The following is a 135741-nucleotide window of genomic DNA, read 5'->3' as shown; positions in this document are numbered from 1 at the left end:
CAGTTTTGGGGTGTGTTTTTCAAACATAAAGCAAAGCGTCAACACTTTAAGGTCTCCATTTTAAGGTGCCGGTGCAATTTGCTCTTAATATTATTAGAAAAATGTAACTAATTTTACTATCCCATCTCTCTACAATTGTTTTTATTTTATTTAATTATCCCTTTAAATTTGAATTCTATTAAGAGAATCAAAGGTAATTTTGGGACCAATATCAAATGACAAGGAAATGGACTAGATAAACTTTTATTTACATACACCTGTAAGTTGAAACCGGGCCTCGCCGTGTCTAACATGAAGCTTGGTTTGACCCAATTTCTTGATCCATGGTTACAATCTCTCAGCCCAATGGGCTTCTGGGCGCGGGCTTTTAGGGCATAATCTCTCCAAAACTTCAGCAGCCTAGATTCCTTTCTCAAAATTTTTAATGAGAAACCTCAAATTTTCATTTTCTTCCCAATTTGTTGGTAGAGGAAGATAAGGAGTCTCAATCCTCTACAGCTATCTCTCATATTTTTTTCACTACAAATTAAGAGAAGATTAGGGTCCATTGGAAGGCCCACCTCTGATAAACTTTAAAATTTGATTTATCTTCTTAATTTGTTTGGTAGAGCAAGATAAGGAGTGAAGTCTTGATCTTCTAATGTTCTCTTTCATATCTTTTTCAATACGTATTAAGAATGGGGTCTATTGAAATGCTCACTTCTAATTTTTTTTACCAAAATTTAAAGGTAAGCCTTCCTCTTAATGTATGATAAAAGATATAAGAAGAGCACAAACCTCTACTCTGATAAACAAATGATCCAACTTAAAGATAAGATGGTGACAGCTTATTACTTCATTAATTGAAATCACAAACTAGAAGAAAATTGCAAAAAACAAGGGGAAAAAAGGACAAAACCTTATGCACTATTTACCAAAAAAAAAGGACTATCAATTAATGTTTGGTACTTTCGCCGACAAACATAATCAAGTTGTGGTAGAAAAAAAGAGAGTCAAGGTTGGTACCATGCAGACCAAATTCACCTAATCACGAATGAATAAATATAATAAAAATATGAATTAGATATACACCTCTTAAATTTGCAAATTAAGATATTAACAATCTTTGGGATTTATTTTATAATGTTTTATATACTCAATTACAATGTTATTATTAGAGTAACAAGGTTAAGTGATGATTTAGCATTTACTATACTTTTAAAACTCCCAAGTTACAATCCTTTACCCTCATGCAGGCTTCTAATTTCAATGAAAAAGAGAAGGAAAAAAAATTAAAAAGAAAAATGAAAGAAGAAAGGGTAGTGAACAACTATGATTGATTTTTAGTTTTTTTTTTTTTTTTCAACTTTTATTTTGCAGTATGAAGAAAATTTAGCAAGAGTTAAGTATGTCTTTTTATATTTTAAAATTAATAATACTTGGCACATGGGCATTATAATATAATAAATCTAGATGATATAAACTTTGATATTTTACAAATCCAAAAAAGGTATGTGTAATTTGCTTCAAAACAAAATGAACAATAGTCGGATACTCATTTTGAGACTCCTACTCATGTTTTTTACCTTGGCCTTCCATCTTCCATTAAGAGAATTAAGAGACAAACATTCGCCTATATCTCTAATAGGCTCAAGTCCAAACTCAAAGGATGGAAAGCCTAGCTTATCTCACTTGTAGACAAAGAAATCCTAATCAAGATTGTGGCTTTAGCCCTCCCAATCTACCCTAATGTCCTGCTTTCTTTCGCTTGTGGGTCTATGTCATCAACTTGAATAAATCATTAGAAATTTCTTGTCTAAAAATACTGAGGGTAGAGGTATACATTGGGTTAATTGGAGCACTCTTTGTACGAGGAAGTATGATGGGTGTCTAGGTTTCAAAGGCCTTCAATGTTTTAACAAAGTTCTTCTTGCCAAGCAAAGTTGGAGGCTTCTCATTGAGCAAGATTGTCTTTGGTCAAGGGTAATGTCAAGGAAGTATCTTAGACACAACCCTTCTTTGAGATGGAGCCTTTTAGAAGTTGTTGTTAACCCTATGATCCTAACCCAAAAATCCATATTATAGGTCCAAAAACCTGGAGAGCAAGTATAATGTAAATGTGAGCTATCTAGATAGAGATCATTGGATTGAAACCTGAACCAATGGAAGTGGATGGTGAAGATAATATAACTAGAGAGTTATTGAAGTTTGGAAGAAGGTTTTACTCAAACACTGATGGATATGGAAGATGGATCAAAAATTCAATGGCTGCACATTTGGAAGGTCCCAGAGGTCAGGTAAGCACTCCCATTAGTGTGGTTTAAGTGTTGGAGAAGAGCCAAGGGAAGAACCACCCCCGAAACTGCTCTTAAAGCAATTTCAGGGGTCAAGGACGATTCGGGTATGGGTCTCCTGGGGCGACCCCTACCTCTTGCTCGTGAGTAAAAAGGGTAGTTGGGTATTTTGACGTTTTAAACCCCTATTTAATGATTTCTTCGACCTAAAATGTGTTATTTTACTCACAAGCAGTCAAAGAACTCATGGCAAAGAAAGAGAACATTGCGGAGATCTTCTAGAAAGCTTTCCATCCACCAATTGAAATTTCCTAAGGTTAATATATCATTTCTTCTTCAAGTTACCTTTTTTCGATTCTTCACCATTGGAGGATCCTTGTGGAGAGATCCTTAGTTTAAAAGAGACCTAAACCCTATCTCTATCTTGGCTTTACAATGATCATACAATCACTCTATTCCACCTTTCTTTCAAGGTAGATTTCAAAAAAGACATTTTTGTGATTCGTTAGGTTTTCAATTTGATTTGAGTTTTTGAATGATTCCTATTGCTTACAAATTGTTCTTAGATGTTTTTAGAGTTTTTTACTTTCTTTGGAAGAGTTTTAGAATCAAATCCTATAGCTATTTAACTGTCGGAGTGATTTCTATCTCTACTCGGACATGGGTCTCTTCGGGTGACCCCTACCCCTCAATGGTCTCCCATAGGGGTCTTCCCAATCAACCCCTACCATACACTATTCATGGAACCCAAACCCCCTAGGTTGATTGACCATAGATCTCCCCAAGCAACCCATACTCGATTGACCAAGGGTCTCCCCGACTAACCTGTACAGCTACTATTCATGCGACCCCTACCCCCCAGGTTGATTGGTCAGGGTCTCCCCAGGCAACCCTACCTATTACTGTTCGTGAGAGCCCTACTTGCTAGTTTTGGTGTTCGTTCCTATGTTGGTTTGGGATTTCTAGGATTGTTTCTAACCATTAACTATCATTTAAATAAGTTTAATTGGGATGTGATAAAGCACTTTTTTGGTTTCTTTTAAAGAAGTACAACTCACTTGCAAGGTGAGGGAATTCATTACCTATGATTGTCTTTAATTCTTAATGTGATGTTTGACTTGTACATTCACTTACAAGTTGCTATTTGGAGATGGTAACATTCTTGTAATGCTCTGAAATTCTAAATTATGATTGTTTACATGAATTATTGGCAAGCCAGGCCGGTCGGCGCACCGCGACATGCGCAGTCGCCGACGAAGGGCGGAATCGCCCCCGGGAGCGACTGAGACATGACCAATTTGAGCCATAAACACTTGGGGGTTTTGCCTAAAACATCCTTACCGTTTATTTGGCCTGTCCACTTTGCGGCCGGTTTGGAATTCTTACTTGTTTGCGGCCTCCGTGTTGTCTGTTTACATTCTTTCCTTGTTGGTTGGTCTGCTTCCTTTGTTGCCCTCGGCCGCTCCCGTGCGGTCCGGCCCCCGGGGTGTGGCCCCCCTTTGGGCCCTCTCCTTTGGCGCGCTCCCCGGCTTTTTGGCGTGGTGTTTCGCCTTTTCGGTCGTTCGCTTCGCCCCGGGCGTTGTCGCCCTTTGGGTTCGTGTCGCGGGGGTCGTGTCGCCCCCCGCTGGCGCCCGTGTGCGTTGTCGCCCCTGCTTGTTTGGTGCCTTGTTGACTTAGAATAAAAGTGGACTTGATCCTAGGTTCTCTTAGAAGAAACATATAGATTAGGGAATATCTCTAGGTGGTCTAGATGAAACATGGTTAGACACCATGTCATGCCATTCCCCTATCAGCAAGAGTATTGAGGTTGAGTGACTCGTGGCAACAGTGTGGGGTGGTGGGCGCTCAAGACCGGTAACCAACCTGTGAGAGCACACAACCACATTGTAGGGGTCATTCATTAGTAGGGTTGCATATAATAAGCTTGGGCTCATGGGCGCTCAAGATCGATGAGACTTTGTGAGAGGACATGAGAGCTTCCTACCCATTTGATGCGTCCAAAATCTGCTCAGCCCTTAGATCTCCTCGTGATGACCTGCAAAACGAAAGCGTCAAATGTGGCCCGACCGCGGGGGTCGGGAGTCCACCTCCGAAGGCTAAGTCAGTTGATGAACTTAATCACAAACGGCTCTGCTAGAAGCATAGAGCTAAGGAATAAAGAACTAGAAAAGGTGATCTAGATCGTAAGCCGCTGATAGTTTACGTCTATCAGTATGTATCTGAATCTGAGTCTCAGATTGTGTGTTTTTGATCCATCCCCTCACCTCGTATGGTGGTGAGGTTTATATAGAGTGTACCTTCGAATCTCCTTCGTTGGATGCACTTGAGCCTTCTTCGGGTAGTCGTTGGATCTTAACAGTTAGATCTGTTGAACAATAGACTACTACTAGTTTGGACTAGTAGAGGACTCCTGAGATAACCTTTCGGTTATGTGATGATTATCCCTTCGATAATGATTAGCCGCAGCCGTCAATTCGAGTCTGCCATCATTAGGGTAATTAACCTAATCTATAAGTAGGATTAGGGCGTGCTTGTAGCTGAATAAGTTTTCTTCCTCAGCAAGCCATCTTCTGGATCCGGTTCGCTCGGGAGCGAGTCGGTTCCCTCTGTCTCGACCGAGGTCGAGGGTCGAACCAGGTATGAACCCGGTCTGATCATAATTTCTCCATATCACCATTATATGTGGATGACCAATAGGGTTAAGAGAGGGCGTAGTTCCGAATTGGTTGGATCCATATGATACGTTGACTTTAGATAAGGAATGATACTGAACCAAAAAGGCGAGAAGCATAAGGGGAGGTATCTAAACCTAGAATGAAGTGACTAATTAGAAGATTATGCATTGGGCTATGTAATACCTTGACATGCATTAGTACTTATGCCATTAGTATGCTTGATGAGATATTGTTATCCCTATACCTCAGTTGTGACTCTCAAGATCGGTAAGACTCCATGAGAGGTTTGTGGGAGACTACCCTAAGGAGGCTAGTGTTATATCTTAATGTGTGTCTTCCTAGATAGAGACTTGTACTGGTTAAAGTATATGAACATTATTTCATCGCATTGCATAGTCATGTCACTGCATATCATGCTAGCATATTGTGGTTATTACTTTTGTATGAATGAAAGATATGCATATTTATATGAATTACTCGTTGAGTTCTTCATAACTCATTCCTCGTAGCTTGTTGTTTTTAGATGTATTCAGAGGTGAAGAAGAGACTCTGAGTTTGTGTTCGAAGATACTTCCCCTTAATTATACAGCTAAGGAAACAATGGGAAGTGACTGTAGCTCGTGGTACAATCCAAGTACTAGTATGGAGTATTATTATGGCCTCGATCAATAATGATAGAAGACGCCTAGCTTGTTGTTGGGATTATGAATTAGACATCGACCTGAAGATGTTAGTGTAGAAATGCTTGGAGAAGAAGGTGAAACATTAGAAGAAACAGACATGTTTTTGATTTATGCCTTTCCGGTTAACTTTCCTTTAAATATTAGTTTTATTTGATTAGACTTCGCTTCCGCTTATTTGTTTTGAGATTCTTTAGAGATCCTTGATTACTCTCGATATTTATTCTTTGATATTGAGCATTTTATTTATTTTTTCTCATAGTTATGTTATTATGTTGAATGGTGTGTGTTGTGACTTGAAACCGGATCTTGTGAATGCGGATCACTTTCTCGAATATTCAGGTCAATAGTTACCGGCTTGGTGGATGTAACAGTTGCTTTTGTGGTTGGTGTAGTGTTTTGGTTGGTAGGGATTTTCTTACTCATGGTATTCTCAAACGTATTGGTAATGACCAAAATACGAATATTTACTGCGATCCTTGGCTGCGATCCTTGGCTCCCAAGCTTACCTCTAAAAGGGTTTTCAAACGCTCCCCACCCACATGGCCCTTTGTTAGTGAGTGAGCTCACACTTGGATCTCCTAGGCAATGAGATATTTTGCAAAGCAGTGCTGGAGATTATCTACTTTTAAGGCTTGATACCATGATCATTAGAAATTCTTTCTCTGATTGGATCTCTTTAGTGCATGAAAAATACAAGGAATAATTACTGTTGCCCCCTTATACTTTGATTTTATTAATACTTTATCCCTTGTACTTTTTAAAATTACTATTCCAACCTTTAACTTTGTCAAGAATTACTAATGCCCCCTTACCGTTAAGCTCCGTCGTCAGTTTACTTGATGATGTGTCATCTATATATTTTTTTTCAAAATCCAAAAAATAACCCTGCAATTATCTTTTTACTTATTTGCTCTTTTTTCAAGTTATAATACTACCCTTAATAGGAAAAAAAAATTAACTTTAATTTCACTTTTCTTTTTTAAAAAGAAACCACCAAATAAAGGAAAGATGTGATTTTTTTTTCTCTAAAAATAAATCACCAAATAAAAGAAAGATGTAATTAAATAGAAACTAAAATATTAAGAAATATAAAATTTAATTCAAAGCTGAAAATTGAAAATCACCTAATATATGCTGACCATTATGTATATTACCAAATTTTCTATCAATTAGATCTTATATGCTAATTTGTTTGTAAAACTTCCATCATAGTGATTATGAAAAATTTAAGTGGAATGTGAAAGTTTCAACAATCATAAGTATGTGGTCCCACCAAATCCAAAACTAATTCTAAAATATAAGATTTTAAAGATATAATTGACATGCAATATAATTTCTATAAATGAGGGTAATGCCATATTTTTTTACTTCTTAATTTTAAGGGCAAAATAGACATTTCATATTTGATGTTAACAACCACTTAACACCTTTAGAAGTGAGGGGGCAATAGTAATTTTACAAAGAAGGGGGTTTGATTAGTAATAAAATCAAAGTATAAGGGGGCAATAGTAATTATCCCAAAATACAAACATTGTGGCGACTTGGACAGGGTTGATGTAATTTGGAGCTCTCTCTGTTGGACCATCTGGAATGCTAGAAATGCATATCTCTTTAATGGCTTACCAATCTCTATTTTTCATATCTTGACCAGAAGTTCTTAGCTAGTGAGTGGGATTTATGGTGTTAATTTCTCAACTACTATTGGTGACTCTACTCTTTTTTATGCAATAGATCCTTTTGAATGGCTCATTCCTGAGGAGCTAGGCCTTCCATTTGCACATTGATGGCTCATGAGATAAAACCTCTTGCGGAAGTGGTAGGGGTTGCATCATCTGGGATGCTCTAGAGAACTATATCGCTGCTCAATCCAGTTGGCAAGAGTGCTTCAACCATTAATTCTGAATTGGTGGCCATTTTCTAGAAGACCCTATCATGGCTAAATCTCTATGTTTCACACATGGCCATCTCTAGCATTTAGCTGATTTTTTGGGAAATTGCTTCAGTGCTTTGCAATTACTAAGCTATGAATGGTGTGGATGAATTCTAGAGAATCTCGACACCCACTTTGAGTCCCCCCACTTTTTGAACTATACCATTGAAAGAAAAAAAAAAAAAAAAAAAAGAGTGGTTGAGATTTGAGATCCAATCTTGACCACCACTTGAAATATGGATCATTCGCAACTCAATGATGTCCATTTAATGCGCAACACTGAAGCCAAATCAGACTTTTTGGCTAGATGTCACTTTACTTAAGCTTGCCTGGCACTTGGCCTAGGAGAATCTCCTTGGCTGATTTTCAATGAATCCTCCTTACCCCTTTTTTTTTTAGAAAATAAAGGAGAAAAAAACCCCCCAAAAAAAAAATCATGTCTAACGACCACAAAAAAAAAAAAAAAAAAAATCATGTCTAACGATGTTTTTTTCTCTCTCTCCTTTGTTTTTAACTTCACCAAAAAAATATCATGGTTTTCAAACTTTTTTTTTGGGGGTAAAAATCATGGTTTTCAAACTTAGATCACCTAAAACGGATGAACGTCAGCACATGAATTCTACAAATGTCAAATCCTAGAACCAACCAATGAAAATTTGAAGTTTATTGGATTACTTTGAGAGAGGAGCAACGGAAATTATTCTTAACGATGCGTTATCTGGACCCTTTGAGGTTTGGTCCACATCACTTTTAGTTCTGTTTAAGTTTCCTTTTGCATATGGCTCCCCTGTAGTTTCAAGAAATGATTAAATAAAGACAAGCTTAACCGAAACTATTAGTTTAATAATTTTTGTGATGAAAATATCTTTTTTTTTTTTTTTTTCGATTTATTTGTTTTAGTTTTTTCAGTTTGTTCTTGCACCTCATCACTCTCTCACGTGTTTCAATCCGATAGAAACACCGAACAACCGTGTGCTCATCTCCTCCTCCAGCCTAACTCGGCTATGACTCAGTCGGGTGGTGGCATCAAATTCCCCTGAAAACCGCTTCGTCAGCATCAAATCAAGCGGCTTTTCATTCATGAAGCAACTATTCTCTTGATGTGAAGTTGCATACTTGCCCATTAAAACAAAGATGTTGTTGCAGAGATTCTTAATCTGCGTCAATTATTGTGTAAGTTGGATATTTTCATTTCTCAACCGCTCGTTCTGGTCTAAAATCTTAGCAGTGGTGCTACAGCTTGTAGCGCGACACAAAGTAGTAATTGTGGTTGGTGTTGAGGTTGAAGAGAAAACCTATGCTTCACCGAAGTTTGTTGGAAAAGCCGGCGGAACCGTAGTTCCTACTGCCGTTGTTGTAACTGTATTCACAGCCATTGACAGCTTCCACCAATGAATGTCACACAAAAGTTTTTTCTCGCCTCTACAGAAACACTCGTTACAAATTTCCAACGATTAGGGACGATTTTTCTAAATCCCTGAACGATTCCATAAAAAGGCGAAAAATATTAGTTGTTGACGGATAAACTCCATCACCTGAATTATAGGAAGCCCAGAAGCTTCAAGTATTCAAAAATTTAATGATTCAATTATATTTGCTGTCAAATGTCAAGGGTATTTTCATCACAAAAATTATTAAATTAACAGTTTCTGTTAAACTTGTCTTTATTTAATTATTTGTTAAAGCCACAGGTGCTATATGCAAAATAAAACTTAAACTAGACTAAAAGTGATCTAAACCAAACTTTAAGGGGTCCAAATGAAAAATTACCTTTAATTATTTAATTGTTCATATTTGGTGAATGTGTTTTTCATACTAAGGACATTTAAATTGGAATTAGTAACTTGAAACTAGAAGGCAGATAGTATAGAATCCGTGATCTCTTCATTAAGGTACATCAATTATTACTGATTAACTCTTCAATGATCCCTACACATTTTCTAATGTATCAGTCAAATATTTCCAATCTCGTGACTTTATGAAAATTTAATAATGAGAGTTAATAGAAAAATCATCATTACATGTATATGACACGTGTCCTAAGGTGGGTCCATGTCCATCGATTGTATGAGGGCTCCAAGCCGATATCTCCACCTTCACCCCTCCCAAGAGGCCAAGACGCTCCGTTTTGAAATGGTTTAAATTCAACCCTCAAGGAGACAAAAAAACGAGAATTTTTCGGACCCAACAAAACAATAATGATTCGAACCAGCGCTGCACCGACCCGACCCATATCCTCCGCTCCTCCGCTCCAAGCCAAACCCCCAAACCCCTTTGCCTTTATGCCCTTATCATTTACTCTCTCTCTCTCTCTCTCTCTCTCTCTCTCTCTCTCTCTCTCTCATCCTTTTCTAATAATAAATTAATCGCTCATCTTCCTCTCTCGAGTCTCGCCCCTTCTCTCTCAGTCTCAACAAACATTTGACATCTCTCCTCAAATTTCGCTCGACTTCCAAATTCCAAATTCCAAATCCCAAATCCCAAATCCCAAATCCCAACCCAGCATTTGTTCCTTTTCACACTTCAGGCTTTCTATTCTTCCACTCTGCACTCTTCTCACAGAGTTACCAATATCTTTTCGTCTTCTTATTTAAATCCATTATTGAATGTCAATCTTCCACCTCCACTGTCATGTTATCTATCCATAGAGGTAAGAATCTTTCATTCTGTGTATTTCTTCTCGATTTTTATTTGGGATTATATTATCTCGTCGATGACGGAGGTTTCTATGGCTGAAATGCAGATTTCTATGGCTGAAATGCAGATTTCTATGGCTGAAATGCAGCTTTGAAGACGAAGTCCTGTGCAGAGGATTCGGGCTCGTCGAAGGTTAAATAATTATCACTATCTTTAGCTTCTTCTCGTTTTTTCTTCTGTATTCAAGTTCGTCTCGGGGATTGGATTAGGGGTTGCAGAACTAATTCGGAGAAACCACTGTAACTTTTGTCAAATTTGAACAGGATCGAGCTTAAGGCTTAGAATGCTGCTTCCATACCCGTTTCATTTAATCAGCACTGGCAATCTCTTTCTCTCTCTATCTATTTATTTGTCTCTCTTGATGGCCCCTTATTCGTTAGGAATATCCAATTTTAGCTTTCTTTTTTATCTTATTATTAAATTCCAAACTCTAGGTTGATTTCTGCTTTGCTATTCAATCTGTTTATCTTCTTCAGTGAAGCTCTAGTAATCTACTTTAACGTAAGGTCGCTAGAAGTGTTAACTTCCCTTTTATCGTTCTCTCTCTGTGTGCGTGAAGGGTGCTGACTGATATACAAAGGGAACCTCGAAGCAAAATTAAATAATGTTCTATATCTTATGTTCCAAGTGTAACACGAACACCGAACCTTTTTAGCCTCTGCTTTTTCCAAGTTTTTAACTTTAAAAAAGCTTCAGATTTAGGGTTTTTTACACTCTTCGCCTTTTGAGAGACTTTGGAATTTTTTTTCAAGTTCTTCGCTTAAAAGTTAAAACCCAATAAATTATTCGTTCTATGTATTCCGATTCCCATTCTGATCTTATTTTATTAACCCTTATGCAGGTCCAGGGGCTTGAGCTTGGACTTTCCTCTATCTCTAGTTCTCGACTTCACTGAGTTGCAGAAGAAGTTTATCAAAAGGACCTCAACTATGAGGAGACTGATTTGCTGTAGACAACACAAGGAGCTCAGCTTCGACTTTGATGAGCAAGACAGTAAGTGTTTTCTCCCTATTAGATCCGCAATCACAGAGATCGTGTGTATATTGGATCAGACCGTAACCATTGGATCCTATGGAAATTGATTTGATTATAGAAAGGTCACACCGAAATTGTGGTTCAAAGTGTTGAAAAGCTGTACTCTGGTGCGGTAGGGTCAGTAAATTGAATTTTGTAGGGGCCCACATGTCAGTTACGCTTGAGGTGGAGAGAGAACCACCATCTACCAAACCCACGATTGGACCACTGTGTAAATGTTACATGTGCCCTTCTTGTTTTATATATTTTTTTGGGAATTGCATAAAACATTAGAGTAATCACCATGGCTTTGTCCTTATTACCAGGGTTTGGTCTTGAATGAACTGTTTCCCTAGCAAAGAAAATTGTTTGGTCTAGAATAGTTGACCTTCAATACTCCTCTGTTACCCTCAGATTTTTATTTTTTGGGTAAGATGCTTCACTGAGAGTCTGAGATGGTTAAGAAAAAAAACTCTGATAGTTTTCGGGTTCCACATTAAAAAAAAAACTGGTGAGCCTAGGGTTTCTTGGTAAGGGGAAAGTGAAAGCTCAGTAAATTTGTGTGGTAGCTGTGTGGGACTCAAAGATGATAAATGAGGAGTTCTGTAAACCTTACCCCACTTGTATATACTGATTAGTGATGTCACACTGGATAAGTGTGGGAGACAGAAGAAATCAGTTTCAGAAAAGGGAATGCCATTGATGTGTGGTAGTTAGCATGGTTTATATTTTAGTTCTGTGTCCTGGAATTCTTTTTCTTATTCATCTTTTCTAGATGCGTGTGGTAGACTTCTGTGAGGATAAAACAAAATGAGGAGCCATCTCAGTCTTTGCATGTGTCGTCAGGCATGTGAGGTTTCACATAAAAAACTGCTTTCATGAACAGTGATAACATTTGACTGAGTCTCACTGGCCTTTGCTCCCATGGTTGGTTCCACGTTTGTGCATCTGCGAAAGCCACATGTTATTTTTGTTTGGACTCCAGTGTAATTAGCAATCATCCACCACCGTAGTTTGACTTCTTGTATATTTTGTCTCCCGTATTGGCAGTTGGTCTTTAATTCTTTATTGTAGTCCTTCAGATGACACGGGCATGCCATGGTTGATTCGTTATCCGTGATGGGCTGAAATAGGCTTGTTGGGTTTTATGGTTTTGATGCGGCTGTGGCCTGTGTGTGTAAAATAACTCAGAGATCCTTCTTTAAGAAATTATTAGGGTTCATCATTCTCATCCTTGTCAATTTGCAAGCATGTTTTGAACGATTGGAAGCTTGCTAAAAATTTTGGTCCCAACAAAAATTGGAGCAGACTGACTATCAGAATTGCAGGGTGGAACTGTATAGCAATCTGAGGATTGGACCAAAAATTTAGCTGAAATATTTTGATATGAACAGAAACATAATGGGGTCAAAAATCAAATTCCAAATCTTGTTAGGAAGTGTATATTCTTAGGTAAAAGAAATAAAATTACACAATGCGGAGACATAATGGGGTCAAAAATCAAATTCCAAATCTTGTTAGGAAGTGTATATTTTTAGGTAAAAAAAAATAAAATTACACAATGCGGAGCCCATTGTTAGTTTGTTAAAAGCAGTGAACAAGCATTGGAAGTAAGGTGTTAAGGGTAGATTAGGGCCGAACTGATTATTACAAAGTTCACGGTATTCTACTGGTGTATGGTTTAGTTTTGAGTTCATCTCTGTACCTGATTGGGGTCGTAGTATGGGAGCGGACGCAGGCGATAGCCACAGTCCTAGTGCGTTAACTTGCCCAAAATTGCGATCCGCCCATTTATACATTGCATTCAAGATAGATCTAACGTCCTTGACATCTTCGATCCTTTCTGCAATCAATCTGTCAGCCAAAAAATTCTGATGTTGCAGAAAAGTTTTCCTCTAAATGAAATTGCATTGCTGATTTGCATGGTATTTATCTGTCATCAATTATCAACAGTGGTGAGAATTCCTATTTTCATATTGCAGTCCATTTGCAGAATTATTGGATTTCAAATTAAGGGGGTCTTCACTGCAAAAATAATTTAATGGGGGTAAAGTGGAGAAAAGAAAATGACATAAACTGAATGTGGAGATCCAAAATTTTCCTTCACAAATTCATCGTATATGAGTTAGTGAGGAGTACATCCTCAAAATTATGCTTTTGAGTTATAACAAGAATTCAATTTTGTGAATTCCTTCCAGTGCATTAATGTTGTTGGCTTTGGTTGCTAACTTAGAGTTGTCGAGAACAAAATATTTTGGTCTCTATCATGTCAGATCCTGGAAGCTCTAATTATGGTACCATCTTTGTTTCATTTTCAGGGATAGTAACATATAATGGCCTTGAGACTTGCATTCTTAATAGCTGTACTTATGACAATGAAAGTGGCCCCAGTAGAGGAGATGGTTGCCCAACAGACTCCTTGGATGAAGATGCTTCTAGCTGTTCTTCTAGCAAAGATGCTTTTGGGTCATTTTCCTCTCAATGTCTGGTAAACAAGCCAAATGAGCATGATCCAAATGAATGGGAGGAGGTCTCAAGCTGCTCACAACACATCTTTGCCAAAGAGAAACCAGCTTACTCCATCCAATTTTCAGATGTGGAGGCTATGAAAGAACGATTTGCTAAGTTGTTGTTGGGTGAAGATGTCACAGGAGGGAAAAAGGGCCTCAGCACTGCATTAGCATTATCAAATGCAATCACAAATCACGCAGGTATTACAAGCATTCATTTCTAGTAGTCTGATCTTTCTGTGAGCTATTTTTTTCCCTTATTACAATGATAGTTTATTTGTGGACTACTACCTCGTAAGTATTCTATTCAGTATCTGTGAAGATTATGTGTCTTTGACTGAGAAATAATGGACGTCCTCGTACACATGAATTAATCCCTCACGGAAAATTGTTACTATATGAACCTGATATCTCCTATTGAAATGTGCATTTCCATGAAATGGGGCAATGTTCCTTTTCATGGTCTGTGATCTGCTACCTGGTAGCTTTTTTAGTGTTCAAATTATGATAGATATTACCTTCACATCTCGATCTGTAAGTGTAAGAGATGCACAAAAGTGGCAACGTCAAAACTCATGGTCAGAATGTTGATTTTGGCATCTTTGGTTTAGCAGCTGAAAAATCAAGAGTCATACATTTGTGGGCCATAATGAGATGGAACTGTGAAGTTGACCAGATGAATTTCTTAAGGTGAACTGTGAAGTGAGCGAGATTGTTTTTGAGGGTCATTTAGAGGATGTTTTGCAACAATCATCCATAACATTTCGCTTAATTTTGTGCCTCATTACTCCCTTGTAGCTTACTGATGAGATGCTGAATATGACATTGCAGCATCAGTATTTGGGGAGTTGTGGAAATTAGAGCCACTGCCAGAAGAAAGAAAGAGCAGATGGCAAAGAGAAATGGATTGGTTTCTCTCCCCCAGTCATTACATGGTTGAACTAGTTCCTGCGAAGCAAAATGGAGCTGAAGGTGGAACCTTGGAGGTACTTTTTCTCGAAGGGTGGAAACCTGTCCATTTATGCTTGTAGAGTATGTTTTTTATTTGGTTGTTTACTGCAGATTATGATCCCAAAAGCTCGCCCTGACATCCACATGAATCTTCCTGCACTTCAAAAGCTTGATTCCATGCTCATTGTAGGTGTTTTCCTTCCATTACATAAAATGAAGAAACTTGTAAATTCATTGATCTAATTTTTTTAATTCAATTATTCAATGCCCCATTTTGCCTGATTGTGCAGGAATTACTAGATTCAATGGTGAACACAGAATTCTGGTATGCTGAAGGAGGTAGTAGAGCGGAAGGAAGGGATAGAAATGAGAGGCAGAGTAAGAGATGGTGGCTTCCATCTCCCCGTGTTCCAACCACTGGGCTATCCGTTACTGGAAGGAAGAAATTGATATGTCAGGGGAAGCTGGTGGAACAAGTGTTCAAGGCGACAAAGTCAATTAATGAAAATGTTTTGCTTGAAATGCCTGTTCCAGCTATCATCAAAGATGCACTTTCTAAGGCAAGAATACTTTTCCCAATGAGTCTTTATCTTCTGAAGATATGCCAACGCCACTTTGTAGTTTGTTGGTTATAACTGAATTTTGTCAGTCATGGAATTCTGCATCGCAATTCTAGTCTCCTTTTTATTTGGTTTACCTCAAAACCCCCCCCCCTCTTTTTTTTTTTTCTTCTTCTTTTAATGCAATACTCTTACAAACTGAATTGGGGAATGCTCATCAGCACTGAGGAGCTTTATCCATGGGGAAATTATTCTTGCAACGGTAACCTAGTGCCTTAGGTGTCCAAAAAGAATTAGAGAAGATTCTCTGCAGCATCGTGGCTGAAACTAAATTTATGGTTAAAGCTAAAATTTCTCTGTTAGTAGCTGCTCTCATGTTGGATTAGTGAATTAGAGAAGTACTGATTACATGGTATGTGTACATAATGGATAGTTCAGCCTCTACTCTTTGGTTTTGTTAATCACATTTCTCTCATCTTCCCTCTTTTCTTTTGGATTACAGTCTGGCAGGGTAAACCTTGGTGAAGAACTTCATAGGATCTTGACTGCAGAGTTGGGCTCTGTTGAGGAAATTTTTGATTCCCTCAACTTGAATAGTGAGCATAAAGTCCTCGACACTGTGAACAGGTTGGAGACTGCAATTTTTGCCTGGAAACAGAAGATTTCTGATAATTTAAGTAGTAAATCACCAGGTCGAAATTCATGGTCTTTTGTGAGGGACCCCATTTCTGAGCTAGATAAGACAGAGGACATGATGGAGAGAGCAGAAGCCCTTCTGCAGCTTCTTAAGACGAAGTTTCCAAGCCTTCCTCCGACTTTTCTTGATGTTACCAAGGTTCAATACAACAAGGTTAGTATTTGAATTTTCTGCTCTACAATAAACTGAAGTTGTAACTCTTTAACTAGACACGATTGCATAGAGGTTTGATATTGCCAAGGGGTTCGAAACTAGCTAGTGACCTGGCTAACTATCTGGTCTGCTACTGTAGTTCCATATGAACAATTTTCATCCACTGCATCATGCATTCATGATGATTCCATCTGGTATGGTGGACCTGGCTGCTAGATTGCATTGAGTCTAATGACCCAATTAATCACCTCAGTGATTTCCGACCTAAATTATTCAGTGGCTGATTGTCAAAAAACAAGATCCAGATATCATACGTATTTATGATTTCCTCTGATTTCTTTCTCATGTGTGTCATATTTCTCTTTGTGTCTTCATCAGTATGAGATTATTATCTGTATTAGAGCATTGTAAAGATGCATAAGGAAAACCAATTCTAGCAACAAAAATACATGGTTTTCAGCACCTCTCTGTTATGCATTTGCATCCTTTTGTTTAATGGACTGCTACCCTAGCCTATCTGAATTTGATTTGGTTTTGCATTCGATTACTATAGGATATCGGGCACTCAATTCTGGAAGCGTATTCAAGAGTTTTGGGGAGCTTGGCATATACCATCCTCTCTAGGATCAAAGATATACTCCAGGAAGATATTTTGAGCAATCCGAACTCTTCGGTGACTTGCTGCTTTCATGGAATGAATCTGAGTAGAGACTATGATACTCTGGTACATCACTCACTTATTGATCAGATGAACTGGGTCGATGAACAATTCCATCGTACCAGTGGAAGAAAGGCACTTGATGCTGAATTGTCTGACAAGGAAGTTAAAACAAATTCACTTACTGCTACCCCTTGTAGAAGTCGAGTTTGGTGCATTGGCAGTGAAGCATGTAGAAGTTTGTCTGCACCGAATTCTCCATGATAATGGAGTTGATTTTCTGAAAGTCCTCCCGTTTTTGTTAGAAAAAGTGGTATATATAATGTCAGTGAAATATAAACAGTATAGTTAGTACAGGCGTCGGCTTTGAAGGAAATTTCTTCAATGTCTAGTAATTTCTGCAGATTATACCCCTCCTTACCTTGTAAACATGAATACATGATTTAATGGTGGGTGAAAAAGCTAATACAAGATCTGAAGAAAGACAATTATTGTACATAGAATAAGATATGGGTAATTTTCATATGGACCCCCTAATGTTTGGTCTATGTCATTTTTAGTCAAAAAAAAATTGAGACTTTGCATATGCCTCTCCCTGTGCTATAGAAAAAGTCAATTTATGGTCTATCGTTTCAATTTGCCTGTTTTTTTTTTTGGGCAAATTTCATTTGGACTCCCTAAGGTTTGGTTTATGTCATTTTTAGTTCAAAAAATATGAGACTTTGCATTTGCCTCCCCTGTATTATAGAAAATGGTCAATATAAGGACAAATTATCACTTTTATGACTAATTTGTCTTTATTCTTTTCTTTAATTTAAATTTAAATTGTTTACATATACATTCTACCTGTCATGAAATTTGTGACTCTCATTTTAATCCAAAAATAGGGTTTGAGCTAAGGGGTACTTGAGTAATTTTAACATATAAATGTGTTTTGGTTATATTTTAAAATTTATTTGAATTTAAGACTTTTCTATAATTTTTGGACTAAAAAGAGAGTCATGAGTTTCATGGCATACAGGATGTATATGTAAAAAATTTAAATTAAAAAAATAATAAAGGTAAATTGGTCATCAAAGTGATAATTTGTTCTTAAATTGACATTTTCTATAGTACATAGGAGGCAAATGCAAAGTCTTAGTTTTTTTGGACTAAAAATGACATAAACCAAACCTAGGGGGTTCCAAATGAAATTTTCCCAAAAAAAAAAAGAATAAGGGCAAATTGGTCATATAAACGATCATTGACTTTTTCTATAGCACAGGAGAGGCATATGCAAAGTCCCAATTTTTTTGAACTAAAAATGACATAGACCAAACCTCAAGGGGTCCATATGAAAATTACCCATAAGATATTTGAGGATGAAAACGGATTGTTTTTCAAAGTATCTCTTAAGTGAGACCGACCCTTCTGGAGAGGCAAGAGGCAGCCTTTGAGTCTAGGGGTAGGCGGCAGAATTCTAGTATGTGTTTGGTAACATTTTTGTTCTAGGGTACAGTTTTTGTGTAAAGCCATTTTACATGACTCTTGAGGCAATTTTTTGTTTGGAAATGAGGGTTTGATAAGTCTGTTCTAAAAATATTTCATAATTGGTCAAACCAAGTGTGAAATCTCACCTTTGGCTGCTTCTACTCAAAATAGAAATGACTCCGTAACAGTGAAATCATTGTTTCTTGTTTGTATTTGTGAGGCTTTTTGGTGTCTTTCTCTTGAAGGGATGAAGAAACGAACCATGTACAAATGGGCAGAGTTGCAATTCGCTGTTTCATAGTTCTAATGATGGCAACTCCAGCCATTACCATAACTTTGCCGATCAATGCAAATTCTTCAATTTGATATCGTTGCATCCCTCTTTCTTCATTTCAAACAGATTCAAAGCTTGACCATGAGAAAAGAATAACAAAAGTGTTTGAAAGCGTTTTTGCACTGCTTCTACTCAACTTTGGCTCCTTATGGTCATCCACATATGTTGGGGCAGATGTCTCTTATGTTTTTTCATGATAGTCAAGTCATTTTTTGGATGCCCCATGAGTCCAACCCTAATATATGCAACTCTAGCTACCATCACATGTTGATAGTTGGCTTATTTGATGCTATTAGACCCATCCACTGCCACCATAGGTCACTCGGCTTCAATACCCTTGTCGAAAGGGTAGTAGTACTCAAGGGTTTCCTATCCAACACCTCAAGACGCTTATCGACCATGCATTTAGTAGGTCTAAATGAATAAAGTTACAAGGGTATGGGTGAACCCACAACCCTAGTCGGTATATCAATATAAGTGGATAATGTCTTACCATCCAATCCAAACACATCATTTTCACAATCATCATTCAAGTAATTTGAATAGTAAATAAACATAAATAATACATTATCTTCCATTCGTGTAAAGTCTCACGCAATTCATAATGAATATACGATATCAATATAAATGAGAATTTAAAAGCAAGTCAAATACACAAGATATGATAATGTATTTCCTCACAATATAATAACAAGCAATAAAATAAAATGACCTACACGATATATGAAAGTGTGTCTTGTTAACAACAATAATAATCTTTAATGTCTAAGAATTCCACAAATTGAGGGTGCAAACTACCCCGAATAACCCTAGAAACATGAATATCAAGATGGGAATCAATCGGGGATCAACTAGGAATCAAAGGGGCCCAAACACCCACCCAAACCAAGGGGTGGTTGGATAGGCCTCCTAGAGCCGGTCGACCGCCCACCCTAGGGCTGTGACCAAGACTCCCCCGATTTCAACTTCATTTAGAAACCAACTCAAAAGGGGGGGGGGGTTTGGGGTCTTTAATAGAATAGTATTAGAGTCCCCAAAATATCTTTCAATCATCTCAACAAGTCCCCAAACAAAAATCCCCAATTTGTCTCTGAGAGAGTCTCATGCGAATATCTCAGAGAGGTCCAATCTATCTCAAATGGGTGGAATGGGGCCATCAAACACTCAATATAGGTTGAGAGACTTTTGGTTCTTAGGTTTTTTTTTGGGTCTCAACTTTGGTAAGTAACATTAGGAACAGGAAACTCCGCCTCCGCCTCGATGAGATCCTCCACCACCGCTTTCCCTTTCCTCATTCCAGCGCCACTCTTTTCCCTCTTTCCCTTTGCGATTTTGTCTCAGTTGAACTAAACCCCCCTGGGGGGTGCTAGTTGGTGCATCGTTGCCATGTAACTGAAAAAGTCAGGGTTGGGGTTGAGGATGAGCAAGTGATCAAATAATGTGTCTCTCAGCTACAGTGATAGATTTCCACCATATTTATGCTTACCAACCGAAATTAATTTCTCTTGAATTTGCTTAAGATTTCAAAAAAAAAAAAATCCCATTTTTCTTACCGTTTCTCTGTTTGCTCTACAGACTGAATCTCCCGTTGAGACATGACTATCATTTATTGCTAAAATAACTCTCACCTACTCTTCTGAACTCTCCTAAATCATGCCCTGTTTCTTTCTTATTTTACTCTGTTTTGTTGCTGGAACTTTGTTGTGTATAATTTTCTACTGCAGGTTACTGAAGTGCAGTTTCCAAAGGGTTCCTTCGTTTTCTCCTCTTTCATTGATGGAGCTTGTTAGTTGGTGGGTTGAATGTGTATACGGGTGCAATGAAGAGACACCCGAGTTTGGCTGGTTCTCGCTTCCCCGACTCCAGATAGCATCCTGCTCCATACTACTCCAACAAATCGTTTGGTCAAGACTATGAAAGGCACTCTTCAAGGGACCCTCATAGGGGCTTTTCAACTTCAAGCAACATGGGGTGGAAGGAAATTGGATAAAAAACCAAGCATTCCAACGTTTCTGCAAGATGTATGGATTCTAAAACATTGTTCGGTATGGTGATTGAAGAACATGAGGAACAAATCTTTGAGGTTTGTCAAAGGTTGGTTGATCTTTGGGTTCCGTTGGGGGCTATAGACATCTCTTTCATCGGTAAGGCTGGTTTTCGTGCAACCTTTGTGCTGGAAGTCAATAGGAATGAAGTTTTATCCATGGCACCGTGGTGGGTGGAGAAGAAGCTTCTGCATCTGGCATTGAATCCTATCCCAGAGTTCAACAGAAACCAAGGTAAGCCTCCAATCCCAGTTTGGATCCAGCTACAAGACATCCGGTTTGATTGCTTCGAATACGGGATGATATTGAAGGCTGCTAATGAAGTTGGAAAAGTGGTTGAACTACAGCTTGAAGTGGTAGGAATGGGGTTACCTGAAGGCTCAGCCAAGGCTAAGATTATGCTGAACATCAATATTCTAGTGAAGCTGTATGCTCTGATAATCAACAAAATGATGAATGGGTCCATGTGAAGCTGCAATATGAACTTCTGTTCATTTGTGAGGAGTGTGGAAGAATTACTCACCCAACTGATCGATGTCCTTTGGCTGAAGATAATGCTATGTCTCTGCCTCAAAGTGGGGTGAAAATCTATTAGAAACTAACCACAAAACCTATAAAATTCGGGAACAACTGAATCATGTCTTCCTTTTCATTGGAAAATCTCTACAAACTCAATGCTTCGGTTAAGGAATTCCCTTCTGAATGCAAAGGGAATTCGCGGGAGGGAAGCACTCGGGTGGAGAAGACAAGAAGTTCGAAGGCTGAACAAAAGGGGAAGAAAGGTTCTAGAGAGGGAGTGGTGATGATAGGAGAGTCGGTGATTGATGAAAAGTTGAAAGAAAAACAACAAGATCAAAATCTTGAACAAGATGAAGACATGACTGCCAAGGACACAAAGGAACTAGGAATGCCGGTTCACTCTATTAACATGATTCAGGATGAGGAATCTAGTTTGAAGATTCAAAATATTAGCTCACTTCCTGAGTTAGTGTTTGACATGGGGAATTTGGGAAATCTGGACATGGGACTTGATGTCCTTAATGGGAAAAAAGAAGTTTTTTCTGGTAATAATGAAAAGATGGTTTTCTTGGAAGGAAAACGTATGGAAGTTGATGAATCTATCGTACCAAGTGAAGCAAATCCGGATTTGTTGGGGGAAAGTTTTAAAGGCATTGGATCGACTAGAACGAATAGAAAGGGTTACAATTCAGACTTTGCACACAAACTCAATCATCTATAATTCAAACAAAAAGATGCGAAAGGGGATGATGAAGGCTCAAAAAAGAGGGATTCGAAAGCTCCAGCTTCTGTTGATGCATGTACACAAATTAAGGATGATGTCTGACCTATTAGGGAGAACATGGACCAAGCTGAACTCGATGTCTCGATCATTCATAAACGATGCAGGAATTCCCCCGACTACATGCAACTCCCACCCATTGATCGTTTAGATCTTTATCTGGACTCACTTTTGAGAGAGTCTCCTGACCCGACCTCTTTACTTTGGAGTGTGTGGAAATCTATCGAAGCACGTTATCTGATCAACTCTAATCCAATGATACCCACTCAACAGATGGCATAACCACAGCAACCCCTACAAACTGGTTTTTAGGACATGGTGATGAACAACGACATTGGCATCCCCGAGGTTTTTCCTTATCACAAATACTTTGATTTTTTTTTCTTTCTATATTGTGCTTGTCATTTCAATCCTTGCAATCATGAATAGCTGGCTTAAAAAACTCAAACCTAAATCTAGAAATAGATTTTATGCTTAACTGTTGACCCTTGTTTTATTTTAATTTGTTTCAGTTTCTGCTTGTTTCAATTTCTTTCATAGATTTCCATGTGGTGTAAGGGAAAAACTTATTGTTACCTTTTCTTTAATTTCCCTTTCCTTTTCCTTATCCTGGTTTATAGTAAACTTTTTTCTGTCCGTAAGTGGTGTGTGGAGTGGATTGATTGGTGGTTGCTGTGGCTTTTTATATTGTTCATTCTAACAATATGAAAATTTTGTCTTGGAACGTGCGAGGGATTGATGGAACCTTCACACAACTTTGCATTAAAAAAATGTTGCAAAAACATAATCCGGATCTGGTGTTCCTTTGTGAAACGAAATGTAGGGATCATTGTGAACTTTTCTCTAAAAAGCGGAATATTTTTTCAAGGTAAAGTATTGTGGGGCATATGGCAAGTAGTGGATCAAAAGGGCTGAAGGGTGGAATTATAGTGTTAAAAGCAAACGATTTCAAATCTGAATTAATTTTCTCACATCTTTCGGCCCTCTTGATCCGATGCTGGATGAATGATTTATCGTTTATCGTATGCTTTATCTACGCCCCTCCTAATTATTCGGATCGGAAGATCTTCTGGGAGGAATTGGCATCCTTAGTTCAAAACCTTACCAAACCTTTTGTAATCATGGGGGATTTTAATGAATTGCTTGAGGCCAAAGATAAGATTGGGGGGGGGGGGGGATGTTTAGGCCTTCAGGGGCTTTGTCGGTTTTGAAAGCTCTCATAAATGATGAGAGTCTAAGTAAAATTTCCGCCCTTGGTTGTCCGTTCACTTGGACAAATAGACAAAGACCCCCTAATTTGGTTAAGGAAAAATTAGATCGGGTCTTTTTGTCACCTAAATGGGTATGTTGTTTTCCTAACCAACGAATGGAAAGACTTCCCGCTGTTGGCTCTGACCACAATCCCTTAATCTTGCTTCCTCTTTGTGATGGAGATTTCAAAAGGAAATTATTCCATTTTCAAAATGCTTGAATCTCCTCCCATCCTAGATTTTCGATGGATCTCCAATCAGCCTGGATTAAAAATTCATCCTCTCCCTTTCATGTCAAATTACAATATGACTCGTTTCTTACAACATTGGAACTACTTGGTTTTTGGCCGTGTGGACAATATCTTTCTTTGTATTTCAATGGAAATTGAGCTTCTTGAACAAGGGCCTAATCCTGACTGGGAGGGAATTAAGGAAAAAAAAAACAACTGCTTGAATGAGCCATGGAGGTGGAAGAGATGTTTTGGTTCCAAAAGTCCCGGGGCATGTATATCTCTGATGGGGATAGGAATACTAGATTTTATCACCTGTCTAGTAAAGTTAACCTCCACAAGAGAAAAATCTCTGAGGTTGAGGCTGATGGGAAGATTTTCACGAAACAAAGTGAGATTGTCGGGGTATTTGCAGATTTTATGAAAAATTTGTTCCAATCAAATCAAACATTGGACCCAAGTTTTGTAGAATGTCTCTTTCCTCCCATCAATATTGATGGCGATAACTTGTCCATCATACCGACAATCAAGAGATCAAGAATTCAGTTTATTCTTGTTGGGTCTTCATAAAGCACCAGAAATGGATGGTTTTAATGCTTTTTTCTTTAAAAAATTATGGAACGTCATATGTGAGGATGTCTTCAGGTTTGTAAAGTCTTTCTTCTTGGATGAGGTCCTCCTCGATGGAGTTAATCACACTCTACTCTACTTCATCCCAAAAAAGAAAATCCCAAATTAGTTTCGGATTTTCGTCCCATCAGCTTGTGTAATGTTTTCCTACAAAATTATTGCAAAAATCTTAGCAAAAAAATTGAAATCCTTTCTCCCAGAAATCATTTCACCAAACCAAGATGCGTTTGTGGCACAAAGACAAATCACGGATAATATCATTGTGGCCCATGAGATATTTCATTTCATTCAAAAAACCTGATGCAAAAAAGGGTTCATTGCTTTGAAATTAGATATGTCAAAAGCCTATGATAAGGCTGATCGGGGCATCTTAATCAAGCTATTTCATTTCCTTGGGTTTGATGACAAATGGTGTAGATTAATTGACATCTTAATCTCATCTCCCACTTTCTCGATTAAGATGAATGGATCCCCTTACTCATGGTTTTCAGGATCTAGAGGTCTCAGATAGGGGTGCCCCCTAAGTCCATATCTCTTTCTTTTAATCATGGAAGTCTTGTCTCGGCTCCTTGATGAATATAAATCCGTAAATCTAATCAGTTGTATTAAAATAGGGAGAGGGGCACCAGATATTACTCATTTGTATTTTGCAGATGATACATTCTTGTTCTGCAAAGTAGACACTGAAGAAGTGATGGCTTTGAAGGTTGTACTAGAACTTTTCTTGGATTTGACAGGACAGGAGATCAACCTTGAGAAAAGCAAAGTACATTTCAGCCGGAATGTGCCTAGAGAGGACAGAAATGCGATACTATCTATCTTACGGGTACTAGAATTAAGAGGCGAAACAACATATCTAGGAACAAAATTGATGGTTGGGAAAGGAAAAGCAAAAACTCTACAATTTGTGCTCCAAGAAGATGGCTTGTTGGAAGGCAACAACTCTCTGTTTCACAGGAAGAGGAGTGCTGATGCAGGCATCACTGCAATCTATGGCACTATACCAAATGCAATGTTTGAAATTCCCAAAGATAATATGCACCAAGATAGATGCGATCTGTCAAAGATTTTGGAATGGTCAGCCAAACAAGAAGAAACAACTGAACTTAATTGCTTGGGGTAAATATTGCAAGCCAAAAGCTTTGGGAGGTATGGGATTTAAGAGGATGGAGGACTACAACTCAATATTGCTTCTGAAACAAGGATGGAGGATACTAGCTCAACCTGATGCTTTGTGGGTTTTGTATCCTAAAGACAAAATATTTTAGGAATCAATCTTTTTTTGATCTTAAAGTCAGTGCAAAGAAAGGATCATGGATCTGGAATAGTCTTATGACTATAATTCCTTAATTAAAAATAATGGTGACACGAAAGATCGGATCTAGAACACAAACTTCTTTCTGGTTTGATCCTTGGTTACCAACACAAGTGCCAGATCCAACATCAACACATGGTTTCTCAATATGGCCATGGCAAGCAACGGTTGTAGAAGTCCTCAACAATACCCAAAGCATCAATAGGGAGATATGTCTAACTCATCCTAATCTTATCTTTATCAATTCAACACCAATAAATTTGTCGGACCGTGAGGACTCATGGTCCTCTCTACTTTCTCGAAATGGAGAATTCACAGTGAAAAAAGCCTTTTCTGAGATAATCAAAAGGCGCTTCTCTTCTTTAGGGAACCTCTCTTCCGGGTGGTGGAAATTCTATTGGGAATTACCCATACACCCAAAATTTAGGATTTTTTTTCTTTCTTTCTTTCTTCTGGCGGTTATTGCACAACGGTTTACCAATCAGATCAAACCTTGCCCAGTGGTCTAATTGTCCATTTGAGTGTGCACTCTGTGAAGCAGCGAGTGAAACCAATTGGCATGTTTTTATATCACGCGAATGGGCCAAAAGAATACATGCAGCTGGACCACTAGGCTTACGAATTGAAAATTGGAGAGACTTGTCAATTTTGAGTTGGTGTCAAAACCTAGAATCCCTTTTGGATAAATCCAAATCCAAATGGTTTCTTTCAGTCTTTATTATCTCTTGTTATTTTATTTGGCAGAAAAGAAATCTTAAAGCTTTTCAACAAAAAACACCTAACCCTCTTAAGGTGTTAAAAAACCCGAATCACTGGATTGCAAATCTTAAACTACATGAAAGTGAAATTACAATTCATAACTCTCCAACACCAAATGCAGAAAACCTAACCTTTCAGAATTTATATTGGTGCAATATCATCCCAAGAACTAATAATTGTCTTAATATGTGCACGAGTACTTAACCAACACCTAGGGAAGGCTGGATGGAGCATTGGGATGCACAAGAATGGACATATACAGTCCATCGATTTTTGAACCGTGCAGATACTGGACACTCAAGAAGCAATCCTTTTTGGAATACAATACGGGATGGAGAAGGCAGCAACACAAGGGATTGGGATATAGGAGATATGGTGCAACTCAGAAGAGTTGCCAAATCTGTTACCAAAACCAAATTTTGGAACATGGCCTTTACACCATATAGCTATGTTAATTAAGGTTGCTAAGACAACCAAACATGTAATATTTGACAATTTCCCATCCCCAATGCTCCAATTTTGGTTTGAAAAGTTAGCTTTATCTGATTCCGAATTGATGGGAACAGGTAATGCAACTCAAAATTATGGCTGTAAGTGTTTTTAGTTTTAATGAAGCTCTTCTTCTTATCAAAAAAAAAAAAAAAAAAAAAAAAGGTTGAGAGACTTGGAGCTCAACTAACATTCAATATCATCCAACTCCCACAACAACCATCTTTATTACAAAAGCTCATCATAAATACACCAAGGAGAAGTAGTGAATAGTGTTTTCAAAGTCTTCTGACCTCAACATGTGATTCTCCTTGTGATTTGTGCTTTGGCACCGCCAAATATGAAAGTATTCTTCAAACTCCAAGTTCTTCCTCTCTCTTACATTCTTAGCCTCCCTCTAGCATAAACAATGCGTTTATGAGGTGAGAGAACCATAAAATAGGATTTTAAACCCGAAATCTTGAAACTGCCTTGAATCTAGGTATGGGGCGGTCGATCTAGCCATGCAACCGGCCCCAATAGACCAGCTTTCTATCTTCTTCATTAAGGTTGATTTCGACAGGCTTCGGAGGGTAGAAAATTCACTTCAAGGCCTAATCATTGGTATAGTTTACTTTGACATTTGAGTAATTTAGCATCAATTTTTGGGTATGCCAAAATCTTATTTTTATGCTTTCCGAACAAACTTTCTCTCTCCTCCTAAATTCCATTAGAGTGGTCAAGTCTTCTTCATGGTCGTCAACTTTCATAGGTTCAAATTCTAAATCTTTGGGCTCAATTTGGATGGTCAATAGTTGTCGTCTACTCAAGCTCTAGGTTTGCGGTCTTAAAACCAATGGGTAAAATTTTAGGAGATTACAGAGGGGCCTTTCAAGACCTATTTAGAGTTGGCATGGCTTCAAAGTCGTTGGCAAATTTGGAAGTCTAGGAACACCTTCATTTTTGACCAGGTTGTACCAAACATTGAAGCTACTTTAAGCAAGATCTACTCAAATTTCACAGAGTGTTAGGTGTGTCTCTTCACCCCATTGGTGGCAATGGAAATAAGACCAAATTATGAGGAATCTAGGGTTGAGCTGTGCACTACATTCCAAATTCATGTTGATGGAACTTGGTGCCCAAATACCTCAATGGGAGAGAGGCTTGTAATTATAAGGGACCTCGAGAATTGGTTTGTGGCCTGTCGATGCTCCTACGGAGCCGCCTACTCTTCTACTACCATGGAAGCTGAGAGTGCTAGGGATGATGTTCTCCTGGCTCATTCCCTAAAACTTTTTGGAACTTCACATCATATCTGATTGCCTACCTTTGGTGCTGCAAGCTCTCAATGGAAAGCCCTCTTCCATCGACTGGGTTTCCCAAGTGATTGTCACTGAATCCACAAGGCTATCTTGTTCGTTCTCTATCTCTACTTTTACTTTTGTTCAAAACTAAAAGTCAAAGAATAAGGAAGCTGACTATTTGGCTGCTGGTTGTTCTAAATTCAAGTTGTTCAAACTTGGTGGATTGACCCACCCCCCATTTTATTGTATTTCCACCCCTCTCAGGGGCCGACATTTAGCAGGCTAAAAAAAAAAAAATAAAAAAAAATTAAGTGTATTTCTTGTATGTAAATGATAGAACTTTTGACACACATGAATCCCAATCTCAAGGACTTTTTTTTATTTTATTTTTAATTGATGATACTCAGCTAACCGCTTAAAATATCAACCTCTTCGACAAGGTCAATCTTGTAACTGATGTCAAATTGGTCGGCTTAGCATGACCGATCGATATGGAGGAACTATCTAATATATAAATACTTTTGCTTAATAAAGTATTTATTACATTAAAAAAAAAAGACAAACGAATAGAAGTAATGAAAATGAATTCTCCTTCAGCACACAAACTGAAACGCACAAAGCTTTATTGATTTCCAATCTTGAGGCCATTTATTACACAATGAAAGCACACCCCGTGCACAAGGCTCCAACATAATTCAGTGGTGAAGGAAACAAATAATTGAAGTAAATTTCCAAGTATATTTGGAACTCCAAATCCTTTTCCTAATATAATGCGGTGTTGATTGGAAAACATATATAGCCGTAGGAACCACCAAAGGGTAAAAAAATGTAAGAAACCCAACAATTGCAAAAATATATGGGCACCAAACTGAAATTCCAAATCCACGAGTGATGAGATTCTTGAGATCACCACCTGGCAACACTGCGGCCACACCTTCCATGAAAGCCATCCCAGTAGATAGAAATGACAAGAAGATCAAGATCCTGGCAGCTTCCACGAAAATGATATAGTTCCTGTTATTAAAATAGGTGGAAAAGAGAATGAGAAACATAGCCGTTAAGGAGAGCGCCATTGCTATGGTATCAGCTATCATAAAATCCTCAAAGAATGGGTCTCCTGCAAGAGTAGCCATTCCTGGAGTTGAGCTATTATTTCCACCGCTGCTGAAACCACCAGGTACTTGTAAAGCAGATGCGAAGGTGACAGTGGTAATGAGTGTTGCAACTGTCCCTAGAGTTTCGGCATTATCCTTGAATTTGTCAATGAATGCTGGGTCAACCTCTTCTCTATCAAAGTTCTGTATCCATTCCCGCCAACTTCCTGGTCGTTGTATAAATTTCACCCACGAGTTCGACATCTGAAACCAAAAGATTGAAATTACGAACAAACAATCACATTCTCAGCATAATTGCTTATATATCTATGACAGAATGAGGTTTGCCTTTTACCATTAATGGAGAATAAGGTGACTCTGGATCCTCTCCCATGACGGGTTTGATATAAAGCCGTCGAGGTAGCACGTACCCGTCAGGAAGATGATCCGCACCCAATATGATCATAAGATTGAACACATACATACCCTTGAAAAAATTGAGTTTCGAGGTTGCTTGTCTTGAATGTCAAAAGCTGTTTGATTTTCGTTGTTAAGTGCCTCATGCTCTACCCTTGCATCGAATGCAAAATAAAAGAATATCCTGGAACAGGAGAGTTTTGCAGATACATGGAAAGGTGTATTTCCATGAACGTCTGGCAGGTTCAACAATCTTGTGAGACCCAGTTCCTCCACAATATACGTCACCATTCTCAACTTTTCACTCTTCACTGCAAAATGTAGGACGGTCTCTTCATTCTTGCTTACCTGTTCTATACAGTCTGGGCAAAGTTTAATCAGCTTGCGAACAAATTTAAAATGGAATCTCTCTACTGCAATATGAAGTGGAGAGTGACCATTCTTGTCCAAATGAAATGCACTATCTGGGTATCTCTCTATCAATTTCTTTATAATGGTGCGGTCATCCCCATATTTCGCTGCATGGTGGAGAGGAGTTTTTCCATTTTCATCTGCCTCATTGATGAGTTGTATTTTCATTTTTGAAATTTCTTCCACAATATCTGAAAGAGAGAAAGAATAAATATTCAGAGAACTTGGTCATCAAACCCCTGATTCAATGTGGACCTCACATTGGATCTGGACCATGCTGCTCCCAAGCATGGTCCTTGATTGAGACACCCTAGCCCCAAACGCAGGTTAGGGATGAAGAGGATTGAAAGACCAACTTACCAAATTGGGAAGAAAAAAAAAATATTGGTTGACAGAAGTTACCAAAATCATGGTTGGCTGCAGCTTTATACAAGGCTTTTTCACCTTTGGAGCCATCATATGTTGATGCCTTCTCTAAGATCAACTTGACCATATCTACCGATCCACCCCCCCCCCCCCCCCCAACCCGCCCCCCCCCCCCCCCCCCCCCCCCCCCCCCCCCCCCCCCCCCCCCCCCCCCCCCCCCCCCCCCCCCCCCCTTCTCCGCCCCCCCCCCCCCCCCCCCCCCCCCACCCCCCCCTTTTCCCCCCCCCCCCCCCCCCCCCCCCCCCCCCCCCCCCCCCACCCCCCCCCCCCCCCCCCCCCCACCATGGGGCCCAAAAAACCCAACCTTCCTATTTGGGGTCCCACCGCTAAATTATTTTATTAAATTAAAGAATAGACCCATATATATTTTGTGGGGCCCACACATATTTGAAAAAATGATAAATTATTGATAATGATATATTTTTTTTTCGACAAAATATAGGTAAAATTAAAGCAACAATATAAAAAAATATATACACATGACTTCAACCTTAAAAAGTTAAATGCAAACCAAAATTTTCATTGGTAGGAGATGTAAACCAAAAATTTTTTTTAGGTAAGAGATGCAAATCAATGGTAGTTAGTTACCTACTAACTATAGACATTTTATTCACAATACAAAATCAAATAACAAAAATTGCAGAAGAAATAAAGAAACATAGAATATAAAATCAAATTAAAAAGAATAACAAAAGAAAAGAGAAAAAAAGAAACAATGAATAAATTGAGAAAGAGAAAGAGACTTAATTGTGGAGTAGATTTTTTTCCAAATTTTCTTAAGCCCCGCTTATAGAAGGGGAAGAGAATAAATAGGAAAAGAAGAGGATAGAGGAGAGGAGATAAGAGAATAAATAGGGATGAAGAGTTAGTTTTTAATTAGAAATAATATTTTGATTTTTGAATACCTAATAAGATTTTTTTTTTCAAAAATTTCCTTTAACCGACGTTTATAGAAACATAAGAGAATAAATAGGAATAAAAGACGAGAGAGAAGAGAGGGGAGAATAAATAGGGATTGATGGATTAGTGTTTTTATTAGGAATGACATTTATACCCATCATTTTACATTTAAAAATTGTTCACAATATTGGGGGGGGCCAAATAGTGACATTTCACATGTAGGAAGAGAAAAAACCGGAAAAATTAAAAGAATTAGGGAGAATATGGATAAAATTTAAAAAAATCCGGGGGGGGCCATGGCCCCCTCCGGCCCCTTCATAGGTCCCCCCCCCCCCGCCGCTTATTTTTTTGTTTTTTTTAAAGGGAGAAAACCCCCCCCCCCCCCCCCCCCCCCCCCCCCCCAAAACAAACAAACCCCCCCCCCCCCCCCCCCCCCCCCCCCCCACCACCAACCACACCCCCCCCCCCCCCCCCCCCCCCCCCCCCCCCCCCGCGCGGGGGCGGCCCCCCCCCCCCCCCCCGGGCGGGGGGGGGGGGGGTTGGTGGGCGGCCCCCCCCCCCCCCCCCCCCCCCCCCCGGGAAAAGGAAAAAAGGGGGGGGGGGTGCCCCCCCCCCCCCCTTCCTTGCGGTTTTATATCGGGGGGGGGGGCGTGTTTTTGCTGGGTAATTCCCCCCTTCCTAGCAGCCTGGTAGAGCTCAGGATCCATGGTTTTCTCACAATCACGTCTTCTTTCACTCATGTTAATATTATGGATTAGAGATTGATTGAGATGCAAAGCGATATTTATAAGGAATTTTCAACAACTGTTTCATTCCCTAAGTACATCGATGGCGTAAATGGGCTACTTGGAATTCCAGTGTCAGCAATGTATCGTCATCGTCAGTGGTGACCCTCGCTAAAAGCAGGAAATCTTATTCTTTAATTTCTCGTCTATATTACACCTGAAAACTGTTTGTTTGATAGACTCATGTTATCATAAATCCATCAAACGGTTTGCGATTATCAGATGAATTCACCATCAACTGAATTTCCCTAATTCCTATTTCATATTCCTCCTTATGAGACGACCTTTATATTGTTCTTGCCTTGAGCCATGGTAGAATTAAAAAAAGAAGTAGGCCCTTGCTTTTTCTTTTGTCCCAAGAATTTCTTTTTGAATGTTATTTTATCAAGGGGGCAAGAAACATGTGATTCCTTTCGTTGAATTGCTTTTGCCACATAGGTTTCGGCCAATACAGTTCACCTGAGAAGTAAAATGATATCGGCTCTCTTTTGGTTATGCTAGTTCCTGAGAAAACTAATTGGTAGTAACCCGGTTCAGTGATAACGAAGATAAATATGCACTTGGCAAGCTACTGTCAGAGAAGTGTATGAACAACAAAGCAATAGGGAGGCAAATCAGCAGAATCTCACAGGCTTAATATCTCCACTCTATCCCTTGCCAGTTTCTTCAATTAACCCAACCCCAACTATGGACTCATGGCTGTCACTTATATCAAAATTTACTGCTAAACTAGTAGGAATAGCACTTGCTAAGATAAACAATCATGATCCAAAACCAAACGTAGCACATTGGTGGAGGGTTTTTTTGGAAGTTACATTTACATCCAACTTTATTTTGGCGCCTATTAAATGCAGGACTGCCAACAAAGAAGATCCTCCCAAAATGGATAGTCACAAGCCAAACATGTGTCATATGCAACATCTCCGGAGAATCGATATGGCATCTTTTCATATCATGTGATTGGACAAAGAGAATATGGGTAGTATGACCGCTAGGGTTGCGAACAAAGTTCATCAGAAACAATTCTATCCTTAATCATTGCTATTCATTCCTTCATGAATGGAACATGGATAAACATACATAAAAAATGGTTTCTCTCAATTTTTATAACAACATGCTATTTCATCTGGTTAGAAAGGAATGCTAAACTATTAATAATAAAAAGCTTAACCCAATTCAACTATTAAATAATGTAAATAGATGGATCAAGGGACCAAAAACTTTACCAAAATCACTTAGAGGAGATGACAAATAATGATGCTACTTCATCAACTAGATGTCTTAATTGTTTGATTTCACAAACAAATTTTGGAAACTTTCCAACATTCTTATGTGCAGGTATATCTATTGAGCCACAGGGAGACAGATGGAGCGTAGAATTGCTGGAAAATGGAATCATTAAAGACCTACAATAAGGTAGGGCACAACCAGAGCAACTTCTGAAGTTTTTATTAGAAACTATTTGGACTGTAATAAAAAGAGCTAATCAAACCAATGTACAACTATGGTACATTTGGTATGATCAAACTCTAGACAAATATCTAACAAAAGGCAGGGAGATACCACAACTATCACCCACCCACTTCCCTTTATTAGCGATGATGATACCAATCACATTGAAACTAGAAGTTTGTAATAAAAAACATGACACCACAAGGGACTGGCTACTGAGCCTGACTACTGGAGACATATGTTCTAAATATACAGACACTATGTCTCAAATTAGCTGTAACTGTTGCTTACCTCTATAATCATAATTTCTCTTTTATCATCATAAAAAAATAATAATAATAATAATAACAAAAACACTTGGACTAAAGAGCCAGTACAATAATAGCCTTGGACAAAAAATGGAATCATTGGGCTGACCAAAACTAAGGAAGAAGTAAGTCGTTGAAGCAGTTTGTGGTAGTTGTTTATTCCCTTATAGTTGCATACTCCCAAATTGTTGGGATCTTTATCCAAAGATTAGTTATTTGTAGGTAGTTATGTTCTTATTCCATAAATGCTTGATGTTTTGTACCTGGAAAACAACACTCACAAATCATGAAGAACAAAACACTTTTATTTATTTATGTTCTTCTTTTTATCCTAGTCATAGCATGTAGTGTAGTTTTACAATGGTTTAAGTCCATCGTTAAAGGATTCCACGAGTTTCTGTTGCCTTCTCCCAAAAGGCATAAAAAACCTCAATACTCAAAGCAGAGAGAACCCATGGATTCCTTGAGTCAGATTCCTTGGGTCACTTGGCCTTGACATGCTTTCACAAACCAGATTGTGTTTTCTTAGTGAAAGGAATGACCTTGACATGCTTGCACAAACCAGATTGTGTTTGTGTGTTTTTTTTAGTGAAACAATTTTGGTATGCCCAGTGGGATCTCAACTAGAATGATAACAAGGTGAATGGTAAGGATAGAGGAAGAATAAATTCTTCTCCTCCAAATGGGTCAGAGAGGGTGAGTGAAAATGAAGTGATTCACAAGAGCCCCACTATTAAAACATTTAAGTAAAAGAAATGTTTAGAACAATGTGTCAAGGTTTGGCAGAGTCCAGACGTGATTGTCAGCGAGTACTTCAAATGTTTGAGATAAGACTCCTATACATAGAGGAGTCCTTGCTACAATCCCAACAAATGAAGACAATGGTAGCGCCAAATAGACTGGAAGCCTCATGCGTCGGGAGTCATTCCATGTTGAAGTGCTCGCATGTCCATGACAACCTAGTGGCGTAGTCTTCTAGACAGGCAAATTAGGTAAATTATCCAATACATCCACCACGAGTGTCAACAACGGCAAATGCAGTCCCCATTGGGTCTAATCACTTGCCTAACTTACAAAGTGCAAGTGGTTGTTATAATGTTCATCATTTGCCTCCAATAAATCCATTCCAAAACTAATGGCAAAATCTACCATAAAATTTTTACCAAGGTCCAGTAGCACCCAATCGGGATCCACTTTTCGCAAATGGGTGCTCTTTTGGAGGGACAAGGTGATCGACTTGACTTTGGGCCACAGAGGGTGCAATTTTCTATTTTGATTGACCAAGAAGGGATAATCCAATTTGATTCAGGACCAAATAAACCTTGCCTATAAGCCAATGATGAGGCTGGTGTATTGAAAACCTATCCAAAGTACTTTGACTAGGTTGACATAGGTTAAAATTTTGAAATCCCTGAATTTACTAATTTGTTAGGGGAAGATAACACTTCCACAACACAACATGTTGCATGCTTTATCTTTAGTCTAGTTTTCCTTCTTTGTCCTACGTTATATTCATGGCATAGCAATGGTTTAGGTTCGCCATTAAAAAATCCCATTGAGTTTTTGTTGCTTTCTACCAAAAAGCATTGGAGTCCTTGATACGCTGAGGTAGAAAGAACCTTGCATAACTTGATTGTCAGATCCCTATGGACACTAGCATGCTAGTACATTCCATATCCAATTCTCGTGCAAACATTTATCAAAATATAGCATGTACCCATTGGAAAGCCAATGATAGATTGGAATCCACTCGGTATTTTGTCTTAATGCCATTAGGAATTCCATTCCATTGATGGTTATGAAAATCGAATTCCATTACCATCTTGTTAATTAATGGGGTTATCCAATAATAAGGTTTTAAATGGAGGTTCCAGTCCATGATTCTTAGCCCAACTTGACTTCCAACTATGGCCTCTCCATTAGGTGCTTACCATTTGTGGCACTTTTGTCTATGTTCAACCTGTGATTAAGTGTATGATAGTAGCTAATCAAAAGCTGGCCAATGCCATTATTCTCTCTCTCACACAAAAAATATTCCCCTCGATTATAGTCTTATTACCATCAAAGGATTGGCGTGTTGTTAATAATCAATGCCACTCGTAAGTCAGATTTTCTTTGTGGGTATATGTAATAGCCCCAACCCCAATATATATAAAGAGCCGCCTACTCTTCTACTACCATGGAAGCTGAGAGTGCTAGGAATGATGTTCTCCTGGCTCATTCCCTAAACTTTTTGGAACTTCACATCATATCTATTGCCTACCTTTGGTGCTGCAAGCTCTCAATGGAAAGCCCTCTTCCATCGACTGGGCTTCCCAAGTGATTGTCACTGAATCCACAAGGCTATCTTGTTCCTTATCTATCTCTACTTTTACTTTTGTTCAAAGGTCAAAGAATAAGGAAGCTGACTATTTAACTGCTGGTTATTCTAAATTCAAGTTGTCTGGTGGATTAACCCACCCCCATATAAAAAAAGGGGAAAAAAAAGAATATTCATTAAAAAAAAAATAGAAGTAATGAATATGAATTCTCCTTCTGCACACAAACTAAGACGCACAAAGCTTTACAGATTTCCAATCTTGGAGCGATTTATTACACAATAAGCACACCCCGTGCACAAGGCTCCAACATAAATCAGTGGTAAAGGAAACAAATAATTGAAGCAAATCTGGAAAACCATATCCTTTTCCTAAGACTTTGTGGTGTTGATTGGAAAACAAATATGGCCGTAGGAACCACCAAAGGGTAAAAAAATATGAGAAACCCAACAATTGCAAAAATATATGGGCACCAGACTGCAATTCCAAACCCACGAGTGATGAGATTTTTGAGATCACCACCTGGCAACACTGCGGCCACACCTTCCATGAAAGCCATCCCAGTAGATAGAAATGACAAGAAGGTCAAGATCCTGGCAGCTTCCATGAAAATGATAAATTTCTTGTTATTAAAATAGGTGGAAAAGAGAATGAGAAACATAGCTGTTAAGGAGAGACCCATTGCTATGGTATCAGCTATCATAAAATCCTCAAAGAATGGGTCTCCTGCAAGAGTAGCCATTCCTGAAGCTGAGCTGTTGTCTCCACCGCTGCTGAAACCACCAGGTACTTGTAAAGCAGATGCAAAGGTAACAGTGGTAATGAGTGTTGCAACTGTCCCTAGAGTGTTGACCATTTCCTTGTATTTGTCAATGGTTGCTTGGTTCTCCTCTTCTCTATCAAGCTTCTTTATCCATTTTCGCCAACTCGCTGGTCCTATAAATTTCACCCACATGTTCGACATCTGAAACCAAAAGATTGAAATTGCAAACAAACAATCACATTCTCAGCATAATTGCTTATATATCTATGACAGAATGAGGTTTGCCTTTTTTACCATTAATGGAGAATAAGGTGACTCCGGATCCTCTCCCATGACAGGTTTGACGGCCGTCCACCACAAATTTAGCGGAGCCCATAGGGTATTAGTGATGGAATCATTTTTTATAATTTTTTTCTTGTAAGCCCCATATACTTGTAGTTATAAAGCCGTTCAGGTAGCACCCGTCAAAGGAGATGATCCTCACTCAATGAGAACATAAAGATTGAAAACATACATACCGCGGAAAAAATTGAGTTTCGAGGTTGCTTGTCTTGAATGTCAAAAGCTGTTAGCTTTTCGTTGTTAATTGCCTCTCGCTCTACCCTTGCATCGAATGCAAAATAAAAGAATATCCTAGAACAGGAGAGACTTGCAGATACATGGAAAGGTGTATTTCCATGAACGTCTGGCTGGTTCAACAATCTTGTGAGACCCAGTTTCTCCACAATATACACCACCATTCTCAACTTTTCACTCTTCACTGCAAAATGAAGAACGGTCTCTTCATCCTTGCTTAACTGTTCAAGACAATCTGGGGAATGTTTAATCAGCTGGCGAACAACATTGCTGTGGAATCCCTGTACTGCAATATGGAGTGGAGAGTGACCATCCTTGTCCAAATGAAATGCACTATATGGGTATCTCTCTATCAATTTCTTTATAATGGTGCGGTCATCCCCATATTCCGCTGCATGGTGGAGAGGAGTTTTTCCATTTTCATCTGCCTTCTGGATTATCTGTATATTCTTTTCTGAAATTTCGTCCACAATGGCTGAAACAGATAAAAAAAAATGATAGATATATATATTCAGAGATCTGGTCAGAGACACCTGATTCAATACTTGATTTTTCAACTCATGATCTACTTGATATGCCTAAAATCAAGAAGATCATCTTTGATCAGATTCCTATAGATCACTGGTCCACCCTGAATCCAAATAGGTCTTGGATTGAGATCTAGACACCCTAGCCCCAACCGCAGGTCAGGGATGAAAAGGATTGAAAGACTAACTTACCAATTAATTGAGAAGAAGAAAAAGAATATTGGTTGACAGAAGGATTGAAAGAACAAGCTAGTTACCAAAATCATGGTTGGCTGCAGCTTTATACAAGGCTTTTTCACCTTTGGAGCCATCATATGTTGATGCCTTCTCTAAGATCAACTTGACCATATCTACCGATCCAGAATCAGCAGCTAAGTAAAGCAGAGAGTTGTCAGCATCATTATCGTGAGCTGCCCAACAGCTGTCTGCCGCCATCAGCAACTTCGCCACTTCAATATTGTTGTTTCGAACGGCCTCATGCAAAGGCGTCAAATTATCCTTGTTTCTCATTCTCAGCTTCCCAGCTGCAGCTGCACATTCAACATGTTGGGTTATTTTTGAGATGAGAAATCTAGCTAGATCTCCACTTCCATCCCTCGCCATCAGAAATCTAGCTAGATCTCCACTTCCATCCCTCGCCACCAGAAATCTAGCATCCCTCGCCACCAAGTGCAACGGAGTGTCGCCATCCTTGTTTGCCCGAGTGAGCAGCGTCGGATACTTGTTGCAGAGCTCCTTCGCAAACTTGTCCTGCCCATGGAACAGAGCAATATGCAGTGCTGTGTTCGACTTCATCTTCGTTGCTTGCTGATCTACATCGGGGTTGTGGGCTGGTTTTAGCTGGGTAATATCACCTTGACAAGCAGCCCTGTGGAGTTCAGGATCCATGGTTTTCTCACAATCACCTCTTCTTTCACAAACTTAATTTTATGGATTAGAGATTGATTGATATGCAATAAGATATTTATAAAGAAATTTCAACAACTGTTTTCCTCAAGAACGATCGATGGCGTAAATGGGCTACTTGGGATTCCAGCGTCAGCAATGTCTCGTCATCGTCAGTGGTGACCCTCACTAAAAGCAGGAAATCTTATTCTTTAATTTCTCGTCTTCATTACACCTGAAAACTGTTTGTTTGATAGACTCATGTTATCATAAATACCCATCAAACGGTTTGCGATTAACCAAGGAATTCACCATCAACTGAATTTCCCTAGTTCCTATTCCATGTTCCCTTCTTTGACGACCTTTATATTGTTCTTGCCTTGAGCCATGATAGAATGAAAAAAAGTAGGCGCTTGCTTTTTCTTTTGTCCCAAGAATTTCTTTTTGAATGTTATTTTATCAAGGGGGCAAGAAACATGTGATTCCTTTCGTTGAATTGCTTTTGCCACATAGGTTTCGCCAATACAATTCACCTGAGAAGTAAAATGATATCGGCTCTCTTTTGGTTATGCTAGTTCCTGAGAAAACTAATTGGTAGTAACCCAGTTCAGTGATAACGAAGATAAATATGCACTTGGACTAAAGAGCCAGTACAGTATTAGCCCTGGACAAAAAACAGAATCGTTGGGCTGACCAAAACTAAGGAAGAAGGAAGCGGTTGAAGCAGTTTGTGGTAGTTGTTTATTCCCTTACAGTTCTGTACTCCCAAATTGTTGGGATCTTTATCCAAAGATTAGTTATTTGTAGGTAGTTATGTTCTTATCATGTAAATGCTTGATGTTTTCTACTTGGAAAACAACACTCACAAATCAATGAAGAACAAAACACTTTTATCTATGTTCTTCTTTTTATCCTAGTCTGAGCATGTAATGTAGTTTTACAATGGTTCAAGTCCACCATTAAAGGATTCCACGAGTTTTGGTTGCCTTCTCCCAAAAGGCATAAAAAATCTCAATACTCAAAGTAAAGAGAACCCATGAATTCCTTGAGTCAGACTCCTTCGGGTCATTCCTTGGCCTTGACATGCTTGCACAAACCAGATTGTGTTTTCTTAGTGAAACAGTTTTGTTATGCCTGGTGGGATCTCTACTAGAATGATAACAAGGTGAATGGTAAAGATAGAGGAACAATAAATTCTTCTCCTCCAAATGGGTCAGAGAGGGTGAGTGAAAATGAAGTGATTCACAGGGCCCCACTAGAAAAACATTTAAGTACAAGAAATGTTTAGAACAATGTGTCAAGAGATGGTAGAGTCAAGACGTGATAGCCAGCGAGCATTACAAATGTTTGAGATAAGACTCATATACATAGAGGAGTCCCTGCTACAATCCCAACAAATGAAGACAATGGTAGCACCAAATAGACTGGAAGTAAGGGTGTTAATCGGTACGATTTTGGTAATTCGGTACGGTTTTAGTACGGTACCAACTTTGAATATAAAAAACCAGAAACGTACTATACCGAATTTACACGGTACGGTATAGTTTTGGTATTTGCAAAAACGGTTCGGTATGATTTCAATATTAAATCGGTAAAAAAAAGGGTTTAAATACGGTATCTAATACGGTACACTTTTTGTACGAACAAACCCATGCCACTTTTGTTATTAGTTCATTAAAATCCTAATGAAATTGCGACCAAACAATCAATACAATTTGATATTAACAAAGACAAAGCAAGTAAATCTAATTAATAGAGACAAAAACAAGTAAATCTAAAAAGAGGAGTGAAGAACAAAACGAAAAACTGAAATAGGGAATTATGTATAGGGTAAAGGTAAAATGTTTTTATTGTAAAATTACATTTATATCTTTTAATTTGGTACGGTACCAATTGGTACGGTTTTGGTAACATACCAATGGTACGAGTACCTAAAACTGGAACTCTATCGAAGAAATTTGGTTTCGGTACGTAACGTATCGGATTTTGAACGGTGCGATATAGTGTTGTTTTAGACGGCGCGGTTTGGTAGGGTTAAACAGTTTCGGTACGCAATTGACACCCTTACACCTAATCTTGTGCCAAAAGACTGAAAAAGAATCTCTTGATGAGAACCTCTAAAACTAAGACTGAGACTGATGCCACTTGTGTGGTTTAGACTGATGGTGCTCTCTATATATAACACTTATGTCTGGTTTAATAATGAAAAAGGAAAAGGAAAATTGGAATGCATGATGTTATATGATTTTGATGTGATAATTGATGCATGATGAACTGACTTACTTACTTACATGGTTGTCTATATTGTTTATTGGATCGCAAAGCTTACTATTGTAAACGTTGACAAGTCCTCAGATACATGATAAGGGCAAGGGTACTGCCACCTGATAGTACCTTTAAAGTTGAAGATGGAAACTCTTTTTAATTTTCTTACAATTAATGTTTGTTTAACTGGACTGTAGATGTATATATTCTTTTGAGACTGTATGTACTTAACCAAACACTATTGAAATGTCAAATGTAAATATAACAGGAATTTAGACTATGTATATATGTTTATGAGTCAAACTGTCAAACAGGTTGTTTGTTTTGTTTTTAAAAATGTTTAGTTTAGCATTTTGTTTTAGTGGTTATAAACAGGTGATAATGAGAGAAATTGTCACGTGCCCTAGTTGAATGTCTATAATGTGGGCCCCACCAAGCCTATGAAAACTGGGGTCATGACATAAACCATACTCATAACAAACTCCCACACAAAATACATTCTCTCTATTAATCAATCAACATAAGACGACATAAATGTCTATTCAATTGGGAACAAACTATTGCGTTGAAGATCAATTTTCACCATGTAAAATGTTTCAGGGCCTAAGCAAGTCTAAATCATCGTTTTTCAACATTGACCATTGCCCAGTAGGCTTGAAATCCGTTTAAGATTTCCAACTCTTCGAAAAAACTTCTTGTGGGTTCCATATTGTTTGAAAATTCTCTTGTTATTTTGGGTGTTTTTGATACATGGACATTTGTTGTTGCTTGTAAGTATGGTTTTCACCTATTTCTATATTTACAAACTTTCAAAAAGTTGAGAAGGATAAAAGGCGATTAGAATTATATCTGTTCTTCTTCATAGTGGAGAATTATCTGTATTTGATTATGGACGAGGTCTCCAAATGAACCACATAGCTAGATCTTGTCTTGTACGTGTTTCTTCTGCATCGTTTTGGTAATTAACAGGAACTCACACGAGTTACTGATGTTTGTCATACTCCTAGATGAACTTATTTATATATTTGAACAAAAGAAATACCACCCAATATGTATACAGTCAGTAGCCTTATGAAAAAATAGACAAGGGAATAGAAGTAACGAAAATGAATTCGCCTTCTGCACACGAAAAAAACTCACACAAAGCTTTATTGATTTTTGAAAGCAAGCTTGAAGCCATTTATGACAAAACAAAAGCACCCTGTGCACAAGGCTTCAGCATATATTGTCAGTAGTAAAGGCCACAAATAATTGAAACAAATTTGGAAAACCATATTCTTCTCCTAAGATAATGTGGGGTTGACTGGAAAACAAGTATAGCCGTAGGAACCGCCAAAGGGTAAAAAAATGTGAAAAACCCAGTAACTGCAAAAATATATGGACACCAAACTGCAATTCCAAATCCACGAGTGAGGAGATTCTTGAGATCACCACCTGGCAACACTGCGGCCACACCTTGCATGAAAGCCATCCCAGTTGATAAAAATGACAAGAAGGTCAAGATCCTGGCAGCCACCACGAAAAGGATGAATTTCTTGTTACTAAAGTAGGTGGAAAAGAGAAGGAGAAACATAGCTGTTAAAGAGAGCCCCATTGCTATGGTATCAGCTATCATAAAATCTTCAAAGAATGGGTCTCCTTCAAGAGTAGCCATTCCTGGAATTGATCCGTTATCTCCACCACTGTTGAATCCACCAGGTACTTGTAAAGCAGATGCATAGGTAACAGTGGCAATAAGTGTCGCAACTAGCCCTAGAGTACTTGCATTTTTCTGGTACTCTTCAATGACTGCTGGGTCAACCTCTTCTTTATCAAGCTTTTTTATCCATTGTCGCCAACTCTGTGGTCCTATAAATTTCACCCACAAGTACGACAACTGCAACCAAAAGATTGAAAGTACCAACAATCAATCACATTTATTACTATGATAAATGAGGTTTGATTTTCACCATCAATGGAGAATTGGGTTGTAAGCACTCATTCTCTCACTTCCTTCAGGGTCAATCATCAATAATATATACAGTGAAACTCTTTTTAAAAATGGATCAAATATTTGTTTCACGTAGATGTAATTTCTAGCTAGATTGCATGGGTATCAATGATGAGATCAATCAGATTACGACAACACCACCGGCTGTAAAAACTAACAAGAATTCACAGAGACAATGGCTTTTCGATTGAAAACATACGTACCGTGGAAAAAATTGAGTTTCGAGGTTGCTTTTCTTGAATTTCAAAAGCTGTTTGCTTTTCGATGTTAATTGCTGCATGATCCACCCTTGCATCGAATGCAAAATAAAAAAATATCCTGGAACAGGGGAGTTTTGCAGATACATGGAAAGGTGTATTTCCATGAACGTCTGGCTGGTTCATCAATCTTGTCAGGCCCAATATCTCCAAAATATACATCACCATTCTCAACTTTCCACTCTTCACTGCAAAATGAAGAACGGTCTCTTCATCCTTGCTTACCTGTTCTACACAATCTGGGCAATGTTTAACCAGCTTCTTAACAACTTTGCGATGGAATCTGTTTACTGCAATATGAAGTGGAGAGTGACCATTCTTGTCCAAATGAAATGCACTATCTGGGTATTTCTCTATCAATTTCTTTATAATGGTGCGTTCATGCCCATATTCCGCTGCATGGTGGAGAGGAGTTTTTTCATTTTCATCTGCCTCATTGATGAGTTGTATTTTCTTTTCTGAAATTTCATCCACAATATCTGAAACAGAGAAAGAATAAATATTCAGAGAACTGGTCATCAAACCCCTGATTCAAGACTTAATATCTGAAAATTTTGGTAGAGAGAAGGATCGAAAGAAAGTTTACCAAAATGATGGTTGGCTGCAGCTTCATACAAGGCTTTTTCACCCTTGGAACCATCATATGTTGATGCCTTCTTTAAGATCAACTTGACCATAGCCAGCTCTCCAGATTTAGCGGCTAAGTATAGCAGAGATTTGTCAGCATCATTGTCATAAGTTGACCAACTGCTATCAGCCTGCATCAGCGACTTCGCCACTTCAATATTTTGGCTTCGAACGGCCTCATGCAAAGGCGTGAAATTATCCTTGTTTCTCATTCTCAGATTCCCAGCTGCACCTTCAACATCTGGGCTTATTTTTGAGATGAGAAATCTAGCTAGATCTCCACTTCCATCCCTCGCCACCAAGTGCAATGGAGTGTCTCCATGGTCGTTTGGCAGAGTGACGAGCAACGGATACTGGTTGCAGAGCTCCCTCGCAAAATTCTCCCGTCTATGGTACAGAGCAATATGTAGTGCCGAGTTCGACATTGACTTTGTTGCTTGCTGATCAACCCTGGGGCTGTGGGCTAGTTTTAACTGGGTAATAACACCTTTCCTGGCAGCCCGGTGGAGCTCAGGATCCATGGTTTTCTCACAATCACCTCTCTCACTCATTTCTAATTCACAAACATTCACAGATTGGAGATTGATTCAGATGCAGTACTAAGGCATGCATTTATAAGGAATTTCCAAGAACTGTGTTCCTGAAGATGATCGTAAATGGCAACCTAGAATTCCAGAGTCAGCAATGTATCATCATCATCAGTGGTTTCCCTCACTGAAGGAAATCTTGTACTTTGCTTTCTCGTCTATATTACACCTGAAAACCGTTTGATAGACTCATCTTCTCATAAATACCCATCAAACGATTTGCAGTTAACCAACGAATTCATCAACTGATTGTCCCTTTTTTTTTTTTTTTTTTTTATCAGAACTGATTGTCCCTTTTTTTTTTTTTTTTTTTTCAGAACTGATTGTCCCTAGTTACTCTTCCATACTACATCATCATAGCATCTGCTTTTCAACCTTTCTACTGTTCTTGCCTTGAGCCATGAAAAGAATGAGAAAAAGATGAGAGCCCTTGCTTCCAATTTTGGCTCAAGAATTTCGCTTTGAATATTACTTTATTAAGGAGGCAAGAACGTACCAGAAAAAAGAACAAAAACAGAAGAAGAAAAAAAGAGAGGGCCAAGAAACACGTGATTCCCGCTCAATTTTATGTCACAGATCCATCAGACACTCTGAGGACATGAAACATGTGATTTTCATCTGGATTTAGATTTCTTCCATTCATCTACCCTCCACTCAAGTCTGTGTCTCATAATCATCTGATACAGTCATTTTGGGCTATTTATTATTTGTGAGACAAAATTTTGGATGTAAAATGCACCCAAGTGGAGAGGATCCGAACTCTTTTCATCTTTCAGGTATTTTTACCACTTAGGTTTCGACTAATCCAGTTGACCCAAGAAATTAAACGATATCAATTCTCTCTTTTGATGCCAAAGTGAGTTGTTGTATTGGGGTTACATGAAGTTTCATGACATTATTATTTGTTCTTCACTTCCATAGGATATGATTGACACTAAATTGGGTGGAAAGAAAAGGTAAAGAATACCTTCTTCACTTTTTTCCTCATCAAGATACATAAAAGCAAATAGGTAATAAAGGGAATCGTGTGAGGTAATATAAACCATTAGATCAGATAGGCAAGACATAGGAATTGGGATTGGGATAATTCTATCCTGATGCCTTCTTCATCACAATACACATTCAGGAAAGGAACCCATCTGAGACATAGAATGTAACCAAAACATGTTTAATTTAAGCAAATCTTAATAAGCATGATAAGATATGATATATCATGCCTTTGATACAGCAAATCAAATGGTGTTATGCATATTTAATATTAAAAAAAAATTATGAACATAGTAGGGAATTGATTAATTGCTTTGATATCTTTTATTGTTTTCGAGTGAATTGCTTTAAACAGTCATGTATGTCTTGGATTGGAAGCTAATTTGAGTGAGGTGATACAGTATATAGGATCCTAGTACTCTTCACAAGTTACAGTTGATTCATGTTCATTCTATACTTCTTTCATTCATATACTTATATCATATCCTTAAAAAAATTTCCATTATATGTCAGTTTCTCATAATATGTCATTAGCATCATCATCATCATTCTGGCTTCTATGTTGCACATGAACATAGTTATACAAGACCATCATCGGTCAATTGCAGAATACATGGGCACTTTGTTGCCTTTCTGCCCCTCTAACATCTTGGGTCACCTTGACAACCATGCATCTAACATTTTGTCATATTAAAGGACAAATGCGTATCTGACATTCAACTGCCTTGGAAAACATGGATGCCATTGAACTAGGGGTGGACCCAGGTTTTAATATTAGGGGGCTGAAGAATGAAAGCCACATAAACTTTTCATTGGGGAAGCACTAATGCTTGTTTGACACACATATTGTGTGGGCCCTTAGAAGACCTATTGATGATCTCACCTCTAAATTATTTTATTATATTAAGGAATAGCCCACATATATTTTGTGGGGCCCACGTATATTTAAAAAAGAAAACAAATTATTGATAATGATATATTTTCCTCACAAGATATAGGTAAAATAAAACAACAATACAAAATATATATATATATACACACGTGACTTCAACCCTAAAAAGTTAGATTGAAGTCAAAATCTTCTTTGGTAGGAGATGTAAATCAAAAAATTTTTTTTTAGGTAAGACTGTAAGAGATGCAAACCAATGGTAGTTACCTTATCAACTATAGATATTTTATTCACAAATCACAATACAAAATCAAATAGCAAAAATTGCAGAAAAAAAAATAAAACATAGAATATAAAATCAAATAAAAAGAATAACAAAAAAAAAAAAGGAGAAAAAGAGAAACGATGAATAACTTGAGAGAGAGAAAGAGTACTTAATTGTGGAGTATATTTTTTTCCCAAATTTTCTTAATCCACGCTTATAGAAAGGGAAGATAATAAATAGGAAGAAATGAAGGAGAGAGAGGAGAGAGGAGATAAGAGAGAATAAATAGAGATTGAAGAGTTAGTTTTTAATTAAGAATAAAATTTTGAATACCTAATACCATTTTTTTTTTTGAAAAATTTCCTTAACACTTTTTTTTTTGTATAAAAAAAATTCCATAACACACGTTTATATAGAAAGAGAAAAGAATAAATAGGAAGAAAAGATGAGAGAGAGGAGAAAGATAATAAATAGGGATTGAGGAATTAGTTTTTAATTAGGAATAAAATTTTGAATACCTAATAAGAATTTTTTTCAAAATTTTCTTTAACCCACGTTTATAGAAAGAGAAAAGAATAAATAAGAAGAAAAGATGAGAGAGAAGAGAGGAGAGAATAAATAGGGATTGAGGAGTTAGCTTTTAATTAGGAATGACGTTTACACCCATTATTTTGTGTTTGAAGGATTGTTCTCCATATTTGAAGGAGAACTCACCTCCGGGAGAGATTGGGGCACCTCGGCGAGTAATTCCCCCCCCATTCCTATAAAAGCGCCTTGTACAAAAAAAAAAAAAAGAAAATTGTTCTCCATATTTGAATGGCCAAATAGTGACATTTCACATGTGGGAAGAGAAAAACCAGAAAAATTAAGAAAATTTATATAAAAATTAGAAAAAAAAAAAGGGAATTAGCACTATTTTTTAAAAATCCTATGGGGCCATGGCCCCCTCGGCTCTCTCTCAGTCCACCCCTGCATTGAACTACTCGACGGTGAACAAAGATCCAAACCAATTGCTAAGATAAACCATAGTCAATTTTCCATTGGTGACATAGTTAGGGGCAGACCTATGAAGGGCCATGGCCCCCTCCGGATTTTTAAAATTTTTATAAGAGTTGCCTTAATTTCATTAATTTTTCCAGTTTTTTCTCTTCCTACATATGAAATGTCACTTGTGGCCCTCCTCAATATTGAGAACAAATTTTAAAAGTAAAATAATGGGTATAAATGTCATTCCTAATTAAAAACTAATTCTTCAATCCCTATTTATTCTCCCCTCTTCTCTCTCTCATCTTTTCTTCCTATTTATTCTCTTCTGTTTCTATAATCGTTGGTTAAAGGAAATTTTTGAAAAAAAACATCTTATTAGGTATCAAAAATCAATATGTCATTCCTAATTAAAAAGTAACTCTTCAATCCCTATTTATTCTCTCCTATCTCCTCTCTCCTCTTTTTTTCCTATTTATTCTCTTCCCTTTCTATAAACGTAGGTTAAGAAATTTTGGGAAAAAATCTACTCCACAATTAGTTTCTCAATTTATTTATCGTTATCTTTTTCTCCTTTTTTTTTTTTTTTGGTTATTCTTTTTATTTGATTTTATATTCTATGTTTATTTATTTCTTCTGCAATTTTTTATTTTGTATTGTGAATAAAATGTCCATAGTTAGTAGATAACTAACTACCATTGGTATGCATCCTCTTACCTAAAAAATATAAAATTTTGTTTACATCTCCTACCAAAGAAAATTTTGCCTTGCATCTAAATTTTTAAGATTGAAATCATGTGTATATATATATTTGTTATATCGTTGCTTTAATTTTATTTATATTCTATTGAAGAAAAAAATACCATTATCAATAATTTACTTTTTTTTTTTTTTTAAAAATATGTGGATCTATTTTTTAATATAATAAAATAATTTAGAGATGAGATTACGGATGGGTTTTACAAGGACCCACACACTATGCGTGCTAAAAAAGCATTAGCGCTTCTCCAACAGGCATCTTGGGTCCGCCTTGCACATAGCTCAATGAAATATAAAAAGAAGAGAAGTATTGAGAAGATTACCAACAGCAATTGTGAAGTAAGTGCAGAGCAGATCTCGGGCCAAGGTCGACAAAGCTCCTGCAGAGCTACATCATCTGGAAATGAAGGAAACTTCAAAATCATCAACCACAATAGGCAGAGATATTCTGACAAAGAATCAGTAGGCAAAACGAAGAAGTACCATGCAGAAAAATGAAGCATAATCCTAAACACGTTGATTCAGAATAAACAGTCATCGAAACCCAAATTACATTGTCAATAGGGTAGATCAGAACCCATAAACTAAGCTCATGGAGAGATTCCCAAGTACTTGGCAGAAACAGAAAAGCCTCAACAATTGAATCTTTAATTTATCAAATAAAATGTTGGACAGCAGCAATTTGTGTAAACGAAGAACCCTTCTCTGAGTCAAAAGACTCAAAACAGGAACCACCCATTTTTCAACAAAACCTTACTAAATTAGTTCCAAACCCGAAAGCAGAGACATTAACAAAATGAAAAAGAAACACCAAGATCTACCCACCAACTGAAGAAACAGAAACCCTAAAAAGAAAGAAATGGGGTATTAAGTTGCAGAGAAAGAGAGACCGAGAGCAGGCGGGGTGAAAGAGAAGACTCTAACCCTAAAAAGAACGAAACAGACTAATTTCAAGTCGCCAAGAAAAATAGCAGAGGCTGAGAGAAGGCTGGGAAAGAAGAGAAAAAAATTAGGGGGGAGAGAGAGAAAAGGGGTCAACAATTTAATCTTTAATTTGTCAATAAAATGTTGGACAGCTGCCATTTGTGTAAATAAAGGACCCTTTCTCTATGAACCAAAATAGGGACCACAGCAAACCCCTACAAATTACTCCCTAGTCATAACACAAAGAGACATTAACAAAATGAAAAGAAGCACCAAGACTTTTCCACCACCATGAGAGACAGTAACCCTAACCTTAAAAAGAAAGAAATAGAGTATCAAGTCACGGAGAAAAATTAATAGACACGAAGATGAGGTGGGATGAGATAAAGCGAAAAAGTGTGAAACAGAAGACTCCAACCCTAAAAAGAAAGTAACAGACTAACTTTAAGTTATAGCAGAGGCTGAGAGAAGGCTGGGAAAGAAAGAAAAAATTGGGGGGGGGGGGGGGCAGAGAGAAGAGGGGTCAATTTAATCTTTAATTCGTCAATAAAATGTTGGACAGCTGCCATTTATGTAAATAAAGGACCCTTTCTCTATGAACCAAAACAGGGACCACAGCAAACCCCTACAAATTACTCCCTAGTCATAACACAGAGAGACATTAACAAAATGAAAAGAAGCACCAAGACTTTTCCACCACCATGAGAGACGGTAACCCTAACCTTAAAAAGAAAGAAATAGAGTATCAAGTCACGGAGAAAAATTAACAGACACAAAGATGAGGTGGGATGAGATAAAGCGAAAGAGTGTGAAACAGAAGACTCCAACCCTAAAAAGAAAGTAACAGACTAACTTTAAGTTGCGGAGACAATTAACAGAGACCAAGAGGTGGCAGGAAGAGAAGAAGAGAAGAAGAGAAGTAGAGAATGAAACAAAAGAGGTGTCAATGATTTAATTTTTAATCTGCCAAAAAAAAAAAAAATTAAAGTTGGACAGCTGCTGCTTGTGTAAAAAAAAGACCCTTCCTCTGTGAATCAAAAACAGCGAATACCCTATTTTTCAACAATCCCCCACTAAACTAATTCCAATCCTTAATGCAAGAGACATTAACAAAATGAAAAGAACACCAGGATCTTCCACCACCAGAAGAAGCAGTTACCCTAACCCTAAAACGAGAGAGAAAACTTTATTCTCCATCCTCTATAGATGAAACCCCCCCTCCCCAAGTTAACATATTCCCAAAATTTGAGATAACTTTGAATTTCCTTTTCATATATACACAGTTCACCCCACTCTCTCCCTTTCATCTAGCTCCTTTTCTTGTCCGTCCCTCTTACTCTCTCTACGCCCACCCTTTGTCCGTATTTACTCTCTTCATCTTCTTGGTCACCTCTACCTTCACCCTCTCTCCTCCCTAATTTTATGAGCTTTAAGGTAAGATGGTCACTAAAACAATGCAATACAAAGCAATGTAGTATATCTATGCTAGTGAGAACCTATTTCGAACACATAGTCATGATGTGTCAGTTGTCACTGTTGTCAATATGGCGCATATAGAGTTCACAGAGAGCAAATGCTGGCATACTTCTTGTGAATGTAGTGACTGGACAGTGTTCTCAGCATTTCCAGCAGTTCACATAGCGTTTGTAGTGGCAATGACACAATTAAAAGGGTTTAGCCATGCATCCAAAGGTCTCATAGTGTTGGCCACTCATCCAAGGGCATTTCTGTCATTTTAAGGCATTGGACAACATTTTGAGTGTAATTCTATGATTGTAAGTTATAAGAAATAGAAAAGTGAAGCAAGAAGAAGAATAGGCTGCAATTATGGGAGTCCAACAATTAGTTGAGCTCCCTAATCCTTTCATAGATATAGGCAAAACCCAGCACCAATACAATAGGAAACAGAATAAACCCAAAGACAAAAGCAACCCTCTTTAGGATCTTGGTGTCCAAGGCTAGAGGTGATTACCGCCAACTCAATATTGAGATTCATCGGGATCTCGATAATATATTCTGACACTCCCTCTCAAGTTGAAGCATAAATGTTAATCATGCCCAACTTGCTACAAATGTCATGAAATCCTCCAACTCCATAGCTTTAATAAAAGCATCTATAGGTTGTTTGCCAGTATGAACACGTTGTGGAGAAATAAGCTTTGCAGTCTTGTACGAAAGTAGTGACAATCAACTTCAATATATTCAGTTTTCTCACGAAAACTATATTAGAAGCAATGCGGACAGTTTCTTGATTGTCACACCATAACTTTAATGGACAAGTATCAACAAGGCCAAGCTCAACTAAGAGCTGTTTCAGCCATAAAAGTTCACAAGCACTATAAGCCATTGCTCGATATTTGAATTAATCACTTAACCTGGCCATGGCAGTTTGTTACTGGCTCTTCCATTTCCACCAACAAAAGTATAGTATCCTGTAGTGGACCTCCTATCAACCGGAGACCCGCCCAGTAAGCATTAAAAAAGCTTTCAGTTCGTGGTCAGAATACAAGAGACCTTGTCTTGCAGACTTCTTTAAGCATCGCAACATTATTATGACAACAACCCAATGAGACATCCTATAAAAAGTTAGATGCAAGCCAAACTAGCTGGTCAGTAGAGCTCAAACTTGCGTATACTTCAACACTCCAACAAATGATACTTCTCAGTATCATTCCATAGCTCAAACTTGCTATGATGTGAGAATTACCATTTTGTTTGCCATCTCTGGAAGATGGTGTGATTTTTTTTTTTGCAAGCGTATGTGGATAATATAGTGGTTACTAGGAAGGATGTTGATCGTATTGCACAGTTGAAGACACATCTACAACAACAATTTGAAACCAAAGACCTTGGAAAGTTAAAATACTTCTTAGGGATTGAAGTTGCTCATTCAAAGAAGGGTACTTGTCTTTCTTGGCGCAATTATGTCTTGCAAATGCTTACAGAGCCTAGCGTGCTAGGTTCTGGCCATTGGATAGTCCTATGAATCTCGTGAAACTTGTGGCTGATGGTGGAGATTTATTGAGTGATCCTGAGAAGTATCATTGGTTGGTGGGCAAGCTGAATTATCCGGGGGGGGGGGGGGGGACAGCAGAGCGCAGACACGAATATTGCCTTTCTAATGGACCGCACCCCAAAGGAGTCGCTATAAGCTTCTTCTTGACTGCATCACGCACAAAGTGATAGTCTACCTGTATATGCTCCATCCTCTCATGGAACACCGGATTACTAGCAATGTAAGTGGCTACCTGATTATCAAAAAACATTTTTAGAGGGGCAGAAACTGGAAATCCCATTTCCTCTAACAACGAACGAAGCCACATCAATTCAGCAATGGTGTGAGCCATAGCCCTATACTCAGCTTTAGCACTAAATCGGGCAATGGTGGATTGTTTCTTACTCTTTCAAGTCACAAGATTTCCACCAAGAAAAGTACAATAACTTGTAGTTGACCGGCGATCAATGACGGATCCAGCCCAATTTGCATTAGAAAAGGCAACCAAGTCCATACTCCGATTTGGCCGATAGGTGAGCCCTTTTCTAGGCACATGCTTGAGGTATCGAAGTACTCTCATCGCTGAGTCCCAATGGGCCTCCTGGGAGACAGCATAAACTGACTCAACATACCAACAGAATAAGAAATATCAGGACAAGTAACAATAAGATAAATAAATTTCCCAACAAGACTCTTGTAAGGATGGACATCATCCAACAAGTCACCGTCATCATGTCTTAACTTCAATTGAGGATCCACAGGAATGTCGCTAGGTTTAGAAGCAAGCATGCTAGTCTCAGTTAAAATATCTAACACATACTTCCTTTGTGACAAACTTACTCCTTGTTTACTACGGATCACTTCAATCCCCAAGAAATATTGTAGATCACCTTAGTCTTTGGTTTGGAAAGATTTTTGTAAGTGTGCCTTGACTATATGGATTGCATTAACATCACTACCTAAAAGAACAATATCATCAACATAAACTATCATAATGACAACACAATCACCCTGTTGTCTAACATAGATGGAGTGATCAAAATAACATTGTACACATCCAAAAGACTTTACAGTCTTGCTAAATTTCTCAAACAAGCCCGTGGAGACTATTTGAGTCCATAAATTACTTTATGAAGCCTACAAACATAAACATTGTCCTCCCCTTGAGCAACATACTCTAGAGGTTGCTCCATGTAAACTTCTTCATAAAGATCACCATATAATAATTCATTTATTATGTCAAGCTAAAAAAGAGGCCAATCATAATTCACAACCAAAGAAATCAAAACACGGATAGAATTAAGTCTCGCCACAGGAGAAAAAGTCTCAAAATAATCCACACCATATGTTTGTGTATAGCCCTTAGCCACCAACCAGCCTTGAGCCTTTCAACCGTACCATCAAAATGGTACTTAACAATATACATCCACCGATAGCGGACCACATCTTTCCCAGGAGGTAAGTCTACTAAAGACAATGTATGACAAGACTGTAAAGCATTTATTTCCACATCCATGGTGGCTTTCTAGCTTGGAATTTTAAGAGACTCGGCATGATGGGTCGGAATATGAATGGCAGATATAGACAAAGCAAGGCAACAAAAGCTAGGAGGGAGGTGGGAGATAAAGACAAAATTGGAAATAAGATAAACAATGTTAGAGCATAATGTACAAGTACAAGAACCTTTCCTCAAAGCAATTGGTAAGTCATCTGAAGGCAAAGTGGGATCTCCACTAGAAGAATCCGCCGGTGGAGAGGATGAAGAAGGAACATCCGTAGGGCCAGCTTCAGGCTCCACTAAAGGAGAACCGCTAATATTATTAGGAGGAACTCTACTATCCAAAATATGTCTTGCCAACTTATGTCTCCGCTCATAAACCTATAGAGGAACACTACTAGCGGAAGGAACTAAAGAGGGAATAGGAGTATCATCCAAAACATAGTTTTTAACAAACACAAATTGACTAGAATAATGAGTGTCTTCAAAAAAGGTCATATCCACACTTATAAATTGTTTGCGAAGAACCGGATCATAACAACAAAAACCTTTTTGAGTACGTAAGTACCCAAGAAAAAAACACTTAACAGAACGGGTGAAAAGTTTATCCAAAGGATGTGGTAAGTGAACAAAGCACACACAACCAAAAATTTTGGGTGGAACTAAAAAACAGTTCTCAATTGGGAAAAACAATTGAAAAAGGAGAATTTTCAGAAAGCAAAGTCATATGCTTTCGATTAATTAAATGACCAGTAGTCAAAACCACATCACACCAATAACTCTTGGGAACATTCATCTGAATCAAAATACCGTGTGCAACCTCCAAGAGGTGATGATTTTTGTGTTCAGCCACTCCATTTTGTTGGGGAGTGAATGAACAACTGGTTTGATGAATCATTCCAAGAGAATCACGAAGGTTAGATATATCATGTTGCACATATTCTAAAGCATAATCAAACCCGAAAAAATTTAATAGGAAGAGAAAATTGAGTTCGAATTTCATGAATAAAACTTTTAAATGTAGTTAAGAACTTTGTTTGATCGTTTAAAAGATACAACCATGTAAGACAGGAGAAATCGTCCACAAAAGTGACAAGATATCAAAAACCATGCGTATTACTAATTCTACAAGGACCCCAAATATTGGAATGAACAAGAGAAAACAAGGACTCACTACAAGGGATAGAGCATGCCTATACTAATTCCCTCTAACTCACACGCTTCACAATTTAATCTGGACATTGATTTAAAAACAAGAAATAAAAATTTTAATCTAAGTAAAGAAAGATGACATGAATGACAGTGCCACTGGAGAGCATCTACACCATCATCAGAGAGAGCCGCAATAGGGGCAACATAGTCCAAATAGTAGAGTAAGTTCCTTTCACACCCTCCACTAATCGTCTTCCTCATGTGAAGGTTCTAGAAAACTCAATAAGTGGGAGTAAAAATCACAAAACAGTTTGGTGCTTTAGGGCGCGTTTGATAACGTTCTTAAAAAACGTTTTTGGCATTCTTCTGTTCTTTGGGAACGGAAGAACGAGTTAGAGGCGTTTGATCAAACGGTTCATTCTTCTGTTCTTTAAGAACGGACCGGTCAGAAAAGTGTTCTAAAGAACACTTTTTGCAGAACATCAAAAAGATGCTTTTACAAAAGAACAGAAACGGAAGTGATAAAATTGGTTCAAATTGAAGCCTTCGAACAAGTTTATCAAACACCAACTTATTTTTCAACCAAAAAAAAAAAACCAACATATTCTATTAGTGTTCTAAAAATATTTTCAGAACGGATTTATCAAATGCCCATTTTCAAGCAAATAACGGTCTTTTAGCACAGAAACATTAAAAAACAGTTTTGCATAAGAACTGGCTTCTCAAAAGGGAAACGTTACCAAATGCATACTTAGTTAACTGACAAATAGATAATAAGTTAAAAAGATGGTTAGCAACAAGAAGTACGGATGACAATGTAAGAGAAGGTGTAGGAGAAACACTTCCAAAGCCTAGAATAGGTGTGGAAGTCCCATTATCTATGACAATAGAATTTTTAGTGGTAGATTTAAAATATAAAATATAAAATATAAAAAGAAAGAGCTAAAAAGTGATGACTTACCAGTCATGTGGGAGGCCCTTGAATCAATGATCCAAAGGGTGGAAGTAGAAGTGAGAAGTGTCTACATGAAAAAGTGTGGCAGCAAAAGTACCAATGGATGTGGAAGCATTGGTCTCAATATTTTACAATCGGCAAAGGATTTAGCTTACATCATCTCTTATAGTCTTAGACAAGTCCCTTGAAGAAGATTCAGATCCACTATCATTGTTTGCTACAGTATCAGTAACACCATCAGAAACGACATGATTAGCAAGGTGCTTGGCCCAACAATCTTCCACTAAGTGCATTGTTTTACCACAATGAGTACAAAGTCAAGATGTCTTATCAGACAATTGAACACCACGACCTCCAGAAGACTTGTTAACTCCCCCTAAAACCATGACCTCATCCCCTTCCACGACAGTTAGTTAAGGCTAAATTTTCTCTTTTATAAATTTTTTTGGAGAACTCCCTTCAAGCAAGGCAATTCGTTGAAGTCTAGAATATGTTTCACAAAGATTAGGGATATGCTCACCAGCAAGAAAATGTCTTTTGACAAATTTCAGTTTAGGGTTCAATCCTACAAGAAACTTGGACTAAAAAAAATTAATTCCGTTTGGCCTTAAGGTTCTCTATATCTGTGGTGAGAGGTTGAAAGACATTCAACTCAACCATCATGCCTTTAAAGGAGTTATAATAATCTTGCAGAGACTTGTCAACTTGCTGAAATTGAAATAGTTTTTCATAAATACTAAAAATCCGACTCATATTTTTTAGCTTGGGAATAGGTCTCTTGCAAGTCATCCCATATTCCCTTTGCAGTCTTATGGAATATAATCTTCGCTGCAATATCAAGTTCCATACTATTCCACATCCAAATTTTGATAATTGCATCATCTTGGATCCAACTAAAATAGGATTGGTTAGTCTCAGCAGAGGTTCATCCTCAATGATCTTAAGCTTACCTTTTACAAGTTTGTACACCCGGACCGCTTATGACCACAACAAGTAAAAAGAACTACCTTTGAGCTTGATAGATATAATTTGAACATTTACATGATCTCCTTAAGATCCTTTAGATTCAGCCATACTCATGGTTGAGTCACTTGTAAGTGAAGACATTAAACTGAGGTAGATATCACTCAAATTAGTTTCCCAGACTTGAAGTAGAAGGAGCACAAAAAAAAATTCTGCAACCTTAGGACCAAATAGGAGGGGGAAAAAAAAAAGAAGAAAGAAAGAAAGAAATTTGCAAAGTGCAGCAAAAAGAGGTAACAAAGGTAGGTAGAAACAATATTTAATCCAAATTTTGGAACTTGTAAGAGTAAGATAATAGGTAGAGAAAATCAATTCACATGAATACATGATCTAACTAGTCCATAATATACATCATTATGTGGCTGCACACCAAGGAAAACAAAAAAACAAAAGAGAACTTCAGAAGAGAATATTGAAAATAACACTATTTTGATTCAAAAAAAGCTCTGATGCCATGTTAGACAACAAACTTTAAGTAATCAAAACAACAGCTGAACTTGAAAAGAGAAGAGAGAGAAAAGAGAAAAGAGAGAAGAAAAAGAGAAGAGAGATGAAGAACAAAGAGGCATGTGATTCTAGCTAAAGAGTCTAGAGTCGCAAAGCCCTTTTATTTATAGCTTCTAATGAATCTAATACAACTTGAGAGACAAGAAACTGTCCTCTAGAAAAAAAAAAAAAAACAACAACAAATTACAGCTTTAGTAACTTTCCAACTCCTAAAATATTAAGTTTTAAAAATAGAAACTACCACCAAAATGTAAACTATGCTTTCTAGAAACTCCAAAAACTTATGTAGCAAGACTCCTACATTAGAAATAGAAAGTAGAGTAGCATCAACAGCAGTAATACTGTTCACGTGAACCGTAAAAATAGCTTTTACTATTCACGTGAATAGTAAAATAGCCTAAACTTGCATATACTTCAACAAGAAGCAAGCTTGGCAACATGAGAAAAAGTGTCTAGGTAATCAACTCCATAAAATTAGGTATATCACCTTGCTACTAAATGAGCTGCCAATCGAGCCAAGGAACCATCGGAGTTCACTTTCCGTAACAAACATCCATCAACAACCAACAACTGTCTTACCTTGCGATAAAGGTACCGGATCTCAAGTTTCATTGCATTCCAAAGCCAATAACTTTTCCTCCATAGCTGCTGACCAGCCAAGATGAGATACTGCCTCACTAACAGACTTAGGAACATGATAAGATGCCCCACGAAAAAAATGAAAAGTTTCTGACGAACCAAATAAGAAACAAAATTACCTAGTGAGCATTGGGTACAACCACGAACATGGTTGGAGGTCTCGCAGGCTCTTGTTTTTTTGAGATCTTGATTTTTTTGAGACCTCAAGATGAGATCTTATGCAAGCTGAGTTGACACAAAAAATACAAAATCTCAGCCGAGATCTCAATTTAACTCAAGATCTTGGAACTCGTAAGACCTCAGCTAAACCCAGTCTTTGATATCTCGATATTGACTTGGTCTCAACACTCCTTTCCCCTTTGCTGGTTTTGGTGCTTTGGCCGGACCTTTTCACTAGATGGTTGGATCTCTACCTAAGCTATATCAACAAGGTATTTTGTCACATCTACCCAGCCGGTACCCCATCTGGCATACCCGGGAATGTGATCCCCCGGATCAAAAATCGAGACCATGCCTCCCACTCCGTACATTCTGCTCATCGGTAACACTATCTAGTATCTGTGTGTTCTTCGTCGCGTTTCGGTGTTGTGATCGGTGAGGTTTAATCACCCTCCGGCCGTGGTTGTTGTTTTACGTTCGTATCGATAATCCAAAGTTGTTCATGACCGGTTCCTTAGACCGGTGGGGTCTGCTGGTTTCTTTTGTCCTTTTGGTCTCCTCTGGTGTGGTGGGCCCGTCTCGCTCCCCCTTCGTGGGCTCCCGTCTGTTCCTCCTCCCCAACCTCGTCTTCCCGTCCCCCGGGGTGTTGGTCGTCCGTCTCGGGGGTGCCTCTTCTTCGGTCTTGTGGTATCTACATTTGTCGGTGAGTTCAGACTCACGGTGTTATTCCATTTAATCATACGATACATATCATTGCTGTGATATGGCATATGATGCATTGATTCTAACTCTATGATGCTGTCTCTTGGTAGACATGCTTTGTTTGCCCATACTTCTTTGGGTGGCTGTCCTCCCCCTCAATCATCGATTCTTGGGTCTCGGAGTTCGATAGTCATCTCCCTGGTGGATCGGTCCCGCTCTCTCACATCACGTTTGGTATGTCTCGGCGCTGTCCGGCCTGCCCTGCGTCATCTCTCGCGTTCGTCGATCCGATCTCCATTCGTCGCCCGCGTCCTTTCCGGTTCCTTCACCTGGTCCGTCCCTTTCGACTCATCACCCTTTGGTCATCCACTGTCGGGCTCTCCGTCCTCTCACGGTTGGTTCCGGTCTTGGCGCCCGTGGCCCGTCTGCCTCACCCTACCTTGGCCCCTTTCGTATCCGTGCTGATTTATTTCCCCTACCGGTTGGTTACCGGCCTGGCGCCCTCCCTCACTCCCGTCATTCGGTCTCTGCCCTTCCGTTCGGGTCGCACGCGCATCCTAGCCACTCCTAGCAATCCTTGTTGTCATCCAATACCCGGGTGTCGTGGCACCTTCGGGACTCCCTTTTTCCCTCCGTGCCCGGGTGTCATAGGACACTCCCCAATCCCGTTTCGTGGCATCCATTTCAAATTCATCATTTCTCATGCATCCAATACATCTTCATTGTTACATCATGTTTGTGATCATCTGCTGTAATCATTTTTACATGCAGAGTATTTCCGTCTCCGTCCTAACACATGTATCGTCTTACATAATTGAATCAGATTCTATTTTTGTAAGACACAATTCTGTTGATGGCCTATTTGTTTTGGAGATACCTCCTTACCTTGGTTGGTTGTGATGATTGAGTACCGTGGTCCGTTGTTAACCCTAAACACATCTTGTTGAGGTCGGAGATCGGATGTGTGGGTCTCGCTGTTGCTGTTGCCCTTTGGTCGTGGTCTTTGGTCGTGGCTCGACCGGGTCGACCTTCTCTTCGGCGTGTGTTTTGGGGTTTTCATCCGTTGGTTTTCCGTGTTCGGTCAATCGCTTGGGGATGCTTGCATATGAGGACACTTAATCGACCATAATCCATGGTCTTGGCCCCTTTGGCTTCGTTCGTGACAGCTTATGGCTGGTTTGGGTTGTTGCTTGACATGGTGGCATGTGCTGGGGACTTATGTTTGTTTGGAATCATTTGATAGACATGCTGCTCCTCCTCGTTTTATCATGCTGTGTTGGAGGTCGTCTTGCTGGCTTGGTGGGGGCTCATCTGTGGCTGGTCTGGTTGCTGGTGGCCCTTGGGTGTGGTTGCGGTTGCTCTCTCCTGTCTCACGCGGGGTGGTAGGGTGGTAGGTGGTGTGTTCTCCTTGTGTTGGTGGGGCGTCTGTCTGTGTTTTTGGTGGTTACCCTTCACTTCCTGGGTTGCTTTGGGGCTCTCCCCTTCGGGTGTTGCATATGGCTCGGCTCGGGTTATTTTGGAGTTTCCTGGATCATTACTTGGCTGCGGCTTTGGTCGTGGCTCAACCAGGGTCCCTTTTTTCGGCGGTTTAGTTCGACTTCGTGGGTTTTGGGCTTCGTCTTGGTGAGGTTTTCTTCACAATTCAATCGAGTCTAGTTTCGGGTCCTTCGGTTGTGCTGGGGGTCTTGTGTTCACTATCTCTTCACCGTGTGCTTTCCTTACCCGCATGCTTTGCGGGGTTCTCGCTGTCCTGGGCTCGGTCTTTGCTCGTTATCAATGGGGTCCCTCTCTTCTCCCCGCTGTCTTCGGGCCTTCCGTGGTCCGGTTGGTCGGGGTTGTGGGCTGGTTCTATTTAGCTCATCTACAACAAAGATCTTATGATTTTGAAGCCATCTTAAAGCAAGGTGAGTATTATTGCCTGTAAATTACAAAGTAGATTAAGAGGAAAAACCAGAAGGAAAGAGGAAGAAGAAGAAAAAGATTAGCAAAGAGGCTAGGAGACCTTACTCATTTTGCGGAAGCCTCCTTCAACCAAAGACTTTGTTTATAGAACACCAATTACTACCAGCAAGGAAATAAAAAATAAAAAAAGAGAAACTTAGCTCTATATAAACAAGGAAAGCAAGGATTCTTGCTAACTCAAGATCCTTTCTATTCTCCTCCTATTCCAATAATACTCATTCTAACACTCCCTCAAACTAGAATATGGAGATCAAACATGCCTCAGCTTGTTACAAATGTAGTCAATCCTAGCAACCCCTAAGGATTTTGTGAGTAACTCAGCTACTATTCCCGAACAAAGTGATAATCAACTTCAATATGTTTTATATGTTCATAAAACACTGGATAAGTAGCAGCTTGATTATCACACAATACTATCATACAAAAATCATCACCAAAGCCTAGCTCTTTCAACATGTGTTTGGTCCATATCAACTCCCAAGTGTTCCATGCCCTAGTTATATACTCAAACTTTATGCTTGACCTAGCCACAATAGATTGTCTCTTACTCTTCAAATATATAAGATTACCACCAATCAAAGTACATTAGCATGTGGTTGACCTCCTATCAACTAGTGATATAACCCAATCTGCATCAAAAAAACACTTCAACTCTTCTATGATCATCATCTCCGCATGGTAGTCCACAACCAGGAGCCTTTTCAAGGTACCTCAATATTCAGAGAACTGCATCCCAATGAGATGTCCTAGGGGTAGACAAAAATTGACTCACAACACTAACGGGAAAGGCAATATCAAGTGAGTCAATGAGATAACCCAATTTTCCAACTAGCCCTTCAATACCTTTTCTGGATCATCAAGAACGTCTCCATCTTCTGGCATAACCTTCGCATTAGGATCCATAAGAGTTATCTAGAGGCTTAGAGCCAAGCTACCCAATCTTTGTCAACAAATCAAGTACATACTTTCATTGTGACAAGAAAATCTCTCTGTTAGATTGAGCAACTTCTATACCCAAAAGATATTTCATGCTTCCCAAGTCCTTAGTTTGAAACTATTATTGTAAATATAATTTTTATCGATCCCAATAGAATCATCTCCAATAACAATAATGTCATCAACATAAATGATGAGAAACAGACCCTCAAACTAGAGCAATAGTAAAACACTAAATGGTCATTGGTACAACTAGTAAGTCCAAAACCTAACACCACCGATGAACCGATCAAACCATGCCCAAGGACTAATGAAGGATATCATTAGAAATCATAAAGGAGGTGAAAAGGTAGGAAAAGTATCCTTCACGTTATCACTATAAAGAATCTTAACCATAATGCCAAAATGAGTATGAATTTCCATAACAAAATTACAAAAACATTAAATAATTTAGAATGGTGTTTTATTAAATAAATCTAGGTGACTCTTAAAAAATCATCCACAAAAGTAGCAAAACCCCTAAACCCAAAATTAAAAACTATAGGACACAAACCCAAACATTAGAATGAACTAAGGCAAATGGAGATCGGTTGACAACCCGAGATGGATAGCTCAAGCGTCACAAACTGACATGACTCACACTATAACTCGGAAATATGTTGAAAACGGCTATCTAATATTTTTTATTTTTTCAAAGAAGAATGACCTAGTCTATAATGAATCTAATGTGGTAGAGAGATGCTCAAACATACCACAAATAGTGTCAAAAAATACAAGCCCCTAGACACACAACCCTTACCAAGCGTCTCTTCTTCATCATAAGATCATGAAATGGACAAAAGCCAAGAAAAAAGGCAATAGAACAATTATACTCTAGTGGTAAGTTTATGAACCGACAATAAATTAAATGGAAATTCTTGTAAGACTAAAAATAAGGTTAGGGAGGGGGTAAGAGGAATAATTCCAGTGCCTTTAACTATGAGGCAAGAACTCTTCGTAAGGGGTGACCACATAAGTAGATGAATTGAAAGAATAAAAGATACCTGGGGTGCCAATCACGTGATCAGTGGCACCAGATTCAATGATCTAGGACCTAGAATGAGACAAGAGGCAAGTCATTGTATTATCTGTCTGCACAAATGTAGTTGCAGATGATTGGGATTGGGCTACCTGAAACTAGGTAAAGAGAATAAAATCTTTTGCAGATATCTTCATCATTTAATCTTCAAGCTGTTGGGGTATAGACATGATCTCTTTAGCAGTAGCAATATTTGCCACCTGAGGGGGTTTGCTATGCAATTTCCAACAAAATCTCTGAATGTGACTTGACTAAGTGGCAAGTCCTCACTGGTGCATTTTTAGAGGTGTTTCCCCCCCCCCCCTTTCTAATAGTAGCCCTATGACCACGAGTATATCTAGAATTGGATCCCCAATTATCAATGAATGAGGCAAGTGCAAATTAGATGTAGGATCATGAGAGTTCTCTTTAGAAACTTGGAGAACCCTAGAGAAGGTGTCGATTAAGGTGGGCACTTTGTCACCACCTAGGATTTGAGATTTTTTTGAATTAAAATCCTTCCCAAGTTCCCCTAAAAAACTCATCACAACAAGTTGCTCACGTTTCTGCCGCACCACTCTAATACCATGTAAGTTAGAGAGTAGATTAAGAGGAAAAACCATAATGGTGACATAAAGAAGAAGAAGATTAGAGAAGAGGCTAGGAGGCCTTACTCATCGTGTAACCCTCCTTCAACCAAAGACTTTACCTATAGAACACTCCAATGGTCTCAACAAAAAAAACAACTAAGCTCTACATAAACAAGGAAAACAAGGATTCTCGCTAACTCAAGATCCTTTCTATTTTTCACTTATTTCCAAAAGTACTCATTCCCAAACTTCATTTTTTTTTTCAAAAATTATGTGCTAACTGATGGAGGTAGTGGAGATCATTGATTTACTCTCGTGTTCTCGTGGTGTAACTTATTCAAGTAAGCTGATGTTGAGACGAGAAATTGTGAACAAATAAACATGTTTGATGTATTATATGACTTTAGATCTTTATGTCTTCATTTAAATCAAGTAATGGTTGTATAATCATAGTTTATAAGTCAGCATATTGGTTTCAAAGTTAGGGTCAAGTTGGAACTCATATATACACTTGTTTGTCACAAATCTAAGGCCCCAATTGTATTTAGAAGGTCTAAAATAGGCTAAATAGCATAGCCCAAATTGAGCCCTAATGCCTACTGGAACATTAAAAACACAACATGCTGAATTTTATATCTAAAATGATTTTTTGCTAGTTTCAACCTAGAATTTTAAATAGGTAAAAGTTAGATTTTAACATCCGAAATTATTCTTACCTTGAGTGATGCATTCTATAAGTTGTTATGTATTAGTCGAAGTATAAATCCTCAAGGAAGCAAAGAGAATGTAGTCATGGTTGTTGGTCGAGGCCATGGTACCTATACATCACGTGGAAAGAGGTGTTGGCTAATGAAGAGGAAGAGAAGGAGATCACACTCCACCAAATTTGTCATAAGGAAATTAATTGTGTTCTTACAATGGCAAACAAACTCACACTAAAGAAAATTGTTGAGACAAGCATGGTCTTCCTGAGTGGACAAAGAATATGTTAGCATGACAATATCTACTAGTGAAACTCCTACTGATCATTCTATTGGGTCCTCTTTTGTGGCATCCACAAGTTACTCCTCTCCTAGTGTAGACCTCAAACAAATCCTAAAGCACCAAAAACAATTGGAGTAAAGCTAAAGTACATCCACTCCCAATCTCACTCAAACAAGTATATACACTGAGTCTTATGCTTCGGGTTCTTGGATTGTGGACTCTTGGGCCTCCGGGCATATTGCTGATACCTCTTCCCTATTTTCAGAATTTTCTAAGTCTCCTAACTGTACCCCTCTTGTTATGGCCAACGTGGAGAAGTTGTCTGCAATTGGTAATGGATTCCTTTGTTTTATATATTCTAAAATTTCCAATTAATCTTATTTTTGTGAGTCATATTGCCAAAGTTTTACATTGTTTTGCAGTGTTCTTCCCATCCTTTATTGAATTTCAGGATCTTCGAAGTATAAGGAGGATTGGTAAAGGAATTGAAAAAGATAGAGTATACTCTACCAAACGTTAATTCTTCTGCTATGAAGGCGTATAGTGTGTCTCCGTTGGATTGGCATTATTGCTATTGTTTGGAACACCCTTCTCCTAGTAGGCTTAGATTGGTAGTAACTGATTGCAAAAAAGTTACTCCAATAAATTGTGAGGCATGTGAATTAGGAAAACATCGTAAGAACAAGTTTTCCTGTCATGACTAAATCTAGAAGTATAAGTCTGTTTTCTTTAATTCATTCCAATATTTTGGGGCCTTGTCACATTCCCCAATCATTTTAGTTTTCAGTATTTTATTATTTTTGTAAATAACTTTTCCACATTTACCTATTTATTTCTAATAAAGGATCAAAACAAAAGTTCTAAAATAATTACAAACTTTTTGGCTGAAGTTTCTAATTAACTCAATACCTTTGTCAAAATTTTTCATATTGATAATGCCTTAAAAAGTATATGCAAAATACAATTTCCGACTCATGTTCTACACTTCTACTAAAGGAATTCTTCATCAATCCAATTGTTTCATAAACACCACAACAAAATGGTGTAGTCAACAGAAACATAGGCATTTGTTAGAAGTAGCAAGGACTCTATGCTCCATATGAGTGATCCCAGACAGTATTGGTGCGATGTTGTACTTATAGCATGTACTTTGATAAAACGAATGCCATCTTCAGTTTTGCAAATTAAGATACCGTTTCGAGTTCTCTATCCTTCATTGTGTATGTTATGCACATGTTTTGCCTCAACCCAAAGATAAGTTTTCTGCCAAGGCTCACAAGTGTATTTTTCTAAGTTATTCTTAGTTTCAAAATGGTTACAAAATTTTTTGTCCTGTAAATAAGTGTTGATTTGTCACAATTAAGTTACTTTCTTTGAAGATACTCCATATTATGATCCTAACTAGTTGTCTGAAGATGACACGTTTAACCCCCCCCCCCCCAACCTGTAGTTGGGTCATTTTCAGTTATGACTGCTCAAACTGTTGGGGTGCCTAAGGAAACACCAGAATGTTCTGAGCTTCCCTCTGAAGACCTAGACAACCCTCTTATATTTTTAGATCCGAATGAGGTGCAAGTCCAATTTTCACCATTGCAAGTCTATTATTGACAAAAGAAACAAAAACAGTCAAATGGTATAACCATTGATATCACTTCTTCTATAGATCTTACTCCAATGTCAAATAATCCTAAGGATCTTCCCATTGCTTTGACGAAAGGTACAGGTTCATGTTCTTAACGGTCAAATGTTTTGTATTTTATTTCTCATTATGTTACTACCTCTCACTTGCCAACTCATTACCATAGCTTTACCTCGTCCTTGTCTTCTATTACTATTCCATCTACATACTTTGAGGCTCTCTTTGATCCAGGGTGGAAAGTTGCAATGGAATCTAAAATTGAGGCTTCACATTCTAGGAATACATGGGGCTCTTGTGAATCAGCCTTCAGGTAAAGACCTAGTTCAATGTCGTAGAATATTTGTGATTAAATATAATTTTGATGGTTCTGTGGAGTACTTTAATGCGTGGTTCATTACAAAGGGGTATAACCAGACTTGTGATGTAGATTTTTTTTTAAAACTTTCTCTCCAATAGCCCATTTGAATTCAGTGCATACTTTATTATCCTTGGTGGCTAACTTGGGATGGCCTCTCCATCAATTAGATGTCAAAAAAGCCTTTTTATATGGAGATTTGGTTGAACAAGTGTGTATAAAGCAACTTCCTATGTTTGTTGCTTAAGAGGGGAATTCTATTAAAGTATGTTGACTTCATAAGTCAATCTAGGAATAAAATAGTCCCCAAAAGCATGGTTTGAAAAGATCAGATGCCTTATTATCTAAAGTGGGGTTTTCCAAGTGTTATTCAAATCACTATATCTTTGTACATGAGATAGAGTCTGGAATTATGTTACCAATTGTGTATGTAGATGATATAATTCTTTCTGAAAGTGATTACTACAAGTATTAAGGAAGTGAAGACATTTCTTTGTACTCAGGTTTTAGATAAAGGACTAGGGGCATTTGCAATCTTTTCTTGGAATTGAAATTCTAGGAAGCAGCCAAGTTATTAGTCTTTCCCAACAAAATTATGTCATGGACTTGTTAACTGAAACCAGTATGCTTGAGTGTAAACCAATGGATAGTCACATGGATCCTCATCTCAAACTCACTAAGGATGACGGTGAGGATTTCTCTAATCCTCAGAGATAAAGGCAGTTGGTAGATAAACTTATGTACCTCACTATGACTTGCCTAGACTTATCATAGCTCTAGGGGTTGTCAGCCAATTTATGCACTCACCTAAAAAGCTGCACTAGGATGCAATGATCTTGGATCTTATAGTACTTGAAGAAGGCTCCAAGAAAAGGACTAGCGTACAAAAGAAATGAACGCTGAAATCATGTGCTTACTTAGATGCGGATTGGCAGGATCGCAAGACGATCAAAGATCCACCACTGGTTACTATACATTTCTTGGAGGGAATTTGGTCACTTGGAAGAGAAAGAAGCAGATTACAACAGCTCGGTTTAGTGTTGAGGCAAAGTATCAGGGCCTAAGCAAGTCTAAATCATTATTTTTCAACATTGACCATTGCCCAATAGGACTAGAACCTGTTTAGAATTTTCAACTTGTTGGAAAATGCCATGTCAGCATTGCCCACATCAGCCTCCATTATTTTTTATGACAACAAACATGAATTACTAATGTCTTATTAAGTTGTGATTGTCTAGTTCAATATGAGAGTAAGTGGACCAAATCCAACTCAATGCCAAATGCCTAAGCCCAAGTCAAGACCAAGACCAAAACCAAGCCAAGATGGACATGAAGTCTAGTCAAGATGAGCATGATGAATGGAGTAAAAGAAGACTCAAGAACATCAATGATCATCAACTCAAGCTCAAGTAAGAAGACTTAGCAAATTAGGACTTAAGTCACTTCATATACATTCATATGTAATTGTACTCAATTATACACATATCATGTCATTAAACTTACCTAGGACATGTTACGAGAGTGTATGAGGTTTAGGGTTGGTTAGAAATACCAAAAACCTAATCAAGTCCCCGTATGCACCTAAATGTGCACTCTGTGCTTCAAATGGACGTCCATCTGATCCAACGGTCATCTGTCTAGTCACAAAAGCTCATACGGGATTTTCACCTGATTAGATGGAAATCCGTCTGGTCAAACGAACGTCCATCTGGCTTAAAATTCTACAATGGCTATATTTTAAACGGCTATATTTTCAAACGGACGTCCATCTGAGTCAAACATTCGTCCGTCTAGACTGAAATTTGGACTAAAATCTATCCATTTTCTATCCGTTGGTAATTAGACTAAGGCACTCAAAGGCCATCTATATAATCCCAATTTACCTCATTTGAGACCTAGAACCTTGCCAATTGATCAACTACTCTCCAAACACTCTTGAGCTCTCAAATTACAAGAAAACATTTGTTTTGCCTCTCACCCTTACTCCATCCTTGAAGAACATACCAAGGGGTTTAAGCAAGCTCATTGGAGCAAAGCTTGAAGTGATTGAAGGCTTTTTATTAGAAGGTTATTGGTGGTGCAAATCATATCATTTGGACATACAAACTCTCATTGCATCACACTCACACATGGGGTAAAGTGTTACACCCCTTATTAGGTAATCTCTAACCACCTATTGTACTATGTTTCTTCAATTCTAGTCTAAGTATATTAGAATTGATTTTGGGTACTCTTGCTCGTGAACAAAGATTGTTTTGGTGCTCTTGCACATGAACCAAGATTGAGATGGTGCTCTTGCCCTAGAATAAACAAAGATTGTAAAATGTGCTATTGCCCCCATTACAAAGATTGTAAAGGGTTTGATCTCTACTCATTGTATTGAAAGATAATCACTAATGGAAAACTCTCTTGAGGCCAAGAGAGGAGTAAACGTTGACTTGCAAGGTCGAACTATAAAATACTTGTATTGTGGTTGATTGTTATTTTTTAATTTCATTGAAATTTACAATTTGTCTTGTAGTTGCAATTAAACTGAAAAATTGGGACAATCCACTAGTTGCAACCTAATCACCCCTTAGGTTGCACAAACACAACTCTTCGAAAAAAATTGTTGTTGGTTCCATATTGTTTGAAGATTCTCTCTTGTTATTTTGGGTGTTTTGGTATACTATGAACATTTTGGTGTTTTTGTTTGTAAGTATGGGTTTCACCTATTTTTATATTTACAAACTTTCAAAAAGTTGAAAGGGATAGAAGGCGACTAGAATTATATCTCTTCTTCTTCATAATGAAAATTTTCCATTATTCGATCATGGACGTATAATTAGTCTCCAAGTAAACCACATAGATCTTGTCTTATCTGTGTTTCTTCTGAATTGTTTTGGTAATTAACAGAAACTCACGGGAGTTACTGATGTTTTTCATAATCCTAGACGGACTTATTTATATATTTGAACTAAAGAAATACCACCCAATATATATACAATTAGTAGCCTTATGAAAAATAGACAAAGGAATAGAAGTAACGACAATGAATTCACCTTCTGCACACACAAAAAACTCACACAAAGCTTTATTGATTTTTGAAAGCATATGCTTGAAGCCATTTATGACACAACAAAAGCACCCTGTGCACGAGGCTTCAGCATATATTCTCAATAGTAAAGGCCACAAATAATTGCAGCAAATTTGGAAATCCATACCCTTTCCCTAAGATTATGTGGGATTGACTGGAAAACAAGTATAGCCGTAGGAACCACCAAAGGGTAAAAAAATGTGAAAAACCCAGTAACTGCAAAAATATATGGACACCAAACTGCAATTCCAAATCCACGAGTGATGAGATTCTTGAAATTACCACCTGGCAACACTGCGGCCACACCTTGCATGAAAGCCATCCCAGTTGAAAGAAATGACAAGATGGTCAAGACCCTGGCAGCCACCACGAAGTGGACAAATTTCTTGTTACTAAAGTAGGTGGAAAAGAGAATGAGAAACATAGCTGTTAAGGAGAACCCCATTGCTATGGTATCAGCTATCATAAAATCATCAAAGAATAGGTCTCCTTCAAGAGTAGCCATTCCTGGAACTGATCTGTTATCACCACCACTGCTGAATCCACCAGGTACTTGTAAAGCAGCTGCAAAGGTAACAGTGGCAATAAGCGTTGCAACTAGCCCTAGAGTATTTGCATTTTTCTCGTGCTGTTTAATGGTTGCTGGGTTAACCTCTTCTTTATCAAGCTTCGTTACCCATTGTCGCCAACTTTGTGGTCCTATAAATTTCACCCACAAGTACGACAACTGCAACCAAAAGATTGAAATTACCAACAATCAATCACATTTATTACTATGAAAAATGAGGTTTGATTTTCACCATCAATGGAGAATAGGGTTCTCTCACTTCCTTTAGGCTCATATATCACAAAAATACAGTGAAACTCTTTTTAAAAATGGATCAAATATTTGTTTCACGTAGATGTAATTTCCAGCTAGACTGCATGCATGGGTATCAGTGTTGAGATCAATCAGATTACAGCAACACCACCCGCTGTAAAAACTAACAAGAATTTAAAGAGACGCTGGCTTTTCGATTGAAAACATACGTACCGTTGAAAAAACTGAGTTTCGAGGTTGCTTTTGTTGAATTTCAAAAGCTGTTTCCTTTTCGTTGTTAATTGCTGCATGATCCACCCTTGCATCAAATGCAAAATAAAAAAATATCCTGGAACAGGAGAGTTCTGCAGATACATGGAAAGGTGTATTTCCATGAACGTCTGGCTGGTTCAACAATCTTTTAAGACCCAACGTCTCCACAGTATACATCACCGTTCTCAACTTTCCACTTTTCGCTGCAAAATGAAGAACGGTCTCTTCATCCTTGCTTTCCTGTTCTATACAATCTGGGCAATGTTTAATCAGCTGGCTAACAACTTTGAGATGGGATCTCTTTACTGCAATGTGAAGTGGAGAGTGACCTTGGTTGTCCAAATGAAATGCACTATCTGGGTAGTTCTCTATCAATTTCTTTATAATAGGTTCATGCCCAAATTTCGCTGCATGGTGGAGAGGAGTTTTTCCATTTTCATCTGCCTCATTGATGAGTTGTATTTTCTTTTTTGAAATTTCTTCCACAATATCTGAAACAGAGAATTGGTCATCAAACCCCTGATTCAAGACTTAAATATCTGAAAATTTTGGTAGAGAGAAGGATCGAAAGAAAGTTTACCAAAATGATGGTTGGCTGCAGCTTCATGCAAGGCTTTTTCACCCTTGGAGCCATCATATGTTGATGCCTTCTCTAAGATCAACTTGACCATAGCTAGCTCTCCAGATTTAGCGGCTAAGTATAGCAGAGATTTGTCAGCATCATTGTCGTAAGTTGGCCAACTGCAATCAGCCTCCATCAACGACTTCGCCACTTTAATATTTTGGCTTCGAACGGCCTCATGCAAAGGCGTGAAATTATCATTGTTTCTCATTCTCAGATTCCCAGCTGCACATTCAACATCTGGGCTTATTTTTGAGATGAGAAATCTAGCTAGATCTTCATTTCCATTCCTCGCCACCAAGTGCAATGGAGTGTCTCCATGGTCGTTTGGCAGAGTGACGAGCGACGGATACTGGTTGCAGAGCTCCCTCGCAAAATTCTCCCGTCTATGGTACAGAGCAATATGCAGTGCCGAGTTCGACATTGACTGTGTTGCTTGCTGATCAACAATGGGGGGGCCGTGGACTAGTTTTAACTGGGTAATAGCACCTTTCCTAGCAGCCCAGTAGAGCTCAGGATCCATGGTTTTCTCAGAATCACCTCTCTCACTAATGTCAAATTCACAAATATTCACAGATTGTAGATTGATCAGATGCAGTACTAAGACATTTATAAGGAATTTCCAAGAACTGTGTTCCTGAAGATGATCGTAAATGGCAACCTGGAATTCCAGAGTCAGCAATGTATCATCATCATCAGTGGTGGCCCTCACTAAAGGAAATCTTGTGCTTTGCTCTCTCGTCTATATTACACCCGAAAACCGTTTGATAGACTCATCTTCTCATAAATACCCATCAAACGATTTGCAGTTAACCAAGTAATTCATCAACTGATTGTCCCTATTTTCTCTCTTTTTTTTTTTTTTTTTTTTTTTTTTTTTGGGTTAGAACTGATTGTCCCTAGTTACTCTTCCATACTACATCATCATAGCATCTGCTTTTGCAATCTTTATATTGTTCTTGCCTTAAGCCATGAATAGAATAAAAAAAAAAGATAAGGGCCCTTTGCTTTCTATTTTGGCTCAAGAATTTCGCTTTGAATATTGTTTTATTAAGTGGGCAAGAATGTACCAGAAAAAAGAGGGCAAGAAACATGCGATTCCCGCTCAATTTTATGTCTTAGACCTATCTGACAGAGGCACTCAGAAGACAAGAAACACGTATTTCTCATCTGGATTTAGATTTCCTCATACTTGACACAGGTATTCTGGGCCCACCTATTGTCAGGTGGGTTATGAGACAAAATTTCGGGTGCAGGGTGCACCCTAGTGGAGAGGATCCGGACTCTTTTCGTCTTTCAAGTATTTTTATCACTTAGGTTTTGACTAATCCGGTTGACCCGAGAAATTAAACGATATCAATTCTCTCTTTTGATGCCAAAATGAGCTGTTGTATTGGGGCTGCATGAAGTTTCATGACATTATTATTTGTTCTTCACTTCCATAGGATATGAATGACACTAAACAGGGTGGAAAGAATAGATTAAGAATTTCTCTTCACTCTTTTCCTCATCAAGATACATAAAAGCAAACGGGTAAGAAAGGGAATGGTGTGAGGCAGTATAAACCATTAGATCGGATAGGCAAGACATGGGAATTGGGATTGGAATAACTCTATGCTAATGCGCTGTTCGTCACACTACACATTCAGGAAAGGAACCCACTTGAGACAGAATATAACCAAAACATGTTTCATTTAAGTAGGTCTTAATGAGCATTGATAAGATATGATATATCATGCCTTTGACACAGCAAATCAAATGGTGTTATGTATATTTAATATTAAAAAAGAATTATAGACATGGTAGGAAATTGATTAATTGCTTTAAACAGTCATGTATGTCATGGATTGGAAGCTAATTCGAGTGAGGTGATACCACATATACTATCCTCTTGCAATCAATCTCTCGCTGGCTTTGCTAGTTTATGATCGACCTGCATCTACTCTCAGGTACAGGAGAGCTCCTAATTCTCCATCAAACAAATTGCAACCATAACATAGGTTTAATAGTTATCATTCAAGAAAATCAATTCAATTCTCTCATAGGGTTAAACAATCACAGAGATCAATTCAGAATGAGAATCAGAAAATGGTACAAATGACAGTGCAATGGCAGCTAGAACTTGTAAGACGCCACAAAGTTTTTAAAAATCACCTTAAGAATAAAACAATAAACGGTTTGCAAATAATTAATTTTCTCCTGATATTTTCAGCTTCTCAGTCATACATCTAAAATATAGGGTTACAACTTGTGTATTTGTTCATTCAATACCTAAGATTACTGATAAACATATGACTAACAGGCCTCACAGTGTCATTTTCTTGTGGTTGAAGGTGAGTGTGATGGAAAAAGAGTGACCAATCACCTGTAATGATTTCGTATCGCCTTAGACACCATGGAGATATCACCCTAGCTAGGCCTTGTGACAGAACCCTTATCATGTATCGGTCTACAACTCTTCACAATTTACAGGTTGATTCATGTTCATTTTATACTTCTTTCATGAATATACTTATATCATATCCTTAAAAAAAATCCATTGTATGTCAGTTTCTCATATTATGTCAGTAGCAGCATCATTATATCATCTGGCTTCTATGTTGCACATGAACATAGTTAGTTATACAAGACTATCATCTGTCAATTGCAGAACACATGGGCGCTTTGTTGCCTTACTGCCCCTCTAACATCTTGGGTCACCTTGACAAACATGCATCTAAAATTTTGTAATATTCAAGGACAAATGTGTATCTGATATTCAACTGCCTTGGGAAATATAGATGCCATTGAACTGCTCGACGCTGAACAAAGATCCAAAACAGTTGCTGAGTTTTCCATTGGTGACATGGCTCAATGAAATATAAAAAGAAGACAGATATTGAGTTACCAACAGCAATTGTGAAGTAAGTGCAGAGCAGGTCCCGTGCCAAGGTTGACAAAGCTCCTACAGAGCTACATCATCTGGAAATGAAGGAAACATCAAAATCATCAACCACAATAGGCAGAGATATTCTGACAAAAAATCAGCATGCAAAACTAAGAAGTACCATGCAGAAATGAAGCATAACTACTAAGTGATGATGCTCCCACAAGAAAACAACCAGGTTCTACACATTGAATCAGAATAAAACAGTCATCAAAACCCAAATTACATTGTCAATAGAGTAGATCAGAACCCATAAACTAAGCTCATGGAGAGATTCCCAAGTACTTAGCGGAAACAGAAAAGCCTCAACAATTTAATATTTTATCAATCAAATAATATTTTGGACAGCCATTTGTGTATACAAAGAACCCTCCTCTGAGTCAAAACAGGGACCACCCATTTTTCAACAAAACCTTACTAAATTAATTCCAAACCCTAAAGCAGAGACATTAACAAAATGAAAAAGAAACACCAAGATCTCCCCACCACCTGAAGAAACAGCAACCCTAAAAAGAAAGAAATAGGGTATCAAGTTGCAGACACCTGCCCCATCCCCTCCAGTAAAGGATGAACCCCTCCAGTAACCCCTGTCCCCTCCGGTAACCCATCTCTAACTCCCATGGCCTCCCATACTTCCTCCGGTAATCCCTCTTCTGATGACCCCACACCCTGCCCCCCTTCTCACCATACTATTCCATCCTCTTCCTCGAGCCAACCTTCCTCCATCTCCCCTGATAAACCTTGGAATTCCCTTTCCACCCACCAGCCCTCTAATAATTCTGATCTTGACCTTACCTACATCCCTCCTATCTCCGATGGCCCCAACCCTTCAGCTCACTGCCTCTCTGACTTCACTGCTTATGGTATTCGCCGATGGAATTCTACAATCCTTGGCCCTTCCCCCCCCCCCCTAAGACTCATAAAATCGTCTCTCACCAAACAATGGAAAGCTCAAGGTATCTTGGATACTCACCTTATTGATGCAGGTATCTTCTTGTTCAAGTTTGACTCCCCTGACTGTTGTTCCTATGCTCTCGAAGGGTCTCCCTGGTTTGTGGGAAATCTCCATTATTTCTCAAACCCTGGACCCCCTCACTTCCTCTTTGCAAAGTCAACTTCAGCTTCCTTCCCTTGTGGATCAATTTGCCAGGTCTCCCGCTCAAATTCTAGAACTTAGACTACCTTAGCCGCACTGGCTCTGCTCTTGGAAAACCTATCCGAACTGATGCAAGAACCCTTAACATGTCTTGGCTCTACTATGCGAGAATTTGTGTGGACTTCTCTGCCTCCAAGGACCTTCTGTCTCTCATCACCATCACCGATGATTTGGTCTCAAGTATAACCAAGTCATAGTCTATGACTGGATCCCTTCTCACTGTGCGCTTTGCTCTTCATTCGGCCATGACTTGAAAGGTTGTTCGTTTGCGTCCCTCCAACAAGTTGTTCCTGATGGTTCCCATTCTTCTTGACATGCTGAAGATAGTCTTCCTACGGTTAATCCTTCTAGTTTGAATCCTGTTGAATTAATGCTCCTTGATGAATTCAGAAGTTCTGCAGAAGCTCACAGTTGGAGTAAAGCCAAAGTACATCCACTCCCAATCTCACTCAAACAAGTATATCTATCGACTCTTATGCTCCGGGTTTCTGGATTCTAGACTCTTGGGCCTCCGGGCATATTACGGATACCTCTTCCCTATTTTCAGAATTTTCTAAGTCTCCTAACCCTAGCCCTCTTGTTATGGCCAAAGCGGAGAAGTCGTCTGCAGTTGGCAAAGCATTCCTTTGTCTTATATATTCTAAAATTTCCCATTAATTTGTGAGGCATATTGCCAAAGTTTTACATTGTTTTGTAATGTTCTACCCATCCTTTTTTGAATTTCAGCATCTTCAGAGTAAAAGGAGGATTGGTAGAGGAATTGAAAAAGATAGAGTGTACTCTACCGAACGTTAATTCTTCTGCTGTGAAGGCATACAATGTATCTCTGTTGGATTGGCATTATTGGTGATGTTTGGAACACCCTTCTCCTAGTAGGCTTAGGTTGGTAGTACCTAATTGTAAAAATGTTACTCCAATAAATTGTGAGACATGTGAGTTAGGAAAACATTGTAGGACAAGTTTTCCTGCCATGACTAAATCTAGAAGTATAAGTTTGTTTTCTTTAGTTCATTCAAATATTTGGGGGCCTTGACACATTCCCAATCAATTTAGTTTTCAGCATTTTATTATTTTTGTGGACAACTTTTCCACATTTACCTATTTATTTCTAATAAAGGATTGGAACAAAACTTCTACAATAATTATAAATTTTTTGGCTGAAGTTTCTACTCAATTCAGTACATTTGTCAAGATTTTTCATATTGATAATGCCTTAAGAGTATATGCAAAATAAGATTTCCAACTTATGTTCTACACTTCTACTAAAGTAATTCATCATCAATCCAGTTGTTCATAGACACCACAACAAAATGGTGTGGTCAATGGAAACATAGGCATTTGTTAGAAGTAGCAAGGTCTTTATGCTCCATATGAGTGATCCTCGACAGTATTGGTGCAATGTTATACGTACAGCATGTACTTTGATAAATCGAATGCCATCTTAATTTTTGCAAAATGAGATACCGTTTCATGTTCTCTATCCATAGTAACCCGTATTTTCCATCTCAACCAAAGTCTTTCATTGTGTATGTTATGCACATGTTTTGCCTCAACCAAAAGATAGTTTTCGGCCAAGGCTCATAAGTGTATTTTTCTAAGTTATTCTCAGTTTCAAAACGGATACAAATTTTTTTATCCTATAATAAAGCATCAATTTGTCACATTTAACGTTACTTTCTTTGAAGATACTCCATATTATGATACTAACTAGTTGTCTGAAGATGACAAGTTTGACCCCCCCCCCCCAACTGTAGTTGGGCCATTTTCAATTGAGACTGCTCGAACTGTTGGAGCGCCCAAGGAAACAACGGAATGTTTTGAGCATCCCTCTGGAGACCTAGACAACCCTCCTATATTTCCAAGTCTGAACGAGGTGCAAGTCTAATTTCCCCCATTGCAAGTCTATCATCGACAAAATAAACAAAAACAGTCAGATGGTACAACCACCGATATCACTTCTTCTACAGATCCTACTCCAATGTCAGATAATCCTAAGGATCTTCCCATTGCTTTGAGGAAAGGTACACGTTCTGGTTCTTAACGGTCAAATGTTGTGTATCCCATTATGTTACTATGTCTCACTTGTCAACTCATTACCGTAGCCTTACCACGTCTCACTTGTCAACTCATTACCGTAGCCTTACCATGTCCTTGTCTTCTGTTACTATTCCATCTACATACTTTGAAGCTCTCTTTGATCCAAGTTGGAAAGTTGCAATGGAATCTAATATTGAGGCTTTACATTCTAGGAATGCTTGGGACTCTTGTGAATCAGCCTCCAGGTAAAGATCTAGTTCTAGGTCGTAAGACATTTGGGATTAAATATAATTTTGATGGTTCTATGGAGCACCTTAAAGCGCGGTTCGTTGCAAAGGGGTATAACTAGACTTGTGATGTAGATTTTTTTTTTAAAAAATTTCTCTCCAATAACCCATTTGAATTCAGTGCATACTTTATTATCCTTGGTGGCTAACTTGGGATGGCCTCTCCATCAATTAGATGTCAAAAAAGCCTTTTTACAAGGATATTTGGCTGAACAGGAGTGTATAGAGCAACTTCCTAGGTTTGTTGCATAAGGGGGGATTCTATTACAGTATGTTTACTTCATACATCAATTTAGGACTTAAACAGTCCCCTAAAGCATGGTTTGAAAAGTTCAGATGCCGTATTATCTAAAGTGGGGTTTTCTAAGTGCTATTCAAATCACTCTGTCTTTGTACACGAGACAGAGTCTGGAATTATGTTACCAATTGTGTATGTAGATGACATAATTCTTTCTGAAAGTGATTACTACAAGTATTAAGGAAGTGAAGACATTTCTTGGTACTCGGTTTCAAATAAAGGACTTGGGGCATTTGCAATATTTTCTCGGAATTGAAATTCTAGGAAGCAGCCAAGTTATTAGTCTTTCCCAGCAAAAGTATGTCAACTTGTTAACTGAAACCAACATGCTTGAGTGTAAACCAATGGATACACCCATGGATCCTCATCTCAAATTCACTAAGGATGACGGTGAGGATTTCTCTAATCCTCAGAGATATAGGCAGTTGATAGGTAAACTTATATACCTCACTATGACTTGCCTAGACTTATCATAGCTGTAGGTGTTGTCAGCCAATTTATGCACTAGGATGCAATGATCTAGATCTTACAGTACTTGAAGAAGGCTCCAAGAAAAGGACTAGTGTACAAAAGAAATAAACACCTGAAATTGTGTGCTTACTTAGATGCCAATTGGTAGGATCACAAGATGATCAAAGATCCACCAGTGGTTACCATACATTTCTTGGAGGGAATTAGGTCACTGGGAAGAGTAAGAAGCAGATTACAACGGCTCGGTTTAGTGCCGAGGCAAAGTATCAGGCTATGGCTCACACAGTCTTAGAGATCTTTTGGGTCTAAACATTCTTCAAGGAAGTTGGTGTTGAGATTGAAGAGCCTGTCAAGATCTTTTGTTTCTAAACAAGAATCATTGTCATAATTTCACATCCACCACCATAAATCTTAGTGTATGGATGCCCATTACGAATTAATCCATAACATTTAATCATGCAAACATTATATAGAACATCAAGATATGCGATCTCATAAAGAAATATAGCCCTAATTCTCGTACATAACCCCTCTCCTTGGTTTTGGAGTATGTTTACTTGGTTTGGTGCAAGACCTCTTGTGCAACCTTCTCAAGCTTATGTTTCTGGCCCTAGACAAATGTTATAAGTGACAGTAGATGTGTGACAAGCATTTTGGAGGCCGTGGGCCTCATCATGTATGTCCAGCGATTGGCTGTTAATTGGATCATCCGGCACAAATCAATTGACACTTGCTGTTGCTGAACTTCTTTTGGTCTCAGACTTCTAAAGAAGGTTCCTCCCGTCCTACCACCTCTGTTCAAAGCTTTCAGGCATGGATACCTTCCACATTGGGAAGAGATCATTAGGTTTCCTTGGCTATGTCATTGGCAATTGGGTTCTACTCGAGAAAATTGATCAAAACTACATTAATCATGTCTTTCACCTTCCTTCCCTTGACAGGAATGCATCTACATTCTCTTATTCTAGATCCCTCAGGTCCCTCCATAATTCTACACTTTATTTAATGAATTCTAGGGTTAGAAGTTAGAACCCTTAGAACCCATTGAATTTGATAGGAAAACAGAAGGGAAAAGCAAGGCAGCTTCATTAATCTCCACGGAGTACGGGAAGATCAAGTTCAATCCCTAAATCCAAATGTTCCATCCTAATTCTGAGCTTGAATTTCATGAATTCTAGGGTTAAAACATTAAAAATGACGAGATTGATAGGGGAACAAGAAGAGATAGCAAGACAAACCTAGATTTAGATGTTGCTTGAGTTCAGCAGCCCTAGGTGTCTCTTCATCAAGGTGGTAGTCTTCCTTATTATCCAAGGCCTCTAGGTTCACTTTCTACTCTGGATTCCTTCCCAAAGTATGAATTAAAAATAGGTGTTTAGGTAGGGTTTTAAGATGACAAGTAAGGGGTATTTAAGGTAATAAGGAGTCCCATTCCCGAACTAATTAGGACCGACCAGTTGGAAGAGCCGGTTGATCTGCTATCGACTGCCTGGTTAACCATTCGATCGAGTACCACCCTTTTTTACTACAATAAGGTTTTGACCCTTGCGCACTGTTCAGGTCATAACTTGGTAGATACAAATATGATTGCTTTGACCATTTCATAAGGACTTGGGTTCCAATTCTAACCCTAACCTGCCCTAATTTGGCTGTTAGCCTAGCTATACTACAGTTGACAGGAAATCTAAGCATGTTGTATTACCTAATCCTTTGTCTCCGACTCTCCGCGATGCACATTTCTAGGAAGTAGGCAATCCATCTTCCTATCCTACTGTGTCAAGGCCTTTCCGCCTCTCAGATTCCATTACAGCTACCTACTCCATCATTTTCCAATGATCCACACTCACACACTGTTGTCCACCTGAATGGATCATAACTCATGAGTGCTTGATCTTTTGGATAAGGATCCTAAATCATAGCATCCGGTCAGGGCCACAGTAGGGTTATTCTATGGAGACCATTGGATCATCATCCTCTTACAGTAGTTATAGGATATCCATGTTGGACTGGCAATCAAACCTATAGATGGGCAGTTATTGACAATCAAAATAGTTAGTCCAACAATATGACATAGGAGGTGTATGTCCACTATCCATGGCAAAGACTGAGACAAAAGTAATACCATACAGCTCGGGGGATAGATCACCGAGGAATTGATCTTACATTTGAATGGAGATGTTGACACAAGTTTCTTTTTGGTTATTTAGTTTACGTCTATCATATTATTTAACATTTCATTTGATTGTATAAAACATTTAAAGTACTTTTAATTCAATTTACAACCCTTTGTATTTGTTGAGATGGACACGCATGTCTATTAAGTGGTACAATACAAATTATGAAGTGTTGGTTGGTTCGGTTTATTTGTGGGTTGGTTTAATTATAAGTTGTGGTTCAAGTTATTATTATTCAGTTGGTTAATGAGGGTAATTATGTAACTTTGTATATTTCACATTATTATAAATAGGAAGCTTAGGGGTCACATTGATTACCTAAGGATTCAATTATTTCCACATGGCATCAAAGCCAAGTTAAATTAGAATTGAAAAACTGAGGAATTTTTTCTTTCTTTCTTTTTCCTTCTTTCTTTCTTCCGCCTCTTTCTTCCTCGATTTTCTTTTCTTTTCTTTTCTTTTCTTTTCTTTCTTTTCTTTTCTTTCTTCCGCCTCGGCTTTCTATGTCTTTCTGTTTCCACCATAGCCAGCATTTTCTCCTCTCCTTCTCCTTGTTTCTTCTTCCTCTTGTGTTCTACAACACCAAGAAAAAACTCTATTTTTTTCCTGCTTCTCTCTTTTCTCTTTCTTCTTTCTTCTTTCTTCTTTTTTTCTTTAGCCTATCAATTCTTTTTTTTTTTCCCTTCTTTCTTCTTCTGCCTCTGCTCTCTTTCTGGCTGTGTTTCTGCCATTAACAGCTTCTTCCTCCCCTCCTTTCTCCTTCGTTTTTCCTTTGTTTCTGCTATTCCCTTCTCTACTGCAATGCGGAAAAAAAATTTCGGAGTTTTACACCTCCTGTGATGTTTCAGATTCTTCTAACAGCAGGTTTTATGCGATCAGAAAATTACTGCAACATTGAATCCGAAAAATACCACTGCTCAGAGAAATATTTTTTGACCTCTTACACCTTCCTGGGATATTTTAGAACCAGTTTGCAACCTGCAGAACAGCAGGTTTTATCAGATTTTTCTCCAGCAGGTTTGATCAGAATTTTTCAAAAGGTTTGATTAGAATTTTCAGCGTGTTTGTCAAAAAAAATTTTGGTGGTGTTCTTGGTGAGTGGACTGAAGATATGACTACACCGGATGTTTCTGCAGTTCCGACAAGTCATGAAAATTATCCCAACCTTCCATCACTCTCTGTTAGGTTCGATGGAACCAATTACTTGATCTGGTCTCATTCTGCCTATTTGACAATTACTGGAAGAGTTCTAGTCGGTCATATTATGGGCACTACAGCCAAACCTTTGACTGCTAGCATTCTTCAAAATAAGTGGATTTCACACGACTCTCTTATCATGTCATTCCTCTTGAATTCCATGCATCCAAATCTAGTTAGGGGATATTTATTGTTGGATACAGCAGCCCAGATTTGGAAGGCTACCAAAGAGACTTATGGACAACTAGGGAATGATGCGCAGATCCATGAGCTACGAAAGAAACTTCATGAGACCACACAGAAAGAGCTGACAGTTGCCCAGTACTATGCTGAATTACGCTTTCTCTGACAAGAGTTAAACCATTATGGTGACTACCAAGCGACTAATCTTGATGATGTGGTTGTCTACAGGAAATATGTCGAGAAAATTTGGGTGTATAATTTTTTGGCTGGCTTAAATGTGGAGTATGATTAGATTTGAGTACAGGTTTTGAGTCGCTTTCCATTTCCTACATTGGAACAATCCTATGCACCTGTTCAATGTGAGTAGAGTTGTCGTCTGACCATGTTACATAACCAGATAGTGGAAAAATCTGCTCTTCAAAGTGTGAGTATGGTGTCCCAAACAGAATCAGTCAAAGATATGGTTTAAGTGTGAAGCCCTATCATACCAAAGCCACATGCTAGAAATTACATAGGAAACCTACAGATTTTGAACAAAAAAGGGCTCAAAAGAAGGGTAAACCCACGGCTCATTATTCAGAAACTGTTTCTACCGCACCTACTTCAAATATCGGTTTTTCCCAGGAAGAGTTGCTTGCTCTAAGGCGCATTCTACAGTCGTCTACCGCTACCGCTGCCGCTGCCACTACCTCTTCCAATGCCTCGTCAACTGCGCATTCGAATTCCTACCTTGCTACTTCAGGTACCGTATTTAATGGCTTCCATGCTTCTTCAGTTTTTACTCCATGGATTATTGATGCTGGAGCGACAGACCATATGACAGGTTCTGCTTCTCTTTTCTTGAATTATTTACCTACCTTAGGGAAAAATAAGGTCTGTATAGCTGATGGTTCTTACTCTTCCATTGCTAGAAAGGGAACCATACAACATTCACCGTCCCTTTCTTTGTCCTCAGTTTTACATGTTCCATCTTTTTCTACTAACCTTCTTTCCATTAGCAGTCTTACCAACGACTTGAATTGTACGGTAACATATTTTTCCTCCTACTGTGTCTTTCAAAATCTAGTAACAGGGAAGGAGATTGAATGTGGTAAACTAGACAACGGCCTCTACTTGTTGGAATAGAATTGAGCCTCTTCTTTTGTTATGCTTGCTACTCCTCATCAAGTCAATCTGTCAGCTCTCCACCAGTAGCATCGTAGGCTAGGCCATCCCCCTATAGGAACTCTGAGAAAACTTTTCCCCAATTTAGTCTCATCTTGTCATAGAGAATTTTTTTGTGAAGCTTGTGTTTTTGCTAAACAGATTCATTCAAGTTATTTGCCTTTTAATAATAATAATATAAGTTATATTCATTTTATGTTAATTCATAGTGATGTGTGTGGACCTTGTCGCCGTATATCTATTATTGGCCATCGTTTTTTTGTTACTTTTATTGATTGTCATTCTCGCTCCACATGGATTTATCTTTTAAAACAAAAAAATGAAGTTTTCCAATGTTTTCAAGATTTTCATAATATGGTTAAAGCTTAATTCAATGCACTGTGAAGGTCCATCGCAGTGACAATGGAACCGAGTATTGTGAAAAAGAATTTCAGAGCTACCTCTCTGATTTTGGCGTAATACATCAAACTAGTTGTGTTGCTACTGCGGCCCAAAATGGAGTGGCCGAACGGAAGAATAGGTATCTTTTAGAGATTGCTCGTTCTCTTCTAATTGCCATAAATGTCCCCGACCAATATTGGAGTGATATAGTTCTCACTGCATAATACCTCATGAATAGGATGCCTAGTAAAATCCTTGACTTCAAATGCCCCAGTGAGGTCCTTCAAGGGTCATCTTCCTTTATAGTTCTTCCAAGGATATTTGGTTGTGTGTGTTATGCCAGAACTTCGACCCACAAGAGTAAGTTGGAACCTTGTGGCCTCTGCTGCATTTTTCTGGGGTATTCTGCTACTCAAAGGGTTACAAATGTTACCATCCTCCTTCGAGGAAGACAATAGTGTCCATGGATGTCATCTTTAATGAGTTTACTCCTTGTTATACACCTCTCAAGGGGGAGACTCCAAGAGCATAGGTGTTTTTTCCCACTTTGGATGTTCCTGTCACATATAGAGACCTACCAACCCTAATTCAGCCCCAGTTAGAGGTTCAAGAAGAGATTCCTAAATAGGGGGAGCATTCAGCCAGCATACATGTAGACACCCAGTCTTCCCTTTCCCATCTGAACCTTGTGAGGATCCTATCTAGGGGGAGACCACTCCTGTAAGGCACATTATTAAGGTCTTTCAAAGGCAAATTGACCAAAGCAAGGATGTGCAAACCTATTAGAGGAAGAAAATCAGTCGGCAACAACAAGTAGAGGAGGTCGACATGTTACCACTCCAATCTCCTAATCCAGAATCAAGTCTTGTAAGTATCCCTGAGGTATCTTCTTCTGACCTCCCTATTGTTGTTAGAAAAGGAATCAGATCGTGTACTCAGCATCCTATAGCTAAATACGTTTCCTATGATTCTTTGTCTGACTCCTACCAAGCTTTCATATCTTCTTCATCTACTACATATGTTTCAAAGACTTGGCAGGAAGCCTATGCTAATAAAAATTGGAAAGCAACAATGGTAAAGGAAATGCAGGCTATGAAGAAGAATGGTACTTGGGAGTTGGTTACTCTTCCTCCAGGGAAACAACCGGTAGGTTATAAGTGGGTGTTCGAGGTAAAACAAAAAATGGATGGTTCAGTCAACCGATTGAAGGCTAAATTGGTTGCAAAAGAGTTCACTCAGACTTATGGAATTGATTACCAAGAGACCTTTGCTCCTATTGCAAAATTGAATACAACCAGGGTCTTGATATCAGTAGCTATGAATCAAGATTGGGATTTACATCAATTAGATATAAAGAATGCATTTTTGCATCGAGAATTGAAAGAAGAGATAATCTACATTGAAATCCCACATGGATTCTTTGACAACAAAACAAAAGGGAAGGTTTGTCGGTTAAAGCGGTCAATTTGTGGGTTGAAGCAATCTCCCCGGTGTTGGTTTGGACGCCTCCAAAAAGTTGTGACATCGATAGGTTACAAGCAAAGTAATTGAACATACTCTCTTTGTGAAAAGGTCAAGAATTCACATCACGCTTCTTATAGTCTATGTAGATGACATTGTCATCACTGGGAATAATGGGGCAGAAATACAAAAGTGAAGAGCTTCCTCCAGCAAGGAATGTGAGGTTAAAGATCTAGGGAAACTCAAGTATTTCCTGGGAATTGAGGTTGCTAGATTAGAAGGCATCTATCTATCCCAACACAAGTATATCCTAAACTTACTTTCGGAAGTGGGAATGTTAGGATGTAAAAACATGGATACCCCAATTGAAGCAGACATTAAGCTTAAAGAGAAAGAGGGAGTACCAGTAGATAAAGGGAGATATCAGAGGTTGGCTGGAAAACTGATATATTTGTCTCACACCAGACGTGACATTGCTTTCTTAGTAAGCCTAGTATGCATGACCCATACTCGACTCATGAATGTTGTTATTAGAATACTTCAGTATTTGAAATCCACACCAGGAAAGGGAATACTTTTGTCACCCTCAGATAATTTGAAAGTGGAAGCTTAAAAAGATGATGATTGGGCTAATTCACCTGACAGAAAATCAATATTAGGATACTGTACACAAGGTAAAAAAATTCGATCGAAATGAACATTTCGACCTTGGAAAAGGTCGAAATTTCGACCGAAACTGGATACTTTTTTCCTGATACTTGAAAACTCAATTTCGAGCCTCAAATGCACTCAAATTGATTTGGATTTTTGCATACTAGCTATTTCAAGCATAATAAACACTATAATAACAACTGAAAATGTAACATCCAACATTCCAAGTATATAGTACATGAATCAGAGAAGAAGTTGTATTGTTATTACTTACAACTTACAACTTACAACTTACAAGTCTATTCTATTCAAGCCTCAAGGTCTCCCTCTTCCGTCTACACCCCATACAAATGACAATATAACTCCCATGATGTTTGCCCCCGCCCCATATAGTTTTGGACATAGTCAAAAACTGCACCTCTGTATGTGGCCTCATCCACATGCATAAGATTCCCTAACGGTGGGAAGTTGTGAATCTCCAAGGAACTGGTGGTGGTGGGCCTTGTGGCTGTGGAATAGTGTGGAAGATCTGCTCAACAAATGAAAGACCACCCTGCCCCTGGCTCTCAGGACTAGGAGAAGGATAAGGATACTGATAAGGTCGTAGTGGCTGACTTCGATAATCGACAGTGGGAGGGACACCATAAGCTCCATAGGCCGCTCCATAACCATAAGGCTCTAGTCGTGGCTGACTGGCCTAACCCTCAATCTGATAGCCAGGAAGGACACCATATGGTCCATAACCATAAGGACCATAACCATAAGTCGACTCGGTAGAACCAATACTCTCCACAGCAGTATCATATGAGGACTCTACAGGCCTATGCCATCCGGATCCTCTGGAGGTGGAGGAGTCTCTAGCATCATCAATGCTCATCGATCTCATAGATCCCACCAAGCTCTCGGCATCGGATGGACGGTAGGACCCATATGATGGCGTGTCCTCTGTGCTTCATCCATGCTGTCTCCCCTTCCCCTTCCTCGAATATGTAGAGGAAACATTTTTGCCTCGAGATGCAGCTCCAGTATGCTCTGAATCCTGTGTCGCGTGGGTGAACTGACTCTCTCCTGTGAATCTCGGTGGTCGTCCTCCCCCCCCCCCCTGACTCTCACGTCCAACAGGTGGTGGTGGTGGTGGTGGTCTCTCCCTAGGATCAGCTGAATCCTGATCACGAGGTCCCACACCCTCCTCATCCCCTCCATCATCACCATCTCCGTCATCATCACCACCATCGTCGTCATCGCCGGAGGCCTGAGTCACCTCATCCTCAGTGTCGGACCAGAAAATCAAATCCTCACTCTGGGTGGATGCACTAGGGTGTGGCACGAAGGGACGAGCGGGCTCTGCATGTGGCCTCCCCTCCTAGGCCATGAAGTCCCCCACATCAGCCCCCATCTCCTTTGCAATCTGACTATTGGGAAGACCTCCATCCTCATCCAGCAATCCGTCTCCACTATCCCTGATCCAGTCAACTACTGGGTTATCATCATCATCCATCTCAAATATGTCGATCAACTCGATATTGGTGCTCTCTCTGTCCATCCCCTGTCTAATATGATCCTCTCTCAGTCTCATATTATAGTGTAGGTAAACAAGGTCCTCTAGACGCTTCACACCCAATCGGTTGCACCTCTTCGAGTGAGCAAGGCTGAAGGTGCTCCAATTTCACTCACAACCAGTGGCAGAACATGTTTGGGAGAGCACTTTGCTTGCAATCCTACTCAAGTTGTGTGAATCACGTCCAAATTGCAACCACCACTCAGCTGCAACAAACATAGACTCCAAGTCATTTTAATACTTAAATAACTAAATTAAAGATAGAATATAATAATTAAATGTATAATGAAATAAATGAATGAACTTACCCGCAGGGCGGTTTCCCGTCCCGATACGGCCACAGCACGACCGAAGCTCCCAGTGGCATCCCTAAAAGCCTTTATCTAATATATAAAGAGAAAAAACAATAACTAGTTAGTACTTAGTAGTTACTAGGTTAATAACTTAGTATAAAACTACGAATTGTGAATATCAAATGATTCTAATCACTATCTCACCTCCATAAGGATGACTGCTTGTTTAGTCGTATCCGGTTCGAACTTCTCCACTACAGTTTGGACAGCATCCATCAAATCTTGCCTCATCCCAAGATTGTCCTTGTAATGGTACTTGGGATTTAAATAGTATGTTGTGTAAGAAAAAGTATGTCATAAAAGGGAATAGTTAATGCTTAAGCCTTAATAGTGTGATAACATAATGAAAATTAAATTAAATACTAGACTTAAGTACTTAACAACTTAACAACTCACTAGCCTTATGCAGTGGATGCTGCAACATAGACTCCCATCTACTATTGATGATTTGAAGGACTTTCTTGTTGCCGCGTGGGTGGACCTGAGCAACTTGCTGCTTCATCCTATCTACTGCAGCAAATATGTGTGCTAGAGTAGGTTTTCTTTGCTGATCTACCATCCTCAACACATTCACCACAGGCTCAAGCATCTTCACTACTATCCTCACATTGTGCCGAAACTCTCATCAAGGATAGTCAACCGAGCTCTCCTTCCTCCCACTGATAAAGAACCCTCCCAGTTAAACCACTCCTCTGATGCAAACATACTCCTAAGGCCATTCTCAGTAAGATAGGTGATTACCTCAGTCTTCTTACTCTCAAAGCTCTGCAGTGCTATCCAATTAGTAGCAAATCTGGTTATGCCTGGCCTCACTAACTCACCCTAACACTTGTCCCTCATCATCCTTAATCCATAGGTGTGGTTATATATGAAGGTGCTAACATGTCGAGCTTGGTCCACCGTATTCTTCACAAGCTTGACCTTTTCAATCTCCTTCAACATTAAGTCAATGCAGTGAGCAGCACAAGGAGTCCAAAAGAGCCTATATCTGTCCATCCATCAAGGCATCAAGCCATCAATACAAAGTTATAAAGTGTACATGTATATGTGTAATGTAAATATATGTATTTACAAATGAAAATTAATACTATATGTTTAGACTTTAGATACCCGAAGTTCTCTTGCATCTTCAACCCGACTTTCTTGTAGTTGGAGCCATTATCGATCACAATTTGAACTACATTTTCCACTCCAACCTCCTTCACCACTTGCTTCAATAATTTGTAAATGTATTTTGCATCCTTCTTCTCACCGGATGCATCTACTCGACTTGAGGAACACTGTCCTCCCATCAAAATTCAACATGAAATTGATGATGGACTGTCTAGTGGGACCCGTCCAACCATCACCATCACCATCGTAGTCACTCCATAATGATTCCACATGGGCTTTAATCCCTTAATGTATTCATTTATGTCCTCTTTATGCTTAGGCAAATACACATTATATATCTCATATGGAGTGGGGCCACCGTACACCACTCCCCGCTACCTATCTCGCTCAATCATATCTCTCGTAGTAGGGCCCCCGAGCTGTATGTCTTGGGAACACTATGGTAATGCGCCCATTTGGAGAAAGCCATCCCCACTTTCTCCTTCACACTCCCCCATAAGTGCTTCAACTTTCTCTCGTTTATGCTCAGGCCTCACAAATAGGGCCGGATCATTACGAAGAATCTCAAGATCCGGATCCGTAGGATGTGCTGAGGAAGCTCGACCCCTTGTAGGGGCCCGTGGGATAGGAGCCTCCTGCCTTACATTCTGAGACCTCCTCATAGGGACTTGGGAGCCACCTATGCCTCCCATACCCTACGGCTCTCTGAGGACCCACAACCCAGGACCCCTCTCGTTGCCTCCCGATGTCATCAATCCTCTGTTGCTCCCTACTCATCATCATCGCCCTCCTCGGCTAATCGGCCTCCGGATCGGGGTCACTTGTCTCTCGGCTCATCCCTACCATAACCCTCGGGATCCGGAAGGTCATCTAAGCAGGCATCCTCGAACTCATCCCTCTGTGTTCTCTTCTCTTTCCTCTTTTGCATTCCACCACTAATATATGAGGCCATTGCCTTCTTGACCTCTACAGGCACCTTTGGACACCCTGTTACATCCATGTTGCCACCAGCTAGATGCACCTTCAATCTAGTGGCCCCACCTCCTCCTATTTGTTTCTTGCAGCAATTACACTCACTCTTCCTCTTATCAGCTGTCAGTGGCCTCCCATGATCCCAAGCTATGTCTGACATCTTTAAAATAGAGTGCCTGATACAAGAAACACACACTAAGTATCTTGAAAAGCTCCACAATATGCTCCAAAAATGACATACATGCTTCTAATAATAACCTCCTATTTTTAAATATAAAAAAAAATTATATGTATAACTATATAAGTATTTTTTTAATATATAAATAATTTTAAAATATATAAAATACACACTAACTATCTTAAAAATACCCACAACATGCTCAAAAAATTGCATACATGCTTCCACTAATACTCACCTATTTTTAAATTTAAAACAGAAATTAATTATTTTTTTTATATTTAAATTTTTTTTTAATTATTTAAATATATATTAAATACAGTAAAATTACATAATTAACAGAAAAAAAATTAATTCAACACCATCACAGCAATATGGTGTCTCAACTCTCACATACATCCATTTGAAGCTTCTACATGTACTATACATAAACATTTTTAACAATATACATAATTTAGTAAATAATTTTTAATAACAGAAAAATAAAAAAATAGTAGGAAGAATCAAAAAATAATTTTGACACTACAAATTCATAGATCATCACTCTAAAGTAAACATATATAAATTTGGAAGCAATCTAACATGATTTAAGGCACAAATGAAACAAAATCAAAAAATGAGGAAGTTGGTTACTCACCTTGCAAGATTTGAGAAAATGCACAAATGGAGGAGCAAATCAAGTGTTTGAAGGAAATGGAATACTAGAAATTAGGTGTAGAATGGGATGAAAGCAAGAGAAATCAGCAAAAAATGCAAAATCAGGTCGAAATCTCCTGGGCGATATCGCTCAAAACAGTCAAAACTGACGGTAGGTCGAAAATGAGCTCGATTTTGGGTATTTTAAAGCCTACGCAAGTGTCGTTTCGGCCCGATATGGTATCGGGCCGAAATTTCGACTCGTATCGACCGAAATTTTGGTCAATACGAAACGAAATGGATACTTTTCGTGCCTACTACTAAATTTCGTTTCGAGTTGGATTTTGCAGGCATTTCGATCGAATTTTCTTCCATGACTGTACATTTGTGGGGGCAATCTAGTAACCTAGAGAAACAAAAAGCAAAATGTGGTGTCATTGTCTAGTACAAAGGCCGAGTATAGATCCATGGTTTGAGGAGTATGTGAATTTTTATGGCTGAAGGGTCTATTAGAAGATATTGGGTTTCCTATTACAAGTCCCATAATGTTATATTGTGACAACAAGCTTGCCATCAGTATAGCCAATAATTCAGTGCAACATGATCGTACAAAACATATTGAGATAGATAGATTTTTTGTCAAAGGAAAGTTGGAACAAGGGCTGATATGCATGCCTTTTGTGAGATCTAGAGATCAAGTAGCTGACATCTTTACTAAAGGACTGAAGGAAGGAGATTTCTAGTCTATTTTAAGCAAGTTGAGCATGATTAACATCTATTCCTCAACGTGAGGGGGAGTGTTGGTTGGTTCGGTTTATTTGTGGATTGGTTTAATTATAAGTTGTGGTTCAAGTTATTATTATTCAGTTGGTTAGTGAGGGTAATTATGTAGCTTTGTATATTTCACATTATTATAAATAGGAAGCTTAGAGATCACATTGATTACCTAAGGGTTCAAGTATTTCCACATGAAGGAACATATTTCGTTGATTTTTTATGCAAAATATCTGTTCCATTGTGTTATTTGTGCTTTAAATAGGGTGTATGCAAAAACCCAAGTGAAAAACCCACCAAAATTTCTTGGCAAAAGTACCAAGTTTCGACCAAGATGAGCAAAATTTCACCAAGGTTAGGCAAAACAAGCCTCCAAAACCGAGATATCAAACCTTGATGGAAACCATTTACCTAGAGCGTTAATTTGGTTAACAATAGGGAAAAAAATGTTGCCACTAAATATGTAGATATAATTAAAAATAGGAATAATGGTTCAGTGACAAATGTAAGATCAATAGGGGGGACAACATAGTGAATTCTAGATTACAGTTGGGCTAAATCAAGGATCATCTTTAAGCCTATATTTATTTGTACTTATAATGAATTATTTAACCAAAGACATTCAAGATGAAGTTTCTTGGTGTACGCTTTTACTGATGATATTGTTTTGATAAATGAGACACAAGTAGGGATTAATACCAAGCTAAATCATGGAGAGGAACATAATCAAACTTTAAACTAAGTCGAACCATGGTTTGAGATCTTCATCTCGACAAGAATCTTGGTTCCTTAAAAAACCTAGATTCCACGAGATCTTGTGAGATACACGAGATGTCGTAAAACCCTCCGACCAACTAACCCAACTAGAGGGCCCATCTTAGTGGGTATTGGGGCTCAATTTGGAATTGATATTTTGCCTATTTAAGGCCTTATAAACACGGTGGCGGCCTTAGATTTGTGAGAAAATAAGTGTATATATGAGTTCCAACGAAACCAAAACATTGAAGGAGTGTACATGCAAGCTTAAAAATATGATTTACAAAACCATTACTTGATATTAATTAAAAAAATAAAGGTTTTCAAATAATACATCAAACATCCTTAGTTGTTAACAATTTCACATTACAACATTGATATACTACAAAGCAACTTCTCCAACTTCTCCACTACCAGCACCACCTTTACCAGTATAAAACATAGTTTTAAAAAAAAAAATGAAGTTCATGAAAAAACCTCACCTTGCTTCAATGGCTTCAAAATTTTGTTGTAGATGAGTTAAACAGCTTGTTGATGCAGCCTAGGCAAAGATCAAACCAACTTTCTAGCAAAAAATCTGACAAAAACGCCAAAACCAGCAAATGGGGAAGGAGTATCGTGGTACATCAAGATTGAATCAAGTTGAGATCTCAATCAAGATTGGGTACTTATGAAGACAAGGTTGAGCTGAGATCTTATGAGATCAAACATTTGGAGTCGAACCAAGACTTGGCCGAGATATTGGATTTCTTTTCTTTTCTCTATATCTACTCCTCGAATGAGATCTCATCTCGAGTTCTAAAAACGGAGATCTTGGTGAGATCTCGTGAGACCTCAAGCCACAAATAGAGCAAAGATGGAATATCTAGTTTATAACTTTTGGTCATAATTGGACAAATGATGAGATGGTGAGACTTGATGAGAAGGAGATTTCACAAAGCAATTATTTTAGGTCCCATGAATCAATCATAAACAAAAAAAGTTATATAGGTATATAGGCAACGATGTTTCCAAAAGAATTAAAAGATGATGGATGAAGTGGAGAGGTGTCTAGTGTCTTGTATGATTTACACATCCCCTTAAAGCTCAAAGAAAAATTCTAGATGACCATCATACAACCAGCTATATTGTATGGTAGCGTGAATGCACGAATGTAAAGAATGCAATGACATGCTAAGTATGCAACTGATGAATTAACCGTGCTAGTCTTTACCTAAGCAGACATGCATTAAGATGAACAACAACCCTCCTCTGGGAAGTCTCATCACTCTCATCCCTCACGGACCAGCTACCGTTGTTGGGATCCTAGGTATACAGATACGGTCCACATCATCACCATGGCTGGGGTTACAGGGCCACACTCTCTCACCACAACCATTGGTATGACTATTGGCGCATGTCGGGAAATCCTAGCCCAATGCAAAGTCATACAGTAATACACTACATGTGGTCCAAATAAACCTAGTGTAGCAAAAATGACAATGCTAAGATGAATGAGTGGCAAAACTAGGAAGGACAACGTAAGAAATGATCATAATTAGATCTAGATTGGGAGTAGCTCTGGTAAATGGTAAGCCACAAGAAAGTCGAATGAGGCGGCACGACCACTTCTCTTAAAGGTCTACCCCTAGTTCAAATTCCTTTAATTTGAGTTAAATTGCTTCTCCACACTGAGGCATTAAAATCAAAGGAATTAGACGAACTAGGGGTAAACCTAAGTAACATTAAGAAAAGTGGTGAGAAAAGATATGCATAGCTTAGGCCTTATATCTAGAATGGCCTCAAATAGAGTTGATTGGAAGGCAACGAAACATGTAGCTGTTCCAAGGCTTGTTGTAGATTTATTTAGAAGTTTCATTTCTTTAAGGTTTCATTTTGCTAGTGTTATGAAATAGTAATTTTCTTTTTATATGCCTCTTTAATTTATTAATTAGACTGGGACAGTGTTGGATTGAGATCAGGTTATTAGAAACAAGAGTATCAAGTCGAGGACAAGCGAAAAAAGGATTAAGGAGAAAGAGTTATGGTTGAAGCTTTAAGACATGGTAATGGTGAGAGACCATCAGTGAGAGGATGATGGGCTGAGAGAAAACAATCGACTGGTGACTCGAGCAACGGGTTGGAGCTCTTCAGTTCAGTCTATCTTCTTTTTCTTTTTCAAGATCTCACCATTTATTTGTCACTTTCTTTTTTGCACATACTGCTTCGCAACACTTCTCAACAATGCTAAGAAGCAAAAGCAACAAGCCTACAGTAACTGAAATCTGAACAAGACCTGACGCTATTTTGATACCTTTTGATACGTACCCTTGTGAAAAGATAATTTCTTTGATTTCACGACAGATGATTATGTTCACGATCTCAATAGCTAACTACAAAACTCGAGCTCCAGAGCTTCTTCATTCCCCTGATCATCACAGACTGTCAGTGATGTCCAAATAAGAAATTATCAGTTTTCTTTCATTTTACTAAATTGGTTAGCTATGACTTATGAGTACTTACAAGTTACAAGTAGTCTCCGGAAAGGTCGCAAGCCAGTATCAAAAATTAAGATGCTGAGTATGGCTGACCACAGAATCTAGAAGATCATGGTTCCATAGCATGTTATTCATGGGGAATACAAGGAAGATCCATGAAAACTTGAGTCAGTTGATCAATAACCAATCCATCAAATAGAAGCTGAAATTCAGAACTTCACCTCTTCAAATCTCCCTCATAGGGTGGACAAGAACAGGCTAACTCGAAGATATTTTGTAGCTTGTTATCAAATGGTCAATTTATCTCTTTACCTGCTCCTCTAATCTATCTGGATTCGTCCGTTTTCTAACAAATTTTCTCTTCCCAAAGCTCATTTTCTTCATTGAGCTCATAAACTCACCCCTTTTCTTCAGCTTTTCCAGTTTTTCTTTCCTTCCCCGTAAATCAGCTCGAATAACTTTTTCTCTCTTCTCATCTGACAATAACGCTAATCTTGCAAATTTTTTTGGCCGCACTTTCCCCAATCGTTCATGTATCTCGTTGAAAACAGGCACAAGGCAGCTTCTCATGAAACATCCTTCACTGAGTTGCACTGAATTTGACTCTGGGAGGGATGGGGCATCCTTCAACTCAAGGTCTAAGCAAAATGGGGAGTCCTTCAACCACATCCGTAGGGAATGGCCTTTTGCTACAAGTAGCCCAGTACGTGTTTTGCAGGGCAGGAAAGGGGACCCCATCTCCCAGAGGTATGCCTTCAGTGTCTTATTGAGAGAAACCATATTATATTCTGCAGTCCCAGTTATCAAGACGACCGATTTTGGAGATTCAGGCGAACCCTGCAAGGATGCATCCTGCCAGAAGAATGCCAGTAATGTTAGTCAGTTGTATCTTATCAGATTCAAAACATAAGATATTTCAACAATTTGAAACTTCAAAACAGTTGGACATGAATACTATGTAAATGAGGTAACAGAAAGCACAATGAAAGGCCTATGAAAATAGGTGCAACTAAGATGAATTTTGCAATGACATGCAACTCCCTAAGTTAATGAGACTTGGTCATCTATATAGTCCACATAAGCATATAGATCTATTGCTTATTCTGATGCCAAGTCAGCTGGGTCAACTACTGATCACTGCTCGACCACAGGTCATTGTACATTTGTTGGAGGAAATCTAGTTATATGGCAAAGTATGAGACAAACTACAACCATCAAGTTGACTGCTAAAGCGGAATACAAAGCAACGACTCATACTACCACAGGGTTGATGTGTCTTCAGTTTCTCCTTGAAATGGGTTTGTACAGTCCGATGCCTATGACAAGGTATTTGAAATAACCAGGCAGCAATATTGCCAGGAATCCTCTTTACCATGAACAGACAAAGCATATTGAAGTGGACTGTTACTTTGTTCAAGATGTTGGTCCGAAAAAGCTTGTTGAGACTCCATTTGTGCTATCTTTCAATCAGCTAGTGGATATTTTTACCAGTCTTGTTTTACACGAACTTTCTGCACCTGTACCCTGGGATATTTTAACCTCTTTAAGTTGGGTTCTTGGGTTTTTCTGTTATTTGTTATCTTCTATGTCTTTACTTGTAATTTGTAATAGATTAGGGTATTAGGAGCTATATCATAAACTTCTGACAGCATATCTCATTAATTAAGGAAGCATCGATTCATAAGGAGGAAGTCTGTATTATGAATTATCCATTTCTGATCATAGGCTGCTCTCCCCAACTGTGGCTGGCGGGATCTATTCTCCCCTCTTAATCTTCTTCCTATCTTTTTCTCTCTTTTCCCCTTTGGTTCTTCAAGTGGTTCTGATAAGCAGTCTATTTTCTTCCACTGATGAAAGCTGGCAGTTCCTACCAATTTTTGTTCAATCATACGATATGAGGTGGAAGACATCACCTCAGTAACAGCAGTCTTAGTCTTAGATTTAGATTCAGCCCTTATATTAAGCAATCAATATAAGTTTTAGTTCCAACAATAACTTCACTCCACATCTGTCCATTTTTCAGAATATATTACCAGGAACACCATACAGCCAAGAAGAACCAATCAAGAAAGAAATAACAGCAGCAGCAGCCTCAAGTGACCTTTGATCAGAACAAGGCCACACGTGATGCTTTAAAAAGCCGCTTTGCTTCAGAGCAGCTTTTGTTGGCTGAAGTGCCATATCTGCTTAAGGGTTGGTGTGGCATCTGGCTCAGAAATGTAGTCATTTTACCAACACCAAGAGTAAGGCACAATTCTAGGAAAATTCTCAGGTTTGAATACATACACATGATGACAAGCTAAAAAGACGGATTCTCAAAAAAACTGGTGTTTAAGGCATTTAGGAAGAACTAGAAATTCAAAAGAGATAAAAAGAGGAAAAGGAAGCAGACCTGCATATGGTCCAACCATAAAGTAAGACCAACAAGTGCAGCACCAGGGGACAGCTTTCTAAAATCGGCTCCCCAGTCCTTCTCAGAAACCCTGTGAGGCAAGGCCAATGAATCAGGTGATAAGACATAGTCAAGTTATGGCAAAGAAATTTCAATACAATTAAAAACAAAAATAAGATTGACATGGGTTACAATAACGGGATATTTCAGCTTCCCAGTGCTAATTTCCTACACTAGCTCAGGTCTCCCAGGATTTTATTAGCAGTCAATGCAATAGAATGAAACAAAAGGATTTTGGTTATGACAAATTAAAAGTTACTAGCTGAAGAATACATCATTCTTATTCTTTTGCATTTAATATCTCCCTTACCAACTGGAAAATAGTTCTTTTAATATGTTGCAACAAAACATACTAAGAATAGCTGCCTTAGCAAACACATGCTTTACAAAAACAAAGAACAAATCTACCAGGGAACATCAAAAAATGATGATAAGCCTCGGTATTCATCCATGTTTCTGTCTTCAACAGAAGTCAAGAAAAAGAAATAACCCCTATCCTGAAGGAATATGCAATTTTAGAAGATAAATTACTAGACATATCTAGGGGAACCTGAAGATATCATGACGATAAACTTGTCTCTTGATTGCAAGTTGAAAAAGCCATGAAGCAGTTGCACGGCGCTCAAATGCCCACAACAGGTCCTCTAAAGCATTGACAAAGTTAAAGGCTGCATTATCCTCCAAAGGTACTAATTGTAAAAGAAAGTTGTCAACCTCTGCAACAAGTGTCTCAGCTTTTTCTGTCAAAAGCCTGCAAAAGCATAGAGCCAATTAATAGTGGACTCCCAGAAGAAAACAAAAATTAGAAAGTATATCTTTAGAGGTACATGAATTCTTGCTACAGATATGGCACAAAGTCCATCACTTACCTAATAGGAAGATCAAATCCTGTATCTCGAAGTGAATTTAGGAGGATCATGGCTTCACTAGTGACCTGTGACAAACTTGCTGCTCTGATAAAACAAGTCCATATCCTGTGATCTGGTTCCATGCCATCCTCCCTCATCTCCGAGAGTTTCTCAATTCCCAAATGGTAATCTCGGTTCTTAAGATATGCATCAATAACAGAGCTATATGGTAGTGTACTAAGACTTAGACCAGAAGTTTTCAAATTATTGAGCACCTTCTCAGCCTCCCTTGGTTGTCCTGCACTACCATATGAAACCATAAGCAAGTGCATTGTCGCAATGGAAGGCTCCAAATCTGCCTCTTTCATCATAACCAGAACATTTTCAGCTTTCGAATAGCTGCCAGAATCCCGATAAATTTTCAGCATCATATGGTAGAAAGAGCGATCCAATTTCAACCCTTTTAGCCTCAGGTCCTCAAAAAGCTCTTCAGCTTGTTCCCATAGTTGCTGCTTACCACATGCCGAAATCAGACTCTTGAAGGTATCCAATTTCAGATCCATACCCTGCTTTTTCATTTCACATAACAAAGATAATCCTTCTTCTGGTCTGCGATCTCTGCTGTACATCAAAATTAAAGTATTGTAAGTTTCAGCATCAGGCTTAAGTCCTGAAGCTTGCAATTCCAGGTAAACCTCAGCTGTCTTCCTGAAGTCCTCAATTGCAGTGTATAATTTAAGCAGTGAATTGTAAATCTGAAGATCAGGCTTAAATCCAGCTTCCTCCATCTCAGAAACCATGGATTCAACATCCCTCACTCGTTTTCCTCGGGAAAACAATCCAATCATACTTCTATAAAGATGCATGGTAGGAAAGTATCCAGCAGCCTTCATTCCATGGTATATCTTTTTCACCTCAAATATGTTTCCTGCTCTTGCAAAGGCATCAAGCATCAAGATGATGGAACTTTTGCTAATCTTAAAATCCATATCCTGCAACTCTTGGATGACCACATAAAGCTCATCTAACCTCCCATCAATAATCAAAGCTTGTAAGAGACCATTAATGGAATCTACAGTTGGGGATGGACCATCTCTTATCATTACATTAAATACAGCCCTTGCTTTCTCGTAGCAACCATTAGCCGCATATGCATGTATAAGAGCATTCCAAACCTTCCGGTCAACCATGGAGTGGTGTAGTCTGAGTCGCCCTACCAAGCTCTCTGCCCTCTCCAATAACGTTAACTTCCCATATACCTCAATTAAATCAACATACACAGAAAAATCATCAAAGGAGAAACCCAAACTCTCTGCATGATCAACCAAATAGTGACTCGTTTCAGGAAAACCAAGTTTACAATAAATGTTTATTAGACTTTTGAAGATTTTAAATGACAGTTCCACACCACAGAATTTCATGTCAGAATACAACTGCGAACACTCAGTGAGCAATCCTGCCTCATTACAGCAATGAATCAGAGACTCATATACAGTGCAACTCCAGTTACAACCATGAATCGCTTTTGCTTTCCTATACTCTTCCATGGCAGCATCCAGTTTATGATCCTCACAAAGCAAGATGATCAGAGCCTCAGTTAATGAATTATGGGATCTGGGAGCATGCTCCCTTAAAGAATCAAGCAATGCATATGCTTCTGTGTGCCTGCCAGAGGAACTATATGAACTGAGAATGGGCAGCAAGTTCTTACTGTCAGGTTCACAGCCCTGGGGAGCAGCCAACTTCAACATCTTAGCAGCATGATCATAGCATTCCCCTTTGACAAGAAGAGTACAAATGACTTCTGGGATCATACCATGAAGTTCCATATCCTTTATCACTCTGTCCACCTCTTCCTCTTTTCTCTCCTTCATGAGCAAGTTAAGAAGTGCTTGGTAGAGGTCCTCTTCTGGTCTGAAATCATAATGAACCATCTCCTTGTACAAACCCATTGCTTTTTTCACATCACTAGATCTCACAAAGATATCCAGCATGACCAAATAGGCGAGATGGTCTGGCTTAACCCCAGACCTCAGCATGCAATGAAATGTCTCTTCAGCCTCAACTCGCATACCAGCCTTAGCATAACCACAAATCAAAGCACTGAATGTCCGTACAGTGGGCTTCACCCCTGCAGCCAACATTTCTGACATAACATTTGCAGCTTCAGCTATCCTGCCTGCTTTCCCTAGTGAATTGATAAGAACTGTATAGGTAACTGCATCAGGTATACATCCTAATGATTGCATATCTATGTATGTCTGCAAGGCTAGATCATGCTGGCCCTGTTTCCCATACATATTGATGATGGTGTTATATGCCATTGCATCTCTCGCAAACCCTGCATCTACCATCTCCTTGTAAATCTCTTTCACTTTGACAACATTACCCTCTCTTGCAAATGCAGATAACAGAGCATTATAAGTAACTAGATCTGGAAAAAAACCTTTGGACCCCAAATCCTTATAAAGCTGCTCAGCCTTCACTGCCATTCCACACTGACCATAAACTGAGATCATGGAATTGTAAGTCCAGATATCAGACTGGCATTTGTGTGACTCCATATCCTCATAAATCTTTAAAGCCTCCTCCAAAGTGGAACCCTTATAACAAGCACTGATGAGAGTATTGTAAGTGACTACATCCGGTCGCAGACCCGATTTCCTCACCTCATTGAGGATTCCAACAGCAGAACCTGGAGGCAGTGAACCTGATTTAGCCCTGGCATTAATCAGAGTATTATAGCTCACAAGGTCCGGCTCACACCCTCTTTCTGGCATCAAGTCAATCAGCTCTTGGACCTTCAAAAACCGACCATTCCGGGCATATACACCCATCATGGCATTGTAGACTTGAACAGTATTTCCGACGGAAGGCTCAGCCCTTGTGAAGATCTCCACAGCCAGAGCTTCTTCATTGGCTTTCCCAAGCACAGACAAGATTGTAGCTAGCATCCGTGCATTTGGCGAATACCAATGCTGAAGGTTCAACCATTCGTAAACCTCCAACGCCCTCTGCCAATTTGACTGCCCAACCGATTTCACTACGTAGCAAAAATCAGTTGGAGTCATCTGGACACTCCGATTATCCAACACGTCTGCAACAAACTCCTCGGGCTGCAACTGCAAAATTTTATTCATCAAAAATTGAACTCTCTGCCTCCAATCTTTGGCCCTCTTCAATGCCAATTTTGTCATTTTCTTCGCTTTAGTCCTGCTGGGCTTTCCTAGCATTTCAAGGGCTACATCAGTAGAATCAGTAGAATTCAAAGTTTGGCTTTCCACCTCCAAGCCCAAGTACTCAAGGGGCTGGGATTGCTCAACACTGTCAACATCTTCGAGGACTTCCACGGATTGGGTCCGAGGAGCCTTATCATTGTCAGTAAGTTTCAAGTGTGGCCATCTCACAGTTGGCGAAGCTCTACTATAACTAAATTTTTGTATATTCTGTTCTGTGGCAGACTCGGTTGAAGAAATCGAAGAAGCAGAGCACGTAGATGAAGATAGGGTAGCATCAGAACGTACCTTTGTAGTATATAACTTATTAAAGCGTATAGGCGTTGCTGCAAGGATCAGAGCTGCAGTATAAGCCATGAACTACAAATCTAGAAGATTAGGGTTCCTATTTCTTATGATTGAATAGTTCTAGGAAACCAAATGGAAGGAGATGGAATGGTTTTAATTTCAATTGGGTTCAGTTAACCAACAATGGAGGGAGACTTCCCATCAACGCGGTTCGATTTACTGGATTCACTTGAAGGTCAAAGCACAGTGAGGAGAGCTTGCCTCACTACTAGTTCACTGCAATTGATGACCAAATGAGAAGAGTATCGAGAGACAGGGGAAGACGGCCAGTTTGGCTCCACCTCAGACGCCAACTCCATCCTCGTCTGAAGAGATAAAATAGAATCAATAGATAGAGAGGCTCTTTAAAACGTTCCGGATCGGAATCGGTTCGGTCGAAGCAGCCATGGCTAGACCTGTAAACGGATCAGATTCAGCTTGAATACACCAGTATCCAAATCCGATTAGCGAAACCACTAATCGAATCCCTAATCAAATCCAAATCTGAATCCTCCATAAATTTAAAGAAAGCATCCGAATTCAAATCCGGAACTTTATCGGATATCCGATAATAATCCGATCCAATAAACTATCCGATTATTGATTAGTGATTGACATTTTTTTCTTTCCAATTTTCAATTTTCGATTATCTTACTATTTACCGGTTTCCAAATACGATTATCATCTCTTTTCAGAGAAAAAAAATGTTGAATATTTTATTTCATTCGGATAATTTTTTATCCGAATATTATCCGATCGAATAAGCAATTATCCGAATCCGAATCTGGTTGCTTAGGGGCCAAATACTCTGAGGCGGCGCGATAAAAAAAAAAGAATTTGGATCTACTACTACTACGCCGGGTCCGGCGTGATGGAGGGATAGGTGGCTCGATCTTAGCTTGTCTGGGTGAACGAACGGTGGCGAGTCTCGGCAGATGTTTGTTTTCGATAGGTGGGTGCTCGTAGGCGGCTACACGATCTCAGCATGATGGGAAAGGTACGGATAAAGGACAGGTGGCGGATATTTTCCGGTAAGAAAAACTCCGAATACGAACACCCTTAATGCGAATTCGAAGGCGGATTTCGGCTATTCATTTATAGGTCTAGCCATGGCCACTTCTCCAAGCACAACCCCCCACCCCTAGCCCCACCTATAAAAAACAAAATGTGTGGAGGGTTGGACGCACCTCATCTAGGGCGTGTCTGGGTCTACGTGAGTAACCTACAGTCCCATGATATGGACCTCCAACGGATATAGTACCATAATCAAGCATCATTTATAATATCCACACCATAAAATAAAAGATACCAGCTTCTATCCATAACTAAGATTAAGATTTAACTATGTTTCCATGAATATCAATTAGAATGAGGTATTAATATAGGTATCCATGTAAAGATCCCAAAAATTCATGTATAAACATCCACATCAATATCAATGATCATGCCAACCCTCTAAGAAATATGAGAGCCATAGGAACAAGTATAACAGCAATATAAGGCATCATGTAACGACAAGAACGGCTCCTCAACCTCCACATTACCCATTTCCTCGGGCGGAAGTATCTTTGGTACCACCACCATCTCTAAACATGTAGCATCATCTAAAAGAAGAGATTTTCCGAGGGATGAATTCTAATGAATTCGTGAGGAGAAACAATCACATCCATAACGCATGCAGTAGCGGTCCTATATGCCATACAAATACATTTATGGTTATACTGGTCTCTAACTACAGTATCACACATTAAACATAGTATCAGTCTTCTATGGGAGGGTCACCTCATCCATATCACTCAATCAATGACTAGAAATTTATGGTAAGGGCCACACTCCATACCACGACCATGGTCTATAGGTCTTTCGGTCCATTCATATCGCTCATCATCTCATCCATAAGTTCCCTCATTTCTTACCATCCTCTGAAAATAAAATGCACGGCCACTGGTATAGGATTGGTGCATGCTAGGGACTTACCTAGCCAATGCAAGGTCCTCCACTTGTAGTGTCAATCATGGTTAAGTGATACCATTCCTCAAGCACTCACTCCTTTTGCTTTAGTATGTCCCACCATTCTAAGAGCATTGATTCTCAAGAGTCCACTATTGTTGGCATAACATGAATGGTATACTAATATATTCAATTGTCCCTTCATGGTTTTCAATCAGACTTTAAGGCACCCACTAATACTATTACTTCACACCCCTAGGTTGCCAACCTCAATACCCATGTTGATGGGGTTACAGTTACAGTACTTAATATAGGGTTTGTCCTAAGCAATGCATCTACATGGTTATATGCATATGATAGGATGTATGATTATACAAAGATGCATGAATAGTTGGAAGCAATGGCTAGAGTCCACCATCCCCATATATAATATTGAATGTAAGATCCCAACCCCAGAGTCAATTATATTCAGTGAATCACAAAAACATAAGTACAATAGAATGCACGATAATGTCATATTACAACCACCCACAAGAATGCACCTTATATCTGCATGATCTACTATACATAATAGCATTCACATGTGCATCAACATATGCAATTCAGAAATTGTAATTAAAATTCATTTTCATTTATAAAACTAGCATCTAATTTCTTACCTTGATTGAATTTAGGAGTCACCTTTGAAAATGATCCTCAATTCTTTTGCACAATCCCATACTCATGGTAAAAAATTCAAGGGAAACTCAAGTTTCGACCGGGTGAAAATGGGAAACTTAGGTGGAAACTTGGAAAATTTCGAGGACACTGAGGACTTTTCCGTACAAGTTTCAACAGGTTTTAGAGAGTATTTTGGGGTGGGATCCTATATTTAAGCTAATTAGAGTATAAAGAATGCATTTGTTGTATTTTGCTAACAAAATCAATGTAGATATGTCATTCAATGTACATAACATCAATTTAGAGTTGTCCAAAAGTACATTATAAACTTAACTACTTAAGCACATAACATTCAATATATATTTCTAACTTCAAAATAGTTGACAATAAAAGGAAAATACAACTTAGTGTTAAGAGGAGTGTCAAGAGTAGATTCATCTTATGAGCTGAGTAGTACTATGCCTGTAACATCCTCTCCTCCAACCAACGAACATAGACATCCCATGACATTTTATGCATATGGTTGTCAAGTTAATCGACAACTGTAACTTTATGAGTCTGGTCATCAATATGCTTAAAAGAAGTAGATAACCAACCTGAGGGAATATGCACTTTGGATAGAGAAGTCCTGATGGAGGGGGTATATGTCGTGGGTATTTGGGGAAACATGAAATAAACAAAAAAATTGAAAATTTGGGAAGCTACAAAATTTACAGGAAAAAAGTCTCAAGTTTCCACCAAATTTCCTCATCCCCGTCACAAATTTCACAAGTTTCCACGAAATTTCCCAAGTTTCCCCGAAATTTCTCGAGTTTCCCACGAAATTTCCCAAGTTTCCCACGAAATTTGGGAATTTTTTTTCCTCATGAACCAGCTGGTCCAATTGGGTTGACCAAGTTTCGACAAGTTTCAATAGGTTTCGAGGCTTAGCGTTTCGATGAAATTTCGATAGTTTGGATTTAATTCCAGGAATCCTTTCTCAAAACTCTTGATTAACCCCAATTCCTAGCCTTAATCAATTTGTTAATGCCTCTAATCTTACCCAAATTTAATGAAATTCATCTATAGATGTAGAAGGAAGAAATGTTTACCTAATTTCAGCATCTATTGCATAGTCTAACCATGGATCCCATCTCCTTAGATTTCCATCTTCTTGCCTCGGACCTCTCTTTCCCCTTCCTTAAGCTTCCAAATACCCCTAAAAATGAATAAGCATCTTAAATATGAACTTAGTACAACCCCTAAGGGAATTTAGGTCCTTATGGGATAGATCTCACATAAAATCTTTAATTCAGTAAAAAGCCAGTCAATGGTAGGCATCAGCCACCTTTTGTTTTGACAACCACAGAATTTGACCTCTGCTCACTGTTTGGGCAGTAACTTCCTTGATACTGATCTAATTGACTTGATTCTTTTTGTATTGGGCTCTAGACTTAAAGGTATTTGCTATATGTGAAGACCACTTATTTAAATTTTCCCTCTAACATTCCCTAATATGGGTTGGAATTTTCCTATTATTTTATCAGTAGGTTCTTTGGGTGACTAGTGTCAATGGGTCTTCGGGTCCAAATCCTACATCACGCTAAGGATTTAAGATTTTGGATAAGGGTATTACAGGTTCAAAACCAAGACCTCTTTGCTCTTATTACATCTACCTAGAAGGCTATCACCACTATGCCAGAAACACTTGCATAGCTTGATTCTCATCTGGCAAAGAAAGCACCCTATGATAGTGCATGCATCCCCTGTGCTCTAATACAATATCTGCAAAATAGCTCACTCTTTAGATTTAAAGATGATGAAAGGTGTAGTGGTCACTCCTTGTATCAAGACAAAGAGGTGGAGTCCATTATGATAGAATAACCACTTTCTTTCTAGATAGCATGCATTTTCATTGTTAGAACAAAAAACACTTGTTAGGCATCAAAGTATGTGTTTACTCATCACGTTAGAGAAACTAGCTAGTTGTAACGTTAAGGGGTTGGCTCAGATAGCAAAGACCAATACATCATAAGTAAAGTCAAGAGTTCAAATCTTCTTGGCATCGTGGCTTCTTTCCTCTCTCTCTCTCTCTCTCTCTCTCTCTCTCTCTCTCTCTCTCTCTCTCTCTCTCTCTCTCTCTCTCTCTCTCTCTCTCTCTCTCTCTCTATATATATATATATATATATATATATATATATATATATATATATAATTTATCCTCCCTAAGGATTAGTCGAGGTGCCCATAAATTGATCCAAACACCTTAGTTCTAAAAAGAAAATTAACTAGTTGCTTTTAGGTATTGGTTCTCTTGGCTTTCTATTAAGGATAAGTAAGGGTGTCAACGGTGTGGTTTGGGGTGGTTTTGTTTTGGGCTTAATGGTTTCGGGCCGAAAAACACCATCCCCAAACACAATCCATTTGCAAAATAACGATTTAGGTTCGGTTTCGGCTTGAGTCCAGGTTGATTAACAGTTTGGATTCATGTTTGGGCGGTTTTGAGACCATCACCAACTCGCCATCGTTTCATTAAAGCCCATTTGCATTATTGTCATTAACAATAGAATTTTGAGCATTAAATAAAGAACATTTGAAGTAAAAGGTACTTTTATGGGTGGGTGTAAGTGAAACTTGAAATATCCTAGAGAAGTGAAGCTCAAAATTGATCTTATGGATGTTTCATAAATGTTGGTGTTGTTGAATAGAAAATGCATCTCCAAAACTATGTCTTATTAGAAAATTAATACCTTCAAAAAAAATAAAAAATAAAAACGAATAGGCTTAGGAGAACCAGTCCACTAAAACATCTCCAAAACTATACTGTAGTAAAATTAACAAGCTAATGGGCTGGTCTGAACCAGCCCAAACCGTTTGAGCTTTGCTCCCTCAGTCCAAACACATCCTATTATGATTATGTCGGTTCAGTTTTAACGATTAAGGTTGCAAATTGTCACTCTTGGAGATAAAGGCCAATGGTATGAGGTTCATTAGAATGTAAAGTATCTTATTATTCCTTTACAATAATAAAATTCTCCCCTTGTTCCAAAAGAAAGAAAATCTAGATGAAAGAGAGCAAATGGATTAAATTTCAATGTAAACCTTTGTCATTATGTAACTGGATTAAATTTCTTCACAAAAAAAATAAAAGATCAAATTCAATCCAAGACATTTTCATATTTGTATTAGATCATATTTAGTTGGATTTAGAAAGTTCCTACTTAGTGATTCATTTCTTTTTAATATGAATTCTCTTAAATGTGTACCAAATACGAAGTTTTGGCTATCAATCAGCATCTCTACAAATGATTGTTGAGGGATAAGCTTGAAACTTGAGTGTTCACCAGCCATCCTATCTTCAAAACTTTCTTTTAAGTTCTTATATTTTATCCTGATGCATCTTTGCCATTGTTGAAAAATGCAGAACTCCACCTCCACCTGTACTTACAATTAGTTCCATAAGGAAGAACACATACGATCTTTTTAAAAATTAAAATATCATAAAATACCTATTAATTCAATCATGTTGTATATGAATTAAATTTAATGGATAGATTTATTGGAATCTATCCCATTACCACTTTATTTTTTCTTGAACCTTTCATGACAAAGCATTACAAACTGCTTCAATATGATTCAAAAACAATTGTGTATGTGCTGAAAGGAAACGCAGCCTCAATCTAGTAGATAGGTAGCATGGAATTTCTACAACAGAGTTTTGATACTAGTTCCTAATATCTCACCCATTACCCATCTTTCTTCAGTAGATGATATCCAGTGCTGTGTTTGTTGTGCCTTTCAGAATGTAGAATGTACTTTAAAATAAAATGAGAACGCCATTTGTAAAAATCTGTGGTTCTTGTAAACCAAGATGCAGAACAAGCTAAAAACCTAGAATGCATATTAAAACACAACATAAATAACAACAGCAAGATTTTCCCCTGTACATAAAGAAAAAAGATGATACCATCATAACAGATTACAGCAAAACAGGTTAGATAAGGAGCAATTAAGTCATCTAATATTGGGCAAGAAGCCTCTTAATTTTGATTGGCATGCATTCACTTTGAGTAGCATTTTTTATGATCTCATAAAAAAGTACCATTTACAAGCAAATTAATGGACTGAATCGAGAAAGGCAAGGCATTCTCATGCACTCATCCTACAAGAAGATGAAAATGGAGCCACTGCATTTTGTTGTTTTTGCTTGAAAATGGAGACTTAGCTTTTTATATGAAGAAGATGATCCATGGGTTTTGAACTTCTTATACATACAGATGATATTCAGGTGCCTCTATAGAGATCTCTTTCCAAGCTACCCATTTAGAGAATCCTCTCTCTTATCATATGTAACGCTTTAAGGTGCAAGTATGCAACTACTCCTCCAGGTCCACGAAACACACCAAAACTATGATAAGACATGCTGGAGATAACTCATTGGTTAGTAGGAATTGGCAGTGTAACCGTTTCAAAGAATATTTTGTTTCCATGCCAATACCAGAAAACCAAAGTTGTCTATAAATTGATGTTCTTGCTACCTTCTGAGATGAACAATAACTCTTGTAGTCCTATTCAGTTTCATTTCTCTGAGTTTGACCCTCTGGGGCCTTCCAAGGAACAGGGACTTGAATGTGAGAATTGGAGGAATCTAAACCATCCTTCTATGTGTACTGGATCATGGTTTGGTTTCCTCCAATGTCTTACATTCAAGGTTCTTTGTGTTGAAGCTTTGGTTTATTCTGAAATCTAAAAGTTGGAGAGGCACTAGATTGTTCCAAGAAACAGGGACTTGAATGTGAGAATTGGAGGAATCTAAACCATCTTTCTGTGTGTACTAGATCATGGTTTGGTTTCCTCCAATGTCTCATGTTCAAGGTTCTGTGTTGAAGCTTTGGTTTATTCTGAAATCTAGAAGTTGGAGAAGTACTAGATTGTTCCAGTGCTGGGACTTGAATGTGAGAATTGAGGGAAACTAAACCATTTTCTGAGGTCTCTTTGATCATGGTTTGGTTTCCTCCAATGTCTCACCTTCAAGTGTCTCAGTAATCATACAACAATGTAATTACACAGGTATTGAACATGACAACTGAAGGAGATAGAACCATCTCTTTTATAGTAATACCAACTGGGTTGGAAGTGGTTCAATTTCCTTCAGTATGTCACCTTCAATGAACTTTGAAGGAAATGATTTCGGAGGGGTACTCAATCAACATGACTAAAGGCTTTTCAGGGGTTTCTAACTTCCCCTTCAGCAAAGATTGAAGTGAGTTTCTTTGATCTCTTTGTGTTTGCCCTGTTCGGTCTATTTGGTGGAGTTCATCACAACAAGATAACTCTCAAATCTAATTCCACCTAGCGAAAATGAGGTTCTGGTAGATAGAATTCACCTGGTGATAGATACTAGAAATATAAATCCACGAAGCCCTAAACCATACCTGTGCAATTCACAGGGCAATCAAGAACAAAGAAAACCATACCTTACACAAATCGACAAAGTCCCAAACCTAGAAATATCTGCTCGAGAAAACCCTGAATTCCGAAATGGAATTTGGAAGACCGGGATGATCAAATGACAAGAATGCCCCCGACATTTTTAACTTCATGGTTCTACAAATTGTTTTCCAACTTCTGGTACTGAAGAAAGAGACTCCCACAAACCGTAGCAGGAGACTCAACCAGGAGACTTCACAAAGGTCAGTTTTCTCCTTTCAACCTGAATTTGGTGGACGTGAATGTATTTCAATTTCCAACTATTGTTTTTCGAATTCAATTTCTATGGTGGCGAAGTGAAGTCACTCAACTTGAAATCGATTTGCAGGTAGAAGGTGCAAACGGAGGTTGGTCCTACACTCCTATCTGCTTCTCCGCTTATCAATCTGCTAATACTTGGCTACGTCCAGGCGTGTATCTCTCTCCCTCTTCCAGTCACTTCTTTGACCATCTTTTGCCTTTTATTGCACCAAGTTGAACTATGTGCTTTGATAGATGAACCTGTAGATGAACCTGTCATCTAGTTTGGGTTGAAACTTGAATTTTATTTATAATTAATTCTGATATTTAGGTAGGGGTTTATGGATTATTGGATTGAATCCTTCTACTTTGTGATGATTAGTGTTTTTTTCTTTTATGGGTAAATGATGATTGAGTTTGTGAGAAGCAGAATTTAATGGAATCCTTTCTCCCAGTACATTTTCTGCCGCAGTTTGGTGAAAACCCATTACATGATTTGTTTTGGGTTTTTATTTTCTAGTTGTATGGTCTAATTAGAAATCTTCTAAGAAGGCCTATACCACCATTTAAGTCTGACTACACAGCTTGCTTTGCCACAGGCCCAAGCATAAGCAAGGTCATATCCTGAGTTTTTTCTTGGAACAAACAGTTCAAAGAAGCTAGGTGCTTTATATTCCACTGATTGCATATGCAAACCTTCAAGATTTGTCCTCAATAAATATGACCCAAACAACAGCAGCAGCTGAATTGCCATCCACAGATATCATTGTAAACCACCAAGCAAAGTTCAATATTTTGGATCTGACTGGGTTTGGAAAATCGTCGAAGCCAACATATACTATTGAAATAACACTGAAATGGCACCAAAATATGGTCCATTTTAGTCAAGTAATTTAAACATCAAAAGCCCTTCAATTCCCATTATTATTTTTGGACAGATAAAAAATGATATTCATTTTCGGTCTATTTTTGACAAATCTAGAAATCCATATAACTTGCCAAAATTTCACACTCAATAAAGAAAATGTCAAAATTTCAAATCATTCTCCTCACTAGCAAATAATATGTCCCAGTTGTAAAAGTTCTGCTCTTATAGAATATGCTTCCAATCTAGACCTATAAATTCTTTCTTAAGAATCAAGTTGAATCTAATTAAATTGCCACTCCTGATGGATCCAGGCTTTCCTGTCTAGCATCCATTGGAATTTACTTTAATCAGTTGAACTGAATGACTGAACCACAATTCCTTGCTCCCGACTTCATTTCTTTCTCAATTTGAGTCACATGAAGATTAAACGATCTGTTAGTTTCAAAAATTTAGGTCAGACATAATATTTTTCCAAATTAATTTGCTATTTGTACACTTGTTTGCTGGCCAATAAATCTGATCATTTTAATTGGTCTGATGTGATGTTCAAAAGTTATGATCCTGTTTTAGATTCTTATTTGCAGTAATTTAATTGCAAATGTTTGTGAACTCTTTTATTGAATTTCTCTGCCTCATTGGGCATCTTTGTGAACCTAAGGCTTGGCTATGATCTGCCTACCAGAACCCCAACCACCCATTTTGAATTGTTGGAGAAATCAAGTTTGTACAAAAACTTGAAGAACCTATTAGCATGCTAAAGGTCAATAAATTTTGTATAAGTTAGCACATCCTCGTATCTTTCTTGAAAGTTTTACTCTTTTTTGAGGTGAATGACTTTTAGTTCTTTATTTGTTTTGCAGTTTGCAGAGGTGATTTCCTGGATTCAAAAAAAATCCAATTGCGCTGGAAATCTGTCATTCCATATCTTTGAACTAGTTGGAGGGTTTTTCTTTCACTTTTTGATGCCTCCTAATACTTGCACTGAGAATCCATCCATATGCATTCTCACTAGTTTACTAAGGATGGAGAGGAAACAACATATTCATGGCCTGTTAGGGAGCCTTTTATGAGTTTGAAGCTACATCCTTTGAGCAGTGAGAAGCAGCTTGCCAAGGTCGTAGCGGTTCTGAACTTGCAAAATATAATGGCTATTCTAGCTCCATAGCCAGAGGTCCTGATGATTCTCAAAGTTCTCCATTGAATACGATCAGAGCAGAATCTTAATGAATGTCTGAAAGCACCCGTGTCATGTTAGCTTGCTAATGCTATTTGTAATTTTTTTTTCTTTTTCTTTTTGGCCTTAACCCTTGAGATTTACATTGGCATAAATTATGAAGTTTTATATTGAGAATCCTATTCTGAGGAGATCTTTTTGTCCTTTGCTGGATTGTTGTTTTCTTTCTGGCTCACAATGTGCATGCTCAAGCAGTCATGATTAATTGTTTTAAAAGGTCAGTGTCTGAAATATAATCTCAACTGATTAATCATTCAGTTCAAACCAGACAATTGTGTGGAGATGCTTCTCAGTCGCTTCTTCCTCTACATGGTGAAGCCAACCAATTTCCTAGCCAATAAATCTCACAACTTTTCCTCTAATTTAGTTACCAACCGTGTCTCCATCTACCTTCATCGAGCAAGACTAATTGATTCAATCAGACTTGCACTTCGGTCCAAAGCACCTCAGTCTGTTATTTCCCTTTTCAATGATCCTGCAGTTGATTCATTTGTCATCACTCATGCCCTGCATTGTGCTCCCTCACCAGATGCAGCCCTTTCCCTCGTTGAAACTCTAAATACTGTCCCAAAATTTTCACATACTCAAACTACACTTCATGCTATTGCTAAAATCTTATCGAAATCCCACAGAAGTGTTGAACTCCAAACCCTTATTGATTCCATTAATGCTGGTAAGTACACGAATGTTGCACTGGTCAGCTTTATGGATCGATTAAGGTGGTATGCAGCAGCTGCTGACCTTGACTCAGCAGTCCACGTTTGGAATGAGTTGAGACTTGCGCTTCCTCACGGAAAGAGGCATCCTTGTACTGAGTCTTACAACATTCTCATGAGTCTTTTTGCAAAGAAGGGTAAAAATTCAGAAGCTGTTCAGATTTTCTACCAGATGGTCAGTGAAGGTGCAAACCCTAATTCACGGACATACACAGTTGTCATCGAGCACCTTGTGAGTTCTGGGAGGTTGGACCTAGCAATGGAGGTTTTTAAGAAATTACCAATGATGAGAATCAAGCGTACATTGAGGCAGTATTCTGTTTTGGTGAAGAGTTTCACTGGTATTGGGAGATTTGATGAGGTTAAGACATTAATCAAGGACATGCAGGATGATGGAATTTTGCCTGGTCGAGCTATGCAGTTGTCACTTAAATGCATGCAAGAGGCTGGTTATGTTGAAGAAACAGAGGAGCTCCTCAGGAAATTAGCTCCAGATGAGAGAATTCGTAAAGTTAGGTATTTTATAGATGAGGGTGACAATGAAGAGGAGCTGGATAGTGAAGATGATAATGAAGAAGGTGATGATGACATAGTTCAGTTAAAACCTTGGCTGGATCCAAGCTCCCTGGCAGGTGCATTGAGTGATTGGGCTGCTACAGATGTTTCAATATTGACACATGCAAAATTTGTATGGACAACTCAGTTAGTCTGTAAGATGCTCAGGAGTTTCAAGAGAGCAGAGACAGCATGGCAGTTCTTCTGTTGGGTTGCATGCCAGCCTGGAGGATTTACTCATGATATCTATACAGTCTCAAGGATGATTGTCATTTTGGCACGTCATGGACATGTTGAATTGGTGGATCAACTTATGCTCAAGATGAGAAGAGAGGGAATTCAGTTATCATTTAGCACTGTGAGATTAATCATTGACTTCTATGGTATTTCTAAAAAAGCTGATGCTGCTTTGGAGGTCTTCCATGATGTTGAACTTGTCTGTGGTGCAGTGTCAAAATCAAATCTAATGCTTTTGTATTCATCACTGATGCGGACGTTGGTCAAGTGTAGGAGGGGTTTGGATGCTATCGACTTACTCGAAGAGATGATATCAGCTGAGATTCTACCTGATATCCAGACGTATTGTGGATTAATGCAACACTTCGCTCTTGAAGGAGATTTGAGGATGGTACAAAGGTTGGTTGGAATGGTTAGGCAGAGCAATTTAAACCTAGATGCTTACATGTTTCAGATACTTATCCGTGCTTACTGTAAGAAAGAGAAGGCAGCCCTTGCATTGAGGATTTTTGAAGACATGAGGAACTTGAATTTGATCCCTGATGCTGCCACAAAAGCATTACTTGTGAAGAGTCTGTGGAAGGAGGGTAAATTAAGGGAAGCTTCTGCTGTAAATGAGAAAAGTCACGAGATAAATGGCATTCTTCCACTTGCATTACCAGGTCATGTATGGACTATAAGCTCTGCTGATCTGACAGAGGTTTACAATATTTATTCCAGTGGTTTTGCAATGAGTCATGTCTAAGAGAGATTACAATGGGAAGACAAGTGAAGCACTAGAAACTGGTTACTCCCCAATTGGTACAAATCACTGATGATATTATTCAGTGGCCACCCTTTCCCTTGCCTTCTTCTTCTGTTATGCGTATGTCCACGTGCACTTATTTGCGTGCACACACAAGGGTGCCGGTGATGCATGCCTGTTCATTTGTTTTCTTTTGCCTCGTTATAATTTTTTTTATGCTTTAGAAAAATGAAGTTTATTTTTCAATTTTCAAGTTCAGTTGTTTTTATTTCTTTAATTCCATTCTTTCACGAAGAGAGTAAAAATTAGCATAGAACACCGAGCAAGACTTGTTTCACCATGTCCAGTTTGAGGAAAGAAAATGAAAGGTGAAAAGAAGTGGAAAATGTGGACTATTTCAATGGAAGTTATAGTGTGAAGAGAACTCAATCTGGTAATTTTGATGATGATTGTAATAACCTGGGAATACAGTATGATAGTGGGCTATGAACACAGTAGTAAAGAGATCCCTCTTAGTTCTGGCCATATGGAAGCATACAATTTTCATCAGCTATAATTATTAATGCATTTGAATGATAAATTGACTCACGTTTCTTCTTTGCATGTAGGGGCCTCTATTTGTGAAGCTTTTATGAGCCTTTTAGTTACTGAAATTAAAGGTATTGGGAATAATTTGTTTTTCTAGCTTTGGCCCTGTTTTTGTAGAGGACCTTCTAGCATGGTAAGCCTTTTCTTTTCCTTTTGTTTTTATTTTCTTTCCCAATTTAAATGAATGATGATCTTCAACTTATCTGTAAAAGTTAATATTATGTGTTAATTCCATGTCCTATTCTTAAATTAGAAAGTAAATGATCTCTCTTTTGCTGAGGACCCTGTGAAAGCAGACAAATTTGTTCACTCTAATTGTACAAATCAGTTCCTTAGTCATAAAATGTTTGATGACAAATCTAATTCACCATTGCCTAAGAATGTTTCACAACTATAGCACCAAGTGTCTCCTATTTCTGTTTAGTGCCGATTCAGTTTTTGCATAGGAGAACTTATCCTCATTACTGCAGATTGTCTCCAATTTAGTTCAGTTTCTGTACTCAATGATCAGATTACGGCACAGCCTTACATTTGGTCGATCTCATGCTTTGTTGCAATTGCTATCCCTATTCTTAATGGACTTTCATTTAACATGCATTTGCTTCAATTAGAAATTTAGCATCTGATGCAAGTTCAAGCCTATGCTTGTTCAGAAATCATAGGTTAATATTTTTGTCTCTGAGAGCTGCCATAATCTCATGCTATATAGAAAACCAACCTTTTCCTATTTTTTATTCAGTACACAGCTGGAGCATCAAATATCAAAATGTAGATCGAATACTAGTTGACATATTTTCAACCGATTGTGCATTTGTTCATGTAGTGATTTAATAGAGATTATTTCTTTCAAGTTATGTATCATGTCTAATGCATGTACTCCTGTTACTGGGTAATGGTTTAATACAATCATCATTCTCACCGGGGAAGGCCGTCGATTATAAGTACACCACTGGGTCTTACTAATTTCAAGCTACTTTGTGAATATAAGCTCCCATGATAATGTAGCTTCTATATTTGATTTCATTTTAATGTATTTATCCATGTAGTATATCCTGTGAAGCTTTCTGATGGTCGGTGGTTTGTGTTGTTTCCTTATTCTGAATACAATATTGTTTGTCATTTGAAATATCAAAGCTATCATGAGAAGCTAGTGGTGGTTCCCTGACAAATCAGGCCACCGCGATAATTATGCTACTGCAGATGAATTTGCTTCTTCAGACACCATGCCGCTGCAACTAATTTTCATTTTTGGAACTGACAATTTTGTATATATGAGGGGTGGAGGCTATTACATATACCTCCAAGAAAAGTCAAAGCTGGATCTCTTCACAAAGAGGTGTTGGTCATTGCCAACTGAGCCAACCCTTTGGTGGTTGCAGCAACTAATTATACATAACGGTCTGACAAATAACAGCTATCTTGGTCCTTGGAACTCTTGCTTACTGGATGAAGTGTAGGGTGGTGGAAATACATATGGTAATAACCAGTGTAAGATGGAGCAGATTGCATCACAGTCTATCCTGTAAGTTTAGAACACTCCTGGGTTAACAACTCCTTGATTTGCTATAAGATCTGCCGCATCATTTCTGGCCCTCTGACTTCTAATTTTTCCTAATAGAACTTGCTGTCCACTTGAAATGCTTTGTGTCTACCAGCTTCAATGACTTTTGTTTGTTCATTAAGATTAACTTCTAGGAAAGGATGTCCTATAACCAAGTCGTCTGAATCTGATAAAACTTAAATTTCATTTACAATGAATGTTGAAAGTTCTTAGAGAAAATTCCTGATGGTGAACTTTTGGTAATTCTTATAAATCACTTCCAGGCAGATTCTGGCTTCCTTAAATGGAAGTATATTATTATCTCAAACATACTGCTGAAAGTTGTTGGCAGCAATGCCCTTTGCCCTGGCGTCAAATTTAAACAAGAATTAATATCCAAAGAATGCACAGAGCTACTACACAAACAAGTTAAAAGACAACTGGTCTGTAGTCTGATTTTGACATCCTCATTACAAACTGGAATAATATATACATGGTAACACTAATAAGCAGATTTTTATCTCATTTCTCAAGGGAGTAGCAGGACTTTTCAGAGATGGGAACCTCGGTGAAGTTTTGCAGTTGTTCATATAGAGTTATGTGGTGATATATTCTTGGTCAATTTATGAAGCTATGGTTATGAAGAAGGATGTGGGAAGCTACCAACAAAGACAACGGGGACATCCGCTTACTAGTATGGTTTCTTTACTTGATGCCTCTCTTATTTCAAACCCATGCCGTGAAATTGTTGTTTTTGCTTGAAAATGGAGACCTTAGCTTTTAATTGAAGAAGATGATCCATAGATTTTGAAACTTCCCATACATACAGATGATATTCAGGTGCCTCCATAGAGATCTCGTCATAGATAACGCTTTAAGCTGCAAGTATCCAACTACTCCTCCAGGTTCAGGGAACACACCAGAAATATGATGAGACAAATTGGAAATGACTCATTGGTCAGTAGCAATTGACAGTGTAACCGTTTCAAAGAATATCTTGTTTCCATGCCAACACCAGATAACCAAAGTTGTCTATAAATAGTTCTTGTGGTCCTAGTCGATTTAACCCACAAGGGTCTTTTAAGGAGAAGTAACCTGAATGTGAGATTTGGAGGAAACCAAACCATCTTTCTATGTCTGTTTGATCATGGTTTGGTTTCCTCCAATGTCTCACCATCAAGTGTCTCAGTGAAATGTTCATCATTGTTGAAGAAGACTAAATTGTTCACAAATCAGATTCTGATTCTAAAGTCTTCACCTCAGCTGGTTTATTGCAAGAATTTAGTTGCATAGGTATTGAATGTAAGAACTGAAGGAAAGAGATCTCTTATGGTTGTACCAATTTGGTTCGAAGTGGCTCGATTTCCTTCATCATCTCACCTTCAATGGGCGGTGAGGTAAACGATTTACTGTGTCTTTGAAGATTTGGGAGGGGAACTCCACATGCCCATCAGCAGTTTCTGCCATAACCTTTAGCAAGGATTGGGGTGAGTTGCCTTGATATCTTGATCTCTCTTTTGTATTTCCCCTGTTCTTGGGTCTTGGTGAGATTCAATAACAAGTTAACTCTCAAATCTAATTCCACCTAGCAAAACAGAGGTTCTGGAAAATTGATTTCACATGGATACCAGAAAGATTTCCAGGCACGCCAATTTGTTACAGGCAGTAGAGACATTATCCAGAGTACTAGGAAAATGTTTCTTAAAATGGCCACATCTAGAGTAATTAAGGAAGAGAACTGGAGGAAACGAACCATTTCCTCATCTGATATAAGAGAAAAGCAAGATCTTTGACATAAGCATTAAAGAAATTAAGCCAGTTGCAAAAGGCAGTTCCACTACACATCCCATTATCAAGGACTATGGAGATCATGGTCTTCAGAATTTACTGCAAAAATTGGAGTAACCAGACCATTTCAATTGAAAAGGTGTTCAGACATTCTGGATTGACAGGCATTGTTTCGGTTTCTTCCATTTTTTCTGGTTTCCTACAGCAAGTGAATAATTGATTTGAATCAAATGTCTCGAGGCCAGCAAAACTAGAAGTTGGAAGCAGTCGATGACTTTAATGACAGATTAAAAACTGATCATAGAAAAGAAAAAAGAAGTTGACAATTCACCTTGAAGTTGAAGATAATTCCAATATATGAATCAACAGTAAGTGATAATTTTAAGAGAAAAAAAGGGATATTCAGTACATAGTAATAGTCATCAGCAGGCTGATTTTACGATCCTCTATACAAGTTGGCACAATAGCTACATAGCAACTGGTGAGGAAAACATCGATGGACCTGGCTGAGATCTTAAATAGTAAAATAGAATGGTAGGGCATGTCAATCTCAAAAAATATATGGTTGAATGAAAAGTTCTGTGACAATAATAAGTAGATACACCATTTTCCAGCAAGCTTGTACTACTACAAAAAAATTGAGATTCTGTTCGTCCCTGCATTTGGGAATCGGTGTTACAACCATTCACAAACAAGTTCTTAAAAATAAGATATGGTATTCAGTAATAGCAGAGAAACAACTGGAGTGCCAGCGAACCCGCTTTTTGTAACCTCATAAACCTCATCAAGCATCTAATTCTGATTTGAGTCAGTACAGCCTAGACTGCAACATGATGAGAAAGTTTAGTTAGAAAAACTTGCCATGGTTAAACATTTTATCAAAAAAATATAATAAAGCTTCAACAAGTAATTCTTATGAAGCAAAATTCAAGAAAGTCTAGCTAGTAAAACTTGCAACAAACATTGTCTCAAGAACATAGAAAAGCATCAAATGAGTGCGAGTTAAAATAAAACACACCACCAAGAGCAGCCCCATTAAAATAGTGCACAGGATGACACAGACTATTTTACAATACCTTTCGGAGAAGGTTCATCTTGAGGTTTCATGGCTGGAAACAGAAGAACCTCCTGTCATACAAATATGGGAGAGTGAATAACTTGAATAGCATTTAAGTCAGAAATGTTGGACATCACAAGAAACATTAAGGAGCAAATGGATTCATGTGTTAACCTTGATGTTCTGGGAATCAGTAAACAACATTGTCATCCGATCAATCCCCAAACCCCAACCACCAGTAGGGGCCAAACCATACTCCAGAGCCGTACAAAATGTCTCGTCTAGATCCATGGCCTCATCATCTCCTGATTGCCGATCCTAAGATCACAATCACATAATTTTCAAAAGAACTCATTTTATCAGGTGAAAAAATTGAATTGAGATATCATTTAGACTACCTTTAATTGTTCGGCAAAGCGTTGACGCTGAACCACGGGATCATTCAGTTCTGTATATGCATTGCAAACCTGGACAAATTGGATCAGTTAAAACTATAATCAATGGCAAAAATTCGAAGGAAAAAGAGAGAGAGAAATCAAGTGTTATCTATATACCTCATGCTTGTTAATGAACAACTCAAAACGTTCAGTCAAGCCTGGTTCAGATCTGTGCCACTTCGCCAATGGGCTCATTATCTCTGGGTGGTCAGTGATGAAGGTAGGATTAACACACGTATCTTCCAAGAAATGCCCTACAAGCTGCAACAGCGAGAAACATTGTCATTCCTTATTTGTAGGTATCAGTAATGAATTCAAAGAAAATCATTTGATCAAACTGTACAATCATCACACCCCAGCTAGAATCATCTAAGAATTGGTTCTGAACCTAAATAAAACACATAGTTCGCCATATTTCTTCCCTACCTCAGTCCACAAAATACAGTTCAGAGATCAAGCTTACTTAAAATGTAGATCACTTAATACATTGAGGTATGAATAAACTAGGTTTAGGTTGCATCAAGAAAAAAATTATGTCAAGCCGAAGCCAGGAAAGCGTTTTACAAGATTAAACGAGTCCATTGAGCGCCTCAGGACTATGTGAGCAAACAGATTAACTAATTTTTTACAGAACAGATTAAACTAAATTGTGGATCATATCTTGGATCTGTATATTCAGTAGACCTGCAAAGTTGAACACTTATTATCCTTTGGATGACAGTAACCTGGGCAATCTAGTGCCAGCTAAAGTTGGTTTAGTATCATGTGCCAGCTGAAGTTGGTTTAGCATCATGAACCAACAAGGGAACTAATCTGCAGGAATCTCTGATCCAATTCGTACCCTGGGTTGCATGAGGGCTGAAATCAAGAGCATCAAAATTTTCTTATGTAAAGGCTGCTTGAAAATCATTACTGTGGGAGACTCAATTAAAATGGTAGATGGCTCTGTGTGTCAGTGTGTGTGTGTGTGTGTGTGTCTGTGTGTCAATAATAAATGATCCCTGGGTAGATACTGGTAGTACTTGCAATTCAATGAAACTCTAATTTCAGTTATAAAATTGAAGTCTTTCAATTATTTTCTTTAAACTCCAGCTTAATCAAATGATACTCAAACCCCTGTGGTTTTGATTACTTGTGCAATGCTCACTCCAATCTATATATTCAGTAGATCAACAAAGTTGCATACTCGATTGATCATTTGGATGGTAACTTAAAAGGCAATGTAGAGTCAGTTGAAGTTGGTATTGTATCAAGAATCAACAAGGTAACTATCTGTCAGGATTCTTCTCTGCTCAAAGTGGTACACTGGGTTCAATGATGATCAACAAAGAGCATAAAATTTTCCCTTGTCTATGTAAAGGTTGGTCAAGAATTGCCATTATGCGACAGTTAATCACTGTGGTGATGGCTGCATTGTTCCTTTGTTAGTTTTTTTTAATTTGTTTACAGAATGAATTGCCCCTTGGTGGATCTTGTTAGGACTAGAGACAGTGGAGCCAGGTTCTTGCAATCTGGGGCAACTTTTAATTCTGAATGGAGCACACGTTCAGCCAATTCAAGAGAGTGTGGTACAGGAGCAATTTGTTGTCCCTTCCAAAATTTGATTCAGGAGGGGGCGACACCTGATCCCATATGAAAACAAACCATGCTTTTTTTTGGGGGGGGGGGACTAGTAGATTATCTTAGTGTGTTTGAAATATTATTTAACTAGTCTTAGGTTCATTAGATCTAATTTCCTTATTTGAACAGGTATCCTAGTTAAGAGTGTCAGCTTTAACTGAGTCTCCCATTCCTCTTTATATGAAATTATATATATATTGTATTTCCCCATCATTGGAGATAGACTGAATAGAATGAGAATAGTTATCCCACTGTAGTAGCGCACGCTCTACTACCCTACCCTTTATGTGATCTCTCCTACTCCCCTGCAACTCTGATTCTTCTCAGATTTCCCCATTCTCTTAAATGGCTTTTCAATAAAAACAGGTTTTCAAAACCACGGTCAACATCAGGGTGGTGGCTAGGGCTTTCTATATGCATAGATACACTAACTGGTGCACTTCCGATTGTCTAGCCCCTTGTGTAGGTACTGAAACTTTGGCCTTCTGTTACTGTTATTCTACTAACACCAATGGCATGTCAAGCCTAATCACTTGTCATCTATCCACTCCCCTCCATTTTTTTTTTGGAGGGGGGGTAAATAAATGTAAGAAATGTGAACATATTGACTACCAGTGAGAAATTAAAAGCATTTAGTAAAAAGTATATGCCACTCTTCCTATGTCCAGAGTTCATTCCCCCAATCCATTGGAAAAGATACCAATAATAAATATTAAACCAGACTTGTATTTTACCTTGTCCAACAAACGAGTAGTTGTTTGAGGTGGGGGACATTTGACATCAAACTTTGTGCATGCATCCTGCAAATATTTGTTAGTCTCCTCACTGGATAAGTCTTTGGGTATACTGAGGTTGGCCACTTTCTCCAACTCTTTTATCATGCTAATCCTTCTGCAATGGTCAAAATACCAGACAATTTATTCCTAACTGGAATTTTTGTTGCAAACGAGCACTTTATGAAGTTAAAGATTTCAGTACACTGGCTTCACAATGGATCAGCACAGATACCTGAAAGGTGGAGTAAAATCAATTTCTATTGGAGCACTATTCAACCCATTTGCATGGAACTGAATTTTATAGCCACCTGTCAACTCCCTGACCATTCCTGTCACCATTAAAATGAAAAATGAAAAGCTGAGGATAATAGTGGACAACCAAAATAAAACAAGCAGCTATAAATAACTAAAGTGCATATGCTTGCAACACTTACCACTTAACATTTTCTCAGTAAGGTCCATCAAATCATTGTAGTCTGCATAAGCCATATAAAACTCACATGTAGTGAACTCAGGATTATGAGTCAAATCTATCCCCTCATTTCTGAACTGTTTTCCTATCTCATACACACGGTCTAGTCCACCAACAACCAGCTGTTTTAAATACAGCTCAGGGGCAATGCGCATGTACAGTCTCATGTTCAGCTCATTGTGATGGGTAACAAATGGCCGAGCTGCTGCTCCACCAGCAATCATGTTCATCATAGGGGTTTCTACCTATGGTAATATCAAAAAGAAAACAGAACCGTAAGATCCAAAAAACATACAAAAACCATTACACAAAAGAGAACAACGACCTATATGTTGTGTATATTCATTGTCCGCCAATCCATGGTCCTAAAAGTTGGATAACTTGTGTGTGTGTGTGTTTTTTTTGGGGGTGGGGGGAGGAGGAAACAAGAGCAAGAGGCAGAGGACCAAAATCAAACCTCCAGGAAGCTACGATCATCAAGAAATTTTCTAATATATGAGACAATCTTAGCCCGGGTCTTAAATATCTGTCGAACCTCCCCATTCAGCATTAAATCCAAATATCGTTGACGATATCGAGTTTCCTGCATTGAGAAAAAGAAAGGAACTGAACTAACAGATGACATAAAGTAACCATTAGATTCTGAAAGCATCCAAAAGAAAATTTATTTAACATACAAGGCATGAAGAAATATATCCTCCCATGCAGAAAATGGTACAGTAGAAAATATGATTATTGGAAATTTGGTATCTTTGGTTAAATACAATACCCATACAGAACAAATTAATTGGTACTCAGAGACTGGTTCATAACCCTTTTTTTTTTTTTTTTTTTTGCAACTTTTATTTTTCTCTAGTTTTCCTACCTAGAATAGGATATGTACTGAGTAAACCCTAAAATATCTGCCCTTGGCGTAGATGTCTTTTCAGCCCCAGTGAGGGAGAGATCACTCGGTTAGTCCAAAGTACAGGAATCCCCATGGCAATCTTTTTCTATGGTTGGAAATTATTTAGGCTTTATGGTAAGCGTTGTTGACAAATTTAAGAGTTAAACTCAGAGACTTCACTTGGATTCATTGCATGTCAGAAGAGTTTATCTTCGTTACAGTAGTAATTAAGCAAGGTAATATGTTTCCTCAAGTTTAAATAGTCATTATACTTCTAACATAAATTCTGCAACAGGGACAACAATACAGTCCGACAAAATAGAGAGAAGGCAACCACCACCATAGCTATCATTCACTAAACTCTCTCCAAACCAAGAGCTTAAGGGAGACGTCGTGATCCCATTTCAGTGGTATTATTCCATTTGAAGACATATTTTAAAATAAAAAGGGTGTAAACGACTTTTCATAATCAGCAACCACCTACCACAGGATCCTTGACTTACCTCTCTTGTATTTTTATTCTTTCTGGGGGGGATGGGTACAATCCCTAGAGTAAGTTACCAATGGGAATGCAGAGAACAATAAAAATGTTTCCTATTTTTCTTGCAAATAAACATACTAGAAAATAATCAATACGAAGGTTACACTAACTTAAATACTTAAACCATTTATGTAGGCATGACTATTTTAGAAAATTCTCATTAGACAAAGTTACAACAAAACCTTACAATGTTTTCCATGCAACAAGGAATTCCAACTGCAATAGTGTAAATTATTTTAGAGCATAAACAAGATTGGCATGGGAATACATGAAAATAAATTGAAAGATCCATGTAGACCAAGACACATCATGGAGATAGGATTTCTAACCATCCCCAAGAGGTGGGGCAGCATGTGGAAAGAATATGATTCAAAAAGTTCAAGGCAACTGTAAAAAGGATAATCAAATTCAATGAGCCGCACATAGCTAGAGAGTATTTCACAAAGAGAGGTTAGATACTTAGATATACTAGATACCTGATCCCGTAGAATATACTTTTCAGGATTTCTGACATGCCCTGGGATCCAAACATCAGTCTTCTGCAGATAATAGAAAAAGAATCAATACCAACAACATCAAACTACTTGCAAACACAACATCACCTTATGAGAATGTAGAAATTATTTTCTCTGAAGATTTGTTCACCTTCACATCAGCAGTATCAGCACCAGGACCTGCTTTTTGTCTTGGCATCATATGAAGACAATGGGAGAGGACGGTAAATGATCTAGGGAAAATGCTCAACTCTCCCCTTTTACTCTTTCCTGAAGGAAGTTAGCCAAACTGTGAGCACTTCTCAAAAGCAGAACTCTGTCTGGGCTTTACAGAGACATGCAATGACTGCTAAATCAGACGGATCATTACTAAAAGTGCAAAAACAAATATGAAAATCAGTGGACCACTAAAAGGAAATGGAAGGCCCATCTCACTTGTAGGTTGAGAGTTTAGGAGGAGCATTCCAATAAGGGGGACAAGGAAGAAGGAACGTGTCCACCCATCCAAACCACTTGATGCAAACAAATCATAAAATTAGGACATATTGGATTGTGTATATATGTAAACTGGGCCTCTATTCACTTATCTTTATTATAAATGTCAGTGAGAGGTAAGCATCTGAAATTATCATTAAGAATCTGTACAAAAGAACTAGAGGAAGGTGATGATGAGAAACTACATTCACTCTCTAAGAGGAGTTGGAATGAGTCCTTAAGGGTGATAACTGTAATTGACAAACCTGGAAATCCAGAAACACCAGCAATGTCACCACGCTTCACACCAGAATGGAATCTAGAAAAATCCATTTCCTCCATATCTGAGTGCCTGAGCAAGAGCAAACAAACCAGTTTAGAGACAACCTCTGATTTGTAATCAAGGAAAGAATTTGATAACCAAGTGTCATGACAACTTGAGTCATACAAATGAATATAACATCTTCTAACTGTTTAACATCACTAATCCTTCTTATTGCATCCAGGCAAGAGGGAAAATGCTTAGTCTTAAAACAGAACACTACATTATGAAGCATTCTCAAGGCACCAAGCATAAGTCTCCGTAAAAGCATGGTTTGAAATCCCATGAAATTTTGGTGATTTCAGGTGCTTCGAGGTCACCAAAACGAAACACATCTGCAAAATGAAATAGATTCTTTGGTTGAAATCTCTGAAAATTTGGTTATAATCTTGGGAGTTTTGGAATACAAAACGCCTATTTAGGTAACTATTTTTGCAATAGGATCATTTAAATGTGTTAACACTTAACACACAGCCTAAAATAGGGTTGCTGTGAATGTGAATTTATACTTCAAGAATGTTCAGATGTGCGAAAATCATTCAAATTTGACCGCATATACACAAACAAGAGTGCAAATCCAAAAGACCATTGTGGATTTCTTTTTAACCAAACAAACCATGGACATGTGTTTATAAGCCCTGAAATAGGTTACAAAAATTAAGCAGAACCATAAAATGCATAAAACTCATTGAAACATACCACCAAAACCTGGCGGAATATCTACCAACTTTCGGTAAGATTTCAGTCATCTCAATGTGGCAACATTGGTCACACCCACCTGGGTGTGTGGAGACAACAACAGGAAGCAGACTGATATCCAAATCTCTGTCTAACAACATGCTTGTACACCAAGACCATATCAGCATCACATCTTCAAGACCATGAGGTTTTCCGGTTTTCCTTTATGGCATATGGAGGACAAAACAAATAAAAAAATCCATGGGGTGTGCTGGAGTGAGAGAAGGTGTCCACGGCAGCCATGGGCAAGTTCTCACAACTAAACAAGGTGCAACAGGGGTACAATATCCGTACCTGTACCTACGCACTTGTATGTTGTACATTCCTTAAAGCACCAGAATCACTAGAGAACTCTGAGACTAAGAGGGGCCCTCCCCCATGGCAAAGAGCACAAAGTTAAGCTAGGGAAATATGCCCAAGGCCTTATATCTCACTTTCGATAGAGGTACCCTATCGACCAAACTTAGCATTCTATCAACCCCCACCTCAAGATTCATACCAGTATCCTTCTATTTGCATTTCAAGTCACCCAGATCCACAGTTTACACCTCAAAACCCAATTTTCTAAAGGCTCCAAAGGAACCACAGCCCTTGAAGACAGAAAAACAAGATGTTTCTTTGCCTCCACTAGGGATGCAAATCTGACCCAAATGACCCAAACCCACCATAGGCTCAAACAAGGCATGGGCTGGTTTATCAACCTTAAGGATGGGTTGGGGTTGATAAATGCAAGCTCAAAGACATGGCTAGGCTAGGTTAGGTTCGTGGCTTTCCCAGCCCAACCCAACCCAACCCAAACCTGATTTTAACCTCGACTTAACACCTTGATTTTATATTGAATTTTTTCTTTAGCCCTCTGATGCAGAGCTGAAGACATATACTACAAAAAAGCAGCCCAATGGGTTAGGCCAATAAATGGCCTAAGGATATGATCCAAATCAACCCATGGCTTTCATGGGCCAAGACTGCTCTAATGGGTTAGAGTTAGCCACACATTATGATCTTCATGGGACTAGACCTAAGCCCAAATCTAGTCTAATATAATTGGAAACTTGAGAGATATAACAAAGTCAACAAGAGAGATTGTAGTGCAAAAATAAGAAACCCCATTCTCAAAGGAGTTTTCCTTTGTCAAGAGTTAGGTAGTCATCAAGTCAATGTTAGGTGCGTGTTAGCTAGTAATTGGTTGATGTATTGAATAATATGTCTTTAGACTTCAGGGCTGATCAACTCACTCATCAATTGAAATCAATGGCAAGCCATTCTTCTCTATGGAGACAACTTGTGTTTAATCAAGGTAGATTGGTGTTCAATCCAATTGACCACCTTGTAATGTGAAGCCTGGGTGTCATTTTGTCCTTATTGCTCCTTCATTTATATCATATTGTTCCCTTACTTCTCCATCTAGTAACAAGTCTATCTAGTTATTAATCTTCTATTTCAATTACTAATCCGATCTGCCCTTCTACATGATCTGAGATTTTCAGGGCATCTTTCTCATTATTTTGGGTAGTCTCCACCTCAAACCTAGTTCAGTTTTAATTAATGATTGTACCCTACATTGAAGTACAATTTTGTCCATATTGCTTCGATGTTATTCTATAATTACCATAGTGATATCACTCTAGGTTCCAGTTTTGTTTCACCTCTGATTTCGTATTATACTTAATCTACCAAACCTAGGACTCATTCTCTGTGAAAAGATCTTGATGACTACTTTTTGATCATTCAAACTTAGTTGTTAGTACCACATTATTTGGTATCATAGCAATGACAAGGATGAAAATTCTAGACTATCAAGTCCACCTAATCCTATGGTAGAATGATGGATATGTTTCAACAACTGAGCAACCAAATCACTCCGGACAAAAAGCAAGTGGAAGAGAGGCTTTCAGCAATCCAGCCAGGGGTTGTTGCCTAAACTCATGCTACACACACTCCACTTAGTGAAGAATCTCAGCCTAGCTCAATTCTGATTACTGATTCTACTCCTACTTTGAAGTAAATTCAGTCGCTATTGCTCTAATGCTCTAATGTTATTCTCAAGTTACAGTGGTGATACAACTCTAGATTTCAGGTTTGTTTCACATCTAATTTCATATTATACTTAATCTATCAAATCTGGAACTCATTCTCTGTGAAAAGATCTCGAATGGCAACTGTTTTAATTGTTCAAATTCAGTACTACATTCACCACTTCCAGGAAGCATTTGCCTATATGTTTTTAATGCATAAAAATTGGAGCCACTCATGGATGTTCAAGGCCAAAAGGGCATCAGGGCCAAACAGGGTCAATTAGGGCCAGCCTAGTATGGGATAGGTTTAAGGGCTTGACTCAACTCGTTCCATAAGTTTCAGAACTTTTGGCGAAATGGTCAAGTACCTAACATTTAGTATCAAAGCTGGCACCACATCATGGGTTCAAATCCCAAAAAGGGCTACCTAGTAGAGGGGCTATCAAGAGTACAGTAAAGCTATCAAGAAAGGGCTAAACTTTGAGTGTAGCCACTTGGAGAGGGTCGTCTACTACCAGAGTCAAAGCTGCCTAGAGAGAGCCATCAAAGAAAATGATTGGGGAAGAGTGGTGGTATGTTATGTGCCTAATAGGGGCCAATTTGAATGGGCGCTAGATTGGGAGCCTAGTGTGGGATAGGTTAAAGGGCTTGACACAACTTGTTCTATAAGCTTCAAAGCTTTTAGCACACTCATCAAGTACCTAACAGCCAACCCCGCACAACCCATCCCAATAAGGTCAATCAAGGTGAGACTTAGATAGAGGGTAGGGCTTGGGGTTTCGATTTTCAACCCTAAATCAATGTTATGATGGGCCTAGAATGAGAAAAAGGGTGCCACAGTTGGGCTAAGGCTTGGAAGAACTAGAGTTAGGAAATATTTGTGCTTCGAACGGCGACTTTTCTAACATTTCTCTTAGTGAGTTTGATACCTAGCACACATTCTTGTCCTTCGATTTTATGCACAACGCAAACTACTAAAGACTTAAAGAGCTTGTTTTAGTTTAAATAATACTACAAAATTAGTGTTTGAAGTTCATAAGGGGTTACTGCACGATATTTACCCATTTGTTAGCTTTGCAAGTTAGTATATACAGGAAGGATACTTAATATTCCGCAATTTCTACGAACTAGCCAGGATGACTAGAACAACCTACCAAATTCAGGAGTTGCACCATCAAACCTTTTGATACCTCAATAAAAAGAAAAAATAAATGATGCAAACCTTCTCATTATGGGAGTAGCTCCGATCCATGATAAGCGATGAGAAAGTTGCTTTAGCTAGCCCAACCATATTAGATCGAGACCTTTAAATGCTCCAATATCGAGTAGTGATTTAATATAGATTAAAGAGACAAAAAGAGCAAGGACAGACCTAAAATTACCTTAAGAGGAATAGTAAGAAAAAACATGGATTGGATTATGACTTGTATTCACCTCAAATATAGCTGATAGAAAGGTTTCATGTAGCTGCTCAGATCCATTTCCTAAACATGCAATTCAAGTAACTCCAATCCATCTTTAGCATATCTTAGATACTCAGTTTCTCCACTTCAAGAATGACAAGGAAGTCATCCATGACATCTTTCCATATGCTGAAGTGAGCCTTTCAATTCTCTTGATTGCACTATTATGCAACACCATTAAACTAGCAATTCTTAAAGCCAGAAATTACATCTAGATGGAACAAATCTATGACGAATACCTTGAAACTCTTCAAAGAACTATCTTTTTAAAGAAAGTCACTGACCGAACATCTTCAATTGAGATGTGATATCACCCTCACAAAATCTTCTTTGCTTCAGCAAAAGGGCTTATTATCACAATCAAACGATTGCTTACTCTGCAAAGAATATAACTAAGCCCTTCCTTGAGCTTAGTCCTTCCCATCTGGAAACACTGTGGGCGTGGTTAAGAAGCTTCACTGCTTCCTCTTCATTCAAAGCTAAAACTTCCTCACTTCCAAATAATAATCAGGCTCTCACCACAGCTCAAATATAATCAGAAGATTATTCTGCACTGGCAAATCAAGTACCTAAAACCAAACTATCACCCCAGAATGAAAAACTCAAATGCTTCTTGCCAAGTCTAAACCAAAACCTGCATGTACGTACAAGAAGAATAGTAACAGGAATTTAGGAACTTCCCATCAGAAAAGCTCCAATATCCAGAAGGCATGATGAGGAGAGATCAAGGAGGAGAGAAAAGAGAGAGGGAGAGCGAGAGGAGTTGATTCCACAGTTCCCTCTAAAATATCTGGAACAGGAAACAATGTACCACTTCCCGCAGAGGGAAAACTTCCACAACTTTCAGTCCAAAGTAGAATCAATTGCTCAAGAGTCAAGACTAACGAGATATTGTCTCAATCAACAGCACACGCAGCAAGAAGACACCAGATGCATTGCAAGTTAACAAAATAAAAGAAGAGAGTGGCAAAGTGAACAGTCAAGACTGAAACAGAGATGAGAGGACAGGAAATCACAGGAAGGGGAGGGTATACAAACAGATCTCCACAGCAGCATTAAGCAAACATCTATCAATTTCTAATATCCCAAATCTGAATAATCCTTGTCAAAGTCTAAATTAGAAATCAGCCCTATCTTGGACGTAATCAAAACAAGCTCTATTCTCTCTACCAAGACAGAAAAAGAACCTTCATCTTCAAAAGCACTCTATCTTCTCACAACTCTTAACATTAATATCAAAAAAGGAAAAGTCCATTTTTCTATGCATAACTACATCACCCTGCTTTAGAGGAAAGGCTGTTTCCAAGCTTTAAACCCACAGCCAACAGGTTGCAATAGCACAGCTTAACCATTGAACAAAGGCTCACCCACCAAATTGAAAAGACATTTCAGTGGGCATAATGAAGAAAAGGAAATAAATTGAACCAATCAAAACAAATCCCTCTCAAGTGGAGAAGGCACTTAGGATAGGCTTCACAATATTTGATCATAGAATCAAATAGAATCACAAGGAAGAATCAGGAAACTCCCTTGTCCAACACAATATCAGTGAAAGAATGTAACAGAGGAAAGGACAAAACAGAAACAAAGAAAGGAAGCTGAACCAGATGTTCCCTTCCTCTACTGTACTTCCTTGCCATCTATGGCTTTTTGCAGAATCTGGTGAACAAGAGTCAAGAAGGGAGGATAGAGTAGGAAAGGGGGTGGGGCAAGGATGCAGATTTCATCATCTTCCTTTCAAAGCTTTGTTTGAATCGGGAGTTCTTCCTCCATTAGGGCCTTTCTAAGGGAAATTACAGGGGGTGCGAGCCATTGTACGAAACTTGCTTATGTAACCAGCCCCAGCCAGCCCCCAAAAGAGGGCCCAAGCCCACCTGTAAGCCAGAGCCCAACTCAGGAGGACCGAATCCATCCAAGGGGTAGATTGGTCATTTCCTATTGAGTATTAATGGAGACCAAGTCCAATCTAATTAGTTAAGTCAGTTTAATTTCCTAATTTAGAGTCTTAGATGTCAAGTTATTGTTGGTCATTAATTATGAATTAGAGTTGTTAGTCAGTTAGGATAAGACTACTAACTTCAAAAAACCTTGTCTAAAGAAGTTTGAGTTGGTTTTAGTCCCCAAATATGGTAGGAAGAAGATGTTCTTTCTTTGATCTTCCCAAGAGCCTCTTCTCTTTTGCAGAGGTTATATAGAGAATGGATTTGGTATTTAGATATTATAAGTGTTAGTTTGCTTAAGAATCAAGTTATTTCCTTTAAAAGAGTCCTATTTTGAGTTGTTTCAAATTAGGATGGTATTTGAGTCCAGTTAGAATTAAGTGGCTATAAATAGCCAAAGTCCATCATGTATTTGGCAGTCTTGAATATTGAATAAAGTTGATTACTGAGATTGAGAAGTCATGAGATCCTAAGGGACACCCTGTGACTGGGTAATGAGAACTCTTCTTCATCCTTCAAGCTTCATTCACTGATTCAAGCATTCTACACAGAATTTTCTGCAAGCCTTCAATCACAAGTAAGTAAGAAACCCCATCCCAAACCCTAATCCTCTCTTTCTCAATCCGCAGCCTTCACAGACACATCCGCTCACTTTTAGACCTTAGAAGCAGCCCTAACCCCATCAAAAATCCTTCCTCTGCCTTCCCATCTAGTTACAGCCCAAACCTAAGCCACCCTAAGTTGCTGTGGCCTTTCTCCTTCATCCCCTACCTCCCTGTGATACAGCAGGTTATTCCAGCATGCTGAACTCAAACAACAGCCCGGTCAGCCCCTTTCCTCCCCCTTTTCACTCCCCTTAGGTCGCCCTTAACCCTAGACTGAATTCCTAATTCCAATTTCCCAAAAGCAGTCCTGTTTCTAGAGTAATAAATTTTCTACACTTCATCTTCTTCAAGTTGCAATTTTTTTTTAATTTTCAGAAAACCCTAAAACCTTCCTACCCCAGCCCAGCCCCCTCACCTTTGGACAGCATCTGAATTACTAATTTAGCATTAACAGTACTTCAGATTTACATAACCAGCAACCCTAGGCCCATCCTAAACCCTAGCCAAAACCCTAGTTTACCCTTAAACCTAATTTACTGCTGGTTCCTTATTTAGAAGATCCTAAAATCTAACCCTAAAGCCTGGGTTATATTACTTGGTCACTAAAGTGGGGCACAAAATGGATTGAAACAGCTTCTCAGCCATTTAACTAGTTAAATTGGATCCAATTTCACACACAAAAGGTTTAAAAACCACACTGTAATGACCCCAAGAAACAGCACTCAAATCAAACCAAAGAGTCTTAAGTCATCTTATTCTAATCTACCTGCTCCAATACAATAATGTAGCTTTATTCCAAGTAAATGGAGTTGACTACATAGATTCTTGCACTCCAAACAGCACAACGAGGCCGTAATTGATCCAAAACTAAACCATAGATATTTTCTCAACAGTTCCTCTAGGGTCATTTCAGGTCCGCCCCTGGCTCATTTACTCCTATCTAATCAAATCACTCCACCATAATCACGCTTCAAAGGCCTCCATTGAAAATGACATGCAAATTTAGATAACTTTCTTGTAGCTTATCATCCTCCAGAACTACTTCTAAATCAGCTCTAATATGAAGCATTTAAGCTTACAAGCTTCCGATCAACAAACCAACTACAATATGCCTTTTCGAACATAGCAAATAGTTGAATGTTTAAATGTTTCATCCAGTCAAACAGATAACTTGTGTTTCCAATGGCATTATAACCCGATACTTGATTGTCCATGTGCAGGAGAAAAAGAAATATTGACAGCGAGAACTGACACTAAATCCATCTTGAATATTTATAACAGACATCATTAAACACATTAGAGCCAAGCATATCTGAGCCAACCAACCCACAGTTAAAATGTGACCACTAACCCTGTCTGATGCAATTCAATAGAAAAATCAGTCGCCTGCATTTCCACAAATCAGATATCATGGCAGTGTGGTACAAAATTATTCCAGCATATGGCATGATCCTACTTTTGGAAAGCTATAGCCATACACAAAAATGTAGGAGATAGGTAAGCCACACAAACAAATAAATAGACTTCCTGCTGAAAATAGGATTAGTTCCAATCAATCTCAGAAAATGTATAAAGGTAGACTCAATAAAAAACTGTCTGGCAAAAGAACCTATAATCCAACATGGTTTGAAAGAACCAGATTCAGAACAATGCACAGGATGTAATAATTAATCCTGTGGGCAAGGGGAGGGGATCGACACATTTTAAATTCATTCCCTCTTTTCTCTATTCTACCAAATCTAATGAATTCATATTGCAAATTTTACAGCTACAATAACATACCTCGCATCCACCATGACTTGGACTTTAGCACCATCACCATGCAGATCGTAAAAGAAAAGCTTTGAAGAAGAAGTTCGTTTGTTCATGATTCTTCCTGATAGTAGAGATACAATTAACACCATTGAAAACCAAGAATATATGCTCAAAAGATGAAAACTTGCAATACCAGCCAAAGAAACTTGGACATCCTCAAGGTGTTCTCCACTGTTTAAGCCTTCATACTTCTCAATATATTCTGGGATAGACATACTGGTGAAGAACTTGTGGGGATAGGGGTTTTCCCCAGCTGCCTTCTGGGCAGCAAGCACCCTCAACCTATTTTCATAATATTGCTGCAAAAAAACAATCACACATATTTCATTCACAGAAGCTTCATCAATACGTTGCTTCTAAACTCTTACTTCTATATAAAACGGGTAACAGAAGCAAGACAGACAAAAAACATACAGTTGGGTCCATGTCTTCATCATCTACTGCTTGAGGCTTCTGAACTTGTGACCCTGCATTGGCAGCCGCCTACAAAGAAATGCAATTCGACAGTTAAGAACTTCAACAATATCGGATGATGACGCCACCAAACAGACATGCTATAACACAAGACCCTGTTCATCCAATCATAGTCACCGACGTGTCAATAAATTCAAATATAATGTCAAAGTTCATCAGGAGGCTAGGCCATTAAAAATTAATTAAAAAAAGTTTAAATACAAAAGCATTTCAATATCAACATTAACTAAAAGAAGGTAACGTTACCCAACGATTTCATTAAGAGACCAAGCAAAAACACACACGAAGAAAATTTTCATCCAGCTATAATAATGTAGAAATGAAAAAATCCAAATGTGAGAATACAACGAATAAAGTGAGCACCTCCTTCTTCTTCTCCTCTTCTTTAAGACGCCTTTCTTCTTCTTTCTTTTTCATCTTCGCTTCTTTCTTGAGTGCACTGCGTGAAATCAAATGTGAGAGGAATGAATCAAAAAGAAGGAAAATTTTACAGTGAAATAAAAATGCTTACTTTTTGCTAATCGAAGTAGCTGCTGATGCTTCCACTGAAGAACCCTCCATTGATAACTCTGAGACGGCTTTGGTTGTTTCTTCGATACCTCCTGACATTACGCCGATCGAGATGAAGGACGCGGCCGACGGCGGACCGGATAAATGTACCGTAGACGCGAGAGTGAACGGAGGAAGTGAACGAGTTAAACAGACACACGCCACCAGGGTTTTAGGTTTCTAAAAACTCCGAGCAAATAAGATCCAATCTTGAGAATGCGGATCCAATGGTCAAATTCGCCCTCACCCTTTTGCTCTCTCTTTCTTTTCTTTTTCTTTTTTTCCTTTTTCTGTTTTTGATAAAGACAGTTAATAAATTTAGGGGAATTTTCATCTGGACCCCCGAGGTTTGGTCCAGATCACTTTTAGTCTATAAAAAGTTCTCCTTTGCATATGACTCCCTTGAAGTTTCTAGAAATGATTAATTAAGGACAAATTATAATTTTGATGACCAAATTACCCTTATGATGCAATGGTCAAGATTGTACTATGTATATCATTTTGATCTAACGATTTATTTTGAAAAGAAAAATTATAATTATAATTTTAATCTTTTTATTTTATATTCAAGGGTCTTAAGAATTCAAATTTACAAACTTAAATCGTTGATTAAACTCAATTCAATCCCATTCCCATTGGAACATGAGAGAGACATTAGGGCTTTGATCGCTCCTCCGGTCAAGTTGGGGATAGTTCAAGAACGGGATAGAATCTTTGGTGTTCTATTTCTATCTTCAAATCTTCAAATCTTCAAATTTTTTTATCTTCATGCGGACCTGTCGTGCCGGTGTTTTTATCTTTTATCTTCCCATAAAACAGTGCGAAATGGTTTAGCGAGGGCCTAGGATTGTGAGATAGAGTTTGAAGGAGCATTGAGATGTTCTGGGGTTTCTCCCATTGTACCAAGGGCCCTGTTTCGTCGTGTCTCCCTGTCTCGAGGGAGAGATTGATTCATTCAAATTGATTCGAGATGGGGGCCCAAATCGATGGGGGGACATGAGAGTGCGGGGGTGTGAGAGTGCACCTCTTCCATTGTTTTTGATGGAAATGTCTTCCTTTATTTTCTAAGAATCTTGAAAAGGGAAATCTATGGAAATGGACAAATCAAATACGGCAACAAGGTTTCTGTAAAACTACTAAGAACTAAAGAAACTTTAGAAGATTCAAATCCAGGTTGTAGCA

General features: G+C 38.5%; 8 protein-coding genes and 2 pseudogenes across 24 annotated transcripts; 3 read left to right on the top strand and 7 right to left on the bottom strand.

The window, feature by feature from the left end:
- Positions 1-8487: 8487 nt before the first annotated feature.
- LOC148999646 (heat stress transcription factor B-2b-like) lies at positions 8488-9794 on the bottom strand (annotated as a pseudogene).
- A 137-nt stretch (positions 9795-9931) lies between these two features.
- On the top strand, positions 9932-17365 carry ROPGEF14 (RHO guanyl-nucleotide exchange factor 14). 3 transcript variants are annotated; one of them, XM_089140125.1, is made up of 9 exons: positions 9932-10211; positions 10347-10390; positions 11100-11251; positions 13591-13983; positions 14614-14768; positions 14845-14919; positions 15024-15293; positions 15796-16143; positions 16697-17365. In XM_089140125.1, the coding sequence occupies exons 3-9, from the start codon at positions 11188-11190 to the stop codon at positions 17063-17065; spliced, it is 1674 nt and encodes a 557-aa protein (XP_088996251.1). In that variant the 5' UTR covers positions 9932-10211; positions 10347-10390; positions 11100-11187; the 3' UTR covers positions 17066-17365. The 3 variants fall into 3 exon arrangements, with proteins under 3 accessions (XP_088996251.1, XP_088996250.1, XP_088996249.1); XM_089140124.1 differs by having other exon boundaries at positions 10326-10390; XM_089140123.1 differs by having other exon boundaries at positions 10305-10390.
- Positions 17366-28580: 11215 nt separating this feature from the next.
- LOC148999644 (protein ACCELERATED CELL DEATH 6-like) lies at positions 28581-30328 on the bottom strand. Its single transcript, XM_089140594.1, has 3 exons — positions 30231-30328; positions 29487-30019; positions 28581-29264 (listed from the first exon to the last, which is right to left on the bottom strand). The coding sequence occupies exons 1-3, from the start codon at positions 30319-30321 to the stop codon at positions 28602-28604; spliced, it is 1287 nt and encodes a 428-aa protein (XP_088996720.1). The 5' UTR covers positions 30322-30328; the 3' UTR covers positions 28581-28601.
- A 5905-nt stretch (positions 30329-36233) lies between these two features.
- On the bottom strand, positions 36234-38798 carry LOC148999643 (protein ACCELERATED CELL DEATH 6-like). Its single transcript, XM_089140849.1, has 3 exons — positions 38141-38798; positions 37299-37831; positions 36234-36981 (listed from the first exon to the last, which is right to left on the bottom strand). The coding sequence occupies exons 1-3, from the start codon at positions 38769-38771 to the stop codon at positions 36334-36336; spliced, it is 1812 nt and encodes a 603-aa protein (XP_088996975.1). The 5' UTR covers positions 38772-38798; the 3' UTR covers positions 36234-36333.
- A 3365-nt stretch (positions 38799-42163) lies between these two features.
- Positions 42164-44643, bottom strand: LOC148999642 (protein ACCELERATED CELL DEATH 6-like). The gene is made up of 3 exons (XM_089140848.1): positions 43867-44643; positions 43227-43759; positions 42164-42909 (listed from the first exon to the last, which is right to left on the bottom strand). The coding sequence occupies exons 1-3, from the start codon at positions 44456-44458 to the stop codon at positions 42262-42264; spliced, it is 1773 nt and encodes a 590-aa protein (XP_088996974.1). The 5' UTR covers positions 44459-44643; the 3' UTR covers positions 42164-42261.
- Positions 44644-69507: 24864 nt separating this feature from the next.
- Positions 69508-71783, bottom strand: LOC148999641 (protein ACCELERATED CELL DEATH 6-like). Its single transcript, XM_089140460.1, has 3 exons — positions 71184-71783; positions 70565-71094; positions 69508-70258 (listed from the first exon to the last, which is right to left on the bottom strand). The coding sequence occupies exons 1-3, from the start codon at positions 71746-71748 to the stop codon at positions 69611-69613; spliced, it is 1743 nt and encodes a 580-aa protein (XP_088996586.1). The 5' UTR covers positions 71749-71783; the 3' UTR covers positions 69508-69610.
- A 1260-nt stretch (positions 71784-73043) lies between these two features.
- On the bottom strand, positions 73044-101606 carry EMB1270 (Pentatricopeptide repeat (PPR) superfamily protein). 13 transcript variants are annotated; one of them, XM_089139569.1, is made up of 7 exons: positions 97750-101606; positions 97431-97631; positions 96821-96911; positions 94454-95280; positions 94245-94358; positions 74113-74186; positions 73044-74050 (listed from the first exon to the last, which is right to left on the bottom strand). In XM_089139569.1, the coding sequence occupies exons 1-4, from the start codon at positions 101319-101321 to the stop codon at positions 94729-94731; spliced, it is 4416 nt and encodes a 1471-aa protein (XP_088995695.1). In that variant the 5' UTR covers positions 101322-101606; the 3' UTR covers positions 73044-74050; positions 74113-74186; positions 94245-94358; positions 94454-94728. The 13 variants fall into 13 exon arrangements, with proteins under 13 accessions (XP_088995695.1, XP_088995692.1, XP_088995697.1 ...); XM_089139566.1 differs by having other exon boundaries at positions 73044-74026; XM_089139571.1 differs by having other exon boundaries at positions 74117-74186.
- LOC148999640 (uncharacterized) lies at positions 81686-82120 on the top strand. Its single transcript, XM_089140332.1, has one exon. The coding sequence runs from the start codon at positions 81686-81688 to the stop codon at positions 82118-82120; it is 435 nt and encodes a 144-aa protein (XP_088996458.1).
- Positions 101607-109277: 7671 nt separating the features above from the next.
- Positions 109278-116255, top strand: LOC148999638 (pentatricopeptide repeat-containing protein At5g66631 pseudogene; annotated as a pseudogene). The gene is made up of 3 exons (XR_016170828.1): positions 109278-109573; positions 109699-109780; positions 111339-116255. The product of XR_016170828.1 is annotated as a pentatricopeptide repeat-containing protein At5g66631 pseudogene (transcript).
- A 2133-nt stretch (positions 116256-118388) lies between these two features.
- ATKRS-1 (lysyl-tRNA synthetase 1) lies at positions 118389-134778 on the bottom strand. Of its 2 annotated transcripts, none has more exons than XM_089139430.1 (17): positions 134522-134778; positions 134374-134449; positions 133951-134019; positions 133670-133835; positions 133504-133597; positions 124905-124990; positions 124316-124434; positions 124147-124209; positions 122701-122826; positions 122206-122488; positions 122004-122100; positions 121730-121886; positions 119493-119636; positions 119337-119405; positions 119113-119256; positions 118958-119009; positions 118389-118704 (listed from the first exon to the last, which is right to left on the bottom strand). In XM_089139430.1, exons 1-17 carry the CDS (start codon positions 134617-134619, stop codon positions 118700-118702), a joined length of 1848 nt encoding a protein of 615 aa, XP_088995556.1. In that variant the 5' UTR covers positions 134620-134778; the 3' UTR covers positions 118389-118699. The 2 variants fall into 2 exon arrangements, with proteins under 2 accessions (XP_088995556.1, XP_088995557.1); XM_089139431.1 differs by having other exon boundaries at positions 124147-124206.
- Positions 134779-135741: the final 963 nt, after the last annotated feature.

This window comes from Hakea prostrata, chromosome 11 (genome assembly GCF_041222555.1).
Source record: "Hakea prostrata isolate BN-2017 chromosome 11, UWA_Hpros_2, whole genome shotgun sequence".
Lineage (NCBI taxonomy): Eukaryota > Viridiplantae > Streptophyta > Magnoliopsida > Proteales > Proteaceae > Hakea > Hakea prostrata.
Note: the sequence above shows the minus strand (reverse complement) of the source record. Positions and strands in the feature narration are given on the sequence as shown.

What these genes read in the sequence shown, in the direction of transcription:
- EMB1270 (XM_089139565.1), bottom strand. Translation starts at nt 101,321, where the DNA reads ATGGCTTATACTGCAGCTCTGATCCTTGCAGCAACGCCTATACGCTTT. An exon ending in GGATTTGATCTTCCTATTAG is followed by an intron (nt 97,632 to 97,749) that starts GTAAGTGATGGA and finishes ATGCTTTTGCAG; the next exon opens with GCTTTTGACAGAAAAAGCTG. An exon ending in TATCGTCATGATATCTTCAG is followed by an intron (nt 96,912 to 97,430) that starts GTTCCCCTAGAT and finishes CTTGCCTCACAG; the next exon opens with GGTTTCTGAGAAGGACTGGG.
- LOC148999643 (XM_089140849.1), bottom strand. Translation starts at nt 38,771, where the DNA reads ATGGATCCTGAACTCCACAGGGCTGCTTGTCAAGGTGATATTACCCAG. An exon ending in TGCAGCCAACCATGATTTTG is followed by an intron (nt 37,832 to 38,140) that starts GTAACTAGCTTG and finishes TATCTGTTTCAG; the next exon opens with CCATTGTGGACGAAATTTCA. An exon ending in GAAACTCAATTTTTTCCGCG is followed by an intron (nt 36,982 to 37,298) that starts GTATGTATGTTT and finishes TTTTGGTTTCAG; the next exon opens with ATGTCGAACATGTGGGTGAA.
- LOC148999642 (XM_089140848.1), bottom strand. Translation starts at nt 44,458, where the DNA reads ATGAGTGAGAGAGGTGATTGTGAGAAAACCATGGATCCTGAGCTCCAC. An exon ending in TGCAGCCAACCATCATTTTG is followed by an intron (nt 43,760 to 43,866) that starts GTAAACTTTCTT and finishes TCTCTGTTTCAG; the next exon opens with ATATTGTGGATGAAATTTCA. An exon ending in GAAACTCAATTTTTTCCACG is followed by an intron (nt 42,910 to 43,226) that starts GTACGTATGTTT and finishes TTTTGGTTGCAG; the next exon opens with TTGTCGTACTTGTGGGTGAA.
- ROPGEF14 (XM_089140125.1), top strand. Translation starts at nt 11,188, where the DNA reads ATGAGGAGACTGATTTGCTGTAGACAACACAAGGAGCTCAGCTTCGAC. An exon ending in TCAAAGATGCACTTTCTAAG is followed by an intron (nt 15,294 to 15,795) that starts GCAAGAATACTT and finishes TTTGGATTACAG; the next exon opens with TCTGGCAGGGTAAACCTTGG. An exon ending in CCAAGGTTCAATACAACAAG is followed by an intron (nt 16,144 to 16,696) that starts GTTAGTATTTGA and finishes CGATTACTATAG; the next exon opens with GATATCGGGCACTCAATTCT.
- ATKRS-1 (XM_089139430.1), bottom strand. Translation starts at nt 134,619, where the DNA reads ATGTCAGGAGGTATCGAAGAAACAACCAAAGCCGTCTCAGAGTTATCA. An exon ending in TGTCCAAGTTTCTTTGGCTG is followed by an intron (nt 133,598 to 133,669) that starts GTATTGCAAGTT and finishes CTCTACTATCAG; the next exon opens with GAAGAATCATGAACAAACGA. An exon ending in GCTTTGCCGAACAATTAAAG is followed by an intron (nt 119,257 to 119,336) that starts GTAGTCTAAATG and finishes TTGTGATCTTAG; the next exon opens with GATCGGCAATCAGGAGATGA.
- LOC148999640 (XM_089140332.1), top strand. Translation starts at nt 81,686, where the DNA reads ATGACTACACCGGATGTTTCTGCAGTTCCGACAAGTCATGAAAATTAT.
- LOC148999644 (XM_089140594.1), bottom strand. Translation starts at nt 30,321, where the DNA reads ATGGTCAAGTTGATCTTAGAGAAGGCATCAACATATGATGGCTCCAAA. An exon ending in TGCAGCCAACCATGATTTTG is followed by an intron (nt 30,020 to 30,230) that starts GTAACTTCTGTC and finishes TCTCTCTTTCAG; the next exon opens with ATATTGTGGAAGAAATTTCA. An exon ending in GAAACTCAATTTTTTCAAGG is followed by an intron (nt 29,265 to 29,486) that starts GTATGTATGTGT and finishes TTTTGGTTTCAG; the next exon opens with ATGTCGAACTCGTGGGTGAA.
- LOC148999641 (XM_089140460.1), bottom strand. Translation starts at nt 71,748, where the DNA reads ATGGATCCTGAGCTCTACTGGGCTGCTAGGAAAGGTGCTATTACCCAG. An exon ending in TGCAGCCAACCATCATTTTG is followed by an intron (nt 71,095 to 71,183) that starts GTAAACTTTCTT and finishes TCTCTGTTTCAG; the next exon opens with ATATTGTGGAAGAAATTTCA. An exon ending in GAAACTCAGTTTTTTCAACG is followed by an intron (nt 70,259 to 70,564) that starts GTACGTATGTTT and finishes TTTTGGTTGCAG; the next exon opens with TTGTCGTACTTGTGGGTGAA.